The sequence below is a fragment of the Dipodomys spectabilis genome, unplaced genomic scaffold (genome assembly GCF_019054845.1).
Source record: "Dipodomys spectabilis isolate Male_0828 unplaced genomic scaffold, ASM1905484v1 ptg000046l, whole genome shotgun sequence".
Taxonomy (NCBI): domain Eukaryota; kingdom Metazoa; phylum Chordata; class Mammalia; order Rodentia; family Heteromyidae; genus Dipodomys; species Dipodomys spectabilis.
The window spans coordinates 6,192,357-6,302,761 of NW_024870723.1; the positions used below are offsets into that span (position 1 = coordinate 6,192,357).

Below are 110,405 nucleotides of genomic sequence, written 5' to 3' on the forward strand. Positions count from 1 at the left end.
GAAACCAGAGCTGCCGGGGGGAGCCCCAGGGTCTTGGCACCAGCTCCTGCCCCGTCCTTCTTCTCTCGCAGAGAACATGTCTGCACACAAGCTCTCCTGAGCTGTTGGCAGTTCTCCAAGGACAGCCCTGGAGCATGGCCAGGGGTGCCCCTGGAAAGGACAGATCTGTCAGGAAGCAGAGATGGTGGCATGCAGGCACGCACATGCATAAGTTGGCAGGATGGTTGACTCTTCCAGTGTTTCAAGAGAAACTGAAAATCTGGATTTCGACATGAAATATCTTGATTTTTTTTTTTTAGAACATACCATGACCTCCAAAGCAAATCCAAACCACGTGAGATTTTCTCCCAAAGCATGTCCATGGGCCACGCTGTGTGCACCTGTGGTAGAGCCTGACTCTCCGTAAGCACATCCTGTGTGGATATATAGATACAGGATGGCAGGCCACTCACCCTAACTGCTCACATCCTCCATGCGTTCATCTCTGCTAGGGACTGCCCTTGGAAATGGACGCACGCATACTCTCTCCTAAGGTATGGCTTTAAGTATGGCATTAAGGTATGGCATTAAGGTATGGCATTGCTAAGGAGGATGAATAACAAAGGGATCTTCAAGGTCACCTAACTAATGGGTGGCTGGTCTAGAATCCCAGGCTGCCTGACCCCTAAAGCCAGTGTTACGAATCAATATCTAGACCCTTCCCAGGCGCTTGTCCTGTGAATTGCGATTGCCTGCTATTTTTGCATTCCTCACTAGGCTAAGCTCTAGGAGTTTGGTCTCATTTGCTGTGTCTTCCCCTCCTCACCTTTCACTATGCCTGGAAGAACATAGAAATGGGCCCATAAACATTTGTGGGCTTATCTTCATAAAGGTGAGCACACAAACGCATATACAGACATGATGTGTGCAGAATCACAGGCATAATCTGGATATGCCCACCCATGGATTGCTACCACTACGTCCTGTCTCCCAGGGCTTTGGAACCTAAACTGGGCCACCCCAAGTTTTCCCTACTAGTCCACTGCCAGCCAGGCCCAGGAGCCTTCTTCATAAGTCATTTCCTGGAAATCTTAAGGCAGCTGTGGTGTTCTTTTTCCTTAACTCAGGACACAACTCAGCAGTTTTGTTTTTCAAAGTCTGGGATTCATAAACCTGGAATCCTTTCTTCATTTTTTCCACTAGAATTTTCCTTGGCCCACTGCCTTTCCTCAGGGCCTTGGCCAAGAGGTTACACTTAGAGCGCCCTCTTCTGGGCCCCATCTTCTCAATCAAATGGGCAGTTGAGAAGGGGACCATTTTCAGACTGCTTTACAGAGGAGAAAACTGAGTCAAGGGTAGTTGGGAAGTGAGGAGAAGCTAGAGGATGTGGGCTCATTCCAAGTGTATGTTACTAGGAAGTGGCCTTCTGTGATTTTTTTATTGTTGGAAATAATAAACTAAGAAATAGTTCCCAGAGGTCAGGCCCATGGCCTTCCCAGAGGCCATGACAGAGGTTTGGGAATGTCACCGGACATAATTTTATTCTTGAATCTCCATCACGTTAAACAGATGAAGCTGAGGCACAGAGATAGATGGGGGAGTATTTATGGAGAATCTGCTCGATGGTAGTTGAACTTGCAAATCTCTATCATTTAATCTTCACAAGCGACCTTGTGAGGTGGGTGATTTTATTTCTCATTTTGCAGATTAAGACAAAGAGGCTCAGTGAGGTCTCAGGATCCGAAAGAGAAGGGAAAGGCCTGGGATTTGAATCTAACTTGCTGTTTTCTTGGCTCCACAGCTTCCTGGGTTTTTTCCCATTTGGCTCCAAGGTCTGAATTCAATGAGGCCCAGAACAGAGTTTGTGGCAGGACACATGGTAGGCCAGGGTTCCTTGGTCTTCTTGCTCAAAAAGAGAAGTCCCTCTTCCCAGACCTTAGAGTACCGATTTGGGGCTCTGGAGGGTGTTGATAAAAAACCTATCTAGCCTCATCCAACTTTTAGAGCCAGGGACCTCAGAGATGGGAGTAGGGCCCCAGGATTAGCAGCAGAGCCAAGGCCCCTAAGGAACAAATTAGCTTGGATGTCTTATAAACTGAACCCAAGAGGGGCCCTACAGGGCAGAAGTTTTCCTGGAAAAGAAAGAGGGTCCTGGAAGGTTTTTGTTTTGTTTTTCTTCTTAATGGGATCCTGGCTAATGCCTCAAGGAAATGAAGAACACATTGCACCAAGGCCTAGTGACTGCCCTCCTGCATCCGGCCTCCGTTCTTCTGTGCTCTATTCAGAAACCTTTAAACCTCTCTCTTCCTGCAAGAAAGACTCCAAGTCTCTTACCCGGTTCAGTTTTGATCCTGCATGGCTCTCTTTCCCATGTGTTGCATTTACACAGATACCCTAAGGGCTCTGTTCATATCTCCCTTGATTCCTGCAGCTGGGCTTTGCTCCCATTATTCCTCTCCTTGAAATGACTTCACTTTTGTGTATCTAGATCCTGGTCATTCTTTAAGACTCAGCCCACAGGTCAGTATCCCAGAGCCTTCTCCCTAACTCCCAGCAGGAACTGCCTTGCCTGCCTGTCCTGGATCTTCTAGTAGATGGAAGCTCTTGAGCAACTGCTGCATTCATCTTTGGTTCATCTTTGCTTGTGTGTAAGTGCATGTGTGCATGTGTGTGTGAGTGTGCATGTGTGAGTATACATGCACCTGTGTGTGTACATGCATGCATGCTCTGTACTGCTTAGCTGTATAATAATGCTATTGTAAGAGTCCTAAAACCCTCCACTCTGTCATGAAGAAATCCAAGGTTGAATGAGGATTTTTTTTTGAGAGAACAGATGACAAAGTACACTTCTCTATTCCTTCTTCAGTCAAGAGAAAGGGAGTTCATAGAGTTTACGTAGAGAGCATAACATATGTCCATGGAGACAATGGTGACATCTAATAGTGTCCTGAGAAATCTAAAGCCAAACAAGGCAAAGGAGAGGTAGCTCTATTTGGATCCTCAACTTCCAAAGTTGATTGGGCGCCTATTCCTGGGGATTGGGAGTGGGCCATATATACACAAACAAAGAAGATGTAAAAAGGGCTCTGAGGAGCCCAATGTGGAGGTATGTGCCTCCAATTCTAACTACTCTGGAGGCAGAAGCAGGAGGATTTCAGTTTGTGGCCAGCCAGGGGAAAGTTACCAGTGGATCCTTCCTGAAAAAATAAAAATAAAATCTGAAAGGCTGAGGACTTTTCTAGCAAGTGCCAGGTCATGGGTTCAATCCTCAGTATTAATATATATATATATATATATATATATATATATATAGAGAGAGAGAGAGAGAGAGAGAGAGAGAGAGAGAGAGAGAGAGAGAGAGAGAGAGCCTCTTATTTTTCTAGGGCTGCAGAAGTGAACGGTGCTCTCCTGGTGGGACAATGCTCATGTAGAATGAGAGTCCTTGGAGGTCTCCTTAAGAGTCTGTTTGAATGCCTTTGAAACTATCGGACAATGTTTTGGTTAAACAAGAACTCTGACTCCCCTTTCCTCTCCCTCCCCACCTTTTTTTCCTTTTTTTGTCAGTCATGGGGCTTGAACTCTGGGCTTGGGCACTGTCCCTGCGTTCTTCAGCTCAAGGCTAGCGCTCTACCACTTGAGCCACTGCACCACTTCTGGTTTTCTGGTGGTTTATTAGAGATGGGAGTCTCATGGACTTTCCTTTCCAGGCTGGCTTTGAACCTGAGATCCTCAAATCTCAGTCTCCTGAGCAGCTAGGATTACAGGCCTGAGCCACCAGCTCCTGTCTCCATCTCCCCTTTTTCACTACCCGGCCCCTTCAGTTCCTGAAAGAGCAGAAATCACAGCTCGCACAACGGTATGAATATATTACTGATACGATTAGACATGGTTAAGATAAACCAGGTACTGGTGGCTCACACCTGTTAACCCAACTACTTGGAAGATGGAGATTGGAAGGACCATAGTTTGAAGGCAGTCTGGGTTGAAACCCCAGTACCATAAAAAGGTGGTGAAGATGGTTAATTTTATGTAATTTTATGTTGGACATTTTAAAGTTATTGGCATACTTAAAAAAAAAGAATCCAGTCAGGAAACTGATTAGTGGCAGGGTGGGTGGGGGAGAAGAGGCTTTCTCAGGAGAAACATAGCTGTCTGTGGTTCCTAACTGCAGGGAGCCCTGGTGGGGGCAAGGGAGAAGCTGGCATTTTAAATCACGTTTGAGATTGAGCATTGCTTTTGGGAATAGTGTGGGAATGCCTGGGGTCCTGTATAATTTATCATTTCTGAGGGGGATTCTTATATCCTCTGGTTGAGGGGTTCAGGATCAAGTACATTTGTTTTGAGTTCTTGTATGACAATCAAATCCTAATTCTAGTGTTCTGGTAAATGTCTTTCTCACGGACCTTGATTTTAGTTCTCTGCAAGGAATTTACTAAATGGATTATTTTCTTAATTTATTTTATCATTCTTTTCTATAGTTATAATCTCCACGAGACCAGAGACCTTGTTTATCTTGCTCACACTATTTAGACTTGCTCACACTATTTAGAATTGCATCTGGTTCTATATAAATAGCCAATGGTTAATGAATGAATGAATAATTAAGACCTTTGTATATGAACTCTTTTTGTTTTGCTTTGGGGAATTGATCTATATAAATAATTCAACAGAAGGAGGATTACCAGAACAAGAGATATAAACAATTTTGGTTCTAGAAATGTATTGTCAAATGACTTTTCAAAGGGGTAGGATTGGTTTTCATTTGTTAAGCCACCTTTTAAAGTCTAAATGCTGAGGTGATGGTTTCTGGGACATGAGGATAGAGGGGAGCATGGACCAGAAATGGGGGTGACAGGTCAAGGTTGCTACCTATAGCAGCAACCAATCAATTCATCAGGGCTGTCAGGAGAGGGGACAGCTAGATCAAAGGCCCATGTAGGAGTTTGGATCTGATGTTAAGGCCCCTTTTAAAATCAATGTATATGTTTGTGGTACTTGGAATTGTACTCTGGATCTCATACTTGCTATGCAGGTGCTCTACAATTTTAGTCATACCTCCAGTCTCTTTAAGTGTTGGTTATTTAAAAAAATTATTTATTCTTTTTTTGGTGCATGTCCTGGGACTTGAATTCAGGATCTAGATGCTGTCTAGGCCTTGTGTTAGCGCTCTACCACCCGAGCCACAGCTCTATGGCCTGCTTTTCTGGTGATTAATTGAATATAAGAGTCTCACGGACTTTCCTGCCTGTGCGGGCTTTGAACCACGATCCTCAGATCTCAGTCTCCTGAGTAGCCAGGATTACAGGCATGAGCACCAGCGCTCAGCTAGCGTTGCTTATTTTTGAGGCAGGGTGTCCACGTATGCCTGGGCTTGCCTTGACTCCAGTCAGCCTACTTGTGCTTTCTTGTGTCACTGGGGATGACAGGTGTATCGCGGCACCCAGCCATTGTTGGAGTCTAGAGACCATCTAATTACTTAGGCTGGCCTCAAACTCCTGATCTCTGCCCTCCAAGTAATCAGGTTTATAAGCCTGAGCCCCCATGCTTGGTAAGGCCTATGTTTAGATTGAAGATATTTTGCTTAGTGATCTGAGCCCCTGTGCATAAACTCGTAGGAAGAGAGGCCTGTTTAACATAGTTCCTAGCAGTGCCCGGAACTGGCACTCCCTGAGCCAGTTGTGTTTGTGCAAAGACAGGAACCTCAGGTTCTCACTCACATATGGAAACTGGCAAAGTGTATTTCATAGGAGTAGAGGTAGGAGGGTAGTCATGAGAGGTTGCTAGAGTCTAACAAGCGATGTTGACAGTGGGATGGAGCAACTCTGGTTAACATGTACCACGATACTTAGAAAAGAATGAGTTCTACGGCACAGCTGACAACAACTTATTATATATTTCTTAGAGAACCACTGAGATTTCCCAACAAAGAGGAATAATACATGTTTGTGGATATGGACATGCTAAAGACCAAGATTTTTGTTTAAGGGTCACCATCTTTAATCACAAAGGAAATGTATGTCAACACTACATTAAGATTCAACTCGTCACTCTATTGCGAATTCCAATAATCAAGACAATGAGCAACAAATGTTGGCAAGGATAAAAGAAATATGAACCTTTATACACTCTTGGGGGAAATTAGTGCAGTCTCTATGTAAATCAGTAAGGAGCTTTCTCAAAAGGCTTGACATTTAATCATCATATGTCCCTGCAAATTCTATCCACACATGCTAAGGAATGTAAGTCAGCATCAAGAGAGATACCTACATGTTTATGTTTCTTGCAGTGTTAGTCATAATACCCAAGCTATCTAATGACCAAGATTTGAGCATCACATAGTACATACATAGTGAAGGATTACCCGGTACCTCATAAATGCATACAATTGTATGTATCAATTAAAAATTAAAAAAGAAAGAAGAAATTGTTAACACCAAAATTTTTAATTAAAAAGGATGAAAAAGCAGCAACAAAAAAAAAAGATGGAGGGGCTGGGAAGGTGGCTCAGTGGTAGAGTGCTTGTCTTGCATGCATGAAGCCCTGGGTTCGATTCCTCAGCACCACATAAGCAGAAAAAGCCGGAAGTAGCACTGTGGCTCAAATGGTAGAGTCTAGCCTTGAGCTGAAGAGCTGAGGGACAGCGCCCAGACCCAGAGTTCAGCCCTAACAACCGACAAAAAAAAAGGTGGAGAATGTTTGATAGAAGTATTATTGAAAAAGCAAAATGAAAAACACCCCCCAAAGAACAGACAAAGTGCCAGCTATGAGTGAATAAATCAGAAGGAAGAACTGTATATATAACACATAGCAATTAGGAGAAAAGGGTGAATTACTGTAACAGTGCAAAAGCAAATGGCAAAAGCTAAAGGAAAATTACAGAAAGGTAAAAAAGCAAATGGTTTTAAAGGAGAGCAAAAAAAAAAAAAAAAGTAGACTGAGGCAATTGGAAGAAAGGCAGGCAATTTCACTGGCATGGCAGCTTGGCCAGGATCCTGGACTGGGGACAGGTGTTCAGTGGACCACCATACAAGTCCTCATGGAGTCCTCTGCCAGAACCTGGCCAGGTCAGATGCTGGGCAGCCCTCGCCACAACAGACAGCCTGGTGGTCTCTTTCAGTTTTCCATCTCCATTCACCCCTCCCCCCCCACATATACACACGCCTAAAACTCCTGCGATCCTCAGATCTCAGCCTCCTGAGTAGCTAGGAGCTACCGGTGCCCAGCTTTTATTTTTATTTTTTTCATCAGACAATTCTGATTTCTTTCATCTCGTCTGTTGGAAATGTTAGCTTGGAGCTCATCCACTCTCAGGCTCTGATCTCTGATCAGGTGTGGTTTCCTGTTAGGTTCAGTTAGTAGGAGAAGACACTAGGATGCTACTAGAAGAGGGAAAAGGAGGGGAAGGGAGGGAAGTGGAAAGGAGGAAAGAGGAGAGGGAAGGGCAGGGGGAGAGAAAGAGGGGGGGTACTTTTGGTCCGACACTGCTATGGTGCCTTTACTAAGTCCTTCCTTCCCCTGGGCCTGTTCCCTCATTTGTGGAGCGAGGAAGGGTTGCTTAGATGTCTTCCAGGGGATATTAAAGCCATCAGTTTATGCTTCTCAGTAAATGTTCACAGGGAAAACAATGACTGAAGTTGTCACCTATGGTGTGTCCAGGGAGGTATTATGAGTCAGCCTTCAAGTGCTTTTCATTGTGCCAGGCATTGTTCTAATCATTTTATATTCATTCCATATACTGTCTCATTGAACTCTTTAAGAAATCCTATGACTTAGCAATTACTAGCTTGTCCATTTTTCAGATGTGAAAACCTGAGGCTTTAAGAAGGAAAACCAATGTTTTCCTGAAAAGGACATTGAATCATTCTTGGGACCAGGCCCCCGCCCCCACGAACTTAAATTGCCCTGCAGCATTTCTGGAAGGTGGCACCTGACCTCTTATTGACTTTCCCCAGGATAGGGGCTCTTAGTCTCCCCTAGAAAACCCCAGAATGGTTCTGACTACAAGAACATGCTTCTTTGCAGGATACCAAAACTGATTTCCCTGTAACTTCTGCTAACCGGCATGCTGGAAAGAACACTGGGCCTTGGGCTTGTGTCCCAAGCCTTCCAGCCAGCAGAACCATAACCACAGGTGAGAACTACTTTAGTCCTGTTTCCCCAGGTGGAAATGGAGGTTTGGATGAGATGAACCTTTCCGGTTTGAACATCTTAAGACTATATAATTTATGACTGTATAGGTCACATGCCTGTATCTGATTGTAATGATGGAAACAGTGAAGGAGTGAACATTGTGTTCCAAGGAACAGATCTGTCTCTGCCAACATGTCTGCAAGAGTGGGGACCCTGCCAGCTGAGAAGAATCCAGGAGGTTCTTAGAAATGGAGTTCTCATTTTGCCTTAAAACCAAATCCCTCCTTTCTCTCCCCCTTTTCCCTCTCCTCTCTCCTTCCACTCTCTCCCTGTCTTCCTGGTTTTCTTCCTTCCCTCCCTTCTTTCCTCCCTCCTCCTTCCCTTCCCACCTCCCTTCTTCCCTTCCTTCCACTATGAAAGCTATATAAAAGAATATTTTAATCTCTCAATCAGAGATAAAAGGGGACACCTCTTTCTCACCACACAGAACCAATCTCTTTTCAGGAATAAAGGAAAACTTGCAGTTGTTTGTGTCTCTAAGAAGCCACAAATTTGGCTCTTGGGATGGGAATGGGGGCTTTCAATTAGGAGATCCCTGTGTGCCCTTTCATGGGGGCCCCTGAAGCAGTATGCATGTTTTATGAATGTGAATTTTTCTGGAAAAACAGGGAGGGTCTGTGAAAGGGCAAAGACCTTGACATTGGAAGTAGATCTCACTGCTTATAGGAGCTGGCCTGGACCTCAGGAGCTAGGCTGCGGCAGTCAATATGTTTGATGTCATACAACACCAACACCAGAGACAAAAGACTACTCGGTAATGATATCTGAGCAAGAATAAAAAAAAGGACATTGTCTAAGTCACAAAAATGACCACCATACCCAGGTATCCATGGATGTTTTCCCCCTCAATCAGAAGTTCCTCTTGTTTCCTTCTCTGGGCGTCTTTCACACTTAAGAGACAGCAACTCATGATATTTGGATGTTTCCATGCCATTTGGCTTTGTTTCTGTTTCCCATTGTAAAAATGGAAAATGATCTTAGAGCTATATAAAGGAAAGTCATCAGAGTGTTTGCATCCCAGGTTAGCAAAGTGATGAAGGGTCTTGTTCCAAATCACCACCAAGGGGCAAAGTCAAGACTAGAACTTGGGTCCTCTGATGCTTCACTCACTGCAATTTCATGCTGCCTTGATCTTAGAAAATTAAACCTCACAAACCACATGATGTGTCAGTATGTGGAACACAATAGCCTTGCTCAGATTAGGAAAGCCCTAGAGACTGACATCTATCTAGTTCTGCCTGTCATTGGGTTGGAAAAACTGCTTTGTGTTTCTGAGCCTCGATTTCTGCATCTATAAATGGGGATAATAATGATTCCTATAATTTGTGGGATTTTTGCCACATCCAATGGGAATTCTGTTTTTTAAGAGGTAAAAGGGCTATGAAATGTCATGTAACTATTTGCCTGCTTGTACAAGACAATCTCCTCCCCCTACTTCTGCCTCCCCCCCCCCCCACCTCCCATACTGTCCTGGGGCTTGAACTCTGGGCCTGAGTACTATCTCTAAGCTTCTTTTGTTCAGGCTAGCACTCTAACACTTGAGACACAGCCCCACTCATCCTTTTTTCTGAGTAGTTTATTGGAGACAAGCGTCTCACAGACTTTCCTGCCCAGGCTGGCTTCAAATCAGGATCCACAGATCTCAGCCTCTTGAGTAACTAGGATTACAGGTGTGAGCCACTGGGACTTGGGCTGGGGGGTTTAAAATGAGCTCAAAGAAGGAGTTGGATAGGGATGTAACAAAGGTCTTCTGACTCCCAGTTTCTTTGGTCAGGGGATGGAGAGAGCAGTAGAAGGGGAGGGCGTGATAACCTCTCCTGCCTTCTCAGCGGGCTGACGCGCTCTGAATGTCGGCTTTGTCCCTGTCAAGGTTCTCAATCACTCACTCTGTGTGACTGTCTTTATATAATGTCACCAACCTACTATAAAATAACATGCTTTTTAGTACATTTTGAAAGAGAAGTCAAATTTTAATGATCACGTCTGTTTCTTGATGCTTTCTTTCAGGCGAAGACCACGTTTTCGTAAGATACTGCATGTCCGTGGGGTTCTTCTTTTGGTTCCAGCAGACATTCCCACGTGGTCAATTTTAGAATTGGTGCATTGGATTGCTCCTGATGTCCACTATCCTTGGAGCATCTGTTCTTCAAGGCCATGTTATTCCAGAGAGTGACAGCTCTTCAAGCTCTTCTCTAATAAAAGCAAGTGCCATTAATTGTAAGGAGAGGAAGCTTCCTAAGTAAGACCAATTGTGAATGTTTACAAAAAAGAAAGGAGAAAAGAGCAACTTCAACAACAGGAATCTGTAAGTGAAAATTACACATAGTTCAGGCTTCACAGCCATTTAAGAAAATGTCTTCTGCAAATGCGTCTAAATTAGCTAGAAATGCTTGGCATGAAGGACATGTTGTGTCTGTAGGCCAATATTCAATCCACGTGGAGGAATCTAAAGGGTAGATATACCTGCAAGAACAAATGATACCAAGTGTTTGTGATGATGGCATGATGGAGAAAACCTGTATCTTTCCTTTCTTTCTTTCTTTCTTTTTTTGAAAAGCCCAAGTGTGGGTAGATCCCCAGGGGTTAGATTGTCAGCCACACAGAATCCTCCTTCCTTCCCTCCCTCCCTCCCTCCCTCCCTTCTTCCCTCCATCCCTCCCTCCCTTCCTTCCTCTGTTCCTTCCTCCCTTCCTTCCTCTTTCCTTCTTTTTTTCCTTCCTTCCTTCCCTCTTTCACTTCCTTCCTTCTTTCCTTCTCTCCATCTCCCTTCCTCCATTCCTCCTTCCCCTTCCTTTTCATCCTTCACCAGTACTGGGGCTTGACTTAGGATCTCAACCTTATCTCTTAAGTTTTTCTTTCAAAGCTGGTACTTTGCCATTTGAGACACTTTCTTTCCTTTTTTAGGGTGGAAGGGTTTACTGGTCCTGAGACTGAATGCAGGGCTTGAGTGCTGTCTCTGAGCTTTTGTGCTCAGGGGACAGCTCTACCACTTGAGCCACAAATCTCCTATCTACTTTTTGGTAGTTAATTGGAGATGAGTCTCATGGTCTTTTCTGCCTGGGCTAGAATTGAACCTGCACCCTCAGGTCTCTTGAGTAGCTAGGATTACAGGCATGACCTACCAGTGCCTAGCTTTATTTATGTTCATAATGGTTTGATGGTTAGCCTCAAGGCATGTAAGAATTATATAGCGTAGGCAGAAAATGACTCTGTGATTTAGCGTGCAAATCAAATCAGTAATTCTAAAATATTGGTGACTTACTTGAAAGTGAAGTTGTGCTTTATCTGCAGAGCTTCTTTACCCATAATTAAATACTGCCTTCCTTTCACCAGGTCAGCGTTAGCACAGGCCATCTTTTTAATGAAGGTGATTTCGGAGTCTTTCTCAGCAGCAGCTTCCCCTGAGAAATACACATTGATGTTTTAATGTGGCGACAATAAACTTTCTCAGGCTGTCAAGTTTCTTATAATTGCTGAGAGTGGCTAGTAGAAAATGGCAATATCCACATGGTTAGACTTTGGAGCCAGACTATCTGGCTTAAACCACAGCTTTTTAATGGCTGTGTGGATCTAGCCACTGATCAGGGACAGTGCCCACGTCCTGAGTTCAAGCCCCGCTACCAACAATAACAACAACAAAAAGCTAATTAGGTCCTGAGTTCAAGCCCCAGTAACAGTGCACATACATAAAAAAAAGTTGGAAAGTATTTTTAACCCTAGGATTAGGGTTAGAAATAATCAAGCATTATCAGTCTTGAAATACTTGACAGAATTTCAAAAAGAGGACAAAAACAATGCCAGCATGTTATTGAAATTTAGAGTTTTTTGCCTTACTTATTATAGAATTTATATCCACTGAAGTGAGAAGATAACTTTTCTGGAAGATAAAAATAAGCTAATAAAATAAAATTTATTCATAATTATATATGCAGCAGCTTTTTCATTTAAAAAGTGCCTCATATCTGTAAACCTTGCTACTCAGAAGACTGAGTTCTGAGAATCCCAGTTCCAAGCCAGCCCAGGCAGACAAATCCAACAGACTGTCATATCCAATTAACCAGCAAAAAGCTGAAAGTAGAGATGTTTCAAGCTGTAGAGCGCTAGCTTTGGGTAAACAATAGCTCAGGGGTATAAGACTTGAGTCAAGCCCCAAGACCTGCACACACAAAAAAGTGCTTTAAATAGCTTAAAATGAAATGTTGAAGACTGAAGATAGCTTATGGCTTTTGTCAGTCTCAAAGTCCTGGAAGGAACAATAGAGATCTGAACAGTAGAGATTTGAAATAAAAAGGGTGAATGAGGAATAATTATGTGAATATCTTTAAAAATGTATCTCTCCAAGTAGAACATAAACTTTTGGAAGGCAGGAATGTTATGTAAGTTCTATCTTCTGTATCTAGTATAATGTTTGGAACACAGTAAGTACTACATATTTGTTGAAAGGGAGGGAGGGAGAGAGAGAGGGGGAGGAAAAGGAAGAGAGGGGGGAAAGGAGGGCTGAAGGAATTCTCACCTGTTTTGTAGATATCCAAAAGTGTTGCTGTATACTTGACAAAAACATTTTCTTCTGTCATAGACTTGATGCTAACTTTATAAGCTGGTTAAAAAAAAAAGACCCAAATCAAATCAGTTTAGGCTGAATACCATTGATGTCATGCCTAATAAAAAGCCACGTTTTGTCAGAGAAGAAAGGAAGCTTGACAAACTATTGTAGACACCCTGAAGTGGATCTTATTTCTTCTAGGGAACTTTCCCAAGTTCATTATCAGAATCATTGGTCCTGGCCACTGTGTTAGAGCTGGCTGATAAGGATGAAGACCTACGTTAAATAACATAAGCACACAAACAAACAGAATAAACTTCAATCAGATGTACAGTTCAGAGGGGAGTGGTTTCAGAGAAGCAGAATCATGTTGGCAGACACTTCCTTCCCTGGCGGTGGAGGGGCCTCCCTGTCCGTCAGCATTGCTGTGGGAGCTGCACTGTTTCCTGGCCTTGCTTCCTTGCCCAGCTCTACTGGTTTTGATATTTACGTTTTGGTAGGATTCTATTTCCTTACCCATCTTTGCTTGGATTGGCAATTCTCTAACAAGAGCCCCCCCTTTCAACTCCTGTGTTCACAGCTTTAGGAATTATTGTGTGTTTGACCTCAGCTCTGCAGTGATCAGCTTGAAGGGGATGACCCTTCTTCTGACCTCAGAAAAGACCTCTTTCATTTTTGCTTCTGATGGAGTAGACAACCTAAAAGGTTTGTCTATTTTGGAGATCCTTCTGATCTCAATCTGTCCCTCATATAGATAAATATCTACATTGTTTGATACATAGATAGGGGAACTCACTGTGGCAGGATTGACTATTATGGAAATTAGTTACAACATGTATGAAAATATCCTCAATTTCTGATTGACAAGTCTTCGTGGCGAATACACGCAATAGTATAATAATAGTAGAAGGTCAAGAGAGAATTATAGCCAGCTGCCAGTGGCTCACACCTGTAATCCTAGCTACTCAGGAGGTCGAGATTGCAGAAAAAGTCCATGAGACTCTTATCTTCAATTAACCACCATGAAGCTGGCTCAAATGGTAGAGTAAGGACGGGGTGGGAGAGAGAGAAAGAGGGATAGAGAGAGAAAGAGAGACGGGGGAAATTATTTTATTTTTTATGTTATTCTAGTAATAGCCTATTTTCTCCAGAAGAAAAGTTTTGTTTTTTTTTTTTTTAAAACTGGTCCTGGGGCTTGAACTCAGCACCTGAGCACTGTCTCTGATCTTCTTTTGCTCAAGGCTAGCGCTCTACCATTTGAGCTACAGCTTCACTTTCAGCCTTTTCTGGGTAGTTTATTGGAGATAAGAGTCTCATGGACTTTCCTGCCTGGGCTGAACTGTGATCCTGAGTAGCCAGGATTATAGGAGTGAGCCAAAAGCGCCTGCCCACCCCTGCTTTTTTAAGGTAATACAATAAATTTGTGTTACATGTATTCTCTGTATTAGAATAAATTTTTTTTCCGTGATTGAAAAACCTGTTCTCATTTTTTAAAATTGTATTTTCTTATAAAGATGCTGTACAGAGAGGTTACAATTATAGCAGTAAGGTGATGAGTACATTTCTTGTTGAACATAGAATAAATTTTTGATATGTAAGAGTTAATATACTTTTAAAATGGAGGGAAGAAATAACTGCATTATTTTTTGTTTGCTGAAAAGTATTCTCTTAAAGTATTCTCTTTTAAGTTCTGATGCATGTTATAAACTGAGTAGGTCTTGGCTGAGTCGGGCAGTTTCTTGACATTGTTTTTAAATCAAGTATTTCAAAGGAAAGAAATACTGGAAACCATTACAAAATTTATTCTTATGGCCATATTTGCATGAGAAGGATTCAGCTGACTGTGACGGAAATGATCTAGTGGAGTCCAAGGTACATTCTGTCCTACTGCTTCCTGAATGACCTTCCTCAAATTATTTAATGTCCTCAAGCTTCAATTTCTTCCCTGGCAAAATACTGGTAACACACAAGGGTTCTTATAAAGCCCTTCATATGTGAGAACACACATATGAAAACCACTGGTAAATACAAAGTACCAATCCAATTGTACTTACTTTTATTTGAGCTTAGAAATGATGCCTTTCCAATTAAAAAAATGATTTGAGCTAGTGTACAATCAGGTGTCCCCCACTCCTCAAAAGAAAGCTTCAGAAATAAAAATAAAAATGGGAAATCGAAGGAAACAATAGTGCTAAATTCTATACAAATATACTTGTGGACATTTAGTTCTGAGATGTTTTAGCTCTGAGCTCTGGACAACCAGCATCCTTTTGAGGATACTGGGATTTGAACTCAGGGCTTTGTGCTTGCTAAACAGGCATTCTACGATTTGAGCCATTCAGTCTAAAATGCTCCTTTCAAAGTAGAGAGACTTCAAGTGTGGACTGCAGCTCAACACTTATTAAAAATTATTTAGTCCTGTCTTTGTTTTCAAAAGATATTTTCTAAATCAACCTTTCCAAAGCACTCTCTGCTCTTGTCAACTGGATGAATTAAAAAAAAACAAAACCCTGAAATGTAATACGTCTGTGGCTTCTCAAAAGTTCCCTTTGAATATGTTTTACTGCCTGTAATGCAAAAGGATCTATTAGGGTAAAGTCTCTTGGCTGGCTATGCATGTCACTTCCATTATTTTTTAATGAAAATCACATTTCTTTGCTGAGGAATAAATAATTTGCACATTAATGTTGAAAATTGGTGGCATTTTTCCTTCAAGGGAACAAATGAAATGTTGAATCACGATGTAATGTTTTCTGATCTTTCTAAATGATCATGTATTCCTAAAAATTCATGTTTAAAAGAACTCCATTAAACTTTTGAACTCACCATATGCAATCTCTGGCTTACACGCTGTTTCTTTCCTGGTATCTGCAGAGATTGTCAAATCCAATTCTTTCTGCTTTTGCCCACAGTCAGCTGGATGGTATGAAAAGTGGTAAAAGTTATATTAATGTGAAAAGGCAAGGCCTCTTTTCTGGGGAGTAAAAATGATTTCTTATGAGCCCCGAGACAATTCAACATAATCTCACAAGTACTAAATTCCTAAGACCTGCCCATTTTCTCCTCTTCCATAAAGTGAAGCATTATTAGAGCAAAACCCCAAAAAAGTCAACCAGTCAACTAAAAAAAAAGTCTTGCACCTGAGACCTGAGCTGTCTTTTTTTTTTTTTTTGGGTCCAGTCATGGGGCCTGAACTCTGGGCCTGGGCACTGTCCCTCAGCTCTTCAACTCAAGGCTAGCGCTCTACCACTTGAGCCACAGCGCCACTTCCGGCTTTTTCTTTTTGCTTATGTGGTGCTGAGGAATTGAACCCAGGGCCTCTGGCATGCAAGGCAAGTACTCTACCACTAAGCCACCTTCCCAGCCCTTGAACTATGTCTTAGGATGGCTTTTTTTTGGTGCATGTGTGGGGAGGTGTCTTGGGATTTATAAGGGAACTGTGGTCCTGGGGGTGGGGAAGAATGAGACCTTATTCAAAACAATAACAAAAGCCAAAGGGGCTACAGGTGTGGCTCACGTGGTAGAGTGCCTGTTTAGCAAGGGGGAGCTTTGAATGTAAACCCCTACCATCAACCCCACCTGCAAAAAAGAGATTTATAATCAGGACTCACTTAGGAAGTAGGAGGGAAAATAACAGGTGAAAAAAACCCAGTTACCAGTGTATTCTAGGTCTTTTCCTTGGCCAAAAGAGACTGAACGGAACTAGACAATTGACAGAGAATTCCATTTCCTAGAAGGATAAGGGAAATGAAGGAGGGCCTAACCCTGGCTCTGTTCTCTTGGGTTGCAGTTGCATGTTAAAAAGACGAGGTGAAAGTAAGACATCCCCTAAGCATCTGGATGACATTTTTCTGTTCCCCCCCCACAGTATTCCCCCAGGCTGTTGACCTGAGAGGAAGTAGCTTTAGGATTCTTCTCAATCAATCAGGATTACATTATTATTTCACTTCTGAGAAACAAAAGCTGGCTGGGCAGGTTCCCCAAGGTGATCTTTTATGAGTGTGGTTTGAAACAAGTATGCAGCCTGAACATGTCAAGGGAAGCTCACCTTCCACACATTTGCACATGGCTCCTTCGCAGACTTTCTGAAGTTTGGTATCAGAAGTGCTATAGAACATGGTGCACTGTTTATCTGTGGCAATAAAAGCATGGTCACAAGGAGTGGCTTGACTGATGTCTAACACATTTGCCGAGTCTCTTACAAAGGGCCTCAGAGACTGTCTATTCCAGACCCTTCTATTTATGGCTAAAGTCCAGGTTATATTATGAATTGGCAGTACTGGATGGGCCTCCCTGTCCTCCAGACAATCTCCTCTTGTTAGCTTAGTGCTGTGCTTGATATCTTACTGTTCAAAACTCATATCTTAGAAAGTATTTGGTGCTCCCATGAGTAAGAAGAAAATAAATCGTGTTACATGTGAACCTATTGAAACAAACCTATTAAAAGTATTTAGGCCAGTCAAGAACATATATAATGTGTTTAAGTATGCATGTACAATGTGTATATCAATGAGAAGAGTGTCTACATATGGTTTATAATGGCTCAGAAGATAACAATATAATGAACTCTAACAAACAGAACTACCCAAGGCACAGTCACCTGTCTTGTAAGCCAATCAACTCTCCAATCATTTAACATTTCAGCAGTGGCCGATTAGTCAAATGTGAGATCATTCTGTCAACACACATTTACTGTAAACATAGCATGTATCTAACACTATGTTAGGCACCTAAGCATGAGTGGATGAAAACACTTTGGTGTTGATGAGCAATTTCAGTGTCATGCAGAAACCACTGCAATAGATCTATGTGAGAAGTATGATACAGATACTATGAAAGTTGTCCTGGGAGGATGGGAGAATTCAAGGTTAAGTCACCTTCTCAAAGTGAGGGGTGGGCCAGACGCTGGTGGCTCATGCCACCATGTGTAATCCAGATCTCAGGAGGCTGAGATCTGAGGATTGTGATTCAAAGCCAGCCCAGGCAGGAAATCTGTGAGACTCTTAACTTCCAACTAACCACCAGAAAATTGGAAGTGGCCCAATGGTTCAAAGTGGTAGAGTGCTCACCTGTAGCGAAAATGTTCAGGGACAGTGCTCAAGCCCGAAACTCAAGTCTCATGACTGACAAAGAGGGGTGGGTGGGGAGGATGGGAACAGAGGAAGGTGCTCTCTTTGTGCAGAGGTGGAATTTTATCTTCAGTTTCAGGAAAGGGTTTTTTTTTTTGGTTGGTCATGGGGCATGAACTCTGGGCCTGGGCTCTGTCCCTGACCTCTTCAGCTTAAGGCTAGTGCTCTACTACTTTTGATTCACACCACTCCCAGATTTCTGGTGTTTTACTGGAGATAAGAGTCTCACGGACTTTCCTGCCCAGGTTGGTTTTGAACTGAGATCCTCAGATCTCAGCCTCCTGAGTAACTAGGATTACAAGTGTGAGCCACCAGCACTCAGCAGGAAAGGGGGTTTTTATAGCATCTGGTCACCAAACGGTATGGCCCTCAGTTCACAGGTTCTCTCTTTTACAGCCACTGGGTGTGTTTGGGGAGTGGAGAGGAAAGGGAGAAGATTCAGCCAGGACAGTTCTAACATACAGCTGTCGGGGGGAAAGGCAAATGTTTTTAGTTTAAGTCATTTTTCATCAGAGACACAATAAATATCGACAGCAAACACTACAGAAAAGTGTGAGGCAAAGGAAACTGAAGTGGAGGTCCATACAGTCCTGTTATTTTTTAAATGAAGGAACTGAGAAGCGAGACATGAAATTGTTTGCTTAATGTCATGAAATAGTTGTATTCAATATTTTAAAAACTTGTAAGGCCACGGCTGGAAAGTTTAAGTTGGGACTTTTATGAGGTGGGTTTTAAGACAATATATAACATTTATAGGTCAAGTGGATTTCTAAAGGTTTTGTGAAGACTACTTAAGTAGTCATTTGAAGATCTTAAAGGTGAGGTAGAGTTGATTACCTGGTCTGTGATATTCATACACTGTGAAAGTGGCTGGGCTCAGAAACCCAACTTGGAAAAGTTCAAATATCCGGAATCGGACACAAAGGAAATCGCTGGAAGGAATCTGTTGGACAAATTCAGGCATTTAAGAAAATTATAGGTGAGAAGATGATTTTGGAGAGTTGATGGGAGGAGAAACGGGAGGAGGGGGAGCTTACGGAGTTCAGCTGCAGGATGACGTGCCCGTCTTTGATTTGGTAATCAGTTAATAGTTGATCCACTCCTTCCACAAGCTAAGGAGAGAGTGAGAAATGTTTGGATCCAGTTTCATTATCTTTATGTTTAATTGCATTCCCCTGTGAATGGGTATGAAACCACAGTTGTGTGATGTACTACTCAAGATGAAGAAAAACAAAATCTAAGCTCTTGAGCACAAACAAATTATTTTGGACCACGCAAGTGTATGTTTTTGATTTACACATATAGATCAAAATATAGATAGAGGGTTATGACTATTTTGGGAGATTGTGTGAAAATGATGTATTAAAATGAAATGATGTAAATTTGTCTATAAAAGAATGCAGGGGCTGGGAAGATGGCTCAGTGGTAGAGCACTTGCCTTGCATGCATGAGGCCCTGGGTTTGATTCCTCAGCACCACATAAGCAAAAAGAAAAAAGCCGGAAGTGGTGCTGTGGCTCAAGTGGTAGAGCGCTAGCCTTGAGCTGAAGAGCTGAGGGACAGCGCCCAGGCCCAGAGTTCAGGCCCCATGACTGGACCCAAAAAACAAACAAACAAACAAAAAAAGAATGCAGAAAAGAGCCAGTGGCTCATGTCTGTAATCCTAGCTACTCAGGGGCATGAGATCTGTGGATTGTGGTTTGAAGTCAGCACAGGCAGGAAAATCTGTCAGACTCTTAAAGCCACTAAACTACCAAAAAAGCTGGAAGTGGAGCTGTGGCTCAAGTGGTAGAGTACTAGTCTTAATAAAAGAAAAGGTCAGGGACAGAGCCCAGGCCCCAAGTTCAAGCCCCAGAACCCACACACAAAAGAAGAATGCACAAAAGCATTCACAACAAGATTGAAAACACTTACTGCTTCTAAGTCTTCTTGGTTTGTGCTGATTCCAGTGGGCAGAGAGATGTCCATGACAGCATGGGAAGACCCAGATGAAGACTCCTCCCTGCTGGGCTTATAGCTAAAAAAACGAGAGATTAGGGCATGAAAGAAATGGCTGACTCTTTAATGAAGATCCCAATTCTTTAGCAAGCTTTCATTTATGAATTAGCATCTCCATTTTTTTTGTTCCTGGATAATGTATATATTCAGAACCTCTGCATTTTAGAGTTGTAAGATTTTTGAGTCACATAGTCTGTCTTTCCTTGACTTGCCCAATAAACTTCGTGGCTCATTATTCCAAGGTTTTGTTTTTATTTTGTGCTGGTCCTGGGGTTTGAATTCAGGGCCTGGGTGCTGTCCCTGAGCTTTTTTTTTGTTTTTCTCTTAAGACCAGTGCTCTAGCACTTGAGCCACAGACCTACTTCTGGCTTTTTTTAGTAGTTATTTGGTGATAAGAGTCTCACAGATTTTCCTGCCTAGGCTAGCTTCCAACTGTGATCTTCAGATCTCAGCTTCCTGAGTAGCTAGGATTACAGGTATGAACCACCAGTGCCTGGCTACAGTTTTAAATTAATTTTTAAAATTATTGTATAAAGGATTTCATTTTGACATAGGGACATTATTCTGGAACATAGAAGTTATCCATTCCAAGCAAAGAGAAGAAAATCAGTTCAGGGTTATACAATTAGGTCATTCAGAGTTATGTATGAATCAAGATCTCATTTTTACTCTAGTTACTTTATGGCCTATATTCAGCATTAAAACATGTTTTGTACATTGAAAAGATATTCCACAAACACACTCAGGAACAGACAGGAAGAAAAATACACTAGAATGTTCAGGGAACTATATGATGATGGTAAGATTCTACTTGATCCCATGTCTTTTCTCCCCTGCTTTTCTCTGGTTTCTAAATTTTCCATGATAGACATTTTATTTAAAAAAAATAATAATCCAAAGGCTATAAGTAAGAAAAAAGTTGAAGCGGGTAAAATGGGAATTTTGTTTTTGTTTTATTTTGGTGAGAGAGAAAGGAGATAGCAGGAAACAGGCTGGCTTTCGAGAATTTTCCATAAATCATTTCTATTTTCTAAGCTCATTTTGTTATTTGAAAAATTAACTATGTCCCATGTTTTGAATGATCCTGAGGAATCTAAGGTTTTCATTTGGGGCAGCAGAGCCTTGATGGAATCATTAGCAGAGCCGGAGGATGGAGAGGAGGGAGAGGAGGGAGAGGCTGGAGGGGCAGCAGGGGCAGGGGCGGGGGCAGAGAATAAGTGTCTCCGTTATGTTGATCTGGATTCCAGATTCACCTCAAGAGCTTGAGAGGCAGCTGTGCATTTGAGGTTGGAGCTGGGAGCACAGTCAGGATGAATGTAAGAAACTGGAAGGACCATTTCATAAGGGTGAAATGGATAGATGGCACCCCAGAGAATGAGTATTAGTGAGACAGAAAACACTATATGAATGAGTGAGGTGGCGGGGCCTTATCGTATTTTTTAATTGTTTTTTATTGTGAAAATACTCTCCAGAGGGGTTACAATTACATGAGCAAGGTAATGAGTGCATTTCTTATCCGGGATTGTTGCCTCCTCCTTTGTTTTCCCCTTACTATTCCTTCCCTCCCACCTCCTCAGCTATACCCCCCCTCCGCCCCCACCCTCCCAATCTTATAATATTTTATCTCACCTTATAATCTAAAACAGTCCCTATTGAAATTTTAGATACAATATTTACCACCTCAATGTAAGTTAGAAAAATCTCTGGCTCAACAATCCTAACCCTACTCTCCACCAACTGGTCCGTTTAGAGCAGAACATAAAAGGTTTTATGAACTGTGCTGTGACGTGTGAACATCCCCCTAATTGGATGGGGAGAAGCAGAGAATTCTTGCTCACAGATGCAAATACTCCAAAGACAGGATGGAAAGGGCCCCCCGGGTGGAGAGGGCCTATGAAAAGGTTATTGGAGCCTCGATGACTCGTTGCCATGGAGACTATTTCAATCACGGAACAGAAATCCTCCTTTCAAGAAGCCTTTTGCCTGCTGCCAAAACCAGCAATTTTCCCCACAGGCATTTTGTTGTAGAGAAATGAAATCCTTCTTCCCCCCACTCCTATCTTTCTTAGGAATACAGCAGAGAGGTTGTGAAAGCTAAATACATGAAAGAGACCCTCTGAACCCAGGCACTGTGCTGGCATTTTTTTTTTAAATCAGGATAGAATATTTGAAGGCAAAGAATTTCTTTCGGGAATGAGGATTGCAAGTTACTTTTGGAATTTACCCAACCTAACTTCAGTGTCACGGAGCCAAAGGCATATTCCACTAACTTTTTTTTTTTTTAACATTCTGTCTCCAATTTGTAAAAACCAAAGGATAGAATATTCAATATTGCATTTTCTTTCTTTCCTTCCTTCTTTCCTTCCTTCCTTCCCTCCTTCCTCTCTCTCTCTCTCTCTCTCTCCTTTTTTGGTCGGTCATGGGGCTTGAACTTGGGGCTTGGACACTGTCCCTGAGCAATTTTGCTCAAGGCTAGCACTCTACCACTTTGAGCCACAGTGCCATTTCCAGTTTTCTGATGGTTAACTGAAGATAAGAGTCTCATGGGGGCTGGAAAGGTGGCTCAGTGGTAGAGGGCTTGCCTTGCATGCATGAGGCCCTGGGTTCAATTCCTCAGCACCACATAAGCAGAAAAAGCTGGAAGTGGTGCTGTGGCTCAAGTGGTAGAGCGCTAGCCTTGAGCTGAAGAGCTAAAAAAAAAGTCCCATGGACTTTGGTTGGCTTTGAACTGCTTACTCAGCCTCTGAGTAGCTAGGATTACAGGCATGAATTACCAGTGCCCAGCTTCTTGTTTTCTTTTGCACAGTACAAAATCTAGAATTAGGGTTCCTGACAATAAGTCAAATGAATGTTTTTTTTTTATTATCTTTCAGTAGTTGTACAAAGGGGTTTCAATTTAACATTCCAATTTATGAGTACAATGCATCTTGATTAGTGTCACCCCTTCCACTGTTCTCCACCAACCGTCCCAATCTTACTCAACATCTCAAGTTATCTGATTCCATTTTCACATGAATGAGTTTTGATGAGCCTTTTTATATGTACAGAGTTGTGGACAATTAGAACTGATAGAGTCATAGAGATAAGGTAGTCCAATATCCACACCCTGCAGAAAACTTATCTGGAGAAGTAAGCTAACTTTCGGATGATCCTGTTAAGTGCTCACTGACAGAGGCTACTTACATGGTATCAATCTATTACAAGAGAGCCCTTCTTCAGGCCAACTCTAGGTACCACTCTGTTGGGTCCCATGCATGGATTCTCAGAAGTTGCTCATACCTTTCATGTGACCACTATATGGCTTCAAACACAACTGTGATCATCCTCCCTTCCCACCCCAGCTAATAGGTTCCAAGTGTGGTAATGATAATAATGCCTGAGGAAAGGTGACCTCGATGGAAAAGTGAGAAAATGGGGAAAGATGTTGGAAAGGAAACAGAGAGCAGGAACTAGCCTAGGAAGGATGTGGAGAATGCTGGGAGGAAGGAATGTTGCCAAGGCAGGAAGTAGGGTAGGTTGGGAAGAAATCCTGAGAAGAGAGGGCATTGGGCACAGGACAAAAAGATTGCTAGGGAAGAGCTGGGATTTGAAAGGCAGGACAATTCACTGTTTCTTGGGATCAATAGCCTCAGATTCTCCAAATTGAAGGAAGTAGTTTAAATATTGGGTTAGGAATCAAGGAGTCAGGGTTTGAGGCCTGGATCTGTCTCTAACTCCCTGGGAACTTGGTAGGTTACTCCGTCTTGTTTGATCTTAGCTTATTTCTGAAATAAAGGGACTTCTAGATTTCTATGTCATCACCAAAGTCTTCCACTCTAATCGATTAGATAAGCCCAGGGAATTTCCAGGTTCTTCTTACTGAACACTTTGGTATCATATAAAATTATAAATAGAAACAGGAACATCCTATCCATAGATACCACTACTATTGATAATATAAAGAGTCCAGGAGAACAGAACACAGTAGAAAGGATTGAGGGGTAATGGAAGGAAGAAAGAGAAGAAGGCTGTTTTCTAGTCCTGGCTCTGTCATTAATGGTACACTCTGTGTCATCCCTAAACCCCAATGCATAAAGCTTTTTCAAAGCAGGTAGTGGCTATGGCTAGCAAATGAATGGCCTTCAAGGATGTCCATGTTTTAATTCCATGAGTCCGAGAATCTGTTAGTTTATATGGCAAAAGGAACGTGGCAGCTGTGGTTAAAGGAGGGACTGAGACAGAGAGATGACTATGGATTATCTGGGTGGATGCTAAGGACTCAAGAAAGGTCTTTACATGAGAGGAGTAGGAGAGGAGAGTCAGAGAAAACTGTGATAATGGAAGCAGGAGTCAGAATCAAAGATGAAAACAGTGCAGAGTTGGCACTGAAGACAGAGGAAGAGGCTATAAGCCAAGGAACATGGGCAGCTGGTAGCCTCCAGAATGAGGAAAAGACAAGGAAATGAATTCTTTTCTAGACTCTCCAGAAGAAGTCCTTGATTTTAGGGTTTGTAACTCCCCCATGTAGTGTAAAATGTACCTAGCAGCAATAGAGAACTAATATTTGGCCAACTTGGGTCTCTGTGTTCGGTCAGCAGAGGGGTTCGCATGAAAGGTGTCTGAGCTTTGGACATTTTTGAAAGCTCTGATTTCCATGTGCAGACAGGGTGAGAACTCGTGGCTGATGACAGCCAGAGAGTTTGCTGGGTGAACGTGATTTTTTTTTTTTTTTAAAGAAGAAGAACCACTGTGAGAGATCTTTCACATTTTGTTTTGCTAATAATTATATCCCATAGCCACCCTTCTAAAAGACTGAGCTTATTATACTGTTTGAATAAGGAATCAGAAGATAAGATATGGGAGAGAAATATGTACATATACATATATATGAGCAAAGTAAAATCTTTTTAAATAATAAATGGGTACATAATAATACCTCATGCTGGGTACTGGCAGCTCATGCCTGTAATCCTAGCTACTCAGGAGGCTGAAAGCTGAGGATCATGGTTTGAAGCCAGCCTAGGCAGGAAAGTCTGTGAGAATTTTATCTACAATTTATCACCAAAAAAATCCAGAAGTAGAGCTGTGGTTCAAATGGTAGTGTTAGCCTTGAGGAAGTAAGTACAGAGACAGCATCTAGGCCCTTAGTTCAAGTCCCATGAGTAGCACACACACTCACTCACACACACACACACACACACACACACACACACACACAGAATACCTCTTATATCTGCATATAAAAATAACAATTTTTAATGTCTTCTGCACCTATTAAAATGACCCAAATAAGACCATAGACAGGCACAATAGCATACTCCTATAATTCCAGCATTAGGGATACTGAAGTCTGGATGGTGACTTCAGGCCAATCTAGGCTATATATATGAAACATGTCTCTAGCGACAACAAGAGTAAGACCTTGAGATCTCCATTTCACTTTGTGGAAAAGGACTCACCTGGCACACGCTATTAGGCGCTTGTATCCTGAGTTACCATATCCACTGTGGTGGGATGCTAGCACAGAAGCAAATATAAAGCGACATGGTTTTAGTTGTTTTGGGACTTGTCAGAACAGAATCATTAACGAACAAGTCTTGGAACATACTTAAAAATGATTTGTGATCTGGTGGCACTTTTATTGATTTTAATAGAAATAAGTGGCTACTGAAAGTACATGGGCATTTGTACATAATGGTGTTTTTTTTGTTGTTTTTTATTTTTGTTTTTGGCAGTACTGGGGATTGAACTCAGAGCCTTATACTTCTAACACAGATCCATACCACCAGTCTGGAAGTCTTTAAACAATTACAGGACTTTTCTGCTCTCAAAGAACTTACAAATTAAGGAAGGACTTATTGAAGATAAGTATGTATTAGTAACATGTGCAGGGCTTTGGAAGGAGGAAGAGGAGCTGGCAGCCTATGGAGAGAGGAAGACAGCTTATGGAGGGAGGAAGAGATGACAGGCTATGGTGGTAGTTGGAGTGTTACTATAGGAATAGGACTCTGAACTACACCTGGATGATGTTAAGCCTACACACACTAGGTCAGAGGGCAGAGGAGGAGAATGGGAGGGAGCAAGTCTACCAGAAAGTGAAAACCAATCAATGAAGGCATAGGAAGCCATAGCTTTAAAGGGAAAGAGGCATTTTAAAAAAGAGACCATAAGCCCTGGTGAGACAGAAGTAAATAAACATGGAGGCAGAGAAATGTGAGTGCTTGCTGGAATACAGAAAACAGAAAGGCTAGGGTTAGAAAACGAATAGTTATAAGAGTATTAGGGTTCTGAAATGGCATGCTGACACATAGAAATTCAAAAGAATTAGTTATTTCTGTAGCTTTCCAATAGTTACTTTTTGTTCTTGTTTTTTGTCAGTCATGAGGATGAACTCAAAGCCTGGGTGTTGTCCCTGAACTTTTATGCTCAAGGCTAGCACTCTACCACTTTGAGCCAGAGCTCCATTTCCTGTTTTCTCATGGTTAATTGGAGATAAGAGTCTCCCAAACTTTCCTGCCCAGGCTGGCTTTGAACTATGATTCTTAGATCTCAGCCTCTGGAGTAGCTAGGATTACAGGCGTGAGCCACTGGAGCCCAGCCTAATAGTTACATTCTTAAAACAATTTGTGTGTGTGTGTGTGTGTTGGTACTGGGACTTGAACTTGAGGCCTGGGCACTGTCCCTTTGCTCAAGGCTAGTGTTCTACCACTTGAGTCACAGCTCCACTTCAGGCTTTTTTGGTTGTTGTTGTTGTTGTTTTTTTTTTTTTAATTGTGAAAATACTGTACAGAGGAGTTACAATTACATGGGCAAGGTAATGAGTACATTTCTTATCAAGCATTGTAGCCTCCTCCTTTGTTTCCCCTTCCCATCCCTTCCCATCCTCCCCCTCCCCCGCCCCCCCAATCCCTCACCCTCCCTCCCCCTGCACAAAAGTTGTAAAGTTCATTTTCAACGTAAGGACTTGTACATCTTATTGTTGCAATGGGTCCACCTGTATCCCTATTTAAACGATTTGGTTTTTTGGAGGTTAATTAGAGATAAGAATCTCATGAACTATCCTGCCTAGGCTGGCTTCAAACTACAATTCTCAGATCTCAGCCTCCTGAGTAGCTAGCAGTACAGGCATGCGCCACCAGTGCCCAGCTGAATAGTTATATTCTTTAAAAGTAATATAAAAAAATAACCCTACCAATAGTAAAATGTACTTCGTTGTTAAATTATTCAATATTAGTTTCCAACTATTATTAAAGAGGTACATCTATTATAATAAATGAAAATAATGTTCACATGGATGTTAACAGGCAAAATAATGTATTCAGAAATCTTGTTTCTTGAACAAGCATGTGTTTCCTAATCAATGATATTCTCTCTTTGACATTCTTTATGTCTAGCTAAAATTGTAAGCCCTGCTGTTTTACCTTCAAAGTCTTGCGTGTCGATTTTCAAATAAAAGTTGCAAACTTCCTCAGAGGTACTGGTTTTGTGAACTACAGTTTTGACCTTCATTGGGACATGGAAACAAGAAGATTTAGAATGTAAAAGGTATTATGAAAGTACTGTGGTGTGAATGGGATGCTGATAGTTTCACAGCTAAGATCCAGTGCCAAGGTTGCACATTAAGGATCCCTTTCACCAGCAGCCAGATTTCCAGCACAGTCCACAACTTGAGACATAGCTGAGAGGCCCAGAGTAAGCCTCTCCCCCAAAAAAGACTTCTGGTTAGTTCTGGGTCTATACCCCAAGAAATCAAAACCAAGCATCTTACTCTATAAGAAAGTCCCATAGTGCCATGCACTTTATCCAGTGTATAACAAGTCAGGAAGCATAGCTCCTCACACCTCAATCCAAACAATGCAGTACACGTGTGCTTGGAGCAGGGTGGGGGGAGGCGGGAAGGGTGTTGTCAGAAATAAGTATATTGAGAGCAACCAGGAATAATGAAAAAAAATAGACAATCCACCTTCCCCCATGCAGTCTTTTTTTTTTTTTTTTTTGTCGGTTGTGGGGCTTGAACTCTGGGCCTGGGCGCTGTCCCGGCACTCTTCAGCTCAAGGCGAGCGCTCTATTACTTAAGCCAAAGCACCACTTCCAGTTTTCTAGTGGTTTATTGGAGGTAAGAGTCTCACGGACTTTCCTGCCTGGGCTGGCTTTGAACTGTGATCCTCAGATCTCAGCCTCCTGAGTAGCTAGGATTACAGGCAAGAGCCACTGGCGCCCAGCCCCCCCACCCCATGCAATCTTATAGACAGTTCTTGAAGGAATAAATGCCCTAAAGATAAGCCCATAATTAAATTCATGAATAAAATGTTTGTTTCAGAACATTCATTTTGAGACCGCATGGACAGAACCCAAGAGCTTAGAAGAGCTTGTAACTATTCAAGTGGCTAATGTATATAATTACATACAGTCATGTGATTCAGAGTGACATTTCTGTCAATGCTGGGCTGCATAGACGATAACTTAAACTCTTGCCTATAATACATTAGTCTCCAAAGATGGTGGATCAATGAGATGTGAATGTGAGGGACTACAGAAAACATACATACCACATACCTATATATGCACAGATACACATAGAACTCTAAAAATCATATGCCTATATGTGGTTATCTACCACATGAAGATGGGAGCACGTCCTAAGAAATGAGTCATTAGGTAATCTTGTTACTAGGGGAGCATCATGGAGTGCACTTACATAACCTATGACAGCTGTGACATCACCAGGTGATAGTCTCCTGTAGACCATTATCATATACACAGCCCAGCCTGGCCAGAAATGACATCTGCAGCACATGACTGGATATAAGAAAAACCATTATGGGCTGGGAAGGTGGCTCAGTGAATGGTAGAGCGCTTGCCTTGCATGCCTGAGGCCCTGGGTTAGATTCCTCAGCACCATATAAGCAGAAAAAAAAATCCGGAAGTGGCACTGTGGCTCAGTGGTAGAGCGCTAGCCTTGAGCTGAAGAGCTGAGGGACAGCACCCAGGCCCAGAGTTCAGGCTCCAAAACTGGACCCCCCCCCCCCAAAAAAGAAAAACCATTAGACAAATCCTATTGGAGTCAGTTATTAAAACTGCGATTTCTTTTTCCTCCCCATGGAATATGTTTATTTATTCTGCTTAATGAATGAATACAGTTTATGGATATATTATTAATGAGACTATTAAACTCTTCAAGATGATCAGATTCAACGATTCCTCTTATTTACACTTTATAAATGTAGCCATGTATTTAGGGTTTTTTGTTTGTTTGTATTTGTGCCTGTCCTGGGGCTGGAACGTGGCCCGGGCACTGTCCCTGAATCAAAGCTCAGATTTCTATGACTTTCTTGCAAAGTCCTTAACTTCTGTGCTATTTGGTGAAACAGACTCATTAGATCTCCACTAAATACTCACATGTACTGTAGCCAGGCCATTGCTAAATCCTGTACTGATGATGAGGTCATCATTGAGAGGCACCTGGAAACAGAGAGAAAAACCATGCTTGTATTCAACATTCCCTAACTTAGGAAGAGAAACAGAGTAGTGAAGACAATGGGCTTTCAACCGCCAGTCTTCCCTTGTAGAGCTTAAAATTAAGTGGATAAGAAAATCCTAGGCTTATAGTAGGCACTAGAAGGTGTTGGAATTTTCTGTCTCCCTTTTGAATGTTAATTAGATGCCTAAGATCTCTTGGATGAGCAAATAAAAGAAACACGTCAGAGGTCACTTTTGGTCATATTGCTATATCTAGAGTTAACTAACTGTATACCTTATAACCATATAGATGGTTAGACTAAAACTAGTTCTTCATTTTCTTTACCAGTTGGATAAATTTCTTTCAGTGTCCAGCTGAGACTTCTATGTACCAGGGGAGGTTGTTTTCATTAGCGTTGAGACACATGATTCCAGTGTGGGTATGAGATGTCTTTGGTGCTCTACTACTATCCTCTTTGTAACTTACTTCTACCTCCTGATAATTCACCTTTCCTATTTGTTTCTGGCCTTTGTCAAAACTCTCAGTACCACCCTCAAGCCTGCTAAGCAATCCATCAGTGCTGTTGCTTTCCTTTCCATTCTGCTAGGAGAAAAATGAAGACATACTGAGCTAAGCAATTATCCTCGCCAGAGAAATCCTCTCATCCAAGTGCTCCTCAACTTGTGGCAGTTTGAAGCTCTCCTTTGGTGTCAGGTCTGCAGCTTCCCCTTCTCTTTGCCTAGGCTCATGATTGCAAAAGGGACACAGCGTGCATTCCTGTTTGCCAACATATCCTTAAAATTTTATCAGGCCTAGGAAAAGAGGCCACCTCTCCTATTCTCCCTGGCAGAATACTGCGGCATCTGCTGGGGACCATGTGTCTTGAGATGATGCATAAGGAAAGTTTCTATGAATAGACAGGTGTTAGAAATGGCATGTACTGAGTCCCACCTCTGTCTTGCTTCCCCTTCACAATCCTCATCACTTCTTAGGCACAGACATACTTTTTTTTTTTTTTTAAAAAAAAGGACATTCCTGTATTAAAGAAGTTGTTCAAATTCATTTAAACTGGCATTTCCCCTGCTTACTCAACCACCTAACATTGCTTTGCTATACCACATTTCCAGAAGTGCTGGCATAGAGAATTCCAAACTAGATACTAACCATCCAGGAGGTTTCTTGTAGAAGCAACACCCTGGGCTGAATTTTAAGTTACTTTAAGATGACAAGAAGATTCTGATAGTTTAACTTCTATAGAGAAAAATGTTAAGTCCATCAACCTCATTTAGGTCTACCACACTCCTCAGACCAAGAGGTACTCATTAGAGTTTAGAGTCAGAACATGACTCTGGTGAGTTCTAAGTACTCCAGGGATGGAACACACATCCTGAGCTGAGGGGCCACAGCAAAAATAATGGAGCCACAAAGGCTACAATGGCCCAGGGACGAAGCATGCCAAAACCCAGAACTACACATTTCCAGCTTTTTAGTTGTTTTGTTTTGTTGGTTTTGTTTTGTTCTGGTTTTTTTTTTTTTTGGAGAAATTGGGAATTAGATTGGTGTTTGAAAACTCTGGATCTATACATATTGCCATAGACTTATGTCTATGTCTACATCCATATCTTTTTTTTTTTTTTTTTTTTTTACGATGAGCCCTTGGTTTGTAATTTTTGCACTGAATTTTCTTCCTCATGCCCATCCACTTTTCACAGGCAGGGATATGTGGAGATGCTGAGGACTTCTCTTAATTATTTATATATTTCCATATAGGGAATAATACAAATCTGGTAATTAGAAAACATGTATTTGTAGCTAGATGCTGGTGGCTAATAATAACACAGAAGCTACTTCCTCCACTGTGTCCTTTTCTTTGGGAAATTTTCAAAGTTTTCATCTTTAACAATTTAGCAATATAGGACACAGGAAAAGGAGTTTAGGACCTAAAGGCCAATTCCAGACTGGTGACAATGTACAAGATACCAGAAAGAACTAGCAGCAAATTCTAACTATGTCTTCTTTCCTACACAACACTACCACCTTAGTGAGTGATGTTACCTCTATCCCAAATGTTCTTCCCTTTCCCTCACATAGATAGCCCTTTTTTGGTTGGTGGTGGTTGTGGGCTTAAACTCAGAGCCTGGATGCTATTCCTGTGCTTCTTTACTCAGGGCTAGCTCTACCACTTTGAGCCACAGTGCCACTTCCAGTTTTCTGGTGGTTAATTCGAGATGAGAGTCTCACAGATTTTCCTGCTCAGGCTGGCTTTGAACCATGATCCTGAGATGTCAGCCACCTGGGATAACTAAGATTATAGGTGTGAACTACCAGTGCCCAGCTCCATTTTTATTCTTCCAGACTTAACCCACGTATCTGAGTACTCTGTCTCCAAATCTGTCAGCCAGGATCAGGATGTCTGCCCTCTTCTTTTGTACCTATCCATGTTCTTATTTTTCATCATCTGTTTCAATGATGTCTCTCCCCAATACACATGTTCTTTGTATTTTGCTTTTGAGTACTCTGTGTCCAAGATATAATAGATATCCCTCTCTCCTTAGGAAATAGCAGAGGGCCAACATACATTTAAATAGTGAATGAACTCATTTGTAAAACAAGGGAGGAACAGATGATTTCAATATGGTTTCACCCAATTGTAAAATAGTAGGAAAAAATTTTCACTTACCTCTATTGGTTTCCCAAGAAATTGCTCATCTGTCATCTTATACTGATAGAAGTCCCCTTTGTGCTTATAAGAGACATTGATATCCATATTCAGCTGAAGTTTTTTAATCAGGAGTGAATATTCTGTCAGGCCCTCAATGGCATTAATGGTGTCCTATCAGCCATCAGGAAGACATAAAAATACATTAAGCTTATATAGGCTTACAAATGTCCTCTTACATGAGAAGGGTAAGCAGCGCTGTCTTCAGATAAAACTCCAGCTGAGCGAATGAAGCTACTTAAGGGCCCCTTTGTGGAGGTGAAAGGTTTTCGCCTTCTTCATAAGGATGTTCCTAGCTGGGCACCTGGTGGCTCATGCTTGTATTCCTAGCTACTCAAGAGGCTAAGATCTGAGGATCACGACTGGAAGCTAGCCCTAGCAGGAGTCCATGAAACACATCTCCAATTAACTACTAGAAAAGCCAAAGTGGAGCCATGGACCCAGTAATAGAGTAAGCAAAAATCTTAGGAACAATGCCCAGGCCCTGAGTTCATGCTCTAGGACTGGCACGTGCACGCGTGCGCGCGCGCGCGCGCACACACACACACACACACACACACACACACACACACACACACACACACACACACACACACACACACACACACACAAGGATGTTCCTGTCAGCAGGGACAGGAAGAAAATGACTTCAGATATTGTGTCTCCTATACATTTTGCACATGTCACCTCAGACAAGGCACCCTGGGAAATGCTCTTGGCTCTGCATGATAATCTCTTTCTCCTTCTTCAGTCTCAGTTTAAATATCTTCACAGCAAGACCATAGACTCTCCCTTGTAGTCATTCTCTGTTCTAGTATTTCCTTTCTGCCCTTTTAAACATCCATCTTAATTTATATTTTTACTTATAGCTAGTTTATTGCTGGCCTCTTCCCCGGTAGTGGGGACAGGAAGTATACCTTTCTTGGTGTCTACCATGGATTGACTGTCCCCTTTCTCCTGTTCATGAGTTAGAATTTAATCCTCAACATATCAATGTTAAGAAGTGAAATCTAATTGAAGATATTTGGATCATTGGGGTTTCACTCTCAGAAATGCATAAATGTTATTATTGTACTAGATTTCCTTATAAAACAATGAACTTGCCTGCTGGGTTATGTTCTCTATCTCTATCTCTGTCTCTCTCTTTGTCTCTCTCTCTCTCAATTACGCTTGCCAGATTCTGGGCCCTAAATCATAGACTTCCATTCCTCTAGAACCATGAACTAATAGATTTATTATAAATTAGGTGGCCTGTGGTATTTTGTGAAAGCAGCAAAAATGGACTGAGACTGTCAGTTGTATTTAGTTGGAACATATAGTCACCATGCAAAAAGCATTTATGGAATAAATAAACTTATCATTCTGAATCTCAACCTTCCTCTTCTACAAGATGAGGAAACTGATTAGATGTTAAACATTAACTACATGGCTACTCCATGTATGTCTGTGGCAGATCCATATGCTATGTCCATCTAATCCATGGGATGTATTTTTCCAGTTAAGCCTGAAGTTGTCTCAGAGAACCCTTGTATCTGTAATATGTATGTGTATAAATATAAGTATATAAAGAAAGAAAATGATGAACTACATAACATAATATATAATACATAACGTATAGTGAATATATAATGCATAATATAAAATAAATAATATATATTCCATTATTACCCAAATATCCAGGGAGCAGAGATGTTAACATTTGAGCTAGACTTTGAACAAAGATTTACAACCATGTAATGCTTAATGATGCAGATATAAAAATGTTATTTAAAAAAAAAAGCTGGGCACCAGTGGCTCACGCCTGTAACCCTAGCTACTCAAGAGGCTGAGATCTGAGGATCATGGTTCAAAGCCAGCCTGGGCAGGAAAGTCTGTGAAACTCTTATCTCCAATAAGCCACCAGAAAACTGGAAGTGGCTCTGTAGCTCAACTGGTAGAGTGCTAGCCTTGAGCTGGAGACAGACAATGCTCAGGCCCAGAGTACAAGCCCCATGACTGACAAAAAAATTTATAAAAATATTGTTAGGCAATTCTGTCTTTATGCAAACATCTATAGGGTAGACTCACAGAAACATGGAAGGTATAGATCCGTCACTCAACATACTTATGAGGTTGGTGATTCACAGCATACTGTTTTACAGTGAAGTTTCTTTGTGTAAGCAGAATGAGTACTATCTAAAAATTAAACACTAAAAAGTACAGGGTAGGGAGCCATAGTTTAGTGTAGTGTGCGTAGCATGGCCATGGTCCTGGGTTTAGGCCCCAGCGTTCTTCCAAAAGTGTACTACAGTCAATGGTGTAACTGAGTCAACTAGTAACATAATTGTTTCTTATCATCCTCAAGTATTATGTATTGTACATATTTGCATATGCTCTACTTTTATACAGCTGCTAGAGTAGTAGGTTTGTTCACACCAGCATTACTACAAACACATGTATAATACGTTATGCTGCAATATTCTGATAGCTAAAAACATCACGAGGCAATAGGAACTTTTCAGATCCATCATCGTTGCTTTAGCAGTTCTGGTGTGTGAACTCAGGGTTTCTTTCATATTGCTAATCAGGCAGTCCACCATGTGAGCCAGGCCTCCAGCCAGTTCTGCTATAATCCTATGACAACACCATTGTGTAAGCAGTCTATCGTTGACCAAAACAGTAGTACATAGCAAGTGCCTATTATACAACTATTATACAAGTTAGTTACAATACAAAATATACATGCTCAATGACTGATCGGTAGGTTAACGGAACAGCCAGTGTTTCTATTGCTTTTTAAATTTTATTTTATTTTTATTTTTGCAGAAGAGGGAGCACATAAGGTATGACATAATTTCTGATAACCTTACCAGCCTTCAATAGTCATTAAGCATCATGAAGGAAGCCTGGGATTAGAATGAAGATACATGAGTTGTGACCTTGGCTCTGCCACTGGCTCCTTCAATGAACCTCTCTAGGCTCATTTCCTCCTTCATCTACTGAGGACCTTAGTGCATTTACCTCTAGAGGGCCATTTAGTCATACAGATGGCAGCTTATTTGGTGGAGACAAGGACATGGAGGCCAAGGATGAGAATGGAATGTGTGCTGTGAGAAACAATGGAACTGTCTACAAGAGGGTGAAACCAGCCAAGGAGACATTACCTGGGTGGAATAAAAGCCGCCTCCGTATCTCTGCTCTTCAGACAGCCATCTGATGATTGGGTTGACATAATTCATCTCTTTCAAGCTCAGGCTGGTGAGTAGAGCATAGGCAGTAGTTTCCACCATTCCTGCTGTACTGGTGTTAGGTACTGAGCTATCTGTACGTTGGAGATTGTCTTTCCAAAACCGGTAAATGGGTGGATCACCTGATGGAATAAAAATGTAAATTTGAAGTCATTCTAACAGGTATTAAAGGCCTTCTGGTTTCCCAAAGCTACTGACTTTCTTTATCAGAACACTATAAGACAAACTGGAGAACCCTTCTCCCCTGAAGGAAAAAAAATCATATTTGGGAGTTATGACATAGCACCCAAATCCTTAAGTTAGGTCTTTTTACTATTATTACCTCTCAATTTAAGCCACTGGCTTCGTCAGGTACACAGCATATTTCATAATTTGGATTCTAACTTATATTTATTAATACGCTTGCAATTCAAAATGGTTGCCTCAAATCCTTCTTGGAACAGATGATTAAAAAAAAAACAAACCAATAAAGCCTTTTTGGCTAGACAATTTTGATCAATTCCTAATTACATAATTGGCATGATTGTGGACAAGATACTTTTCTTTCCCTCTCATATAACTTTTAGGGCTGGGAAGGTCGCTCAGTGGTAGAGTGTTTACCTTGCATGCATGAGGCCCTGGGTTTGATTCCTTAGCGCCACATAAGCAGAAAAAGCCAGAAGTGGCGTTGTGGCTCAAGTGGTAGAGTGCTAGCCTTGAGCTGAAGAACTGACAGACAGTACCCAGGCCTAGAGTTCAAGCCCCATGGCTGACAAAGAAAATGCAAGCTTTAGCTATCCCAATCAGAAATGAAATATTATTTAAATGAGTAAGCTATTTCCTAGCTCTCAAATTCTATGATTCTATGAATGTTTTTGCAGCACCAAAGACATAGTTATGTTGTTTTTGAAGTACTTACATTGGTTCTTTCTGATATGTATATGTATTCATGTATATGGTAAAATTTATTTGTTTTTTTAAAGGGCAACAGAGTGAAAATTTGTAGCCCTTACTAAATCCCTAAAGACTCCACATAAGCTCCCCTATGACCCAGCAATCCCAATTTTGGGCATTTACCCAAAGGATCACAAACAAGACCATACTAAAGATACCACCACAGCTATATTTATTGCAGCATTATTTACCATAGCTAAGATATGGAACCAACCCAGATGCCCCTCAGTAGATGAATGGATCAAGAAAATGTGGTATATATACACAATGGAATTCTATGCCTCCATCAGAAAGAATGACATCACCCCATTTGTTAGGAAATGGAAAGACTTGGAAAAAATTATATTAAGTGAAGTAAGCCAGGCCCAAATAAACATAGGTCCCATGGTTTCCCTTATTTGCAATAACTAGTTTTCTGGGATAAGCAGAAAAGTCAGATAAGATGATGTTAAGTGAAATGAACCCCAAGATAGGGACACAGTGTTTTAATTTCTTCCTTGCTATTGTTTCTAATTATAAGGTACTGTGTGATTTTTTTTTTGTTGCTTTGTATGTCCCTCTCCCACGGTATAAGCCCTGTTTTCACTGTATTTGATGTTGGTGTGATTTGGGGGGCAGAAAGGATAAAACAAATTGTTTAAATAGGGGCACAGATTGACTCATTGCAACAATGAGATGTACGAGACACTATGTTGAAAAATGAACTTTACAATTTAGGCGGGGGTGGGGAGGCGGGGGTGGGGAGGTAGAGGTGGGAGGATGTAGCTGAGGAGGTAGGAGGGAAGGGATGGTAGGGGAAAAACAAAGGAGGAGGCAAAAATGCTGGATAAGAAATGTATTCATTACCTTGCTCATGTAACTAACCCCTCTGTACAGTATTTTCACAATAAAAAACTTAATTAAAAAAAGAAAAAAGGAAAGGGCATGGCCTGCTCCTGGTCAAGAGACAAACCAGGTCCCATACCACTTTGCTCAAAGCCCTGCAGTGGCCCTCAAAATGGGAGTTCTAGTCTCCCTCTGGCCCTGAGAGCACTTTAATGTGGAGTGAACAGTTGCGGTTCTTGTTCTGGGTGGAGGAGACATAAACCAGCACTGGCAGCTGAGTGAGCCTGGGCCGGAGTTCAGCCTCAATAATTATGAAGTGTCCTCACCAAAATTCAGGGTGGGGCTTGGTCCCCAGTGCCACAGCACTGAAGGGGGCTCTGAAGGCAGGTGATTGGGTAGTGGGGGTGGAACCTTCATGAAAGGATGCGTGCGTTCCTCCTGGCAATGGCTTCATTATACCAGGAGCTCAGTCCCCTTTCCTCTGTCCCACACCCACCTGCCTTCTCCTCTCCATCACAAAATTTCACCAGGAGCCCCTAGGATAACGGTGCTATATTCTTGGACCTCCAGTACTGTAGCCAAAATAAACCTCTTTCCTTCATAAATTACCCAGTCTCAAGTATTGGGTGAGAGCTGAGCTGAAACAATCTGCAATTGACATCCTTGCTGTTGCACAACTATACACAGACGCTCGGAAGAGTCCCTGCCATGGCTGCTAGCTTCCTGCACAACCTGCCCTGACTCCTTCACGCTTTTGGCCCATGCCCTCACTTCCTACTCCTCCTGTCAGTCCTCTTTAGTGATATGGCTTTCTTTGCCATTCTTGGAGCATCAGGAATGCTCAAGCCCCAGCCATTTGTGCATGCTCTACACCCTTTTAGATATCCACAGGTCTTGCTTCCTTAAACCACCTTTCAGGTCTCCACTCAAGTACAGTCCTGGCTGTACAGTGACATTTCAGTCAACAACAGACCACATACACAGAATGCGTTTTACTGTACGGTCTAGCAAAATACAGTGGGCTACAGTAGTTAGGGTCATACATCCCATGATGTTCATCCAATGGAAAAATTGCCTAATTAGGTATGTCTTGGGATGCACTCCCACCATTAAGTGACACAAGGCTGTGCCAGGCTTAGGCCTGGTTGCCCTAGCTCAAATCACAACCCATTCCTTTCTCTTATCTCCTTTCCCTGCTTTATTTTCCTTTTTATCATCCTTCACCAACCTATTCACAACATTTTATCATGTATCACGTGAATCTCCCCCTAACTACAATGGAAATGTCACAACGATTTGGAACTGTAGGCCTTTTTTAGTCTATTTTGTTTGTTGCTTAATCTCTAGAGCATAAAACAGCGTGTATCATACTGGAGGTGTCCACAGGATACTCAATATGTATTAGTTGACTGAGGGGATGAAACACATTTGCTGAATGTATGGGCAAATGAATACCTCACGTACTCCATTGCAGTGGGATGGTTTGTTCTTAAAGGCCATCCATGCCTTAGTTGACTTTGTATGCCACCCTCTTCCCAGAATTAGAGGACTGTGCACTGAGTGCACACTTGCTGAGTGCCCCTGTGGATGAGTCCTACCTTTCACCAAGGCTTCCTTCTTCAGAGCTGAAACAATTGAACGAAACCGGGGGTGTGTTTTATCTCCCAAGGAGAGAGCATAGGCCACGATGGCCAGGGTGAAGATGTTCTGGGACATGAGGGTATTTCCCAACAGGAAGCTGTCAGCTCTTGTTAGAGCTGTGCTGATTTTCTGGAAATAAGACCAGAGAAAACTTATTACTTTGCCAAGCGTCAGTCTATAGACTGATGGTACCACCCCTCAGGTTGTACCAGCCAGGAGCAGAAAGATGAGGGATGGAGCCAAGACCCAGAATGGAAGTGGATGGTGTCTCAGACTAACAATCCTTGGAGAGAAGGGGCAGAGTGTACTTTCTGGAGAAAAAAAAAAGTGGATGTCCATAATTAAGTGAAGTGTTTGCCTAGGAATTCCCACTTTCCCTTTGGAGTAGTTTTTTTTTTTTTTTATTTTGTCCCTGAGTTTCTTCTGATTTGCATCATCCAGCATAACCCCCAGAAAAAGCACAAAAGATAAACATGACAACTTTCATCTTCCGTCTCAGCCTAGCTGAGACATTCTCACACGTTCAAAAGGAACTGGAAAAGCAGCAGAAAAAGAGTAAAACTGACAAAGTACTTTCTTTCTTTCTTTTTTTTGAGCCAAAGAGTTAAATGTTTGTTTTTCAAAGGAAATAGTTAAAGGATTGTCAAAGTTTTTATTATAAGTAAATGTTGTTTATGGAGAAATACTATATTTACCCTAATTCAAGCATTATATGATGCATACATGCATGTTCCTATCAGCTCAACCTGCACGGTTGGCTCCCGCCTGTAATTTTAGCTTCATAGGAGGCTGAGATCTAAGGAATGCAGATGGAAGCCAGTACAGGCAGAAAAGTCCTCATGAGACTCTTATGTCCAATTAACCACTCAAAAACCTGAAGAGGCACTGTGGCTCAAGTGATAGAGCTCTGGCCTTGAGTACAAAGAGGCTCAGGGACAGTGCCTGAGTTCAAGCCTCACAACTGACAAAACAATAAATAAAGTAAAATGATAATAATAATGATAATAATAATAATGAAAGAAGTCTTGCTGGGAAGGGAGATGTGCTTCCTCCTTTCTCCTAAAAATTCCTGGTAACAAAGTCCTTATCACTCCAGGCTGAGAGTACTAGCAGAGTAGCTGTGGTGGCTCTTTCTCTCCCAGCTCCACCTGTGCCTCTCACTCATGTAAACTTCAGTGCCAACTGATCAGTTAGGTTCCTGGGAACTGTCCTCCTTTGATTCTTTCTATCTTGAGAGCAAGTACAAACATCTGTGAAACAAACTAAAAGGTAGTTTGGTTCTGCAGTTTATGTTCTGCAAATCCCTTTGGGTTTGCCCATCTCAGGTTCAAAGGATGTGTGTAACTCACTTCTGCTTTGCAGGCAAGGGTATTTAACCTCAGCCCAGGGACCTAGCTCGGGGTCACCTCTGATCATCTCTGGAAGCTCCTATGGTGTTTCCCTGAGTTAGAGCCTCTCTCTGTGTCTTCAATACTCAAATGACAGTGATGTCTCACAAAGATAGGTCAAGGAAGCTGGGGATGTGGGTCATTTTTCCCATGATAGTTCCAGTTATTGTCCCAGCTCTACAATTTAGTAACAAATTCACCTTACCTTCCAGGGGTCAGCTTTCTTAGCTTTCCATGAGGAGGTGAGACAAAGTGACTCAAATATCTGTCACAATTTGGTAACCCTTTGAGTTAGTCATTTTCAAGGAATGTGAAAAGTAGAAAAAGAAGTATTTGAAAATACGTGTCATCAGATGGGTATAGCCCCCTCAGAAGAAGACACAGCAAGAGATCAGCTAGGGAAAAAAAAAGAGAACTCATACTTACCGTCAGGGGACAAATGTCAAAGGACTTTCTAATTCCAATCACAGAAAAGGCTGTCATATACAAGGTGTTTTCTTGAGCTTCAACAGGCAAGGTACCCTATAATAATATTTTAAAAGGAAGACAAAGTGGAGTTTTCAGAGAAATTATCTGTTTTTAATCTCTGTTTTGAGCCTTCTCCCACTCTTCCCCTTTGTGGAGTCTAGCTAAATGGCTTATATCTTCTTCCTAAGCACTCGGATTTTCCCACAGCCTTTTTCACTTACCCTGCCCAAACCCCCAATCCCCACTTCATACTTCACTACATTTAAACTCTCCTTCTTTCCAAGGTCCTGTTCAAATGCTAACTTGTCTGCAGAGTACTGCAACATGAGCTCTGTTCTTAGAGTAATGATAACCCAGTATAATGCTTATAAGACTTTTCAGTGAAGTTGGTTTACCTCTCCAGCTTTATTGGCCCCTGTTCTTTGAATAGAACACCCTCTCTCTCTTTCTGGAATTCAAATTGGTAGGCTCACCAGGCATATAAAAGATGTTCAACATCACTAATCATCAGGGAATGCAAATTAAAAGCACAGTGAGAAATCATCTGTGAGGAAAGCCATGATCCAAAAGGGGAAGTGCTGGCAAGGATGAGAGGAAAGAGAACCATTGTACACTGCTGGTTGGAATATAAATTAGTGCAGCTACTTTAGAAACCAATATAGACCAGGTTACAGTCTTGCACCTGTAATCCTCGGTTCTTGAATGGCTGAGAATGGGAGAATTGTGGTTTGAGTCCAGCCTAGGCAGAAAAGTTCATGAGACAGATCCCTTCTCAAACCTATATCTGAGCATGATGGTGTGTACCTTTCACCCTAAACTACAAAGGAGGCTGAGACGGGGAGGATTGCACTAGCATAGGCAGAACAATCTTCACGATTCCTCCTCAAGGCAGGGAAGCTGGATGTGCAGGCCCTGTCCTCTCAGCTATGAGGGAAACAGATTGTGATCCAGGAGTACCCCTGAGCAAGAAGCCATACTGTATCCTAAAAACAACCAACAAAAACTAGGACTGGAGGTATGGCTCAGTGGTAGAGTACCTGCCTAGCAGTGTGAGGCAACTCTTTTTTTTTTTTTTTTTTTGCTTTTCCAATCTAGATTGGATTCTCTATTTTCAATAAAACTGTATTTCCCTTTCCTTAATATGTTACCAGACATTTAAAATTAATTACTGCCTGACTTGCCAGCTAGACCTAAAGCTCTTTATCCCCAGTAACTATACTGTTCACTGTTGGGTCTCTGCCACCTAGTCCTTACTACATATTTGTTAGATATTTATTCACACAGATTATGAGTGTTACTGGTATTAATACTTGAATTTCCATAGCCATCCCCTTCTCTACCAGTGTCCTAGGTCCTTTGTGACAGAGATCTAATCTGGAACATATTCTTCCTGACTCTCCTTTCCCACTACTCTTTTGCATGTAGTAGGTGCTCAGCCAATGGTAGTTGAGGGCATGTTGAAGGATGGATAGCTGGTTATCTGAGGGGAAAATGTTTTGCTCTTCAAATGGCATCTATATGATCAGTTTCTCCTACTTCTTCTGGGAACTGTAGTCTGCTGGTGGTGTAACAAAGGACCATCATGAGACCCATTGTCAGCCATAGAGGCCATTCTTGTCTGATAAGAAAGGCATTGGATTTGGGCATGTAGAAAATATTTCTGCTGGATCATCAATAAAAACATTTTAAGAGTAGAAGACAGTCCAGAGAAGAGTGATAGTGTAATTATAATCCAAATTTGGAAGTAGGTTCTCATCTCAGAAAGCAGTTGGTGGCACTTTTTTCATTAATTGTCTCTAACCTCTCTTAGTAATAGGATGTAAATAGGGTTGCATCTTTTATGACAATACCATATAACCTTAACTCATAAGCAGGCTCTGAACTTTAGGTACAGCTCCAATACCAGAAGTAAGGAATCAAATAGGTATATTTTACTTATTCTGAAATCTCTGGAATTTACTCCCAAGAGCTACAGATGCTTGGTGTTTCAAATAAGTGATAAGAATAAGATATTATTTATTTGACTAATGGGAACCATCTGAAGGTCTTTCCATGCTAGAACACAAGGGAATCCCAGTATATTATTGTCCTATATACAAAGTAAGTTTCTTTCTGGGTTACATATTTTAGTTTGTCACTGGGAAGGTGGCTCAGTGGTAGAGTGCTTGCCTAGCATGCATGAGGCCCTGGGTTCGATTCCTCAGCACCACATAAACAGAAAAAGTCAAAAGTGGTGCTGTGGTTCAAGTGGTAGAGAGCTAGCCTTGAGCTGAAGAGCTCAGGGACAGTACCCAGGCCCAGAATTCAGGCCCATGACTGACAAAACAAAAAACATATTTTAATTTGTTCTCTCTTCTTTTGTGTCTTCCCATAATAGAATGTGAATGAAACTCAAACTTGTAAAAATTTGATTGTTATTTTGTACATCTGATTTCCTTACCTGCAATTTTACTGGATGATATTGGGATTTTTCCTTGAAAGACCCATTTTCCAATTGGCAATTCTCAATCAGCCACAATATAGAATTGCAAATTGAATTTTGATTCTGTTCTATATATTCATGTACTTGTCCAAGTATTCTTAAAGCAAATGCTGTTAACCTTTAAGACAAAATTGAGTGCACCTTTAGAATACTGAGTCCTTGCTGGATTCCACTAACAGCATGCCTATTTCACGCAGTTTATTATTCTTGTGTGATTGTTGTTTTTTGTGGGCTTTTTTTTGGTTATGAGACTTGAACTCATGGCCTGGGAAGCTGTTCCTGAGCTTTTTTGCTAAGGCTCACGCTCTACCATTTTGAGCCACAGTATTATTTTTGGTTTTCTGGTGGTTAACTGGAGATAAGTCTTGTGGACTTTTTTGCCCAGGCTGGCTTTGAACTGTGATCCTCAGATCTCAGCCTCCTGAGTAGCTAGGATTACAGGTGTGAGCCACCAGAGTCACCTAGTTTATTCTTTAAAAGAAAAAATTTTGATGATGAGACTGGTAGGGAAGGGATAGATGGGAAGAGGGGAGAAGATGGCGATCTCTAATCAAAACCACTGCATACATACATGGACATGATAAATTGACACCCCTCCCCTTGTACATCCATTTTAAGGTAATAATAAAAATATGTGGGGGAAGGGTGAGAAATGCAGTTATTATATTCTATGTACATTATGTAAACATTGGACTATATAACTTAAGGATGGGAGGGGAAATAACAGGGAGAACAATAGATCAAGGTGCATTGTCATAACCTGACTTATAAAATTGTAACCTTTTTATTTATTTATTTTTTGTTGGTTGTGGGGCTTGAACTCTGGGCTTGGGTGCTGTCCCTGTGCTCTTCAGCTCAAGGCAAGTACTCTACCGCTTGAGCTACAGCACCACTTCCGGTTTTCTAGTGGTTTCTTGGAGATAAGAATCTCACAGACTTTCCTGGCCAGGCTGCTTCGAGCCATGAGCCTCAGATCTCAGCCTCCTGAGTAGCTAAGATTACAGGCGGGGGCCACCTGTGCCCGGCTCAAATTGTAACCTTTTAAAACAGCTGCTTAATAATAACTGTTTAAAAAGAAAAATTGAAAGCATATGATTTGATAGCATGTGTCCATTTTATGAAATGACAAAGGAAAATATTTGGGAAAAAACTCTCCAAATCATTCAGTCAACGAATGGGGAGGAGCATTAAAAACCAAGAGAAATATTAGTGCTGGATCTGAAGTGGAAGTCCGCCTGGAGTGTTTGAGAAATAGGAAGAAGGCCATGGACCTACAGTTGAATATAGGAGACCAAGGAGAGAGGTAAGGAAGAGCCAGATCTTAAAGACCTCTTGAAGCCATCATAAAAATATTGTGTTTTTTAAAATTAAAATTATCTTTAAGTAGTTGTACAAAGGAGGTGCCATCTAACAAAGCAGTTTATGAGCACAATGCATCTTGGTTAGTGTCACCCCCCTTCAACATCCTCACCCCGCCTTTGGCCCTCCCCTTTCCTTACTTTTCTTAATTTTGTGTTATATGCAATGAATTATTGATGCATTGTCTCCCTCTTCCCCCCTGCATTTCTTTACTCCTCTCCCCTTAGCCTCACTGCCTTTCATGTTCCCATTCCCTAGTGCTGATTTTGTGGGGCTTTGATATAGTCTTTCAAAAAGATTATATTATTTGAGCTGTCCATAGAGTCTATTATACTTCAATTAATTCATTTCTAACCATTTGCATACCACCCATCCCGTTTAGTTACTGATTTATAGGTACATTCTATCTACCACAAATGAGGGAAGCCATGTAAGCTTGGTTTCTCTGGGTCTGGCTTACTTCATTTAATATAATTTTTCCCAAGTCTTTCCATTTCCTTATGAACAATACAGTATCATTCTTTTGTGTTTATTTTAACCCCAGATATGAGAAGCTCCTGAACATTTTAGAGTGACATTACCTAACATATATTAACTGGTCATTCCAGTGTCAGGTTGAGTGAGTATTGATCCAAGAGGATCTTTAATATACAAATATGTGAATTCAAACAGAGTTCTTGTTGGGTTTTTAAAAGATCATTACTGAATTATAATGATCATTCTGAACTTTGATTTTTGCCCTCCTTCAATGTTCAGTTGTTGTTGTTTTTTAAGCTGTCCCAGTAGATCTAGTTCATTCCTTTTCACCATCCTGCAGTGTTGCAGTTAAAGGAGTGAGTGCAATATTCCAGACAGGAAGTTGGTTTAGGACCAGAATGGTATAAATGTCATTGCTGACAAGTAGTCAAATCCAGGATGTGTTTGAAGATACAGCCAAGCTCAGATGTGGCTGAAGAAGAAAGACAGGACTGAAGAAGGACTAGGATTTCAGTCTGAACATCTGGAGGAATGGAGTTTCCATACTGTCTTTTATTCTTAATGAGTAAATCAAACTCTGTATGAAAAACACAAGGCAAAATCTCCTACTTACCAAGTGCTAGCATCTCCACCCTTCCACATGCTATAAGAATGGTCAACATTTCTGTAGGACATGATGCTCACCAACCCTAAGATGCACCAGAAAAAAAAAAAGACAGTGTTTCATTTGACTTCAGTTTCCGTTCAGCTTGTCATATCCCCTCCCCCCCATCCCTGGGGAACAGTAAACTTCCTGTCATGTGTAACGTAAGTCATCGTGTAATGAACACTGAACTTCTCAAAATAAAGGACATGAAGTTCTTGAACTGAGAATCCGTTTCATCAATCAGAATATTCTGATCTGATTCAAAGTGCTCTGAGGGTTTCCAGTGCAGGCATCTTGCCTTTCAGCCAGGCATTTTGGTAACATTCAGCCTAAATGCCACAAAAACAGTATTCAGGTATACAACAGAGACCATCTCATGGTTTTTTGTGGGGAGGGGGGGACTGAGATGCTTTTTACAATTAAACTTGTACATAGCTTGCAACACCTTGAAAATGAACTCAGTCAGAAATATTTGTTAAAAAAATCAGATGATATGAAAAAAAATCAGATGATATATTATTAGTAGTAGTGGTGGTGGTATTTGTTGTTGTTGTTTTACCTTCTTTCATTTTTTTCTTCAGGATCTGTTTTTTAGTCACTGAGTTAGGATGAAAAATGTTCCAGTGGTTTCCTGCTTCCAGGTAGTGAAACACATAGAACGTTGGGACGATGCTCATTAGCTCTGCCTCAGCACTGCCCCGGGGTAGGTGGGTTAGGATATCGATGCCATCTTGACTCAAAACTGTAGACATAACTTCCCCTATAAGGAGCCCTGAGAAAGAGAAATCAGAGCAGACATAACCACTTCCTATCGACTTCAAACACGATGAAGAGGGAAGAGCAAATGGTTTCACCCCGTTTCATCTCAGCAGTTTACCTGCTTCTTAGAAATGGGGTGAAGAAAAGGGGATCTGGTTAGAAGTAGGAATTTAAAAGTAACAAAGAAAAAGACTTTAAAAATATCATGATAGGGAGGGGAAAATGGGAGAAAATGAGGGAGGTAGTGACACTGTTCAAAAAGAAATGTACTCATTATCTGACTTATGTAACTGTAACTCAGCTGTACCTCATCTATACAATAAAAAAATTTAACATCATGATAATATGGTAGGCAGATTAGCGCATAAAGAATATGGCAAATGAGCTGCTATTGAACCTGATGGATTAGGACATTATGAATGATATCAGACAATCCTTTGGGAATCTTGGGCAAGCCACTGGAGGTGAGAGAATTTCTGGTATGGTTTTTTTTGTTTGTTTGTTTGTTTTTGGGTCCGGTCACAGGGCCTGAACTCTGGGCCTGGGCACTGTCCCTCAACTCTTCAGCTCAAGGCTAGCATTCTACCACTTTGAGCTACAGCGCCACTTCCAGCTTTTTTCTTTTTGCTTATGTGGTGCTGAGGAATCGAACCCAGGGCCTCATGCATGCAAGGCAAGTGCTCTATCACTGAGTCACCTTCCCAGCCCTCTGGTATGGTTTTGACCATGTGTATCCCTTCCAAAATCCATATGCTGAAACCTAGTCATCAAGCTGATGATAGCTTGTGGTGATTATTAAGGTTTTAGCCTCACGAATGCAATAACAAATGTCATAAAAGAGGTCGGAGGGAACTGTTGACTCTTTTTGGCATTTTGCCTTTTGTTGTGTTGAGGATGCAGCAAGAAAACATTTGGGAAGCAGGGAGAAATCCTTGCCAGATGTTTGGAGCCTTTGGATTTCCCAACCTCTAACACCATGAGAAATACATTTTTGATCTTTATAACTGATCCGCCCTCAGGTATTTTATCACAGGAGCATAAGTGGACTGACAGCTCAACAGGGCAGTGTTGTCTCAGAGATGTCTGTAGGTCATAAAGCCTTCTGTGGAATTGGACTGGCCGTGAGTCCCTTAGAAAGTTCTTTATGTCTTGAAGTAATTGTGCCTCATTTTAGAGGAGTCTTTGGGGCCGTTGGCAACCCCATTCTCCATTATGGGAGAACTGATCTTTATTTAGGTGGGGTCCACAAAAGAAGATAATTGGAAAAGTGATCACGTGTTTGAAGCTAGGGTACAGAGAGAATGTACTCTCAAGGGCAGAGTTTACATATGCAAGGAAACAGAAAAATAGAAATACAACACTCTTGAGAAGATTTGGCTTTAGTCTGAAGGACAAAGTGAAATAAGAAAGAAAAACAGGATCTGTTGCTTTACCTTTTACACTCAAAATCCTTTTGACATTTGTTTTGGGGACCATATCTACTGGGATCTTGTATGGGAACTCCTTTCTTCTGCTAATGACACCTGTAATTTAAAAAAAATCATGTTTATACAGATTTCTTAGGGGAAAATGACTACATATCATTATGTATCATATATTGCACATGACACCCAAAATTTTTAAAGACGTTGGTATAATAAAACTACTAAGATTTTAAAAGGAAGAAAAACCATCAAATACATTTATCAAGCCCTTGACATGTATGAGCTCTTTAAAATAACAGATTAAATTTAGCGGTAAGCTCCCTGTAGTAAATAGGTTATGTCAATTTTATCCATCAGGGAGAGGTAACATGCCATTTTTCCAAACAGAGAAAATTGTTCCTGGAATCAAAATCTAAAAATAACTAACATGTAATTTCTTAGACAAGGTAATTTGCACACCAGCTCCATTGGGAAGCATGAACTGAAATTCTTTCCACTTTCTGCTCCTAGTCTTAGACACACTTTTTCTATTATGTACACAATAGCCAAGTTTTAGAATACTGGATACTGGGTCAGATAATTTTTCATTATAATCACTCACTGGTGTATATCATAAAAATGATACTTGGCATTGATAGCATATCATTTGTTCTAGTAAACGTGTGTATGCGTGTGTGTGTGTGTGCATGTATAGGTACTGGGCTTGAACTCAGAGACTTGCACTCTTACTTGGCATTTTTTTTCAGGGCTAGAGCTCTATTACTTGAGCCAAACCTCCATTTCTGGCTTTTTGCTGGTTAATTGGACATAAGAGTCTCTTGAATTTTTCTGCATGGGCTGGCTTTGAACTAGGAAAGACAGAGAGACACAGAGACAGGGAGAGAATCTTTGCAAAGTTCTAACTTTGTCTAGAACTGTACTATAGCTGAGCAAAAGCAGGGAGATAGGGAAGCAATAGGCATGAGGAGAATAGGTTGGGGTTTTTTTTTGGGGGGGGGTGTCCAGTCGTGGGCCTGAACTCTGGGCCTGGGCGCTGTCCCTCAGCTCTTCAGCTCAAGACTAGCACTCTACCACTTGAGCCACAGAGCCACTTCCGGCTTTTTTTTTTTCTGCTTATGTGGTGCTGAGGAATCAAATCCAGGGCCTCATGCATGCAAGGCAAGTGCTCTACCACTGAGCCACCTTCCCAGCCCAAGGAGAATAGGTTTGCAAAGTGACTGATCAACATTGTTGTATTTTCAAATGATGCAAGTTAAATAATTATGTAATAATACCTTTTTCTTAGATGTTCTTTGGATTGATCATTCTAAAATAAAATACTACAAATCACTGCAATGTATAGAAAAATCACTAATATATCAGGAAGGCAATCAATTGTTACTATTTCAAAGTCCTGAATTTAGAATGAATATCTTTAAATGGAGTAATTATCTTTGTTTGGTGTCAACCATCCAGATAATGGCACTGTGAGTGCTACTGAGAAAGGTAATGAGGTAGGGAATAGACAATTTTTAATCTACAATTGAACATCTTGAAAAATAGATTACATGTATGTTTTAGTCTTACATCATGTTTTAATTTCAAGAGCAAAACCCACGACATATTAATAAAATTATTTTCCTACCATAAATTCCCTTTGGATCCAGAGTAACACCAGCATAACTTTCTTTTTTGATTCCTTCTGGCTAAAGACAAAAAGTACTTAGTTAAGAATATAATTATATCTCTATGACCTAGCTTCCTTGGATTGATTTTTCTCAATGAAAAAAAATCCCTTTTTTTTGAAAAGATAAATGATTACAAATGTTTCCATGCATGCATATCTATAGCAATAAGATTTTTCTATGTGACTATTGATCAGAGAAGACAGTAAAACAAAAGTAATAGTCAGGTTATTCCTCCAAGGACTCTGTATATATTAGCTTATTTAATCTCTAAATATTCCATGAGTAGCAACTATCATTACTTCCATTTGACAGTTACAGGTGTGCACACATGTAGAGGTCAGGTAACACATCCAGTGTCACATCCATAGGCAGCATGAAGCCAGGTTTTAAAGCCAATCAGCTCGTTCCAGTCTCTCTAGGACCTATGGCTCAGGAATGTGCCTTGCACCAAATAAATCAATACATGCTGTTCTTGGTGTTGCATTGTTTTGTTTTTATAGTATCTTGCCCAGGCTGGCCTCAAACTTACAACCCTTCTGCCTCTTAGCCGCTTGAGTAACTGGGATTACAGGCATTACAGGCTGCATTTAATTCAATACATGTTTAGCTGCAGTGATTTCCAAAGAGAATTCAGATAATGAATGCTTAGGAAGATCCAATCTGTCATCAACCAGTCATGTGGCTTTTGTCAAAAACATCTTTTTAAAGTATTATTTTATCTATCTATCTATCTATCTATCTATCTATCTATCTATCTATCTATCTATCTATCTATCTATCTATCTATCGATCTATTTTGTTGGTTGTGCAGCCCGAACTCTGGGCCTGGGTGCTGTCCCTCAGCTCTTCAGCTCAAGACTAGCGTCCTACCGCTTGAGCCACAGCACTACTTCGGGCTTTTTTTCTGCTTATGTGGTGCCTCATGCATGTGAGGCAAGCACTCTACCACTGAGCCAACTTCCCAGCCCTAAAGTCAGTATTATTTTAAATGGACAAAGCATAATTGTATCAGAATGAGCAGGTATATACCTGTAATCTCAGCACTTAAATAGTTGAAGCAGGAGGATCAGGAGTTTGGGAGTAGCATGGGATACATAGAAAGTCCTTGTCTCAAAAACGAAAACAAAAAAAAGAAGATCTTCTTCTTGATAACATGAAAATACTCTAAAGAGTATTTTCTTCTCTTTTTTCATTTTTGCCTGTTTACTCATATATAAAATGGAAGGTTTTCTAGAGTGTAAATTGTTTAAATGTAAGCATTGTAACTTGTGCATTGCTCTGACTCAGTCATTGGCCTAGAATTTGGCCATGTATTTCAAGATACATTGTCTGAATTTGCCTGGGGTGGGTGGGGAGATGGTCCTATTTTCAAATTTTGTGAAAATCTCAGGGTGTGGAGATTATGGGTGAAATTTTTTTCCTTCTGTGTTTTTTTTTCACTCTTCATATTTTTATAATAAACAAGTGTTATTTCTCTATATAATTTTTTTTATTTGTTTCAGTTTAATGAAATAGTCTCATCACATAGTCCAAGCTAGCTTGGAACTCACTATATAACCCAAAAGAACGATAAGATGCCAATTAACCACCAAAAAGCTGGAAACAAAGGTGTGACTAAAGAAGTAGAGCACCAGCCTTGTGTGAAAAAGCTAAGAGAGTGCTCAAGTCCTCGAGTTCAATCCCTAGTATTGTCCCTGAACTCACCCCACCTCCCCAAAAAAGGACACCAAATTTTTCTTACCACCACTCGTAATGTTTTTACTAAAGTTTCTCTTCCAAATGAAGTCTCCAGTGAAAAGTTGAGGTGGTGGAGGCCGATTTCTAGAGGAAGCAGACTAAAGGTGACCAGATGAGTGGAGGAGCCCTCTACCCTCTGGCGCACACATTTAGAGGGTTTGGTCCCCCGAGGGTCCACATCTGGGCTTCCTGATGTACAGATGCTCTCTGCAGCAGACATCCGGACACAGAACTGAAATGTCCCCAGCGAAAAATCATATCAAAACATGATATCATGGGAGTCAGACAGTTTATGAAAAAAAAGTATTTTAAGAAAGTTTACCCCGAATTATGCCTTCCTGAACACAGACCCTCCCCTGGGACTTTAACAGTGTGTAGTAACCCCTTAGGTTCGAAGGCCTGGCAGAAGCCTGCAGCTCCAGCAGAGAAGGCACCATACACAGTCCATTTCAAATCTTCTAAGTTCAGCTGTGGACAGCACCTCTCCAAATGCCTGTGACTGTCAAGCTTAGTAATGGACACAGGAACTTGAATTTCATATAATTTTCATGTGTCATAAAATCTTCCTGGGCTTTTTGATACCTTCTCAACGACTTAAAAATGTAAAAATTATCCTTAGCTTTTAAGACACACCCACAACACACACACACACACACACACACGCACACGCGCGCGCACACACACACACACACACACGACATGACAGTCACATTTGGCCTAGGGGCCCAAAACTGCTGACTTGGATCCTGTACATAAAGCACAAGATTTAAAAGCACAAGATGTAAAAGATTTCATATTGTAGAGAAGTCAGTTTCTCTAATATTCATTTACAATTTGAGAGTGACACCAGTCAAAGACTTAATCCTATTGTGTATGTGTATATGTACACATATGTATGTTGGTACTGGGGCTTGAACTCAGGTCCTGAGTGCTTCTCTTAGCTTTTTTTACTCAAGGCTGGAGATCTACCATTTGATCTATACCTCCACTTTCAGCTTTGGGGTGGTTCATTGGCGATAAGTAAGAGTCTTTTCTGCCTGGGCTGGCTTTAAACCTCAATCATCGGATATCAGCCTCCTGAGTGGCTAGGATTACAGAGCAAATGTACAGGAATAACAACAGCAAAAACAGCAGAGGGTCAATGGGGAGAAGGAATGTAACTGGGTCCATGGATGGGCTACTTTAATGGTGACACAGAGCTGTAGCTGTGGGAATAAGAAGGGGACTGGGTTAGAAGGACAGGAAGGAGACTCTGGTTGGTTGGTCCTAACTCTTCCTTTCTTCCTGCTGTGTCAGACTGCATTGCCTGTACTACATTCATCACAACCATTTGGTTTTTACTGCTGAACTGAATTGAATTTTTATTGTTTTGCATGTGATAGTAACCCCACTGACACCCTTAGAAAGCCAGAGGATGTCTCCCCTTTTCCCTCATTTGTTTAAACATAGCATGAATGCCTGCTTACCACCATCCCTGAAGTCCTGTAGTTATAAACAGTTCCTTTCAATTGAATCTGTTCCCCTCGTACAACTGAATAGGGTATATTCATTTCTAGGAAGACATCTTTGAACACCTTGGCCTTGAGAGTGTCAGCTACACAGATACCTTAGTCCAAAGGAAAAGCAAGTTAGGAACATTTTAGCGAATTTCTATCGTGCTGTTTTGGTATGGAAGTATGTCACATTGGCTTTTAAGATAAAAGAAAATCAGATCACATTTCCCTCTGGACTGTCATCCCATCCTTTGAATTTTCTGCCTATTGATTTAAAAATAGTTATTGGTATTAGCAGAGTTTGTTTGTCCCACAACTATTTAATTCTATTTGAGGCATGAAATACTTATTAGCAAATGTACAAAATAAATAGTCACAATTGGTTCTATTTCATGAACATAAAGTTTTGATCATGGAAAATAAGATTCCATGAAAAAAACAGAATAACAAATACTATTGCCACAAAGGAAAATAAGCCCAATAGGGATATATTTGTTTTTAAATCTGCTTAGGCCCTCAGTCACTGAGAAAGTAGAAAAAAATAGAGTTGGGAGTTCTTTTCTACAGCTAGATAAGAGAAAAAGGAGAAATCGATAGGTTCAAAGGTATGAGTATAGCTATGTCTTCTGCTAATACATAAATACTAAACAATAATTTATCACTTATTATCTAGGGTAAATTAAATGTACATGAACAAAGAATTACATCTTACTAATGAAATCACTCCTTAAATAAAGAAATGTAACATGCTTCCTTACCACTGTCTGAAATGCCAACACCTTGAATTTCCCAAGTAGTGAGAGAATCAGGCAGCACAAATTGCAACTGGTTTCTGGAATTTAAAATGTTGAGATGATTCAACTACCTTGAAACATTAACCCAACTTGATAGAATTTTTTGCTTTATGTTATTTTAGAAGAAAAGAAAAGAAAATGACAATATACAGTCCTATCAGATAGCAAGGGAACACTCATTAAGAAAAATACATTAAACTCTTACTTTTAAATATTACACATATAAGGGGAGCATTCAAGTGTCCAGGATACCTTTGTAACTTTGCAAAGTCAAAACATATAAACAAAAAGTGTGTTTAGGGGCTGGGAAGGTGGCTCAGTGGTAGAGCGCTTGCCTTGCATGCCTGAGACCCTGGGTTCGATTCCTCAGCACCACATAAGCAAAAAGAAAAAAGCCGGAAGTGGCGCTGTGGCTCAAGTGGTAGAGGGCTACCCTTGAGCTGAAGAGCTGAGGGACAGTGCCCAGGCCCAGAGTTCAGGCCCCACAACTGGACCCAAAAAACAAAACAAAACAAAACAAAAAAACAAAAAGTGTGTTTATTGTGATTATGTTCTAAACAGGAAAGAAAAACTAATAATTATTTTTGTAATACTGAGGATTAAACCCAGGGCCTTACACTTTATAAACAAGCACTCTACTATTTGAGCTATGCCCTTAGTCCTGTTTTTGCTTTGTTTTGGAGATACCATCTTGTGCTAACTTTCCTTGGGCCACCTCAAACTTATGATCTGCACACCTCCACCTCCTAAATTGCTGAGCTTGTAGGCACCCACCATCATACTGAACTAATGTAATGCATCCTAATACTGTTCATAAAAATTTGATACAACTAAAAATGTCTAATTATGACTAAGCTTCTATATTTCTTTTCCTCTATGCCACCAACTTTGTATCACATACAGACTTCAATCCCTGAACAGGCTAGTGGGAGACAGGCAAATAAAGTGTACATTACTCCAGTAACTGTATCAACAAGGAATCAAAAGACCTCAGAGGTTGGGCACCAGTGGTTCACACCTGTAATCCTAGCTACCAAGGAGGCTGAGATCTGAGAATCTCAGTGCAAAGCCAACCAGAGTCCGTGAGATTATCTCCAATTGACCACCAAGAAAGCTGAAGTAGAGCTGTGACTAAAGTGTACCCAGGCTCTGAATTCAAGCCCTAGGACAGGCGAGAGAGGGGGGGGGGGGCAGAGAGACAGAGATATAGAGAGACAGAGATACAGAGACAGACTGAGCCACAGACAGACAGAGAGAGACACAAAGAGTGTGAGAGAGTGAGAGATGGGGGGAAGAGGGAGGAACAGTTCAAACCCAGTATGCATGCATTTGATACATTTATTTTCATGCCTCTGCAAGCAATATCATAGCCCAATAAACTAACAGTATGATGAATTTTGTTTTCTACTTCAAGGCATTTTAATGAGAAAAGCAAACAAATATTGCTATTATCATACTATGAGATTCTTATAATATAGTTAATTGGGAGGGGTAATTAGTTCAATCACTGGTATTGACAGTACTGAAAAATTTTACCAAAAGTGCTAGAGAATGAACAATGTCAAACAAAAATGCAATTAGCCAGGCATTGGTGGTTCACACCTGTAATCCTAGCTACACAGGAGGCTGAGATCTGAGGATCCTGGTTCAAGCCAGGTGGTGGGGGAGAGGGGAGGCAACGTCCCTGGAGACGTTTATTTCCAATTAACCACTCAAAAACCAGAAGTGCATCTGTGGCTCAAAATGGTAGAGCACTAGTCGAGCAAAAATGCTCAGGGACAGTGCCTAGGCCCCAAGTTCAAGCCCTACATCTGCAAAAAAAAAAAAAAAAAAGCAAGCAAGCATCTGGCTGTATGCAGTAAAAGGAAGTGAAATGATTTTATCTTTATCTTTTATCTTTACCAACAATTCATGTTACCCTGACACCAATAACCAGAGAAAAGGCTATTAAAAATATGAAGCAAAACAGAACAAAATTTAACTAAATTTCTTAACTATGAAGAAATGAGTAGTGTCCAGACTTTTGGCCATGAGATTTACATTTTCCATATTTTCTTTCCAAAAGAGCATCAAAGAAACATGATACCTCCGGGGAACACGATGAACTTCCCATAACCAGCTTTCTGGAAAATAGCTCCGAATTTCTGGCTTCGTTACTGGTAACAGGGTCTGTATGTCTGAGAAAAAAATTATGTGCAATTGTGGAAAAAGAGAAATCTGCTTATAGATAAATTTTAAAATGAGTGTTCATTTATAACTAAAGTACTTTCTAAAAGGCCACTAAAGCATTGTTAAGTGGTTTCAAAATAGAACTATGAAGGCCTTATGATTTCTCTCTATAATATAATAGCACTGAAAAAAAGACATGAAAAACCTATAATGGTTTTCCTTTTTTTTTTTTTTAAGTTAGCCTGGTACTGGTGGCTCATGCCTGTAATACTAGCTACTCAGGAAGTTGAGCTCTGAGGATTGTGGTTCAAAGCTAGCTCAAGCAGGAAAGTCCATGAGAATCTTATTTCCAATGAACCATAGAAAACTCAAAGTGAGGCTGTGGCTCAAAGTGGTAGAGCACTAGCCTTTAGCAAACAGAACGCAGGAACAGCGACCAGGCCCCATGTTCAAGCCCTATGACTGACAAACACACACACACACAAAACTATTTTTATTATCTCAAGTAGTTGTACAAAGGAGTTGCCACTCAACAAAGCAGTTTATGAATACAGTGCATCTTGATCAATGTCACTCCTTTCAACATTCTCACCCACCCTCACTTTTCTTTTCTCCTCCCCTCCCCCTCCCCTTCCCCCTCCTCTTCCTTCCCTTCCTCCTCCTCCTTCCTCCTCTTCCTTCCTTTTCCTCCTCCTTTACCTCCTCCATCTTCCTCTTCTTCTTCCCCTTCTCCTCCTCCTCTCCCTTTCCCTCCTCCCCTTCCCCTTCCTCTCCTCCTCCTTCCCGTTCCTCCTCCCCTTCCTCTCCTCCTCTTTCCTGTTCCTCCTCCTCCTCCCTTCCCCTCTTCCTCTCCTCCCCTTCTCTTCCCCCTCCCTTTTTCCTTCCTGTTTCTCCTCCTCCCCTCCACCTTCTCCTCTTTCCTGTTTCTCCTCCCTTCCCCTTCCCCCTCCCCCTCTCCCCTTCCCCTCCCCCTCCTCCTCCTCCCCCTCCCCCTCCTCCTCCCCCTCCCCCTCCTCCTCCTCCTCCCCCTCCTCCTCCTCCTCCTCCTCCTCCTCCTCCTTCTTTTGCTGGTCCTGGGGCTTGAACCCTGAGCCTGGCCTCTGTCCATGAATTTCTTTTGCTGAAGACTAGTGTTCTACCACTTGAATCATACTGACTTTGTTTTTATTTTTGTTTTTCCTAAGTCGTTTATTGGAGATCAGAGTCTCACAGACTTTCCCACCAGGGATGGCTTCAAACCACCATCCTCAGATCTCAGCCTCCTCAACAGTTAGGGTTGCAGGCCGCAGGCGCAGGCCCACCGCAAACCTCACTTTTTCTTTTTTCCCTAATTTGGTAGACTAGGTATTGAATGTGTGTTGGCAACTTCCCCAAGCAGCTTGTGAATACAATGCATCTTGATCCCGTGTGTGTGTGTGTGTGTGTGTGTGTGTGTGTGTGTGTGTGTGTGTGAGACACAGGCAGATGTATGAAAGGGGTTTCAACTCAGCCTGCCAGTGTGTGAGGACATTTCCCCCCAGCCCCTCCCGGCCCTTCCATTTACCTGCGTCCATTTCTCTCTCTCTCTATCGCTCTCTCTCACACATGCACACGCACGCACACCCCCACGTGCACGCACGCATGCATGCACGCACGCACGCATCCCTAGCACGATGATCGCACGTGCCGAGCAGCCCCGCCCCCTGGAAGCGCCCGGCTTACGCAGTCGGCCCAGCTGCAAGCCCTTGTGGGAGCTCCCAGCTCGGATCTGGTTGGCGATGGTGCAGCACTCGTTGAATGCCCGGATGCAGTGCGGCCCCACCGTCACGCGCGCCACGCGCTGCGCGCAGGTCTCGTAGTCGTTGCGACGGGCGCCATCGTAACAACACTTCCGCGGCACTGGATGCCTGTATTTGGCAGCTGAAACGATGGCAGTTACAAGAACCCCGGATCAGGCCTGGGCGTAACATCCCAGGTCCAAAAGGAGTCTCAGCGGAGGGCTGGGAGGTGTGGCTCACGTGGTAGAGCACCTGGTCCTGAGTTCAAATTCCCCCTTACTGCCAAGGGGCGGGGGAGTAGCTCCCACTTCCAAATGATTCCTTTTCTCAGCAACAGCCGTAGCTAGTCGACAAGACACGGCCCTTTCTTTGCAACTACCCCAGGAGGGCAATTTCATGGCCTCACCAGGGCATCTAATGCACACTGAGTGGTTTAAGGATGTCCTCACTTTTGAAACTGATGCTCAGGGTTTAGCAGTCTCTGAGGAACATAGGTTAAATAGCCAAGTGGTTTTCTAATACTACACTGTAATGTCCTTCCCAAAGTAATATATTCTACTTGTTCAAACATGTCTTCTGTGACATGTGGGGTAAACCTTACTGGCAGTATCATGCTTTATTATATGCTCAGATTTATCTGTGTCTCAGATATAGCTGTGTCTTGACTATCCTTGTGACATGAAGAACTACAATAATTCATATGTAAACGTAAGAAATTATTACAATGCTATAAGCATGGCTATTAGCTGAACTCAGGCCATTAACTCCCACATCAATATTCTTCCTACTGTAAGATGGACAATGATCACATTACCATAGAAAGAATTCCCATGTCTTATTTTCCAAAAAATAATCTAAATTCTATTAATTGTTGAGTATATGAAATAGAAGAAATTAATTTCTTTCCTCCCTTCCCCATCTCGAGACTTCCTGCCTCCCTCCCTCCTTCCCTCCCTCCCTCCCTTCCTTCCTTCTTGTTTTGCCTCTCATTTGCTAGACAGTTGCCCTACCACTTGAGACAAACTTCCAGTCCTCTTTGGTTTATTATTATTTTTATAGGTCTTCACTTGTTTGCCTGTGACTGGCCTTAGAACATAATCCTTCTACACATGGCTCCCTGTGTAGCTGAGATCTTAGGTATATATATCATATCTGGCTTATTCATTGAAATGAGGGTGTTGAAAACTTTTTGCTCAGGCTGGCCTGGTGTCTCATTGCTCCTGATCTCTTCACCTGAGTGGCCAAGTTTACAGGCGTGAGTCATTGTTCAGGCTTTATATGTTTAATGTCTATCTTAAGTTAAGGGAAATTGTGTAATGCTTCATTTTCTACAGCTTTTGAAGGCAATGATCATGGTATTTTATAATTGTATGCAACTTAGAGTTATTACCTTGTTCTTCTATTTTCTGTTGCAATTCTCTTCTTGGCCTGAGAATTTCTTTACAAGTTTCATCTGTTATTTATTTTTTTAAAGGATAGAGAAGAAGAAAAGGAAATGAAACCTTTAAAAAATTCCATAAAACTAAATGTTTAAAATATTTTCAAGTCTACAACAAATGTCTACAACAAATCTGTAGACATTGTGCATAATGCCTCTTAATATGATTTCTTTTTTCAAATGGACCATGTGATCTCATAGCCCATAGCTTGATCATTTTATCTGAGGTTAGCTTTGAACCGTTCACCTTAGTGACCCAGTGATCTTAATTTTAAGCATTTAGAGTGAGCAAGTAGTAAACTACTCTTTTTGGTTGCTATTTAAACTATGTTGTTAGCAAGTACCATACAAATACCCCCATCTCAAGCATAATGATGAATAATATTTAAATCGAAGGATGAAGATGATTAAGATGTACTCTCTGCCCTTGAAGAGTTCACAATTGTCCAGAGTGAGCTTAACTAACCTTAAGAATGTACTCTGATTAGGGGAGGGGAAGGGAAAAAACAAAATGCTTAAATAAGGATACAGGTTGACCCACTATGTTGAAAATGAATACTTTATAACTTCAGTGGGGGGGGGGGAGATAGCTGTGGAGGTGGGAGGGAAGGGATGGTAGGGGGAAAACAAAGGAGGAGGCAACAATGCTCAATAGGAAATGTACTCATTACCTTGCTCATGTAACTGTAACCCCACTGTACAGCATTTTTAGAATAAAATACAAAAAAAAAGAATGTACTGTAATTGTATTACTTATGAGTAGATCTAGTCCCCGTAAGATATACTCCCTATTAAAGGAAGAAGAAATGGTGAAGACACCTCATAGAGCATGTGATTCATTCATTGAGTCAGTCATTTGAACGAATGAGTTACTGCTAGTTTGAGACTAACAATCCTCTTGCTTCAGTCTCCAGAGTCACTGGGATTACAGGTGTAAATTGATGTTCCTGAAAATGAGGTAATTATTTTGGTTTGTAATTATTCTAAGTTTGTAAAAGGAAAAGCCTAAGAGTTAAGGCCAAAAGCCATAAAATAGCATTGTCCCATCCTTGGGAGCCAACCTTGAGTCTGTATCAATGAAACATAAAGTTAGGAAGACCAGAGTGAGGACTGATTAGAAAATTCTCAGGAGACCACGGAGGACTCGGGTTCTACACGAATCTGTGCTTTCTCCAAAAGAAACACATTACCATGGCATTCTGAGGTCAACATAGAGAATATTCTGGAAGAACAACAAACATGAATGCTGGAAGGCAAGTGGCTTAAATGTCAATCATAGAAACACAGCATGTTTTACCGTGTTCTTGGGAGCTGTCCGTGTTGGCATTGGTGAGAAAGGTGAGCCCAGCTAGGTAGAATACATCCGCATTGTCACGGCCACCACCTGCCCCACAGCCTAGGTCACTCTTCTCCAAAGCTTGAAATACCTGTCCAGAAAAGCAACATGTGGATCCTATCCAGGAATTAAAACATTTCTCTGAGGAACCAAAGCACCATGACATGACTATCTCAAAATCCGAGAAATAGATAGCACACTCGCTCCTCTGTCAAATGAAGAGAGGCCAGATTGCTCAACTTCATTTTTTGTTGTTGTTGTTGATAGTGGGGCTGGAACTCTCGGCCTGAGCTCTGTCCTTCAGCTCTTCAGGCTAGTGCTCTACCACTTGAGCTACAGCGCCACTTCCAGTTTTCTGGTGGTTTATTGGAGTTTCATGGATTTTCCTGCCCAGGCTGGCTTTGAACTGTGATCCTCAGATCTCAGCCTCCTAAGTAGCTAGGATTACAGGCGTGAGCCACCAGTGCCCAGCTTCAACCTCATTTCTTTAGGTTGTCCCTTTGTGTTTATATACTCACTTATTCAAAATTCAACCAAGAACCAAGTTCTTATCAAATAGCTTTCATATCAGGAAGAGATTCTTAGAGATCAGCCCATGGTTGGTGTTTTGTACGCACAGTAAATGCTGTAGTCAATACGATGCTTACAATTTAAATATATAAAGAAATAAATGGGTGAAAGCATGAAGAAAAGAATTAACAAAAAAATTTTCCAATGCTGGTGGCTCATGCCTGTAATCCTAGCTATGCAGGAAGCTGAGATTTGAGAATATCAGTTCAAAGCCAGCCTACGCAGCAAAATCTGTGAGACTCTTTCTTATCTACAATTAACTACCAGAAAACCAGAAGTGACACTGTGGCTAAAAGTGGTAGCGTGCTAGCCTTGAGCAAAAAAGCTCAGGGACAGTGCTTAAGCTCTGAGTGCAAGCCGCACAAATGACCAAAAGAAAAAAGTAAAACTAATTTTGAAGTAACTAAAGTTGTTTTTTTTTTTTTAAAAAAGATCATACACCAAAACAGACATGAAGACCAATAGAACAGAATAAAAGACCCAGAAATTAAACCATACAACTTTAGCCATCTAATTTTTGACAAAGGAGCCAAAAACATAACACTGGAGAAATGACAAACTCTCCAACAAATGACACTGTGAAAACTGGTGATCTATTTGCAAGACACTGAAATTAGACTTCATCTTTCTCCCTGCACAAAAATAAACTCCAAGTGGATTGAAGATCTTAATGTAAGTCCTAATACTGAAAAAACACTCCAGGAAAATGTAGGGATAACTGTGAAGAGATACACATAGGTCCCAATTTCTTAAATAAGACTTCAATTGCCCAGGAAATAATAGCAAGAATGAACAAATAGAACTGCATCAAGCTTAGAAGTTTCTGCACAGTGAAAGAAACAATCATTAGAACCAAAAGAGCCAACCCATAGAATCTAGGGAACCCCCCCACAGAGCCAACCTGTTATTCAACACATAAAGGATTAATATCCATAATATACAAAGAGTCCAAAAAAATTAAGAAACAAATTAATACATGAGCAGAGTTCTTAGAAGAAGGAATACAAAAGATTAATAAATACATGAAGAAATGCTCAACATCTTAGCCCTAAAGGAAATACAAATCAAAACCACACTAAGCTGGGCACTGGAAGCTCATGTCTGTAATCCTAGCTACTCAGGAGGCTGAAATTTGAGTTCAAAGCCATCCAGGGCAAGAAAGTCCTTGAGATTCTTAACTCCAATTAACCACCAGAAAACTGAAAGTGGCACTGTGGCTCAAAGCCTTTAGTGAAGAAGCTCAGGGACAACACACAGACCCTGAGTTCAAGCCCCATGACAAAACAAAATCAAAAATCCCAAAATACAAAAAAAAAAAAAAAAAAAAACTACACTAAGATTTTATCTTGCCCCAGTCAGAATGGCATCCATGAAGAAAAAAAAATACCAACAAATCTGGAACCTTTTCAGGGAAAAAATAACTCTCCTTCACTGTTGGTAGGAATGTAAATGAATACAACCACTATGGAAATCAGTATGAAGGGTCCTCAAAAAACTGAAAATAGGAGGGAGGGAGGGGATGGTAGGGGGAAAACAATGGAGGGGGTAACAATGTTCAAGAGGAAGTGTACTCATTACCTCACTCATGTAACTGTAACCCTCTGTATAGTAGCTTTACAATAAAATAAAATTTAAAAAAAAAAAAACTGAAAATAGACCTATGACTTTGTGATCCCACTATACCATTCTCAGGCCTACATCCAAAAGAAAAATATCTGCATAATCCATCTTTAGTGCAGCTCTGTTCACAACAGCCAAACTGATCAAAGTGTTCAACCACCAATGCAGCCAATGGATAGATAAACTATGTGTTATATAAATAAATAGATGATAGATAGATAAATAATGGAATATAACATAGCCATAAAGAAAAACAAAATTACATCATTTGCAAAAAAAATGGATGGAATTGGTCATATGTTTTAAATTTAGAAAACAAGGATTGACTTGTGCTTTAGGAAGGAATCGTCCTGGGGAAGATTATGAATATACAACTACATATACTTATCAATGAATACATCATAGAGAATCAGGCCAAGTGTTGCCTTAACTCTTCCCCAACAACCAACCTGTCCTTTACGGAGGCACTGCATTGACACGCTCTCTGTCCCAGAGCAAGCATAGAAGAACACTACTTAACTCTTTGCATGGGCCTTTTGGCTCTTTCTTGGACTCTATACACAGCACTGTCCACTGCAGTTAACGCCACCCACGAGTCTGACTCCGTCTCCATTTTAAGATACACGCGTTGGCCTGGAGAATAAGCATCAGCATCTGGAGACAGATGAACCTGAAAGGTCATTTGAAACAAAGGAAGAGGACATTTGTAGGGGACACAGCTGTGCAGAAACAGCTGCTTTGCCAGCCTTCGTCTTGTGGACGACATCTTTGCAGTGATGTATTATTTGACTCACCTGCAGCTGGTTGCCACACTTTTCTTCGATGTTTAACCAGACTGAATCAGACACCAGTTCTGCTTTCTGCTCTCCAGTAACAATGTAATACACCAGGAGTCGGGCTGAAGGAACCATGTTCTGTGTTACCGGGATGTTTATACTTTGATAAGAAGAATCTGGAAGTTTCTCCCTGGTGCCAAAATGTACAATTTTGCCCTTGGATAAAATCTGAAAAGAAACAGCAAAAACCACAATAAGTACAAAACTAAGACCTGGGCTTGAGGATGGACTTAGAAATGGAGCAAAAAGTACATTAAAGAAAAATGGTGGCTCACACCTGTAATCTTACCTACTCAGGAGGCCAAGATCTAGGGATTGTAGTCCAAAGCCATCTCAAGCAGAAAAGTCCTCATGAGAACTCTTATCTCCAATTAACCACTCAAAAACCGGAAGTGGCACTGTGGCTCAAGTGGTTGAGCACTAGCCTTGAGCACAAAAAGGTTGAGGGACAGCACAACCAACAAAAAAGAAAGAAAAGGAAGGAAGGAAAGAAGGAAGGAAGGAAGGAGGGAGAAAAAAAGAGAGAAAGAAAAGAAAGAAAGAAAGAAAAAGAAAGAAAGAAAGAAAATAAAAATAGCTAGTGCTGGTGCCTCATACTTGTAACCTTCCTTAGGAGGCTGAGATCTGAGGATTGCTGTTTGAAGCCAATCCCACCAGCAAACCCAAGAGAACCTTATTTCCAGTTGACCAGCAAAAAGCCAGAAGTGGGGGTGTGGCTTAAGTAGTAGAGCACTGGCCTTGAGTGAAAGAGCTATGAGACAATGCCCAGGTCCTGAGTTCAAGCCCGAGAGAGAGAGAGAGAGAGAGAGAGAGAGAGAGAGAGAGAGAGAGAGAGATTTGACATGTCTATATGCTCCAACTGTGTGCTGTGAACTTTAATATTTTTAACTCCTTTAATTCTTGCAATACACCAATGTGATTGGAATATTTATGCCCATTGAAGAAATAGATCCAGTCACTAAATAGCATTCTGTATTTAGTTCAAAATCAAATCACTAGGAAATTAGTGAACTAAAATTTGAGCCTAGATTTTTAAAAAGTCATATACTGGTCCTAAAACCTCCTTTGTTTTGTTAACTAAAAAATTATGTGTGTATGTATGTGTGTGTATGGTGCATATTATTTTGGGATTAAGTTTTAAAACCATGGATTGAATCCCAAGTTAAATGTTTAAAGTAAAAAATTTAGAAAACATAAAATGAAATACCTTCTAAAGTCCCTGAAATTGTTCTTAACGAGCAGACTGTGTACATAACTTGGCTTGCGGTCCACGAACAGTTTCTCTATGGCCCCACTAGTCCGAATTTGCCTCAGGACCTCATTTATTTTTGAATTCCTGCCTCAGAAGCCTGGGGAAAGATCTCATCAGCGCCTGTTGACATGGCCTTTGGCATGGTTCTCTCTCAAGAAGCCCCTGATGCTTTCTATACCTTCTTTCCAAGGCTTCGCCAACAGGTGTAAAGGAGTCACCTCCTGTGTGATGTTTAGTGATGGAAGGGGAATGTCGCTGGCTGTGCAACTGGAGCAGGTGTGATATGATTCAATTCCCAGCAGCAGGACTTGCAGCTCTCTGTTTTAGACCAATGTACTTGAAGTAGGGGTAGACATGTAATCCTTGGCTATGAAATAAGAGCTAAGGTGATGTAATCAGGCCCTAATTAGCCCAATTAGGCTCCATTTAGTAGAAGGAGTTAACACATCAGAAATCAGAGGTCCTGGCTCAAAGCAAAATCTTCTTCTGAGCTAAGTGATGTTGGAAACTCTTTGTCCCATAATTATCTCATCTGTGAAATGGTTGTGCCAATCATATTCTATCTTAAAGGTTTTTGAAAAGCTGAAACTCAAATTAGATAATTTCTTGAGACCACTCTAAAATACACACATAATCACTCTAATGCTTTTTATTTTTTGTCAGTCATGGGGCTCGAACTTAGGGCCTGAGTGCTATCCCTAAGCTATTTTTGCTCAAAGCTAGTGTCCTATCCCTTTGAGCCACAGCACTACTTTCAGTTTCTAGGTGGTTAACTGGGCATAAGAGTCTCATGGACTTTCTTGTCCTGGCTGCCTTCAAATATGGTCCTCAGATGTCAGCCTCCTGAGTAGCTAGGATTACAGTCATGAGCTACTTGGAAATTGTTCCAGGTTTGGGGTGGGTAGACATATATTTACAATTATTGTACTTACCAAGTAATTATAGTGAGTTATTTTGTCAATGTATGGACTCTTGGGGGTTACAATGATATTCAGATATTCTCCAACAAGTGAAGGTTTATAGTTCTCAATCCAATCAATATAAAGATAACTGTGGCTGAGAGATGAATATGAAATTGCTCGGTAATCTTTGCTAGCTTGGTTTTCTTCGGGGAGGTCTGGGGCATCAGTTTTGACCTGAAAAAGAGAATTTCAAAAACACATGTGAACTGGGAGAAATGCTTTTCTGTAAAATGTGTTTTTTAAATTCTTGGTTTTCTACATTTCTAAAATTCACAATGCCAAATGTAAAAGGAGGCTAAAAGCCCCATTGCTCCAGTGTTTGTACAGCTGTGTATCAAATTCCTTTATAGAGACTATGGAGAATGATGAAGAGGTTCAGGGTGATGTGCAGGAGTCTGATGAAGTGAAGAGAGAAGATGTTTGCTCCCTTTCTGCAATAGTATTAAGTTAAGGAGCTTCTCTTTCTAAAGGATGAGATGACAGGAATTGATAGTAGGAGAAAAGAAGTGGCAAGGAAGTAGACCTAATTCTTGAGGACTAGGGACAGAAGCTACGAATGACTATTACAGAGACAGGCTGGCTTCATTTCATTGTGAAATAATCAACACAAAGGATTGCTTATAAAACCAGACTGATAGCCAGGCACCAGTGGCTCACGCCTGAAATCCTAGCTACTCAGGAGGCTGAGATCTGAGGAGCTTGGTTCAAAGCCAGCCTGGGCAGGAAAAGCTATGAGACTCTTATCTCCAATGAACTACCAGAAAACTGGAAGTGGTGCTGTGCTTCAAGTGGTAGAGCACTAGCCTTGAGCTGAAGAGCTCAGAGACAGCACCCAGGCCTAGAGTTCAAGTCTAACAACCAGCACACACACACACACACACACACACACACACACACACACACACATACATTTGTTTCTATCAAGAGAGAAAAAAGGAGGAGGATGGAGGAGATATTCCTGTCTCCACTGTCTAATACTATACCTTTTTCTGAAGTGCAGAATGCATTCTAATATGTTCTTACTGATGTAAGCGAGAACAGTTCATTTAAAAACAAAAAAGTGGACAGATTTATTTTCCTCAAAAGCCATTTGATGGATTCACAGATTGTCTCTGGTATCCATTTGTTTTGGATGTGAAAATGATGGAACTAACCATTGGATGCAGGGGTGGAATTCACCACATCTGTTTTGCACAGTAGCCAAAGCATACATTCAAAAGTACACAATGTCCTAACAAATACAGCAAGAAGGTTCAACTCACAGAAAACTCCAGCGCCATCACTGCCGACGGGAGGTTAAGCACAAATGAAGCCACTCCATCACTGAGACTTGTCGTGCTCTGCTTCGATTCCAAGTCAGACATCTCTTGGTTTTCATGGACTATTTGTGCGTTCAGAGTTACTGGCACCCCTCCTACAAGCTGGTCCAATGAATCCTTCACCTGAACCTGTTTGTGAAAACAATTTAAATCCATTCAATCATGTATCGTATCATGCCTTTTGTTTGTTTGTTTGTTGTTTAGTTTTGTTTTTAGGTGCTGGTCCTGGGGCTTGAACTCAGGGTCTGGGTTCTGTCTCTGAGCTTTATTTTCCTTCAAGGCTAACACTCTACCACTGGAGCCAAAGCTCCACTTCCAGCTTTTTGGTGATTAATTGAAGATAAGAGTCTCATGGACTTTCTGCCTGGGCAGGCTTTGAACTGTGGTCCTGAGACGTCGGTCTCTTGAGTAGCTAGGATTGCAGGTGTGAACCACTGTCACCGGCATCTGTATCATGTCTTTTAATGGATAACAATTCTGAAACATTTTTTTGCTCCTCATCACCATATTCAGCAAGGTTCCTCAAGCCCCATCTACCTTGATGGAATATGGAATCCCAGGCTTCAAGAAAAGAGGTGTAGCAACCAAATTTAGTTTGTAGGGAGACAGCACATATTTGATGCCAGGAATTTCTGCCTCTTCAGAAAATCCACCTAAGGAAAAGGTTAACATTTTTAGACATCTCCTGCAGTGGAGGGCCTCTATCTTGTCTGTGTCTCTGTGCACTTATTCGTACACACACACACACACACACACACACACACACACACACACACACACACACACACACACATATGTATGGTATTCAGTACTGGATAATTGCCTTAACTTTCTGGTCTGCTACCTTAGAAGAACACATTTGAAGGTGAGTGAGGGCCTTAGGAATCACCTGGTTTAACTTATTTTGCAGGAAAAATATTGCATGGTTACATGATTACTTCAAGCTAAATTAAGGGGTAAGTATGAGTCTGAACATGAATGAAATGACTAATCAAGACATCCTAAAAAATAAGATAGTCTAGCTCATCTCAGAGTAGTCATTAATAAGGATTAAAAACCACTGGAGTGGTGTAGAAAGTACTAGATAAGATGTTGAGCATGAAAAGGAAGGAGTAGACAGCCTCTGGGGAAGAAGGAGGAGGAGGATCTTGCAGGGAGGAAGAGGAAGGAAAGGAGGGGAAGAGGGTGGGGCAGAAGAAGGGCTAACATATGGCACTGATTACATGCAACTGGCAGTTTAGGGGTTTTGCACAGACTGATTCTTTGGCCTTCACTGTTATCTTGTAAGGAAATACTATTATTGGGCTCTTTTTTTAGAAACACATTATCCCCTCTAATTTGAGATTGAATTTCTGAATGTTGCCACTAAAGGGGGCTTAGGAGCATTTAGTTCATCTCTATCATGGCACAGATAAGGAGATCAGAATCATGGGAAATAGAGACAACTTTCTTGGCACAGTATCTCATCAAGCTCTCACACGTGTAATCACATTCTGATTTTGATGTATCCAGATGACACCCCTGGATGCTAGATGTTCGAGCAACCCAGCATGCCAAGCCACTTTGGGCATCTACTGGTTCCCCATCAATGGACGAACCCAGTTTTGCAGATCAGATAATAGAGACCCAATGGCTTGCCTAATGACTCAAGAGCTCTAATTCCAGCCTTTCATTACTTATAGAAAGTAAAAATTAACCATGAAAGAAGAGGTGAAGGAAATTTAGGGGTCAGTTGTACCACTAAAATACAGTCTAAATATCAGACACACACACACACATACACACACACACACACACACACACACACACACACACCCCTCTTACCTGTAGATTCTATGACCGTTACAGCAATATAAAGGTACTTATTGTTTAAATCTTCTAAACCGTCATATGACAGTTCTTTAATTGCCATTTCAGAATTGAATGTGACGTGAGCAATCCCATTTATCAACTTTGAAAAAGGGAAACATTTAAGAATTAATTTAGGGAAGAATTACATAAGGAAAAAATAATAAAGCTGCTTTTTACTAGCCTCTAAAATGGAAGGCAAATGTCAGAGCAATGGTTACCATCACCATTGGTACAGAATTACAGATGAAGAGCCTGGGGCACCACATGGTCTTTTTGGTTTCAGCTACAAAGATGCCTTTTTCAACCTCAGGGTCAACCTCCATCACTACAGAGCTCTCTTGTTACTTCTGCCCTTAACTGAGATTGAGTTGGATTTTATACTTCATCCTTTCATACATTTAAATACTGATTTAAAAACATTCTCAGCTATGACTTGATGTCTTTTCTTTTTGCTTGGAATAAATTAGGATACTCTATCTTCTTCAATTAGTTTGTGTCATTTGTTTCACTGGAAATTTTTCCATTTGATGTAGGACATATAATCCTTTTGGTATTCAGTTCTTTTTTAAAAAATATATCTTTAGGTACTGTTATTTGGAATTAATTTTCTAATTATGCAGTCTTCTATAAGTTACTCATAATATACACATGTATCATATAATTTCCCTAAAATAAATGAACCACCACTATTGTGTTTACCCAAAAGATAGGGGAAAAACACTAACTGCTGCTTATGGATAATATTGCCACTACTTGTTGTGTATATAAATACTTTTTCATATGTATAGATGACATTTCTTACGTGTTTTATTTTTTTTAATATATTTACATTTAAAAATTGAAGAAAAAAATCTCTAGGGGCTGGGCATGTGGCTTAGTGGTAGAGTGCTTACCTAGCATACACAAGGCCCTGGGTTTGATTCATCAATACCACATAAACAACAAATAATAATAATAATTTTTTAATGTTAAAAAACCTGTCTTCAAGTAGTGAACAAAGGGGTTCCAATTGAACATGCCCAGTTTATGAGCACAATGTCTCTTGATCAGTCTCACCCCTTTTTTCATTCTCTCCCCATCTCTCCCAGCCCCTCGAGTCACCTGGTTCTATTTCCGCATACATACATTAAATACTATGGCTCCAATCTCCCAGTCTTCCTCTCTTCATTTGTCTCTCTCTCCCCACTTGACCTCACCCCTCTCCTGATACCTCAGGTTCTAGCTTCCTGGTATTCATTTTGTTATACTGTAAGTTAGGTGTTCGGAGGAGTTACACCATTAGAGTTCTCCCCTGTGTATGCCATACTTTTGTTAATACATTTGTGTATGACTCTGTGGATGTTTATACATGTATTTGTTAATTAGATCTAATTCTCACATATGAGAGAAAAACATACACTCTTTTTCTCGCTAATCTTGTTTTTTTTTTTTAATCTAAAACTGTTGGACTTGAAACCAGCCATCTTGAATGATTTATCTGTTTTTAATTTCTATCTTTTGTTTTGTTTTTTTGTGGAGCCTGGGGATCAAATCCAGCAGGGACTCATGCACACTAGCATGGGATCAACCACTGTGCTTTACCTCAAGCCCCAATTTAGCCTCCAATCTCCGTGCCTTGTTTAAAAAGACATTTAACTAGTATATTTTAAATAAGGCATCTTTTAAAAAGCAGAGACTAAATAAATACAATGCAAAATACATCAATATCTAATGGTAAGCAAAAAATGGCCCCAAATCCTGTCATCTATATTATAATACAAAGAAAATGATTGAAGAAAAATGGGGACCAGGGCTCTAACTCTAACACTATTAGCTCTTAACTGGGAGCAAATAACTTTCCCATATTTTCAACATATCTTCTGTTGGAAAGAAAAAAAATACATCGCCTGGGGATATATAAGAGAAATGATTTAAACCTACAAGGAACTGAACATAAAGCATGATAGATAAGCAAATAAACCATTATGACAAAGAGATATCTTTGCCCTTAGCCTCACTGACATTTTGGACAGGATCAGTGTGTGTGTGTGTGTGTGTGTGTGTGTGTGTTGTGTTGTGTTGCTCTGCTCATGGAGCTAGGCAGCAACTTCCTGTCTACCTACTAAAGGCCAGCAAGAGCTTCCATTGACTCTGAATATTGTCAAACATTTATTTGGAGGTTAAAAAAATGATCCCTGGTTGGGAAGCCTTCAAGAAAATATGAAACATGTTCTAGTAATATAGTTATGACAGTGTGAAAATGGAACAAGGTAACTTGAGGGGCTGGGGTAGATGGTGGGGGGAGTGATGGAAGGGGTGACACTGATCAAGATGCATTGTATTCATAATCTGACAGGTTGAATGAAACCCCTTTGTACAACTACTTAAAGATACTAAAGTTTGTTTGTTTTAAATTACGATAAAAAAGAAAGGCTCAGGCCTGAGAGAATGCCAAGCAAGGGTAGCTAACCCAGTTCGAAGGAGGCAGGGGAGCTATCCTAGAAAAAAAGATTTCAGTGTTTAAAGTGTGAGAAAGCACTGGGCAAAGAAGAGACAGAAGGAACAAGCAAAGATCCCGAGGCAAGAGACTAGGGTGACTGTGAGAACCTGGGCTGTTCATTAGGAAGGAGAGAATGGATGGCATGAGATCAGCAGGCAAGGAAGGGCGATGCCAAGGTCAATGGCCTTTGTCCCAAGGCCAATGGGAAGCAGAAGGAGGATTTTAAGCCTTCACCATTCCTATAGAGGCTGTGAGCTTAACTGGAGGGTTTTGAAACACTGTTACAAGCTCATGTTGTCTAGAGCTGCATGACCACGGAGTATCTTACCATTGTACTCTGCATTGCCTTGTGCATCATTTCTTTTTGGTCATCGTTTATGTCTTCTCTTAATCCAAAAAAGACATACACTTCCGCCTCATTGACCACTTTATTGTAAAAGTATCTGCCAAATGATTATAAAACTTGTTTTGATAACATGATTGTAGTCATAAGATTTGGATAGCTTGGTGCTGGTGGCTCAGGCCTATAATCGTAGCTACTCCGGAGGCTGAGATCTGAGGATCATGGTTCAAACCAGTCCGGGCAGGAAAGCCCATGAGACTCCTATCTCCAATAAACCACTCAGAAAACTGGAAGTGGCGCTGTGGCTCAAGTGGAAGAGTGCTAGCCTTGAGCTGAAGAGCTGAGGGACAGAGCTCAGGTCTAGAGTTTAAGCTCTACAACCAACCAAAAAAAGAAAAGATGCAGATAAAATGTAACACTTGGAAATTACATAAAGCATTCAGTATACCTGCATCCACTGTTGTATTTCATCCTTATAAAGGAATCTAGAGTATGGATTTTGTTGTGTCTATGTGCTGGCATTGGGACTTGAACTCTGGATCTGAGGCTTTTTTTACTCAAGCTTTGTGCTCTAACAGTTGAGCTATAGTTTCATTTCTAGCTTTTTTTTCTGGCTAATTGGAGTCTCACAGACTTTCCTGCCTGGGCTGGCTTTGAACCATGATTCTCAGTTCTCCAATTCCTGAGTAGGTAGGACTGCAAGTATAAGTCACCAACTCCCAGCTTACAGTATGGACTTCGGGGAAGATGGAGCAAGATGGTGTATACCATACCTGAGTCAGTTATGACAAATAAGCTATTTGCATAGTATCTCCCATCAATCCATCCCAAAGTTATAGCAAACTTGGCTAATAAATCATAGGTCATCCTTAGAGTAGGCTTCACCAATGTAGGGAATTGGTTAAATAAAAACAACCCTTCTTACCCTGCTTTTATAGTAATTTCAAAATTCTTAAAGTTCTTGTAACCAATGAAATTACTTTCTGGTTCTATCAGAACAGAAAAATGTGGCAAGACTGCGAATAGAAAGGAAGAGACCACATTACCTATTAACTTTAAAACAACACCCCCACCCACCCCACACCACCACCACCACCACTACCATCATCATCATCATCATCATCATCATCATCATCATCATCATCATCATCCAACGTCCCCAGGGCAAGCTGGAACCAGAGTTTAGGCATTTAGGCGCCACCCACCACCTCCCCAAGGCTCCAACCACTACTTCCAACCTTACCAGGAGGATGCCTCATCTCCATCACAGAGAGATTTGCATTAGGGATTTGAAAAAGCTCTTAACTCATTCTAGGTTAGCATTTAATGGTCAGAGTAATTACCATATTCTTTAATTTCAAAGGATGTGGCTGCTGTGGTTGAAAAATCTTCTTTATATTTAGCTTTAATTGTCCATACACCATATCTAGGGAAGCAAAATATTTAAAATTATAGATGGGAACAAATATCTTTAGCTTACCTAGAGGAGATCTAATAAATTCCCATTTAAAAGAAGTTAGAATACATATGTCGCTTAAGTGACTGTTGTGTGAGTAACTTTTGGGTTCTGTTTTGTGCCAGTCCTAGGGCTTGAACTCAGGGCTGATTCTTGAGCATTTTTGTGCTCAAAGCTAACACTCTACCATTTGAGCCACAGTGCCACTCCTAGCTTTGTGGTGGTTCATTGGAGATAAGAGTCTCGTGGACTTTTCCTGCCCAGTCTGGCTTTTCTAACTGAGATCCTTGATCCTCAGATCTCAGCCTCTGGAGTAGCCAGGATTACAGGTGTGAGTCACTGGCACCCAGCTGTGTGAGATTTTTTAAGCAAATAGAAATAATTGAGCATTTTAGGATAGTAGAAAACGTTTAGTGGTTTCTTCAGATATTATGTTACTTTCTAGGTATTTTATCTTAACATAGTCATTAGCTTTGATTTGAACTGATTGATGTCAACTATGGATCTTACCTAATCTTGTATGTTACCATACTAACATACAATGGAAATCTGCAATATAAATAAAGATGTACAAGATGGTCTCTAGAAACATGTAATGCAAGTCAAGCCTGTCCAATGATAACATTCATATCTCATATAAATGAAAAGATGGCTGGAGGCAATGGACGACTTATTTAAAGAAGAAAAGATCAGTTTATTTAACAACTTCTACTCAAAAATATTTATTGAATACTAAGAGTAATCATTAGATACAAAAAACTTGAACAAAGCCAGGCAATGGTAGCTTACACCTGTAAATCCTAGCTACTCAGGAGGCTGAGATCTGAGGATCAAAGTTTGAAACCAGAAAAGTCTGTGAGATTCTTATTCCATTGACCAGAAAATACTGGAAGTAGAGCTGTGGCAGAAAAGTCTGTGAGATTCTTATTCCATTGACCAGAAAATACTGGAAGTAAAGCTGTGGCTCAAGTGTTAGAGCAACAACTAACCTTGAGCAAAAAAGCCAAGTGAAAGCACAAGGCCCTGAGTTCAAGCTCATATACACACACACCTCACAACTTGAAAATAACACAAGAGTTATGGTGTTCATAGAGTTAATTGTCCACGTGAGTTCAAATCCTCACTTTTCTCTTTTCTACTAGGTTTTAAGGTGGGGAAATTAATATAAATTGCAAATTGAGAAACAATTTTGTAAATTGGTTATATAGCCATAAATATTCATGTTATGGCTATCATTATAATAGCAATTCAGCTAATGTTTACCAAATACGTATTGTACTGAAGTACTAACATATAGTAAGAAATAGAAGAAAAAAAGGATTTTGCCCTTAAGGAGTTTAAAATCAAGAGGGGAATAAAAACAAACAAATAAATAGTTATAGATTAAGATAAATGTTACGAAGAAAATATAAAGAGAGAGAAAGAGACAGAGATAGAGAGAAAGGCAGAGAGAGAGAGAGAGAGAGAGAGAGAGAGAGAGAGAGAACGCATCCAGTGATTGTCTTTGCAAAGTCAACCTTTCCCTAAAGGTGAGAAGAAGCTAGCTTTATGAGAAAACAGCATGTGCAAAGGTGCTGAGGTGGGAAAGCACTGATCGTGAATGACTTCCATGGCTGATATGTAATCCTCCATCCTGGGGCAAGGGGCACAAAATAAGGCTAGAGAGAAATGATAATAGCAATAAAATAACAAGTTCAGTTCTGCTCTATAAAGCACGGAGTATTTCCACAAAAGTATACAATGTAAAAATGATCCAAATGACTTAACTCTCACAATTTCAATAGAAAATTCTCAGAGAATTTTAATACAATGGATTCACTACAAGCTATCCTGTATTAGGCGCAGAAAAGATGACCATAAGACATACCTTCCTCTGTGGTAGTCTATATAGACAAAACCCACAGGGCTGTTTTTTTTTTTTTGTTGTTGTTTTGTTTGTTTGTTTTGGGTCCAGTCATGGGGCCTGAACTCTGGGCCTGGGCGCTGTCCATTAGCTCTTCTGCTCAAGGCTAGCGCTCTACCACTTGAGCCACAGCGCCACTTCCAGCTTTTTTCTTTTTGCTTATGTGGTGCTAAGGAATCGAATCCAGGGCATCAGGCATGCAAGGCAAGCGCTCTACCACTGAGCTACCTTCCCAGCCCAGGGCTGTGTTTTTTTTTTTTAATAAGCTTAAATAGCTAGACTATTTGAGCCTTTCAGAGACAAGAGATGACAATTTGGATGAAAAAGAAGAAAAAAGCCCAAGGACTATTTTTTTCTCTTCCCAATTTTTCTTTCTATTTGTAGACATAATGAGCAAAGCATTGGGGGTCTTACTATGTTGCCCAAGCTGCCTCTGAACTATTGAGCTCCTCTTGCTTCTGCCTCCAGAGTCTGGGAGTACAGGCAAGTGGTGCTGGGCTCTTGGATGTTTTTTGTTGTTGTTGTTTGCTGGGCAGGGGTAAGAGGGGTTAGATGGTGAAGGGAATCTTATTTCTCAGTAGACGGGGAAAGCAGTAGACAAATGAAGGGAAGCGGGAAGGAGGTGTGTGGAAGGAATGTGTGAAGAATTACACGTATATCCTACACAATTAAAAAGAGTGAGAGAAGGGGTGGGTAGGGGAGGGATGGGTGAGAATGTTGAAAGGGGGGACACTGATCAAGACATATTGCATTAACAAAACTCTTTGTTAAATGGCAACTCCTTTGTACAACTACTTAAAGATAATTTTTTTAAGAAGGAAAAAATTTTTAAAGAAATCAAAGGCATATCACCCTTGTGGTATATTTTGTCAACGCTAGGTGGTGCCATAGGACTGTATATTTTACTTCAACATTCAAGTTCCACATAGGCTGTTTACAGACAACTTATATTAACAAGTGTTTTTACATACTTGGGATTGGGAGGAATCTTGAAGTCAGGAAAAGAGATAATTCCAGTATAATCATTTTCTTCAACCACGTCAACTTTTGATCCCTCAGGATCCTTTGAATAAAACACAAACATCCTAGAATAACAAACTTCTTAAAATTATTTTAAAAGAAGATGAAGAAATAAGAAAGAATAATGGAGTATGAGTTTCAATATCATAACTGAAACTCTTTCACACATCTAATATATTCCAACAAAAAAGAATACTATGAAATACATCCTTTTTTAAAATATTCTAATAAAAAAGCTTCTACTTATGTTCCATTAATTCTTTTTTTTTTTTTGGTGGGCCGTGGGGCCTAAACTCTGGGCCTGCGTGCTGTCCCTCAGCTCTTCAGCTCAAGACTAGTGCTCTACCACTTGAGCCACAACACCACTTCTGGCTTTTTCTGCTTCTGTGGTGCTGAGGAATCAAACCCAGGGCCTCATGCATGCGAGGCAAGCACTCTACCACTGAGCCACTTTCCCAGCCTTTGCATTAATTCTTGATGGCACTGCTTTAACAAAAGAAACAGCTAAAGACCCAGATGCCCCACCACAGATGAATGGATCCAAAAATTGTGGTATCTATACACAATGGAATATTATGCAGCCATTAGAAATGAAAAAATAATGGCATTTGCAGGGAAATGGATGGAGCTAGAAGGAATCATGTTGAGCGAGGTAAGCCAAGAACGAAGAGACAAACGGTACATGGTCTCCCTGATAAGTGGATGCTAAATCCAAAATGTTAGGTGATACGACAAAACTAACAGGACTTAAGAAACAAAGAACTCCCACTCATCTGGTTGAACCACTACTAAATATCCCCATGCTGCTGATCACATATATGGTATATAACATGTGAACACCGTTATATGTTACAGACTGTGATAGACAATTTGCTCCAGGAAAGTTAGAATGAACTTGTGACTTTAAATGAGCATCATTATTCCACAATACTGTGAAATTCTGGAAATTATGTAATCACTTAATCACAATCAAAAAAAAAAAAAAAAGAACCTCAGGGAAGGTAGGGAGGGAGGGGATGGTAGGGGGAAAACAATGGAGGGGGTAACAATGTTCAAGAGGAAGTGTACTCATTACCTCACTCATGTAACTGTAACCCTCTGTATAGTATCTTTACAATTAAAAAAAAAAAAGAAACAGCTAAGGAAGAACTTAAATGATTTTGTTCAAAATCCTTCAACATGTTGAGCTTAATTTTACATGAACAATTTATATATGTGTATTATATAGATATGCATCTGTAATATACCCAGAGTAGATGCTAATAACTCATTTTGGGTCACTGAATGGTTCAAGTGAGCTGTGAGGACAGACTTATGAAATGAGAACCATTGTCTTAAAAAAAAAAGAGTTAAAATATCATTTAAATAAATGAAAGAATACTTACGATGAAAGTTAGCACAGTTTCTCTTTTGGCTGGCTTCAAATCATCATTCAGTGAGTAAACTCTAACCTTAACTGTAAAAAATAATTTGATAGAATTAAAAACTATGCTCAACCAGTAGTATTCTGATAAACTTTTTGACAATTATGACATAGATAAATCTCATTTAAAAAACCCGATAGGTGGGCTGGGAAGGTGGCTCAGTAGTAGAGCACTTGCCTTGCATGCTTGAGGCCCTGGGTCGGATTCCTCAGCATCACATAAGCAGAAAAAAAGAAAAGCTAGAAGAGGCACTGTGGCACAAGTGGTAGAGTGCTAGCCTTGAGCTGAAGAGCTGAGGGACAGTGCCCAGGCCCAGAGTTCAGGCCCCACGACCAGACGCCACCCCCCACCCCACCCCCAAAAAAACCCGACAGGCAACACATACACAAAAAAGTATATTTAAAATAAAATGATAGTTAAGACATAAAATTCTTTCATTTTATAAAGAATCCTCAGAGATTTAAAAAAAAAAAGATCAGCTTTTGTGAGTGAATGTAAAGTGGAGCTCACTTTACTAAATAAGCTTACATATAACATTTTGGGAACAATCCATAGTATGAAATCAGTTAAAAATTAGTTCCTTAAGTATCATGACTTCAGTAGTAGCAAAAAAGGGAACCAGGTGTTTCTAGGAGAGCATAAGAATACTGTTGTATCCACTTCCAGCTTTTTTGCTAGTTTATTGGAGATGAGTGTCATGGGCTTTTCTGCCTAGGCAGGCTTTGAACCTTGATCATACCTTAATGTAGATACTCAGCCTCCTGAGTAGCTAGATTACAGGTATGAATCACCAGCACCCAGTTTACTATACACTTTTTTAAAGACACACTTGTGGGCTGTTTAGAGGTAGAGCACTCACCTAGCATGAGCAAGGTCCTGGGTTCAATCTATTGTTTCTAAGAGGCTTTGTGTTAGGAAGTTTCTGTATACATTTCATCACAGATTTGTTCATTAAGCCCCACAGGCAGGTAGGGGAAGGGAAATCAAAATCTTCTTATACAGTAAAAACATAATTCTAAATTATCACTGAACTTTAAATCCTACTGGAACATTCATTATCAGATAAAACTGATTTCACTGTAGCTGTGTGTATGTGCTTCAGACTTTTTTTTTTAGCATGAAATCTATTTATTAAGTCTCATTTACTATTAAAAGAAAAAAAGAAGTAAAAAAAAAAAGAATACTGTTGTATATTAGGGCTGAAGATTGTAATGAAACTGGGACCCTGATTTAGCCATGATACATACACTCAAACTTAAATAAACCAATAAGGCTCCTAACCTTAGTGCAAAAGGCAAATTCAAATTGTATAGTTTTAGCTATTGAGCCACATGTTACAATTGTTCTCCCATTATTAGAAGGACTATGGCAGGAGCCAATGGTTCATTTCCTTCCATTTCTTTCTGCCAATAGACTTCTATTCATTCAGCAAAAGGCTCTGTTTAGTTGCCTTATTTATTTATTTATTTACTTATTTGTTTATTGCATTTATAAAGGTGATGTACAGAAGCGTTACAATTACACAAGTCAGGTAAAGAGTAAATTTCTTTTTAGACAGTGTCACCCCTTCCCTAGCTCTCGCAGTTTTTCCCTCCCATTCCTACCACAAGGTCTATAGTTCATTTTCCACATAGTGTCTAGTGAGTACCACTACTGCATTTGTTCAGCCTTTGTCCCTCTATTTCTTCACTCCCCCTAGCTCTCCCCCAAGCAGATACAAGATGGAAAGCTTCACGAATCTGTTTCTCATCCTTGCACAGGTGCCATGCTAATCTTCGCTGTATAGTTCCAATTTTTAGTATACGTGCTGCCGAAGCAAGACTCTGTTTAGTTTTCAATTCATGGCCCTTTGATTGAATTCCTTCCAAAGACTTTGTCATTCCTTTAGGGTTTTGTTGATGCTCAGTGATTTCATGGCCAGAACAAATAATAAAACAAGGAACACAGAAAGCCCAATCCCTTTTAGAGGATCAGCATCATGCAAAGCTCTACAAGATGCCCCAGGAAAGCACAAGATAACACAACAACGCGCTCTGTAAATCTCCACATTCAGCTCTCTCCCTCCCCTCCTGTGTCACCCACCTCAATCAAATCCTCCCTCCCATCTATCTACACATACACCCAGTCCAGGCCTGAGAGCCAGTGGATAATTTCAGAGACCGTATACAGCAAAAGTAAAACCCTGGAGTTCCAAAGCTTAGTTTCACTGTGGTCTTCTACATCCAATGGTGACCTTGAGGCAGACAAGTAATTCCCTTAAACTTTAGTTCAGTCATGAATGAGAAACAACATTTTCTCTCCTTCTAGTGTTATCCTGAGAAGATAGCAGAGCCGGGCCTGGTGGTTCATACCTGTAATCATAGCTAATCACTAGGCTGAGATCTGAGGATTGTGATTCAAAGCCAGCCAGGGCAGGAAAGTCTGTAAGACTCTTTTCTCCAATTAACTACCAGAAAACTGGAAGTGGTGCTGTGTCTCACAGTGGTAGAATGCTAGCCTTGAACATAAGAGCTCAGCGACAGCACCCAGGCTCTGAGTTCAAGCCCTGTGAGCTATTAAAAACAAACAAACAAACAAACAAAGATAGTAGCTTTGCGTAGCCCAGTACATAATAAATAAGCAAAAACTAAAATAAAATTATTATTTCAATGACTACTACATGTCCAGTTTGTGATTAGGTCAGAACATGAATCTTGTTTTCACAGTACTGATGTGTCAGAGCAAGATCAATAAAAGTTTTAGAACAAGACATGACTTGTTTTTCAAAAATTGTCGACTGCCTTCTGTATGCTTGGCAGTGAAATATATGTGGGTGGGGAAAAAAAATCAGCCATGGGTAGATTTTAAGGGACTAGAGGTCAACAGTCTATGTGGAATTCTAGGGGTAGAAAGGGCAAAGCTGTAATCTTAATTCTAGCTGCTACTTGTTTAATACCTTGCTTAAGTCCTAATATATGTTCAAAAAGCTCTTTTTTTCCTTGGAAATAACTAATAGGATAGATTAGTAATAGTTGATTTTGCAGCTTATTTAGAAATCAAACTCATATTTGAAAGTATAGAAGTCATTAAAGAATTTCATCTGTTTTAAAAGCACGATGGAAATATGTTCACATTCAATTTTAGTCGTTAAAAAGTCCTACAATAAATATAGTGTTGATTTTCCCACAAAGAAAGAAATACCTTATACTCTACCTGACTGATGGGGAGTGTATACGGGTTTGTCTGTTTGAATGAAGAGAAACCCATTGTCATGGGTTATTGGCATTTTCTTTGATTTTGAAAAATGCTTCGATATCACTTCCAGGTACACATGTGAATCTGAGATTTGTTCTCTAGACAGTTGTTTGGGTTGTATCTGTAAAGAGAATGTTGGTGGAAAAGGAATATAATTCTGAGGTTATAAAACATGTTGATTTCCTAAAAACCACACCAACACGTAGCGAGTATCTGCTAGGTAAAGTTTTCAACAAATCCTGTTTTTGTTTCCAACAAATTCTTGACTCTCTCCTCTGCCCTCCCTTGACAATAACATTAATGAGACATCTGCCTCCCACAGTAAGAAAAGAAATGAAGGATCTGGCTCTCATTGGAACAAAAGTGTGTGTGTGTGTCTGTGTGTATCTGTGTGTCTGTGTGTGTGTGTGTGTGTGTGGGAGAGAGAGAGAGAGAGAGAGAGAGAGAGAGAGAGAGAGAGAGAGAGATCATTTAAAAAGTCACTCTGGGAGCTGAGACGATAGTACTCCAAATTCTAGGGTAGTGCCGATTACACAGTGAGATCCTGTTTCAAAAACCAAAAACAAAATCAAAAACAGGAGAAAAAAAAAACAGAAAAGCTGACATTATCCAAAAAGAAATATACTCAGACCTGACTTATGTAACTGTAATCCCTCTATATCTCACCTTTATAATAATAAGGAAAGAAAAAAGAAAAAATTTTAAAAAAGAACACCAACCAACCCAAACAAATAAAGAGTGGTTCAGAGACCACCCAAATTCCTTCAGTGTCTAAAATCATAATCAAACTTCAGCTTTAAGCAATTGAAAACCTTTTTGTTTCCTAATATTTTCATCTGCTTAATTAAACCACTGCCAAAAACTCATAAGAAACCTTGCCTTCACTCAGACAGCCAGTTAATCTGCCTTCTCCATTCTCCATATACAAGCAACCTCTGGCCGGAGGTATTAAATTTTGTATTAAATCACACCCTTCTGCTCCCCCAGAGTAGAGGTATACGCTCAAACTTGTGCATGTAAATTGCAATTTAACCCTATTTACATTCTGTAGCAAGTGAATTTCATACATTAGCATAGGCAATAAAAGCAAAACAAGGGTTACTATGAAAATTTAAGCTCAAGGAAACACAAGCTGAGAGTCATTATCATCAAGTCACAAGGTATGTGATTAGTATTAGAGATATTTGGAAAAGATCTTTAGATTTTCTGTGCTCAGGTTGGTTTGCAAGTATCCAAAAGACCAAGTTCAGACCAGCAACAAGTTGTTAAAGCTATAATACATACACCACAGTCAATGTACTCAAAGAGGAAACAATGGCTCAGCATCAAACAACTGAGACAATACTTTATAATAAGATGAAATTAAATGCTTAAGACATGTATCAACATTTGTGATCTTCCCACTCTGTTGGCTTTTTCAATTAACCATCTGGAACTTTCTGTGTCAATGGAAATGTTCTAGGACTGTGCTGTCCAATATGGCAGCCACAGGTCACCTGGTTACCTGAGCACTTGGGGCTAACCTGAGAATGAGGAAGTCAATGTTGGGTTTCAGTTTTGCTTGTTTGATCTAAATTTAAAGGTCAATGTCCACAAGGGGGACTCATGATTACCTGCACATTACTAGGTAAGATTTATTTACTGCAAATAACACTTTGGGAAAATGAATTTTAACGTTTAATAAACCCAGATGAGCGTATTTGTTAAGAGATGAGAACATTTTACTATCAAAAGCTACTTGGGAGGCAAAGATTGAAGGATAGCAGTTAATGGCCAGCCTGGGCAAAAATCGGTTTGTGGACCTCCATCTTGACCAATGTCCAGACATAGGGTGGCATGTACTTGTTATATGAACTGTAGGGGAGACACAGTGGCTAGTCATAATGGCATGGGCCTGTCATCTCAATGATATGAGAAAGCACAGATAGGAGAATCACAGTACAGGATGGCCCAGGCATAAGTCAGAGCCAATCTTACAAATTAACTAACAGAAAAAGTATTGGTGGAGTGGCTCAAGTGGTAGAGCCGTTGGCAAGTGAGTGGTCCTGAGCTCAAAGCCCAGTACTATTTTTTTAAAGCCTATTGAGAGAAGGATTTTGGTTAGAATTTATTTAAATCAATGTTTCTCAAACACAAGTAATGTATACACCTCATTATCTGTTTATTTATTTTTGGTGCCAACCCTGAGGCTTTCACTCTGGGGACTGGGAGGTGTCCCTGAGCTTTTTTGCTCAAAGCTAGCACTCTACCTACCACTTGAGCCAGAGCTCCACTTCCAGCAGTTTTAATGGTTAATTGGAGATAAGAGTCTCACACTTTCCTGCATGGGCTGGCTTCCAATCGAAAACCTCAAATCTCAGCTTCTTGAGTAGCTAGGATTACAGGCATAAGTCACTAGCACCCAGCATTATACCGCCTTCTTAAAAGAATTCAAATGTTACAGAAATTTCTCAGGGTTCACAACTTTTTAAAATATATTATACTTTGTCTCAACTATGTGCAAACCTAAAATTAGATATAAACTTATGCTTATGATATTTAGATATTTTAAAAATAAAAATAGACTTATAAAACAAATTCAAAAGAATACAAAAAACAAGTATTCTAATCTTAAGCTCTCTATGAAATTTCAATTGATAATTTTTTAAATCAAGAAATCACTTTGGAGAAACACAGGTCTGAATGAACCCCTAGAGTCTCTGTACATATGTACAGAAATATGCACACATTTACAAAAATAGTTACAGACATACCCTACAAATGTAAAGAAAATGAAAGATAAATACATACTGTTAGGATGGCAGAGTTTTGGAATTTATTTTCTGGGGATAAGGTAACAGAACCTGAAGCATAAGTAAATGTTTTATCAGGATAACTTTTTATAGAAATTACTGCCTCAAATGCCTCCATGTACCCATAGACTTGAATCACGACATTTTCAGATGCACCAACACGCAGTACTTTGGGTGCAGATATGACATAGCTGTAGAATAGAAAAACAAAATATTTAGCAATTTAATATTGCCTATCTTCTTTTTTCACTTAATATAATTTTTTATTGTGAAAATACTGTACAGAGGGGTTACAATTACATGGCAAGATAATGAGTACATTTCTTATCAAGCATTGTAGCCTCCTCCTTTGTTTCCCCTTCCCATCCCTTGCCTATCTTCTTATGTATCTATTTTTCCTCTTGTTTGAGATTTGATTTAAAATAGACATACTTCAGTCTAAAAATATGACAACAAATTTTATTTTGTGATCTCTGATAATTTCAGCATTGTTTCCAAGAAAAAGTAACTTACAATTAAGATCTGAAAAGTCAATTTGGAATTGGGTTTACATTTAGAGAGGTAAGAATAGCATTTGCTTTATATTACTGCTGCAAAGAATAACCTGTGTTGAAAGATAAATGGAGTTGTTATCCTCTTCTTTTTTCTCTTTCTTTCTTTCTTTCTTTCTTTTTTTTGTCAGTCATGGGGACTGAACACTGGGTCTGGGTGCCGTCCCTCAGCTCTTCAACTCAAGGCTAGCACTCTACCGCTTGAGCCATAGCACCACTTCTGGATTTTTCTGCTTATGTGGTGCTGAGGAATCGAACCTAAGGCCTCATGCATACAAGCACTATACCATGGAGCCATCACCTTCCCAGCCCCTCTTCTTTCTTTTTTCTTCCCCCTTTCTTTCTCCAGTGATGAAAATAAAAGTAACATTTAATGTCATGTCTGACATCTGCTGGGAGAGATGGAGGAGAATGATGAAAGGGGTGAATTGATTAAGATGCTTTGTGCTCATAAACTGAGGTGTGAATCGAAAGCCCTTTTTATAACTACTAAGATATGAAACAAACAAATCAAAAGAAGTTAAATCGAACATAGTAGAACAACACTTTCAACAGCTGTCCTAAATCAGACATGTTAAAATGGAAGAGAGGAAGGAAGAAGGAGGGATGGAAGGAGGGAGGGGGAGAGGAAGAAGAAAGAATAGAAGGAAGAAAGGAAGGTAGGAAGGAAAGAAGGAAGGAAGGGAGAGTGGGAGGAAGAAAAGAAGGGAGAGAGGGAAGAAAGGAGTAAGGGAGGGCTGGGACGACTCAGTGGTAGAGTGCTTGCCTTGCATGCATGAGGCCCTGGGTTCGATTCCTCAGCACCACATAACTAGAAAGCACCACATAACTAGAAGAAAAAAAAGCCGGAAGTGGCGCTATGGCTCAAGTGGTAGAACGCTAGCCTTGAGTGGAAGAGCTTAGGGACAGTGCCTAGGCCCAGAGTTCAGGGCCCATGACCGGCAAAAAAAAAAGAAAGAAAGAAAGGAGTAAAGGAGGGAAGAAATAAGAAAGAAATAAGGGAAAAAAAGAGAGGAAGGAAAAGAGAAATGGGGAAGAGGGAGGGAAAAGGTAGGAGGAAGGGAGGGAAAAAGGGAAAATATTTGATTAGATAATACCCAGTTACTTTTCAGTATTAAAACATTTTTAGAAATCATTTGTAAGATAAAATTTAAAATGCACAAGATCTCAATAACACCAAAAACTGTGAAGAATCAACTTATAAATTTGGAAATAATGACAATAGATTTTCAAAGCTATTTGAACTGTGGTGAGATTCATGAAAGCCACCAAGAAAAATGAAGCAGCAAATACAAATAAGCTATCAATGCCAACAAAGTTTAAATATACTTTGTAACTTATTGAAGAGAAACTGGAATAAATGTGTGAAGTTTTGCAAATAACAATTTCATAAAAGCTGTGGGGAGGAAAGGGATAGTAGGAGAAAAACAAAGGAGGAGGTAACAATGCTCAACAAGAAATGTACTCATTACCTTACTCATGTAATTGTAACCCCTCTGTACAGCATCTTTACAATAAAATAATTTTTTAAAGAAGCTGTCGCATTTTTCACCATTCACCAAATCAAAATGCTTCCATGGCTTTCTTATTTAGAGATGAATCTATTCATTTGGGCAAAGTTATTTCTGTTGAGTTTACTTCTTCACATATTATAACTAACATGCGTCATAAAATGTAGATGGGTTGCTTTTACTTACGTTTGTTCCTGTCCCCAACTTTTCTCCAAGAAGATTAATAAACAAAATATCTCCCAAAGGACCATGGCGGAAGGTGGTACAAAACCATGGGCATAAAACCTTGAAGCTACTTTTCTTTTAAATAAACTTAAGCTTGAAGAATTTGGATAAATTTGTTCTCTGGTTAATTATTAATGACAGAAAGATATCTAAGCAAGAACACCAAAATCGGAACTCAAACACACTTTTGTGTCCATAAATAAAGACAGGAATTATTTTATAGGCGTTTACATCTAAGGGACTTATTTCTCCTTTTCCCTCTTCATTCTCCTTTTTCCCCTCTCTTCTCCTTTCCCTTCCCCTCCCCTATCATCTCCCTCCTTCTCCTTCCTTTCCTTCTTTCATTCCTTTCTTCCCTTCCTTCCTTCCTTCCTTTCTTTTTATCTCTCACTCTCTATTTCTTTCCTTCATTCTGAGGCCTGGACATATGGCCTGGACATACTTTGCCAGCAATATGCTGCTGAGACATTTTCTTAATCCCTCAAAAGATTTAATTTTACTAATACAAATAATAAAAGTATTCTAAAGAGTTTTTCTCCCTGTAGAATGGCTCAACCCTAGAAACCAGAAAGTTGAATTGCCTCTGACCTTTCTTCTCCAGACAAGGGCATTTGCTCTGAGGTGTTCTCTTTGAGCATGGTTTTGAGCATGAAAAAAACATATTTTCCAATATCTATTAATTTAATAACATTCAAAGTTTGCATTGTTTCAGACATGGAGCATGTTTTTAAAGTCATTCATTTCAGAAAGGGTTTTTGATCATTTTAATGTAAGAGCACTAGATGAACAAAATTTCCCATGATGATGGAGTCTTGTTAACAATTTATAAATAAAAAATAATAATTTATAAATAATAAAAATTTATCTTAAAGATTTGTGATTAAATTTATTCTTTCATCACCAACTTTTTCCTTATATCTTTCTTTTATTAGTTCTCTTCTCTACCTTAGTATGTAACGTGTATTCTATTTTAAAGTAATAAATTAGATATCAATAAATGTTAATAAACCATGTTTGTACAAATCAGATGTTTATGGTCACATTGGCATTTCTTACTTTCTTTCTTTCTTTCTTCCTTTCTTTTTTTTTTTGTTGTTGTTGTGGGACCTGAACTCTGGGCCTGGGCGCTGTCCCTCAGCTCTTCAGCTCAAGGCTAACACTTTACCACTTGAGCCACAGCACTACTTCTGGCTTTTTCTGCTTATGTGGTGCTGAGGAATTGAATCCAGGGCCTCATGCATGCAAGGCAAGCACTCTACCACTGAACTACCTTCCCAGCCCTCACATTGGCATTTCTTGCTTTGAGTTAACCAGGTCCTAAATTTATTACAGGGAAGTAAGGAACACAAAACAAAATTGGAGATATATTACTTTCACTAAACATATCTTTTACATATAACATTGAAGTGGAAAAAGTCTGCCACTGTGTTGCCTGGCCATCTAGCCTACTTATTCTAAAACGAAATCTGTAGAATGATTAAGCTGGGTTGTGAAAGATGGGTGAAGTTAAAACAAACAAAGTTCTTTTGCCATCATTTTCGGGAAAAGAAACTAGAGAGAGCAAGAAACCTAAGTAATACTTGAATTTTAAGTGCAAAAAAGCCCAGTTGTCAGGGGCTGGGAAGGTGGCTCAGTGGTAGAGCACTTGCCTTGCATGCATGAGGCTCTGGGTTCAACTCCTCCGTATCACATAAGCAGAAAAGGCTGGAACTGGCGCTGTGGCTCAAGTGGTAGAGCGCTAGCCTTGAGCTGAAGAGCTGAGGGACAGGGCCCAGGCCCAGAGTTCAGGCCCCACAACCAGCAAAAAAAAAAAAAAAAAGCCCAGTTGTCTTGTAGGGTAAATACTAATGAATGGTATTTTCAAACTATTAACATTATTTATCTGCTGGGAAATGTTTGAAGGACTATTGATCTCAAAAGTCCTCAAAAGAGCTGAAATTTATTGGTTCTCAACTTAAAAATTCTGTTTTCCCAATGTCACTCAAAAGTGTGTTTTTCTTCATCTTTGAAAATGTCTTTTAATTTTTTTTACTTTTATATTTTTATATGATTTATTTTTTTTTGGGGGGGGGTCTGGTCGTGGGGCCTGAACTCTGGGCCTGGGTGCTGTCCCTCAGCTCTTCAGCTCAAGGCTAGCGCTCTACCACTTGAGCCACAGTGCCACTTCCAGCTTTTTTCTTTTTGCTTATGTGGTGCTGAGGAATTGAACCAAGGGCCTCATGCATGCAAGGCAAGCGCTCTACCACTGAGCCACCTTCCCAGCCCCTTAATTTTTTTAATACAAATGCTGCATTTCTAAAAGAGAAGACACTCAGGTCTGACAGAAATTTTCATGGTCCCTGTCCCTGAATGTTTTTGCTCTACCACTTTGAGCCACAACACTACTTCCAGCTTTCTGATGGTTACTTGGAGATATGAGTCTCATGGACTTTCTTGCCTAGTCTGGCTTCAAATCATGATCCTCAGATCTCTGTCTCCTGAGTAGTTAGGATTACAAGCATGAGCCACTCACTGGTACCCAGCTAGTATATGACTTTTATTTGGAAACAACTTGGAGGCAAGCAATAGTCATGAGTCATAAATTTAGAAATCAAAAAAGTAATATCTTGTAAGTTTTTGTTTTCATATATTTAACTTCAGATGCCTCCTACATGAGCAGCATAGAAGAGATATGGCTCATAATTGCTCCATTTAATTTTCATGAACTTCTTCTAAGTAGTGTAGAGGCTACCAGACAAACAAAGGCCATCTCCTTAGAATTAAATCATTCTAAATTGAGGCTTGAAAAATCATGGAAGTTATTTTGTCCATAAGTGGTAGACAGCCCCTGGGGTGATTCTGAGGACTACACAACATTTCTCCTTCAGTCTGCTTTTGGGATCAAGTCCCTAGTCTCAGGCCTTACATTATTCTTATGAACTTTATTTCCACCATCAATGCATTATATCCACCAAAGTAAGGGTTATGCATGGAATACTACCAGTACTGCAGAGGCCAGCACACTCACTCTAAGTCTATTTAAGAGCCTTCTCTTGGGGCTGGGAAGGTGGCTCAGTGGTAGAGTGCATGCCTTGCATGCCTGAGGCCCTGGGTTCGATTCCTCAGCACCACATAAGCGAAAAGAAAAAAGCCGGAAGTGGCGCTGTGGCTCAAGTGGTAGAGCACTAGCCTTGAGCTGAAGAGCTGAGGGACAGTGCCCAGGCCCAGAGTTCAGGCACCATGACCGGACCAAAAAAGAAAAAAAAGAGCCTTCTCTTAACATCAGTGTGCAAAAGATATCACGTTGGGAAAACTTAAAAGTAAATGCCTTTTATAGATGGTTTGGGTAGAGGAAGGAAAGAGGAAGAGAGCAGGGGAGAGGGAGAGGGAGAGGGAAAGGAAAAAGGAGGGAGAGAAAATTTTAGTGTATTTTAAACTACATTTCAGGCTGAGTGTGAGGACTCATGCCTGCAATCCCCGGTACATCAGAAGTGGAAATAGAATGACCATCAGACCCACACAGTCCCATTCAGGTAAAATTAGCAGGAGACCCTATGTGAAAAGTAAACTAAATAAATGGGCTTGGGTTGTGCCTCAAGTAGTAGAGCACTTGCCTAGCAACTGCAAGGCTACAAGTTCAATTCTTTGTGCTGCCCTCTCCCCTCAAAATAAAGTTTATTTAGCTATTTAGTGGGATATCCCTGCTACTTATCCATTCTCTTCTAAGTGCAACACTCCCATATAACCCTTGAGAAGGCTGCAAGCGTACCCTCTGATCCCTGGACACATGGTTGACAAACCACTGACACTGACTACCAAACAATCCCTATCAAGTCTCTTGGCTTATTTGTTTCATTCCAATTATTTTCCTCTACCAATTTATCCAAATCCAGGCGGATTTTTTTTTTTTTTTGAGTGATCACGCCAAAATAGAAACCAACAGGTATAGTTTGGCTCTTGAATGTTCTTCAAAGTGTTAAAAGCTTGTTTCTCAGCGTGATAGTCCACTGGGGAGAGTGTGGAAATTTCAGAGGTTGGTCCTTGTAGGAGGTCTTTAAGTATTTGGGGGTGTATTCTTGAAGGGAATAATGGAACCCCCACCTGTTTTTACTTTTCCTCTCACTCTTTCTAGGTCATAAGATCACACCTACCAAACTCTAGTGACCTGAATATATTATGAGTTTTTATTAATAAATACTCACAGCAGTAGGTTTATACTATACTATCTATATTTAGTGCTCATTGGCCTGTGGTTATTTCTAATTTCTAATTCTATTGATATTCTAGAATAACACTCATTTTTATTCCTAGAATAAAAGCAAATTAAAGAAAAAAAAAGCACCTCATTTTCTGTTGACCATATATTTATGGAGAAATTTGGCCCACAGTCTATATATGAAAATGATGTAAATTTCTTTTCTGACCTATTTTGGGACACTGTGTCTTGTATATATGTTTATCTGATTTGGGGAGGGAAGGGGAATTTAAAAAATGGTGAGACAAAGGACCAAGGATGAAGCAATGCAACAATGATACTCATAAGACACTCACCATGTTGGAAATGAACTTTACAACTTGGGGAGGGGAGGGGAAGAAAAGTGGGAGAAAAATGAGAGAGGGGATAGCAATGTTCAACAAGAAATGTACTCATTACCTTGCTTATGTAACTGTAACCTCTCTGTACACCACCTTTACAAGAAAATAATTCAAAAATTGTGACACCTTTTTCTTGTCACAGGTCCTTTTCTAAAATGCAACATGGTTTTAACAATTCTACACAGTGGCATCCAGAAAAGCCATGAGATAGCATGTGCTATTCATCAAGATAGCCCTTTACTTCTTAAGTGTGTTGTGCCCATCTCTGTGAACAGAGAAGCAAATTTAGAATCAACATTAAAAAGTAGAATTGTTAAAGAATTTCTGTACTTCTAAAGTTTTCTTGAACTCGGGGCCTCTCACTTGTTAGGAAGGCATTTTACCACTCGAGCCACATATCCAGTTCTTGTCTCTAATGGTTATTTTTCAGGTAGGGTCTCAAACCCTGATCATTTCACCTTACATATATCTGGCATGGCTGGGGAGGTCGAGTGAGGGGAGGGGAGTGTTCTCACTAACTGGCCCTGATCATGACTGATCTTTCCAACTTCTACCTCCATAGTAACCAGAATTACAGGCATGATACATGGGGCCATACTAATTGATATTTTAAAAAACCGCTAAATAATATCATCTTTATTTATTTTGCTGACAATGGGATTTGAAGTCGGGGCCTCATGCTTCCTTGGTTTGTTGTTTGGCTAGCCGTCTGCCACTTGAGCCACGCTTCTAGCCTGTCTTTTTGCTAATTTGGAGATAAAGTCTCATGGACTTTTCTGCTAGGCTGTTCAACCGCAAGCCTCAAGATCTCAGTAGCTAGGATTACGGCCTCAGTCACTGGTACCTGGCTACTATTTATTTATTTATTTTGTCGGTCATGGGGCTTGAACTCTGGGCCTGCGCGCTGTCCCTCAGCTCTTCAGCTCAAGGCCAGCGCTCTACCACTTGAGCTACAGCGCCACTTCCGGTTTTCTGGTGGTTTATTGGAGATAGGCGTCTCACGGTCTCTCCTGCCCGGGCTGGCTTTGAACCGCGATCCTCAGATCTCAGCCTCCTGAGTAGCTAGGATTACAGGCGTGAGCCACCAGCGCCCGGCTACTACTTATTTTTAAACACTAGCTTAAAAGTATTACCTAGAAACAAACTTCACATAGTTGAAAGTATAGCTTTTGAGTATAATTGCCTTTGTTTAAATTCTGATTTGAACCTTTATGAAGTTGTAAGATCTTGAACAAACTTTTTTTAAAAAAAGAGCATAACATCTATATTCAATCAAAATAGATGTAAACCATTAGCACTATTGTTAAAATTTAATGTTGTAAAGCCGGGCGCTGGTGGCTCATGCCTGTAATCCTAGCTACTCAGCAGGCTGAGATCTGAGGATCGCGGTTCAAAGCCAGCCCGGGCAGGAGAGACCGTGAGACTCCTATCTCCAATAAACCACCAGAAAACCGGAAGTGGCGCTGTAGCTCAAGTGGTAGAGCGCTGGCCTTGAGCTGAAGAGCTGAGGGACAGCGCCCAGGCCCAGAGTTCAAGCCCCACGACCGACAAAAAAAACAAATAAAAAAAATTTAATGTTGTAAAGTATTATCAACATATTGTGATTAGAAGTCATCAACATTTTTTTTTAATGGATATAGATCAAAATTTTGGATACACAGCATCAAAATGATTTTTTTGGGTATTTATGTCTCCCTCTACTGTTAAGGATCTATTTCTGTTATCAAGATGAAATTCATGTGTAGGAAACACAGAAGTTGATAATAAAGTCTTCATTTCGCAAACCCACTAAGCTTATTCCTGTAAGACTTCTGGAATTTTTTAGCCTAATATTCTCATTCTTGGATGTTCACACAACTGGCTTCTTGTCCTAAAGATCTCCGTGTACTTCTTCCTTAGTGAGGCCTTCTTAGCCTGTGTCAACTCTCTTCATGCTTTGGCATTACTCATCTACTAAATAATATGTGACATTACTGAAGATATAAAAATGTTCTTTGAATCCCAAATGATCTCTTAATTGTGTTTTAGACAGGAAGCTGCCCGGATACTGTCTGTAGTTCGCTGCCTTATTGCATACAGAATGTTGAACTGAAGCTGAATAGTTTAAGCATGACATTTTGATGCCAAAGACATTCCAAGCCATTTAGTTATATTTATTCATCTTGGTATTCATCTTGCTCTTTGTTCAAGAAATACACTTCTTGTTTCCAGTCCATAATAAATGTTACTATGAGAAACAAACATAGTAAAAAGGACCATATGAAAGACACATAGAAAACGTGTTCAAGTCAAAATGATGTATTAAATCATTTTTAAGTGTTTTTTTTTTTTAAATGCTAGGGTTTGAACCTAGAGCTGGCACTGACTCGGGAGGTGGTCTACCACTTAATTACACACCTCTGCCATATCTTAAACCTGAATATTTTCATATCTGTACAGAAAACCTTCAAATTAAACTTGTCATATAATAGGTAGCCAAAAATATCAAAACTAACAGCTGCACTTCTAATAAGACAAAATTAAATGGAAAAAAAACAAAGTCTTGATAAAAAATTATATTGTGTTGATGAATATAATTTCATCAAAATAAAAATTAAAAAGGAAAACTCTAGTAATATTTACCCAGTATAGAGAACAGACCAAATGAGTAAATCGAAGACTAAATTGCAAGCCATTTGGAAGAAAAAAAATTTATCAATGAGAATTTATCAACGTGAGTGAAAAATACTTTATTATCTCCAGCATTCTGATTGAAACAATTATATTTATAACATGATGTCATTTTAGGGGCCTTCATTTCTTCGCACCATCACCTTGTGGTGACCCAGTATGGTAAGTAATTACAGATATTTCTAGGGCAGGGCCATGCACAGAGCAGTGAGCACTATCCAACATGGTCCTGACTCTCCACTCAGAATCTTCACAGTGGTCATATGTGATGGGTCTTGACTTCTAAGAGTGTGAAGGGCAGGCTTCTTGGGTACAGTAAGGATTGGTGGTTTAGCTGTTCTGGTGAACTTAGTGTTAGCTACTTTGTTCTCATTTGTGAAAAAGGGTAATAAATTTAAAATGCGATAAATGACTTCACATGCAACCAAGGCTATTTGCTTCAAAAATACAATGAAAAGGTATCACCATCATTTTTAAGTTTGATTTTGCTGTCTGATACTTAGTAAAATTAACAGCATAGAAAATATGTGCGTTACTTAAAAATTAAAGCATTTAATAATGGCATTGAGTATATTCCAGGAGAGGAAAGAAGTTGACATCTTCGTGAATCCTTACTCTGAAAGACAATAAGATATCCTTGTTAAGTTTTTCAAAATAATAAGAATTTCTTTCAAATTACTGAGATTGAAAAAAATTACAGTCCTGCATTTTGAATGAGATTTTCCTGCATTTTGGATGAGATTTTTTTTTTTTTTTTTGGTAGGCTTGAACTCAGGGCCTGGGCACTGTCCCTGAGTTTCTTTTGCTCAAGGCTAGCACCCTAACACTTGAGCAACAGCACCACTCCTGTTCTCTTCTTTTTATGTGGTGCTGAGGAATTGAACCCAGGGCTTCAAGCACCGTAGGGCAAGCACTCTACCACTAAACCACTTCCCCAGCCTAATGTAACTTTTTAAAGCACTTTATCCATAGACCAATACAACAAAAAATATCTAGTAATCTAGGGCTCTCTAGAGTAAATGTAAGCAGCTCTCATTTTGTATAGCTTCCATAATAACTCAGAGGTGATCTCTTGGCATTTTCAATTTTTACTATTTCATTTAAACTTCATAGTATTCTCTCTTTCTGCTTGTCAGTATTAGGATTTGAATTCAGGGCCTGATGCTTTAGCATGCTTTAGCCACACTCCCATCTCTGTTTTGCTTTAGTTGCTTTTCAGAGAGGTTAAGTTCTTTGTCCTAGGCACAGCTATTACCAGAGTCTAGATCACCAAATGCCTGAAATAACATTCCTTTTTCTCTAACAGTATCCCATTACAGTTACATTTTCATACTTCTTATTAGTCATTAACATGGTGCTATGTGTTAAAGGAAGCTAAACACAAAGTTTTTTTATAATAAATAACTGTTAGTATGATTTGGATAACTTAACATAGCAAATATTTTTGTAGTAATGTATTCACTGAGATGGACAATATTAGAGATATAAACTTAAACAAAATGATTGCAGTAAAAACAGGAGGTGCCTGTCTTTGTTTGTATCTTAAAGATGATATATAGAAGAGACAAAAGAATTAAAAAGTACAGCCCAGCGCTGGTGGCTCACACGTGTAATCCTAGCTACTCGGGGGGCTGAGATCTGAGGATCGCAGTTCAAAGCCAGCCCAGGCAGGAAAGTCCATGAGACTCTTATCTCCAATAAACCACCAGAAAAGTGGAAGTGGTGCTGTGGCTCAAGTGGTAGACCGCTAGCCTTGAGCTAAAGAGCTCATTAAAAAAATAAAGAAAGAAAGAAAAGAAAAAAGAAAAAGAATTGTTTAAGTTTACACAGTAACTTGGCTGCAGCTTTTTACTGGGTCTTGAATCTGGGTTTCTGTAGTCTGCTTTCTTCTGCACCTCTTTTGCATGGATTTCCAAGAAGGATAACGTTTTTCCTTACGGGTATGTCTAAGTTTCAACTTTTCAATATTGAATTTTAATGAAAGCATGAAAATGCCCTTTTTAAAAAAGTATTAAGTTATACAAAAATTACTGGTATTGGGCAGAATTCTAGTAGAAAATGTAATAGTTAATCTGCAATCAAATGCTCTACCCATGAGCTATATACCCCCATACCCTGAAAATGTAATACTTACACTACTGTCCAAAATGGAGGTGTTTTTCTTTAAAAGTATCCTTATCTCGGATCTCTTTTGCGATGGTACAGCATTCACTGAAAGCTCTAGTACAGCGTGGCCCTATGGTAATCCGGGCGGCACGCTGGGCACAGGTTTCATCCTTATTCCGATGAGCGCCATCGTAACAGCATTTCTTTAGCACTGCATGTCTGTATTTATCAGCTGAAATAGTGACAAACCAGTTACCCTTGATCAGGTGTAACATCTCAGGCTGAGAAAGAATCTGAAGGCATTCTTGGTTTCCATGGCCAAGTGAGCTCTTAGCCACAATAGCCATAAGCTGACCTGCCTTTCCTTGCAACTACTCCAGGATGACGGAGGATTCCAGTTCATACTATGTGGTTTGAAAGGTCTCCTGAAACTAGCATTTGGTGGTCAATACCCTTTTCCTTCAACTAAGATAAATCCTAATCTTTCAAACTAGCACTTTGGGATCAGAACTTTTTGAGTAAAAATAGATTAAATATACTGGCTCAGACTGCTATCCTAGCCACTCAGGAGGCTGGGATTTGAGGTTCATGATTGGAAGCCAGCAGGGGCAGAAAAATCCTTGAGACTCTCATCTCTAGTTAAACACCAAAAAAAAAAAAAAAAGCTGGGAAGTAAAGCAATGGCTTAAGTGGTCGAGCACTGGCCTTGAGCACAAAAAGTTAGGGACAGGGCCCAGACCCTGAGTTCAAGCCCGAGCACACGTGCACATGCACTTACACGCACACACACACATTTAAATATACAAGAAACCTTCCGATAATTGAAGATAGCGCTGTAGGAATTTCCTTCTGGAAGCTAAATATCCTATTTTCAAAATGCTTTATATGGCATACTGCACAGACCCTGTAAGTGCTCAGCTTAATCAGTGCCCCCTTTTTCGGATCATTACAACATAGAATGAAGGTTAACTTACAGTAACTCATACAACTGGAACACTCTACTGTCATCATATAGAAATTCCTACATTTCTGTAAGCATGGTTATTGACTGAACTTAGGCTACACACCCCTAGGTTTGATGTTCTTTCTACTATAAAATGTGAATTATCTGTAAATTAGAAATTTCCATTAGATTTATATTTTAGATCATAGTTTTAAATACTATATATTTTTAAATGTATGAAATAGTATAAATGTAAAAATAGTATAAATGTATGAAATATATAAATAGGTTTATAGTTATACCCCAAAGTTAATCAAATCATACATTTAGAATGGAAGAATATGATGTTAATTGTACATGATGTTTGTAAAGAGGATATATTTGGGACAAATAAAATTACTATGTCATATTTTAGAGACAGAAGTAATGAAGGTTCAGTTTTCTCAGATTAGGCTAAATGAATAAAACAGATTTTTTTGATTAATTTTTGTCACTTAGAGGAGCTAGACCTCTACTCTGGGGCTTGAATTCAGGGTCTGGGCATTGTCCCTGAGCTTCTTTTGCTCAAGGCTAGCACTCTACCACTTGAGCCACAGTACCACTTCCAGCTTTTTCTGTTTATGTAGTACTGAGGAATCGAACCCAGGGCTTCATACATGCTAGGCAAGCATCTACCACTAAGCCACATTCCCAGCCCCATCTTCTGGAGGTTTTTAGTGACGTACTCCTAATGTTTTTAAGATTATATGATGGTTTTATGTTACCTTGTTGTTTTATGCTCTGTTGCAGATCTCTTCTTGTCCTGAGAAGTTGTTTAGAAGAGTCATCTATTAAAAAAGAAAAAAGTGAAAAAGACTAAGGGAAAAGGAAAGGAATATAAAGTCTAAAAGTAAAAACATTCTACGAAACTAAGTATTTTAAAAGTTCATAAATCATTCATTCAACCCATCAGTATTAATTAGGCTTTCAATTAGCTATTATATATTACATCTCTTAAGAAGACTTCTCCCCTCATAGTGCAGCTGAGTTTGGTTTGTTTATCTGGGTTTAGTTTGGTAACTTTAAATGTTTTCGGTTTATTGGTTACAACAAATTAATGATTTAAAATGAGCAGTTTTGCTGGATCACCTATTTTTTTTATTTGCTCTTTGAGCTATATTATTCAAATGTAATTATAAATGCCGCAGGATGAGATCTAACTATGAAGAATTTTATAACCACAGAAAAGGTGATTAAGATAAGATCTCTAGGAAGTGGAGGTGTGGCCCAAGTGGTAGAATGCCAGCCTGTAGTGAAAAAGCTAAGTGAGAATGTAAGTTCCTAAGTTCAGGCCCCAATATCAGCATAATATTGATAAGGAAATAAGAAAATAAATAAATGTGATTTCTGTTCATGAAGGGTTCATAGTGCCAGACAAGACATATAACTACATGTAAGGATGTGTGATGTCCCACTTTTATTGTTACTTAGAAATGATGTAGTTCATACAATTTCTTTCCTATTGATGAGAAATAGCCCATTGGGAGAAGAGGGAGAAGGAAACGTATCTTTAAGATGTTGTTAACTGATCAGAAGAGCTTGAGTGAATCATTTATTTGTCTTTCTGGTTCTACTCAACTCATCTTGATTGTTTCTCCTAAAAGCAGAATTCTAGAAAGGATCTGAGCAAGTCAAGCATATCAGGAGACTAGAACTCTTAAACAAAATGAAAAGAACATGAGACCAGAAAAAAAGGGCCCAGTTCCTCAATATTAATAACTAGAACTAGAATACAGGCAAAATAGAAAATGAAAGCACCTCCTCACCCCTGCCCCAGCCAGTATTTCCAACCATACCAGTAGGGATTGATTGACAATAGGTACATGAACTGACATGAACTACTACAAAAGCTCAAACTCTTCATAAGTAAACTTGCAATTGTCTGAAATTACCAGTTCCTTTCATTTCAAATTGTGTGGTTCTAATGGCCGGAAAATCCGCTTTATATTGACCTGGAATTTTCTGTATACCGTATCTGTAGAAACAAAGTATTTTACATTACAGGTGTTTTAAAAATGTTTTTAATTCAGCAAGAGGTAATGCAGCATTCATGTTTAAAAGATGTTAAAATACAATTAGATATGCATATAGTGCTGATAACAACTTTTATTTGGGAGAGATTGTAAAGCAATAAACAGAAGTAATTGAGCAGGATCATAGTTTAGTCATTCCTTTTCACATAATGAGTTCTTTTTCCAGGTACTTCATCTTAGCTTTGAAGAACTAGCTGGGCGCCGGTGGCTCACACCTGTAATCTACTCAGGAGGCTGAGATCTGAGGATTGCAATTCAAAGCCAGCCTGAGCAGGAAAGTCCGTGAGACTCTTATCTCCAATAAACCACTAGAAAACTGGAAGTGGTGCTGTGGCTCAAGCAATAGAGTGCTCACCTTGAGCTGAAGAGCACAGGGACAGTGCCCAAGCCCAGAGTTCAAGCCCCAGGACTGACCAAAAAAAAAATGAAGAACTGGTGATAACTTGAAATTTTACTTATTCTGGAGCTTAATTATGCTAATAGAATAAAAATCCGTAATAATGTCCTTAGAAACATGTTCTGACATGATAACATTCACAACTTATAGAATTAAATTCTAGTTGTAGACAATGTCTAGTTTGCTTAAAGAGGAAAATAATCTGTCCAACAACCTCTGTTCCAAAATATTTACTAAGCAATCACTGAAGTATTAAGGAAAAAGGTAAATAAAGCAAAAGAGCCATGGATTTCATTTGAACTGGTAGTTATTCCAGTTCAAACTCTCATTTTTTCATCTGCTAGCAGATTTGACTTAGGCAAGTTACATCATGTCATTTGTGAAATGTGAAAAGTACTACTGACCTTGCAAGTTAGACACATATTCAATAATGTCAATATTATGCTTATTATAACTATTACCATCATCATTAGTTTAACAAATATTTCTCTCTGATGTAGAAATGCTAAGATACAATGACCACCACAGTCTAGGACCCTGCACTCAGTGAGTTTACAATCTATTTTGGTGAAGGAAAGCAAATAAGTACAAATAGAGACCATATCTGCTGGCTCTATGAGGACATGGTGAAGCACATTCTAAGCAGAAGGAACATAGGTACAGAGGGACTGAGATGGTAGGGCACTGGTCATGAGAGTTCCATAGAATAGGATGAAGTTGCTATCAACATAAAAGGTTCAATGCTATACTATAAGACATGACGTTTTCCCGAGAGAACACACAACTTTAAACCACCTCCCATTCCAATCCATACTCTCAGAACACTATCAGTATAGTACAGATGCCAGGCTGAAGAAAAAATGATCATAAAAGTATTGTGTTTATGTCGTTGCTATTTATAGGTGCTCCTTGTCTTATATATCCTGCTTTTCATTCCTTGAAAGCAAGGATTACGGATTCCTCCATTCTGTGTTGTATCTCTTACTCTGTTATCATTTATATATATACAAAGAATATGTTCACTAAATATTACATCAAGTCCTGTTAACCCTTGTTCTATTTTTTTCTCTTTTTAAATTGGCATCAGTTAATTGTACAAAGGAACTGTATTGTGGTATTTACATAAATGCATATAATGTTCGTTAAATTCATCTCCTATATACATACAATGTACTTACATTTTTTTCACCTTCCATTACCCTCTCCTTTGCACTTCACAAACCAGCTGCTTACCCTGAAATAGTCTCACTTTTATAATAATGTCATATTAGTATTTCTAGGTCTATATTCCAATATGGATGACAACAGGACAATTCCATTCTCCTTTATCGTGAATAACATTCCATTAAGCAAGTTCTTATATCCTTGAATATAAGTAATTGAATAAAATCTATAAATACCCTTGCGGAGTAGATCACTATTGCTCCTGTTATGAGGACACTGCTAATTAATTTGCCCAAGGTCACAGACCTTTTAAGTTATAGAACGAAGACTGTCTTGAAGAGCCTGTATCCAGAATTGACACTTTCAGCAGCTATCCTAAACCATACTTATTAAGAACTTTGCACCCAGAAAAATTTAGGAATCAAAGCCTTTTTTAATATCAGGATTCTTTGAAGTGTTGCTTATGGAGTGGTTTGTAGAGTTGTCATGGTGGTAGTGGTGACACATAGTGTTTAAAATAGTGTTTAGAACTCTTTGGAATATGGCTCTGTGTCCACATATAAATGAACTTTAGCAGGAGAGTCTATCCAGATATGAAGAATTCATATAGTCATGTAATTTTATTTTATTTTTTGGTCTGTTGTGGGGTCTGAACTCTGGGCCTGGACACTGTCCCTCAGCTCTTCAGCTCAAGCCTAGCACTCTACCACTTGAGCCACAGTACCACTTCTGGCTTTTTCTGCTTATGTGGTGTTGAGGAATTGAACCCAGGGCCTCACGCATGCGAGGCAATCACTCTACCACTGAGCCACCTTCCCAGTCCTGTCCTGTTATTTTAATAGCTGCAGAGGAGCAGGCGCCTGAGCTTGCTGAGAGGCAAGAATGTTCCTTTGAACTTTACCTAATATGTTTTTCCTGATATTTTCATGGCTTCCTTCTTCATTCGTTGTAGCTCTGTTTGACTGTCACTTCCCTAAGAGAACCTTTTCTGTCCCCATTTTACTGGTACCCATGATTTCTTTATGTCTTTACTCGCCTTAATTTTTAATTCACTATACTAAAGACTATCCATCCTTGTGTATTCATTCGTTCATTGGTTCAATATTTCATTATTTTTTTCTTCCATACCATACAAATGCTAATTCTAGGAATATCTTTTCTATCCTTGCTACATCCTTAGTGCCTACCATGTAGTAAGTAATATTATATATATATATATATATATCATATATACAGTGTATATATATGATACATGTATCTATATGATTTCTTAGATCAAATCAATCAAACAGAGAAAAAGTAACATAATTTTGTGTGGTGTGTGTGTGTGTGTGTGTGTGTGTGCACGTGCATGAACCAGTTCTGGGGCTTGAACTCGTAGCCTGGGCACTGTCCTTAAACTCTTGCACTCAAGGCTAGTGCTCTGCCACTTTCAGCCTTTTTGGTGCTTAATTTGAGACAAGAGTTTACCAGAGTTTTATTATTATTATTATTTTGGGTCTGGTCGTGGGGCCTGAACTCTGGGCCTGGGCGCTGTCCCTCAGCTCTTCAGCTCAAGGCTAGCGCTCTATCACTTGAGCCACAGCGCCACTTCCGGCTTTTTTTCTTTTTGCTTATGTGGTACTGAGGAATCAAACCCAGGGTCTCATGCATGCAAGGCAAGCACTCTACCACTGAGCCACCTTCCCAGCCCCAGTTTACCAGTTTTCTGCTGTGATCCTCAGATCTCAGCCTCCTGAGTAGCTAGGATTACAGGTGTGAACCACCGGCACCTGTCTGAGAAAGTGTCATGATTTAAATGGCCAACACTCTCACTCTAGCATAGAAATTGAAGAGAAGCTTTTTATTAGGGTTCAACATAATATAATAGAAAGAATTGAGAATATTCCTAGACAAGAATCATGGGACTTGAGATTCTAGTCCTGGTTTTGCCCCTAATATAAAGCTAATTCGAGTTTCTGAGGTTCATCTGCATGTCTTTCAAGGGGAATAAAAAAATTGCCTAAGGTTATAAAGGGATTATAGCTAGGTAAAACAATTTCAGACTGCAGATAGAGAGTGCTACAATCTTATAAACATCCTAAGTGTTCATTTACTTCATGTTTACAGTATATGCTATGGCAAAATGAAAACAACTGAAGTGGTAAACAGGGGAACTTAAAAAAGTCTGGCTTCTGACTCTGTCTAGCAGTGTGACTTGAGGCCAATTACATTTCTTATCTGGGAAATTTTATGTCAAATATAAAATGAAGTGTTTCCAATTAGATAATCTCTAGTAGTACAACCCCCCCCCCCCTCATTTCTAGATAGGAGACCACTATTTCCAAGGCATAGTTTAAAATACAAGTGATTTCAATAACATTAAAAATAATGAATCATAAATGTAGAGGTAATTACAATAGATTTGACATTCAAAATATTAGAATTGACTCAAGTGTTCAAGCTTAATAGCCTAGAGTCCATAAAAAAAACACCAAGAAAATTAAGATCAGACATAAAAGAACAATAAAGGCCAATGAAGTTTATTTCTGAGTTTACTTTGGGTTAATTTGAAGAGGAACTTGAATAAAAATGTACATAATTGTTAGTAAGAAATAATCTCTAAAAGCTGTCCTGCTGTTAGCAAATCATCAAATCAGACTGCTTGCATGACTTTCTTATTCAAAGATTAGACTGTCCATTTGGGATGCACAGATGGAGAAAAATATTTTCAAATTTATGCAGCCTGTTTAATTTACTATTTCACTCATCACAACTAACACACATTGTAAAACAAAGATAGCTCACTTCACTTACATTTGTTCCTGTCCCCCACTTTACTCCAGGAAAATTAAAAAGCAAAGTAGTCCCAAAATATACATGGCTGAAGGGCTTATACAAGCATACATAAAACTTTCCTGAAGCTACTTTCTTTTTAAATTAGTTCTTCAAGTAGGAAAACTAAAATTGGAAGATAAACACCCTTTTAAACAGCCAGAAATAAGTACCGAATGTATTAGATAGAAATTAACGCCCAAGGGATTTATGTGAGTAGGTACGTTTTATTAGGAGCCATTTGGTATAACAGAAAAAACTCAGAACATTCCTGGACAAGAATTGGACTCTAGCCTTGACTGTGTCACTGATGTAAAGCCAGTAAATTCTCCTTCTCTCTTAGCTTCAGCGGCTTGTCTTTCAAAGGGAAGTAAATAAAAATTATCTCATGTACCTTGAGGGTATGGGTAGGGTTGGGAATGATGAGGTAAGCCATAGAAGGGGTGACATTGAGCAAGATGCATTATACTTAATAAACTGATTTGTTGAATTGAAAAATACAATTTTTAAAACATGTAAAAAATTACCTAGAGTAATGGAAAGATTGTGGCCATGAGACACAATTTCAAATTAGATACAGAAATCTATTATAGACACAAGATCACTATACGATATAGTTCACAATGCAGGGAATTTGTGAACGTCTTGGTACATATTTTTAATTTATGTATATTTATAAGTTATGACAAATGGAAAAATTGAAGTGGTGAACAGGAGCTCTGAATAAAATCGTACTTCTGTCCCTTTCTGTCAATGTGATCCTTGGCCAGTCACTTTCCCTATTTGCACATAACCTCATGTATAAATGAGTGGGTTCAATTCAATAATCTCAAGTTAGTTTTCAGTGCAAACATCATAGTTATAGACATGAAATAATTTTCTGTGTGATATAGCTTCTAATTCTCTATCATACAAAATGCACTGGATTTCTTTCTTTCTTTTTTTAAATTTCTTTCTTTCCTTCTTTCCTTCCTTCCTTCTTTCTTTCTTTCTTTCTTTTTGTCGGTCATGGGACCTGAACTCTGGGCCTGGGCGCTGTCCTTCAGCCCTTCAACTCAAGGCTAGCGTTCTGCCACCTGAACCACAGCGCCACTTCCAGCTTTTTCTCTGCTTATATGGTGCTGAGATACCACCTGAGATACTACCTCACCCCAGTTAGAATGGCTATAATCAAGAACTAACAACAGATGCTGGAGGGGATGTGGACAGAAAGGAACCCTACTGCATTGTTGCTAGGAGTGTAAAGTTGTTCAACCACTTTGGAAAGTAGTATGGAGGTTCCTCAAAAGACTCCACATAGAGCTCTCCTATGACCCAGCAATCCCAATTTTGGGCATTTACCCAAAGGATCACAAACAAGACCGTACTAAAGCTACCAGCACAACTATGTTTATTGCAGCATTATTTACCATAGCTAAGATATGGAACCAACCCAGATGCCCCTCAATAGATGAATGGATTAAGAAAATGTGGTATGTATACACAATGGAATTCTATGCCTCCATCAGAAAGAATGACATTGCCCCATTTGTTAGGAAATGGAAAGACTTGGAAAAAATTATATTAAGTGAAGTAAGCCAGGTCCAAAGGTCCCATGGTTTCCCTTATTTGCAGTAACTAGTATATGTCTGAGACAAGCAGAAATGGTCAGATAAGTTGATGTTAGGCGAAATGAACTCCAAGATAAGGATTCAAATGTTTTTTCTTTCTTACGATTGTTTCTAACATATTTATAAGATGATTTCTTTGTTGCTTTGTATGTCCCTCTCCCACAGTATAACCTCTGTTTTCACTGTATTTGATGTTGGTATAATTTGTGGAGGGGAAGGGAAAAAACAAATAATTTAAATAGGGATACAGATTGACCCACTGCAACAATGAGATGTAGAAGACGTTATGTCGAAAAATGAACTTTACAACTTTGGGGGGGGGGTGTCGTGGGGTGGGGCAGATGAGAAGGGATGGGAAGGGGAAACAAAGGAGGAGGCAACAATTCTTGATAAGAAATGTACTCATTACCTTGCACATGTAATTATAACCCTTCTGCACGGTATTTTCACAATTAAAAAATAAAAGTAAAGGAAGAGGCTACAATTCTTGATAAGAAATGTACTCATTATCTTGCCCATATAATTGTAACCCCTCTGTACAGTATTTTCACAATAAAAAAGAACTGTTAATAATATGGCACAAAAAATGAAATAACATAAAATAAAAATAAAAACAACAACAAATTTTTAAATCACAGTATTAGACCTGATCTCAATTAAGTCTGGTTTAACTGTGCAGAGTCCACACACACACACACAACCCAGGAACAACAAAAACTACAAAGGAAACAAATCACCAAATACAAGTCAGTAATAAAGTATTTGTTATCTTGAGTTTTCTTTTTGCTTTCCTTTTCTGGAGAGAAATCTGAATAATCACATAATTTTTTTATAAATAGCAATCCTATAAGGGCTGTCATGTTATTAGATAGTCATCTAATTAAAAAGCTTCTATGACTTCATTTGTCAGAAATTAACTATCCATTTGGCAATCTCAAGTGGAGAAAACTATTTACAAATTCATACAAGCTGTTGAATTTACTATTTCACTCATGACCATTGTAAAATGAAGATAGTTTGGCTCACTTACATTTGTTCTTGTCCTCCACTTTTCTCCAGGAAGATTAAAAAACAAAGTATTCCCAAAGGACCCATGGCTGAAGGGCTCATAAAACTATGGATATAAGCTTCATGAACTACTTTCCTTTTAAATAAATTGAGCTTGAAATTTTTGAATAAATTTGTTCTCTGGTTAATTATTAATGTCATATAAAAGAATTTCTAAGTAAGAAAATTAAAATGAGGAATTAAGACCTCTTTTCATGTCCAGGAATAAATAAGGAGGTAATTTTATAAGAATTTATACTTAAGGTACTTATTTCTATTAAGATAAATAAAAGGACTGTACAATCAGAATTTGGCTCCATGAACAGGGGCTCAATCCCCAAAACCAGGAAGTTACATTGCCTTCAGCTTTTCTTCTCTAGAAGAAAACATGGTTTTTGCTTTGAGGTTAGATTAACTTTGAACATGGTTGTGCTGTTCAGTTTTTCATTGCTGTGACAAATTATCTGAGGAGCAAAGATTTATTTAGGCTCTTTTTCAGTGGCTCCATTGTTTCTAGAGCTGTGATTAATAAGGCAGAATGTACCAGTGGAAAGCATTGGAAGAGCAAAGTAGCCCATCACATGGCAAACAGCAAGCTGAGAGAGACAGGCAAGCAGAGGCTAATGTCAATGTATGCTTACTTGAAAGCCCCAGCACAAGGGACCTACTTCCTCCAGCCAAGACCACCCAATTATGACTCCATCATTGGTATAAACAACTAAAAAAAAATGAAAGTCCTTGTGATCCAATCACCTCCATATAGCTAATCAGTTAGTAACTAAACCTTAGTAATATAAAAGCATCATGGGAAATTTCAGATTCAAACCAATGCCTCTGATAGATCTCTCTTCTTTATAATACCGATAAAGGCCCACCTGGATTTTGTTTCAAACTGACATGTTTTTAGAATTTATCTCCATTAGTTTAGGTTTTCTAGGTGGTCTTTTATTAAAAAGATCTAAGTAGTTATGTCCTTGGTATTATAAATGGTCTAAGGATAACCTAGATCTATAAAAAGAGATTAAGAGAATAGTTCCTAAGACTGCCCACTATAAAGAAGGAACTGGACATTAGTTGGAGGAAAGATTGGGACTGGCAAGGACAATGTCATGCTTAAGGAGGCTGCCATTATCACCTTCATAATCAAACCGATATTTAGTAGAGAATTCTATCCTCCGATATCTACATTCATTTGTATGCCACTCACACATTGAAAACTTTGCATTCATTCACACATAGAATAGCTTTCTTTTGATGAATTCATACCTTTCAATGAAGGTTTTAATAATTTTAATATGAGCTTAAGATGAACAAAACTTCCTATAAAAACTGACTCTAGAAACTAACAAATAATATTTTACAATGGTTTATTTTTATGATGTTTTCTATTCATTAGGAAAAATTAAGGGAAGGGGGATCAGGAGGGGAAAAAGTGAGAGAAAATGAGGGAGAGTAACACTGTTCAAAAAGAAATGTACTCATTACCTGACTTACGTATAGCACCCCCTGACTTATGTATATCACCCTTACAATAAAACTTAAATTAAAAAAATTCTTTACCCCTTTTTCTTTGCTGATCCGGGGGTTTGAACTGGGCATCTTTCCTGAGCCTCTTTGTGCTTTGAGTAGTTCATGGACTTCCTGACCTCGCTTTGAACTGCAGTCCTCAAATCTCAATTTCCTGAGTAGCTAGGATTACAGGTATGAACCACTGGCACCTGGCTTTAACCCTTTTTTTAAATTATTAATCATGTGCTTTTGTATATAATGTGTTCACTATTTAAAATAAATGACTTGGGGCTGGGAAGGTGGCTTAGTGGTAGAGTGCTTGCCTTGCATGCATGAGGCCCTGGGTTCGATTCCTCAGCACCACATAAGCAAAAAGAAAAAAGCCGGGAGTGGCGCTGTGGCTCAAGTGGTAGAGCGCTAGCCTTGAGCTGAAGAGCTGAGGGACAGCGCCCAGGCCCAGAGTTCAGGCCCCATGACCGGACCCAAAAAAAAAATTAAAAAAAAAAATAAATAAATGACTTAAGCATATATTCTATAAACAGGTATTTATAATCACATTGGCATCCCATGCTTTGAATTAGTATGGCCCTAATTACTAATTTAATTACTAATTTTGCTTTGATCCCAAAGCAAAATTTTATACATAAGTTTAACTAATGTTGTCTGTTACATGTGTCACTAAAATGGAAAAAAATCTGCCACTTTGACCACTTAGTCCATTTGTTTTAACAGGAAATCTGAACAATGATTAAGCTGGGTTGTGAAAGATGGATAAAGTTAAAACAAACAAAGTGCTCTTTCCATCATTTTCGGGAAACTTAGAGAAAGAACACTCCAGTCAACATAGCTAGTGTTTGTATTTTAAAGACAAAGAAGTTTGCTGTCCTGTGGGTAAATAGCAAAAACTAGTATTTGTAAATCATTGGCATATTTCTCTAGTAGAAAATGTTTAAAGAATAACGTTGCTCAGTAGAATTGAAGTTCTATTTAGTCTATATATTCTTGGTTGTGTTTAGCCAAAATTGGTTCAATATATCTTCCAAACAGGAAGGATAGACCTTCCAAAAGGATAGGTTGCTCTTTATATTTTTGAAATGTGAAGTTTGGGCAAGGCTTTGTTTTTTTATCTTTCTTTTTTCTTTGTACAAATACTGCATTTCTAAGAAAGAAAAATCTCAGATCTGGTAGAAATTTTCATGGTCCTGTTAATACTAACTGGATTCTGCCCTCAAAAGTGGAGTCCAAATGACTCAACCTGGTTCAGAGAGTCCTTCTGGTCTGGGACCTGTTTAGTTCTGCAGCCTCAGCATTCTCATTCTTCACTGCAGCCAAGTAGCAGAATTACCTGACTATCCTGAAAGTTCCCACAATATGAAATTACACCCAGATGGGTAAAAAAAATTGTGTTATCCAACTGTCATTTTTAAAATAATTAGTTATTTCATATTTATTTAGTAAAAGTGAAAAGAGCAGAAACAAATTTTCAATTCACACAAACTATAGACCTCTTTTATGCATGATAAAAAGATTATATTGTGCATGATTTTCAAAACCAAACAACTTGTAGGGAGGCAATATTAATGGGTTATAAATCTAGAAAACAACTCAAAAACACTTTTGTGTATTGTCATTTTCAGAATTTCATAGTAGAATTTTCTATTGCTAACTTTAGGAACCTGCAACCTAGCTAGTGCAGAAGTAAAGTGGCCCAAAAGCACCCCGTGTGTCATTTTCATGAACCTGAGTATGGAGGCCATTTCCTCAAACACCATTCAAAATTGAGGCCTGAGAGTCATGCAAGTTAGGTTCATAAGCGGTATATAAACACTGGATGATTCTGAGCATAAGAGAACATCTGTCCTTTGACCCGCCTCTTGGCTCAAGCTTCTAGTCTCAGGTCTTGACAATATTCCTATTCATCTTACACTATAGATACTTTATGTTTTCATAAATAGAAGCAATATGGATTCCTGCTACCAGCACTGCAGAAGCCAGTGTACTCAAAGTCTTTTTAGTTGCTTCCCCCTCTTTTTTTTTCCTTTGTGCAGGTAGAGGGATTTGAACTAAGGGCCTCGTGCTCGTGTTTGTCTTATTTCGCTCAAGGCTGGCATTGAGCCACCTGAGCCATGCCTCCAGTTCTGAAGTGCTTTCCCCTTGCTGTCAGCATGAAAAGGAATCTTAGAGATAAGATAGTTAGGGAAATTTAGAATTTAGAATTAGAATTTAGAATTAAGTATATCTCCTTACTCAGTAGTTTTCGGTGTAGTTTATGTATTTCTATGAGCTTAAAAACATATTTTGTTTACAAACATCCACTGAAAGTAGTTTCATAGGCAAGTTTGTAGGGACCTAGAGTGGAGCTGCTGCAATAGCTCCAGCAGCAACATTGGGACAGACCTGCTATTAACCCATTCTCCCCACTGGCACCTCAGGTAGCCTTTCAGGGGGTGGCAGGTCTTAGGGGGGTGCTGCAGAAGGGTGAGAGAAAGGAGAAATGACAGGAGCAAATATGATCAAAATATATTATACATATGTATGAAAAAAGCATAATGAAACCCCACTAAAACTGTTCAAAAGCAGAAGTAGTAGTAATAAGAGTAATAGAATTTGAATTTGATTATGATGTATTATATGCATGTACCTACATATCACAATGAAATCTTTTTGTTTCATTAATTTAGGCTAATAAGACTTTTCAAAATAGCTGGGTGAGGGTGGCTTACACTTATAATCCTAGCTATTCAGGAGGCTGAGATCTGAGGATTGTGGTTCAAAGCCAGCCCGGGGAGGAAAGTCTGTGAGACTCTTAATCTCCAATAAACCACCAGAAACCAGAAGTGGCACTGTGGCTCAAGTTGTAGAGTACTCACTTTGAGCTGAAGAGCTGAGGGACAGAGCCCAGGCCCAGAGTTCAAGCCCCATGACCAACAAAAATAAAAATAAAAAAAACAAAAAACATAAAACCCCACACTTTTCAAAATAAATAAATAGGCCAGGCACCAGTGGATCATACCTGTAATACTAGTTACTCAGGAGGCTGAGATTTGAGGATCATGGAGACTCTTTTATCTCCAAGTAATCACCATAAAACGCTGGACGTGTAGCTACGGCTCAAGTGGCAGAGGATTAGTTATAAGCAAAAAAAGCTCAGGGACAGTGCTCAGGCCCTGAGTTTAAGACTACATAAACAAACAAACAAACAAAATGAAAGAGATTGAGTGTTGAGGTTCCAGAGATGGCAAAACTTATGTTTAAACTCCACTTCAGTGAACTATAATTATATTGCTAATAAGCCTTGAATGCAAGCTTCATGAAGTTTAAAATAAAATTTACAAAAGCTCAAAACATAAAAGCCAAGTTTATAATGGAAGATGAATTAGGAAGTTCCACTTTAACTTTATATTAAATTTGGAAAGATACTGTTTCCAAAATGTTCACAAAACTTTTTTCAAAAAATTATACCAAATTTTTTCCACAAAAGGTTCCTTAATTCATTTTATGCATGTAAAATGTGGATCAACTCAATGATGTGTGTTTTTTAACCCCTGAAAAATAGAAAAGACTTTAGATACTAATATCTGCAGTTATCACAGAGTAGAAGAGGAAGAACTAAAGCAGTAAGTTTTGTTCACAGAATCCAATCAATGAAGCATTATCTAATGCGGGAGGACATGTAGAAAAGAAGCTGTACATTCAAAGTATGGTGGTGTTTGAGCTCCTAGTAGGGAGAAAGCTTCACAATTTGCATGGAGCCAATTGTGTAAGTCTCTAGGTATAGTGTGCCTGATGGTAGTGATGGGTTTTAATATTACCTCTTCTCTTGTCTGTTTTTCCCTCCAGGTTATAGATTCCATGAGAGCATGTAGTCTATATTTATGTGTGTACCATAGAACTTATCACAACACTAACAGATATTTGGATCCACAATAAAGTTTTGCCTAATGAATGCATGATAAAGTGGACCAACGGAGATGCAAAGCAGGCTGAGGGCTGATTTGTACAGCCTTGAATTCCATGCTAAGGAGTCTGGATTTTGGTCTGTATGTAGAGGGAAACTGAGACAGATATTTTGACCTTGTTTAGATCATGAAAACACTACCGTCTCTTTAGGACTTATTTATGATCTTTGATCTA

General features: G+C 39.7%; 1 protein-coding gene and 1 non-coding gene across 2 annotated transcripts; both read right to left on the bottom strand.

Annotated features, from left to right (window-relative positions):
* Window positions 1-10,053: 10,053 nt before the first annotated feature.
* C5 (complement C5) lies at window positions 10,054-85,418 on the bottom strand. Its single transcript, XM_042678693.1, has 41 exons — window positions 85,326-85,418; window positions 83,076-83,268; window positions 80,244-80,406; window positions 77,013-77,083; window positions 75,579-75,670; window positions 72,592-72,674; window positions 72,174-72,264; window positions 71,234-71,348; window positions 68,400-68,526; window positions 67,113-67,228; window positions 66,519-66,704; window positions 65,227-65,430; window positions 63,001-63,210; window positions 62,727-62,876; window positions 59,978-60,107; window positions 58,633-58,695; window positions 57,187-57,384; window positions 55,403-55,493; window positions 53,281-53,354; window positions 52,496-52,635; window positions 51,034-51,261; window positions 49,250-49,310; window positions 47,635-47,724; window positions 46,002-46,214; window positions 45,410-45,485; window positions 42,919-43,078; window positions 40,437-40,532; window positions 38,580-38,751; window positions 35,140-35,345; window positions 31,958-32,110; window positions 29,217-29,279; window positions 27,239-27,320; window positions 25,277-25,334; window positions 19,755-19,857; window positions 18,879-18,953; window positions 18,679-18,784; window positions 16,761-16,844; window positions 15,539-15,628; window positions 12,683-12,766; window positions 11,432-11,570; window positions 10,054-10,632 (listed from the first exon to the last, which is right to left on the bottom strand). The coding sequence occupies exons 1-41, from the start codon at window positions 85,388-85,390 to the stop codon at window positions 10,497-10,499; spliced, it is 5,037 nt and encodes a 1,678-aa protein (XP_042534627.1). The 5' UTR covers window positions 85,391-85,418; the 3' UTR covers window positions 10,054-10,496.
* Window positions 78,767-78,870, bottom strand: LOC122107154. The gene has a single exon (XR_006147297.1). It is a non-coding gene; the product is annotated as a U6 spliceosomal RNA (small nuclear RNA).
* Window positions 85,419-110,405: the final 24,987 nt, after the last annotated feature.

Bases quoted from the DNA above. Each gene is read 5' to 3' on its own strand.
- C5 (XM_042678693.1), bottom strand. From the start codon at position 85,390: ATGGTCCTTTGGGAGATATTTTGTTTATTAATCTTCTTGGAGAAAAGT. The intron at 65,431-66,518 runs GTGAGTTGAACC...TCTCTTTTTCAG, and splicing joins TGATGGCGCTGGAGTTTTCT to GTCAAAACTGATGCCCCAGA. The intron at 29,280-31,957 runs GTAAGTGAAAAT...CTCTGTTTCCAG, and splicing joins TTCTTGGGAAACCAATAGAG to GTGCCTCTCAATGATGACCT.